A 144,179-nucleotide genomic window follows, 5' to 3' on the forward strand; every position below is an offset into this window, starting at 1 on the left:
CCTATATGAACAGTGACCTAATTTTTGACCAACATGTGTCTATTATTGTAAGAAAGTCCTTCTGTCTTTAACAGCTTATAAACAAAGGGATTGTGTCTAGATCTAGGGATGTCATTGTCCCACTTTACTCAGCCCTGATTAGGTCAGTCATTGAATGTAATGCTCCCTTTGGCATGTATCTGTCCAGATACATGAAACAACTAAAACATCCACAGAGATACCTTACTAAAAGAATGCAAGGCCTAAGCAACATGTCCTACATGGACCCACTTAATGCCCTTGTCACTATACGTGGTATCCTACAGATTGCTAAGAGGTGACCTGTGTCTGGCATACAAGGCATTCTCTGACCCATTACTGATGGATTTTTTGCACATAAGCAAATCAAATTGCGTCAGAAATACTTGGCTTGGGGATCTAAACCTCTTCTGCAGCATCAACAGAATGGGTTGTAGGGATAGGCATATTTCGCAGAGGATACCACTGTTATGAAACAGATTCCCGTACACATAAAAGAAAGTTCATCCCTGTCCATTTTCAAGCACAACTTAGATCTATGGATCAGGAAAGAGAAAATATACTCCAGGACTCCCATTTGTACTACTAATGGACAGATGCCGCTCCTACATACTTTATCCCATACATGAGTCACTTCAAATTATCTATAGTATGATCACAGTTATTTTCATTATGGGTAATATATAATTATCGACCATGGGATGGGTAACACCAATGTAAAACCAAGCTGAATAGGTTATTTCAAGTCCAAAAAGGGAAACTATGTAGATTTAAAATGGCCCGTAAGAGCAGCTACCTTAGTTCAAATCTATGAACCTATGACTCTATGTATATGGTCATATAATGATACGACAATGTGGTTCCTGATGCAAATGAGACACAGTGATTATGCAATTGACACTATCAAATATGGAGGAGTAATTCAGAAACCTAAAAAAGAGGCACACTTCTGCACAGCATTCCTCTGTTCTGAAACCCAGGAATTGTCAGTGTACAGGAAGTTAATGTTTGTGACAATAGCAGCTATACGCAGAGCAACATATGCCAGTAGTCACTGTAGGGACCATAGCCCATAATGTGGCACATAATAGCCCTAAGTGCCAACACAGATGACAGCAGCAGTACCCTACCCTCCCACACTTGGCTGACCCACAAGGTGAGGACTGCATCCACATGCAGGTGATACCATACAGAAGCATGAAGAGTTGTGCCATCCCTATGTGCAAACAAGGGGATGTGTGGACAACTCATACTAGTAGACATGTGTTGTTTTATCCTTTCTAGTTACAGAGACTTCACTGACATGCACACACAGGACACACTAGGAATTCCAAAGGCTTTAGCCTTGTGTATCCTATACCCATTCCTTGACATTACACTAGTGTATCCTATACCCATTCCTTGACATTACACTGGTGTATCCTATACCCATTCCTTGACATTACACTAGTGTATCCTATACTTATTCCTTGACATTACACTAGTGTATCCTATACCCATTCCTTGACATTACACTGCAAGATGTGGAGTCGCATGTATAGTTCCAAAGGACTGCAGAATGCAAAACCATCACAATGCGGATGTTTTTTACCATTGTCTGTTTCACTGAGATCAGGGAGCCATATACTGCATACTTATTACCATCAAGGCCTCACCTGCTACAGAGGAATTCTAATACATTAGCAGGATGGGGGCCCACGCCCTCAACTGCCAGATGGTATACAATGCCCATGGTATCACATATTTATTGTGTCTGTGGGCCACCCATTCAATCCTAATGGCTCACATCTACCATCCAACCTATACCAATGTTTCAAGCAGGATGACTTTGGAAATGGTAATCTACTTACTACATGCACATGGTATGTACCATGCAATCAGTTAACATGTCCCATGTAACAGTGTCACCATTGTGTGCTGCAGGGGTTGCTGGAAATGCATTGGAATCATGGCAGATGACCTCTATTCACAGCCCCCAGATCACGGCAGAGATGCAAATACAGCAGAAACTGAAATATGGAATGTTGTAGAATGTGCTTTTGGCCAACTTAAGGGAAACACCTGCTGCCTAGATGTATCTGTTGGGACACTGCAGTATTCCATTAAGTTCTACATCTGCTAGCTTTTTTTAGAGTGTACTATGCTGCATAACATGACTGTGTGGAAATTGCTTCAACTGCAAGTAAACATCCCAGCAGGGCCCACCATACCTGTTGGAACAGTAAATAAGGAACATGATAGCCAATCAGAAGATGAGTAAGCAGCTGAGGGACTTCTTATGAGGCAGATGTTGGTAGAATTCATTGTGCCACTCACTGGCAACAAATTGTCATCTGCTCCACAAGTATAGGTCACGATGCACACAACAGAATACAGTTATTCATGTTTAATCATTAAACCCAAGTTATACAAAACAGTAAATGAACTGGCCACACTATGCATCACCCATTCAGGTTAGGGAATGGACAGAACACAGTCATCATCATTTACACAGGTGGAGGGATACAGTGACAGGTGACAGCAATGATATCATATGGGCCAAGGCCTTAACTGTTGATTTTCATAGCCATGCAGTTGTTTTATTTTTATTTTTATTTTACATTTGTTGAGCGGGGTAGTCCAATTGGATGCATGTCCATTTTCAGCGGAGGCCCAGAGAGAAAAGCTCCAAGGGTAAGCAGATACAGCATCACATAATACAAACAGACTATTTACAGAGATTACATAAGTAAGCAAGTTAAACAAGTTCAACAGGTTAGAGTTAATCCCGAGTGCAAATCATGATTAAATTAAATTACACAGTAAACTGGTTAACAGATTTTTACACATTCTAGAGAGAGTTAGCCAGGCTTGATACAGTGACATAGCCAGTTAAGTGACAAATGTTGTTTGAGTCTAGTTTTAAATTGACCTAAGGTGGAAAGTAAGGTAATATCAGCTGGAAGAGTTCCAGGATCTACATACAGAGTTTGCAAAGAGAGAGTCACCGGCTGTGTTATTAATTTTGCTAGTCTGAATTAGTAGTTTGTTAAAAGATCGAAGCGGTCTAGGATTGTTATAGGGGGTGATAATATTTTTAAGTGCAGGAGTATTGTTCGGATTATAGAGGATTTTATAGGCCATAATCAGTTGGTTATACTGGATTAGGTTGGGTAGTTCAAGCCACCCAAGCTGATTTAGATTGATGCAATGATGTGTCCTAAATGACAGCCCATTGGCAAACCTGGCAATGTGGTTGTAGCAAATTGAGAGTTTGTTAAGGACAGTCTTGTTTAAATTTGAGAGTAGAGGGGATGCATACAGAAGGGTTGAAAGAAGGTGAGAGCAAGCTATGGCAATTTTAGCTGGAGGGGTTAGGAAAGCTTTTATTCTGTAAAGTGACCCAAGTTTTTTATTTATGGTTTTAATAGTTTGGTTAATATGTAGGTCAAATTTTAGATTATTATCTATGATGACACCTAATAGTTTTGTAGAGGGGTCAGGTAAGATTATTGTGCCATCATTTGAATTTATGGTAAAGGTGAAAGCAGTAGACCTACGTGTTGGTGAAAATAACAGCATTTTAGTTTTTTTGGGATTTAGGATCAGACGACGTTCAGAAAGCCAGTGTTCTATTGTATAAAAGGTGGTCTGGGTAGCTGACCATAACTCTATTGGAGATGTGGCCGAGTAAATTAAAGTAGAATCATCAGCATATTGGATACAGCAGCAAGCTTTGGGTAGTCAGAGATTAAATCCATCAATGGCCAAGTGGAGCTGCCATGTTGTGAATGTAGGCAATGTGTAGTGTAGTAGCCTGCAGCCTTGGGTCTCATTACTGTCTGTAGCACTCATAATGAAAGAATATGGGAGCATGTATATTCACTCTGACAGACTGCCCTTTGTCTATAGCCAATAGACCTGTTGTGTTCATGAATGGAATGACAAATATGATTAGGTCCAGCATTCCATCTGTCCACAGGAGATACTGATGGTGTAAAACTACAGGAGTAAGAACATGTGGCCTGGTAAGTTGTCTCAGGGGTAGGGACTGAGGGTCACGAGTAGTCACGTATGTGAAACTGACTATGGGGCGACATAGATTCTGTAGTCAGTGATAACATTGATGCTGTTTCAGGAATGGCCTATGTGATTTGGGTATGACCTGCCTGTGAATGGCCACCTCACATCCAGAACCTTCCATTGCCAGAGAAAGCATGGACTGCTGAGGCAGAATGTAGTATGGCTATTTCAAAGTTGTGATGTACATCATGTGATATGAATGTGAATCTTTGTGCATTGGGTTTGCATTTTTCTCCTTTGGCGAGCTTGACACAGTGACCATGGTTGTTCCAGGTACTTGGAAAAGCAAGATTCTGCATGGTGCTTGAGGGATAATAACTATTATTGTCTTGTTCTTCCTTCATATGGACTTTAAGAAGCACAGTCAATATGTGACTGTCTGTACAAGGCTGATGCCTGGCCTGAGTATGCCATAAATGTGAATGCTGGTGAGCAGTGCAGGCATCTTTACAGCAATCTGCAATAGCATCACACTGAACTGCTCAGGCATTAGGAAGCAGAATTTAGGGTTACACAGGCACAGTTTTACTGTAAAATCTTCCCTTTTGCTTTCAAGAGTCTACCAGTGTAGTAAGCTCTTTCTGCTTTGTCTTATGGTGGCTGAGGAGCAGCAAGATAATATATTGCAGGACATATGATTATATCTCCTGGCAATGGGTTAAATATGCCATATGCTCTACTGCACTGTCCATCTTTGTATTTATATGTAACGTATTGGAGACCTAATGTGTTCTCTGTTTGTTTTCTCTTCTTTCTAGAGGTCTAGTTGTGGTGATGACAGAAGAATAGCAGTTGTCATGTCAGTCCGCACTAGTCAGCACCTCTACTGTTAGGTCACAAGTGGTCATAGGCCTCTCAGCAAGGATATGAAGCCACCTTGCTGAAGGTGACAAAGTGCTCACTAGTGACCTCATTGGCCAATACACAGGAGATGAACAGATATCTCCTGGTGACAGCTGTGAAGGCTAGTACCACCTGATGTGTGCAGTAGCTGGTTTCCCACTTCATAATCAGAATTAAGATATATCCAACTCCAACAAACAACGTAAATATCCTGAACATGACCAATAAGTGATCAAACTCCTTCAAATGGTGATAAAATTTATTCCAAGCACATAAAACACGGCACTGACATGAAATAACGGTACTGACATGAAAAAACGATTGTAAAAATATAGATGTTGAGCGCTTTCACTTCTTCAGAACATCAGAATCAGCTGTGTCAGCTTGTTTAAATACAGTACAGAACTTGGCACCATAAATCAGATATTGAAATTCTGTTAAAGTAACCTACAATTATTTACTTCATTTTAAACTGCAATCTTTGTAATAAAACCTCTGATTTCTTTATCCATTTAAATGATAAAAGTAACAACACATAAAAAATGAATAAAAATATTATTAAAACTGAGTAGAATTTTTTACTACTACTACAATCGTTAAAAACGGTCTGTGTAATTTTATAATAATAATACTAGTAATGAAATGCTTGTATGCGTGAGAACTCATCCTATGAATACTGTTTAAAATAATGAATAAAATATAATCAGACACAATGGTTTCATCAATAAATGCTTATCTATGACATATTTTATGTTACTATACAAATAAATATAAAAATATAACAATTATATACAAATATATAAATATAAAATACTCATATATATATATTAGCCTCCTTACTATAAATAAATTGAATTAATAATAATATATATTAGAAACCAACAGAATATATATTAACAATAAATATAGGCAATGTATCAAATTACGGAAAGGTAACTAATACCAAGATGGTAATATATATTGCCAAGTGTACAGCATGAACTTGTTATTATGTTGGCAAAACAGAGAGAAAATTTAAGAAACAAATTTATGACCACATTTATAGTATATCTAAGAAAGATTCTACGAATGCACTTTCCAGGCATGTAGAAAAAATGGGAAACGAGCATACATTCAAATTTGCCATATTGGACGTCATATACAACAACCATATAAGGGGTGATACTAAGAAAATATTGAATTGCAATGATGTTTGGCGGCAGATATATTTAGATGCAGCTAACTTACCAGGTCTGAATGAATTTATATCATGTAAACCAATCCTCGAATTGAATGCAAGATAACATTCAATAGTTTTTAATCAACACAATATATTTAACATAGATATCTTTTAATTAATATAATATATATTTTTACCAATAATTTTCTTCATCTTTTATTAACATTAAATATTTATATAATGGGTTTTTATCTTCTGCTCAGAAGTATTTAAAACTGTCAACAATATTAACATAAAATGAATTATTAATTCAATTTATTTATAGTAAGGAGGCTAATATATATATACATGAGTATTTTATATTTATTTATTTTTATATAATTGTTATATTTTTATATTTATTTGTATAGTAACATAAAATAAGTCATAGATAAGCATTTATTGATAAAACCATTGTGTCTGATTATATTTTATTCATTATTTTAAACAGTATTCATAGGATGAGTTCTCACGCATACAAGCATTTCATTACTAGTATTATTATTATAAAATTACACAGACCATTTTTAACGATTGTAGTAGTAGTAAAAAATTCTACTCAGTTTTAATAATATTTTTATTCATTTTTTATGTGTTGTTACTTTTATCATTTAAATGGATAAAGAAATCAGAGGTTTTATTACAAAGATTGCAGTTTAAAAGGAAGTAAATAATTGTAGGTTACTTTAAGAGAATTTCAATATCTGATTTATGGCGCCAAGTTCTGTATTTAAACAAGCTGACACAGCTGATTCTGATGTTCTGAAGAAGCTCACGTAGTGAGTGAAAGCACTCAACATCTATATTTTTACAATCTTTTTTTCATGTCAGTACTGTTATTTCATGTTAGTGCCATGTTTTATGTGCTTGGAATAAATTTTATCACCATTTGAAGGAGTTTGATCACTTATTGGTCAAGTTCAGGATATTTACATCACTTCATAATCAGGGAGTGCTTCCTGGCATGGATGCATGAGTTATATGACTGGCAAGCCCCAATCATTGGACAACCAAAGGAACAGCAGTCAGATGACTTTATCCATGTAGATGATTGAAGTCTGTGTAGGGTATCCTCTGGACTGGTCTGGCATTTGCAATGTACTCTGCCCTATCCCATCACTTATGTGTTCCCCTATCTTGTGTGTCAGTCCTTACAACATTGTTGTGTTATTTACTCTTCCCCATCACCAAGTGACTGCCCTTTATGTATCAGTGTCCACCCTCTGTTGTCCTTAACGTTTGTATTAATACCGTTTGTGTTTCTGTTTTCTGTTTGTTTGTCTCAGGAACATTCCTTTCTCCCTTTGTCTCTCACACAATAAATGCTACCAATTTTCATATAAGTATAGGAAGGCTGGCTGTTGAATGCACAGAGGAATGATTATGCTTGAGACAAAGTGAGAAAAGAGGGTTACTACACTCACTCACTCCCAGCTCTCATTTGTTATAATTACCCTTATGGGCATTCCTTTTCTTGCTATTTGTTTCTTTTCTAACTTTGCTATCTCCACATTTCCTCCTTATTTATGTGATAAGCTCATTTGGCACTTTGCTGTGCTGGTTCTCCTTTGGTTGCCTGTCACTGCACAGGTGACAGCAGTGTGTCACTTATTGCACTTGTGAGCACATGTAGCCTTGAGCATGCACAAGCATGCTTGCCTGCCTTTTTTCTGTGAAAATGACCTTAATCATGCACACCTGGCTAATGCAACTATTCCACTGATCATGCCTAATGCTACTTATCCCCATAATGTGACTGCTTTGATTTCTTAGGCACTCCTTTTCTCAGAGTATCATCACTGTGCAAGCCCTGGAGAAGTGCTGAGCAGCTACGGGCCACATTGTGCTATGGGATGCTTGTTATTTAGCAGTGCCCAGCTTTGCAGTGCATATCTATAAATCCCACCCAGTACATAAATATGTAAACACATGCAAATCATTCATAGCTCTTCATAAATACAGCCTTGGATTTCTGTAAACTATGAGCTGACTGTAAAAGAGATAAGTTATGTTATTGCAGGCTGCAAGTGCATACATGAATGCTGAAATATGCCATTTGTTTTTAATTCCACACCTTCAGGGTGAATGGTATTGTAAACATTTAAGTGTATAATTTTAAGGCCATTAGATGGGCACTTGTGTTCTTCCTGATACCGCTTTATGCAAACAGGGTTTAGGTTTTATATATTTTATTGGTTGCTTTTCAAGATTTTAATAAGGATATTATTCTTTTTCTGGTGTCACCATATGCAAATATAGTTTTTGATGTTTTATTGACTGTCGTTTATGCTTCTGATATGCAAATGAGGCTTTAGTTTTCTGTACCTTAAGCATTTGAAAATAAATTTCACTTTTAGGTATACACTCTGATTACCTTGAATTTGGTACATCTCCCCTGACCTTTTTTTTTTCTTGTGCCATGTGACATGATTTTTTTTTTTAACTGGATGCCTTTCCCTGGCTGGCTTTTACCCTGAACAGGTTTCATTGATAGAAACAAAAGTGCAAGTGAGAGAGTACTTTAACCTGTATCATTATTTTTGAGACCCGTTGGGAATTTGTATCATATTGCTATTTATAATAATTTAAATACGTACAACCTAAACATTCCTTTGAAGGGAGTCAGTGTTCACTTTGGCTTGTAAAAAAGCCAGAAGAGAACATTCGGTGCACCTGTCACTAGCTCCTTCACTATTTTCTATTTTTATAATTTTCCATCATTGTAAGGATGGCTCTTTACATCCCTCGGTTTACCTAAAGTTAAACACAATGAAAGGAATACAATTAAAACATACAGAACAATGATAGCTTAGTGACAGCTTATAATAAGTGCAGTTGTTCCATGCTGCTGTAACATTAAGCTGTTCTCTTGTAAATAGCTTCAGCAACGTTAAAGAATCTGATATTTGCCTTTATCTTGCTGCTTATTATTGAATCTTATATAAGAAGTAAATGCAGCAACACGACAAAAATACATCATGGCTTGAAGATAGTAAAATAAATTACAAAATAAACAATGTAAGCAAAAGCTCTTTTACTTACGATTTGTTTGCCGATTTATCACTTGAGTAAAGAAAGACACTCAAGTGGAGAGACAGCACAATGTATTCAAAAAAGGCTTTATTCCACACAATAATTAACGCCAGTAAAATGGAAGAGTTGTTTTCATCCAAACCAAGTCAGACTTCATCAGATAACACACATCAAACTCACAAGTTCCTTTTAAAAATAAATTCAAAATGTTTCATCCAATCGTGTGAACCCAATTAATTAAGTTAATCACAACCCTTGGTTTGGACGAAAACGACTCTTCCATTTTACTGTGTGCCTTTCTTTACTTGATTTTGGCTTTTTTTGGGCACACTATCCTTGAAACTGTGGGGATTTATCAATTGTATGAGTGGTCTAAAGACCAATTTTTGACTAAGACCTATACACTATGTAATAGTTAAAAAAAAACTTTTAAATATTGGCAACTGTAATTTAAGCTATGAAACGACCAGTGGACATTACACGTGAGATAGTTGTGAAAAACAATGTATTCTTTAATATGTTGCTACGATTCAGAGACAGAAAAACTACGATTGCAGAACAGCCCTAAATCAGCAAATGGGAAACAATATGCTCAATATAGCAAACAAGCAAAAATATGTGAAACAATATGACAAGCTACCATGTTTTTTTTCCTGGGTACTGAGTAAAATCTATATTAAAGACATTTATGAGCACATAAGCGATTATCACAACAGTAGATTGTCATCCCTGTCACATTTTTCATCTGCCACACAAACGACTTTAGTCAGTTTGTGTATCAAGATACATTGACCTGTGTCCCTTTCCACAGTTCAGATGGCTATTGGATTGAGAAGTTAATAAGGAACGGATGGGACACTCATAAGTGAGTGGAGAGTTGGGAAAGTGTGCAGAGGCAGCAGAAGGCAGTATGGCAAGTAAGTTAGAAAGAGTGGCAGAACCGAAGGAATTTAATTTGTGTCCATAGCTAACAGTCTCCTTCTACAGCAAATGTGGTTGGTGTAGTGCAAAATGTGTTGTTATTGGTGTTGCACATTAACCATGTGACAGTGTGCACTAGATTACCTGGTCATTAATGAGCTCTTGTCATACCCTACAACTGCTATGATTTACATAGAGCACTATGATATTTGTTCACAGATTTTACTTTTGTCCTTCAGACTTTCTTTTGATTTTCTGTTCAAGGGTGTATACATTAACAAATAAGTGAAATAAGTCTATACAAATATTGTCTTATTGCTAATTATATGGAGTCTAGTATGTAAAGACTTTCTATTACAAAAATAAGAAATTTCTCATCTTTTCAGCCCTTTCCTGTTACATTTGAAAGACAGTGCTATGATTTTTAATGCTCAGTGCTTGAGAGGTATGGTGCTAGTTAAGCGCCTGTTTGGAACCTTGAAATGGATTAATATAAGGTATACTGCTTAGCTTGTTAATTATTAAGAATGAATGTAACTAAAGTGTAGGAAAGGCACACAAAAAGATGTTTATATTCCGCCCAGTTGTTGTTGATCAAAAAAATATACTGTCTGGGATTCAGTAAATTCTTTGCAGGCTTCTCACAAAGCCTATATGGAGTTTTCATGTGTGTGCGGTGATGTACAGTGAGCACCAATGCTCATTGCATATTTGTGCCACACACCACGTTTAAAGATAAATAAATGTGGTGTCATGGCCAGCAACCAGTGTTGCCAGCCAGAAAATCATGTAAGCCAACATGCATAGCAATCCTGTTTAAGTCAGAGTACAGAAGGTTCATGATTTTGTGGGGAATGCCACAATGATCAGCAGGGATTAAAAGATAAAAGTCTTTGTAGCTCTCAGTCTCTTAGTGCAAGATATCTGGACAAAGCCCAACATAATGGGGGACAATGACCCAGAAATAGGGACAGATATGACATATTTGCTCTTTAGAAATGTGTTAGAATAACAAATGGTTTGTGTTAAGATACATTTTCTGAAGGAACTGAAATCTGAAGCTCAAGTGTATGTAATTATTGAGTCACATCAACCCTGAGATTGTCCAAGTGATATGGCAGAAAACCACAAATTTGATAAGGAACACACCAAAATATATACAAGGCAAAATATGGACATTCTATGGAAATCTGGACAGGTGATAAGTATGATAGTTATGTATATGGCCCAAGCACAGTACAGGACAGTGTATACAGTGCATACTATTGTGAAATGCCATTCTTGGCATTCTATACTGAAATTGTGTAAATGGTGTATAAGGGTACACGGACTGCCATGTAAAATAAACATGCAGGGGGTGTGCATATACTGAATAAGGGCACACAGATGAATTGTAGGAATGAAGACAGGGAAAGAGGACAGGTGAAACAACCTAATGTACAGTAGATGGGGGCATGTTAATGGAATACAGTTGTAGCAGCAACAGCAATCAGATATTACCATGGTACAGTAGCGACTGCACAGTGAAAATATGTATTATGTGACTGTCACATAAGGTGACATAACAATGGGGAAGATGTCTGTGTGAGATAAACATCCTTATGCAAACAATTCAGAGGACATCTGTGGGGGATGTTATATACAATTGGAGCACGGTGCATATTGTGAAGCTAATCAAACTGATTTGCCTGAATATGAGTGTAATCTCAGCAGAGGTCTTCAGCAAGAGGGGCAAAGGTAAAGGCTCATGGATGACATTAAAAGAAGCAACCACAACCATGAAAATTATCAGAATAAAACCATCAGTAATCACGTGTCTCTGACATAACATATGCGATTTAGAGTGATCAGAGATGATTCTGCACAAACATACTTGTACAACTATTATGATATGTACACACTCTATGAGGGTAATCATGCACACTGTTCTGGCACTGTAACAACTGCTGGAGTTGTTAGGAGGGGAATTGCTATACCTGTATGCGACATTATGATCAATACAGACAAGTATATATATATATATATATATATATATATATATATATATATATATATATATATATATACAGCACAGTCCACACTATAATGAATGTTACCCATGCCATTAATGTTGTCAAACAGCTATGTACATACTGTGTGTATCACTGGAACAGGTATCACGCATGCATCTGGTGTAACAACTTGATGGGACTTCTGCACCATCAGGCAGTAATGTTTATACCACAAAAAGAATACCTAGATATGCCCAATAAGATGTGTGACAGCTCACTTTGACAAATGTGGTACACATCAGCTACACATCACTGGAAGATGTGTTGGGAGGTACATAAAGAAGGGTGCATTGTACTCAGTTATTGGTGTGATGAACCTGTGCACTATGGAGGTATTATGGCCTGTGATGTGGATGTTCTTCACATATTCAGTAGTTGTGTTACATACAAGGGAGTAGTTAGCACTGTGACCACAAGCTGGTAGATGTTCCACTTGCTATCTGCCCCAGGACACAGCTTACATACCTATTGGTCTGATTATAAGTTGTGATGTCTACATTATACTTAGGTTGTGTGTTTGTCTTCCTGACATAATGAATCCCCCCCCCATGTTTTCGTGTCATTGCAGGTGTTGTCATGACTGTGGCAGCAATCTTGGGTGTGTGTTGATAGTGTCTATATTATACTAATATCACAGCTGGAGTCAATGATTGCCCACAATCTGTAGTCCTTCAGACAGCTGTTTGTACACAAGATATGTATATCATCTGTGATGTTTGTCATTTAAATAATGGGCGGGAAATGGCCTAGCAGACAGCCCTGATGTATGGACCTGAGATATAGGTCACTTCACATATTTCAACATATTTAGGTGCCACGTATGAGATACAGTGGTGTACCTACTCAGTGACAGTATTGAGTGAATACTTCAGTGTGGATTTGTGTCATGCCTTGCACTTCTCAAGTTCAAAAGGATGATAGAGTTGCTGTCATGCATGCCATTGATGACCTCTTTCAGGACATATAACAGATGTAACAGACTTGATGTAGCATTAACAACTCACACATGTCTGTTGCACACAGCTAGGATATCACTAAATGATGACATGCTGGTCTACCTCGCAGATGAGGAGAGTCAGGATGAGTCTGTACATACATGCATCAGGTGCTGTACCCCCAGGTCAGATGGATGCATGTTGATGTAGTGTGTATTCAACCATGTCAGGAAGGTGTATGTGATGACTCACATGATAGGTGATCTGTGATGTTGCCACAGACCATTGATTCTGTGTGATAGACCTTAATGAAGGTAAGACACTGCATACTGGCTATCCTCAACTGGCCTAGGGTGGGAACACAATCCCCCATGCAGGTATCATTGAGAAACTGTCCCAGCTGGGGATAAAACCTTATGTCACTAGATGAGTAACCAATTGGCTTACAAACAGAACACATACTGTGAAAGCTGGTGAATCAAGCTGTACGAGTAGAGCTGTCACCATTGGCGTACGCCAGGTATCTGAGCTTGGCTTTTTACTGTTTGGAATCTATTTCTTGACAGTTCAAGCTAAATTGTACAGCCTTTGGCTTACCATGTTTGCTGCTTCTTGCATACTGGGTGCAAATGTTGAGTCCACCTATAATGATGACACACTACAGAAGGGGTTGACACATACAAATGATTGATGACAAAACCACACATTCTACAAATAAATGCAAAAATGTGCCTTTATTTTGTCCTGCAAAGTGGAACTCCCTGCCAATTACAGCATTGGGAATACATGTACATAGCAATCTCAACTGTGACCACCAAGTGTCCACACTGGAATTGAAGCCTTTGTTGTGCACATCATAAATCATGCCATTGTATTCTGATCTCAGGATTATATTGCAGCACTGTACTCGAACCTCATTAGAACACTAATATAGAGTATAATGCTCTCTTTTGCATGCACCTCACCAGACACATGCAGCATTTGGAGACACTACACGGGTTACTCACCAAGAAAACACAGTGTCTACAAACCATGCCATGATGTATGCAGATAGACTGAAACCTATGTCACTGTAGTCTGCATCATATAGGATGAGGTGATTTCTTGTCTCTAGGCCAGTCTCTAAACCTGGCCTAGTGGGAATAGTGCACATCCAAAAATTAGATATAGGTAATGGCATCAGCAGTGTTTGGAGAGGAGAATAAAGCATTAAGAGTGACTCACATTGTGGTGTAAAAGGCTCTCTGTAATGTCACACAAGTGCACACACACACACACACACACACACACACACACACACACACACACACACACACACACACACACACACACACACACACGCAAACACAGTTGACTACAGTGAGAACAGAACTCACTACCTATCTAGGTACACACACTACAGAACTCAGTACTTTACACAAGCACCATGGCACAAGTCTGACTTTTACAAAACTGCAGTCAACTTATAGTATATGACATCAGTAGATCATGTTGGAGAGAAGATGTTGGGAGGCCTGCATGAAATAGATGTGTAGGCATGTGCAAGTATCAAAATTCTGTCAATTGATGGCATTAGAGTGGTAACTGAAGGATGCACACTTCTGCTGTTCCGGCTAGAGACACACACACACACACACACACACACACACACACACACACACACACACACACACACACACACACACACACACACACAGTTGACTGCAGTGAAAACAGATCTCTTACCTATCTAAGTATATAGACTACAGAACTCAGTACTTTACACACGTGCTACAGCACAATTACGACTTTTACAAGGGCAACTTATAGAGTATGACATCAGCAGGGCATGTTGGAGAGAAGATGATGGGAAGCCTGCATAAGTTCATACTTCATATGTTCCTAGGAGGTTAGCAGTCTAATGGACCTAGTGGCCTTACAAGCCTAACTGTGTAAAAATCCAAGTACCTTATTGAGAATAGTTCATTGTTAACAGAGCAATTTTGTGATCAGCAGTGACTGTCCCTGTCCATGATGGGCATAGGCACTCCCCATTGAGTGAATTTATAATCACCCATCTAGTTGTCAAATTTGTACTTGAATAGGGTCATTGAGGAGCACTGCCTCACATGCAATGGGAGCCTAATACATAGGAGCGTCAATTGCTGGGAGATATATCTGTCTCTCCAGCATGTTCTATTTATGTCACTGGTTAGGTTGAGATCCCTGGAGCAAGTAATTCTTGTCCCATTTGATTGCTGAATTTCTAGTATTTACATTAGAGCAGGGCTCCAGACTGCTCTGTATGCCAGGCACAGGTTGCCACTCAGCAGCCTGTATGATGCTGAGTGCAGTGACAGGGCTTTCATTTTTTCCATATATGTCATGTTATGAAGGCCATGGATTCTCTTGATCAGAAGCCTCTGTAGTCTCTGCATTTGCAGGTGTCTAGTGGGGTACATAGAGAAGGGAGCATTGTATTTAATTAGTGGTCTGATAAGGGTCAAGTACAGTGTAGCTATGGCCTCCTTGGTCTTGGATGCGATGTCCTTAGTTATGAGGTGGGCAATGTAGAACATGTGTATTACCACTATGGACACATAGTGATTGAAGTTTATGTTGCTATTAACCTGTGCTCTCAAGTCTCGCACCACTGCTTAGAGCTTAGAGGGTTTCTATGTATAACATAATTAACAGAGCTAAAGGGGACAATGAAGCATTTTCTTGCATTAAGTTTCAGTCTGTGAATTTGGCACCAATCATTTGTCTGTATCAGGCCTTTCTGTAATATGTTAACATCGTTGAGGGACTCTAAATGATTGCACCCAGTTGACTCTCATCTGCAAACTTGGTCAGCCACAGGCTACCTGCATTTGCCTGAACTTCAAAGAAATAGTTTCCAAACAGTAGACAGCCCAGCACAGATCCTTGTGGTACTCCATTGGTAACTGGTCTACTGGCAGAGGTGGATTCCCAAACTTTGACAGTGTGCATTCTGTCAGTGAGCCAGTTGACTACTCATCTAGTAATATATAGGTTAATCCCCATATAGTAGAGTTTCTCTATGATACTTGGATGGGGGATTGTGTCAAAGGACTTGAATAAATCAAGATAGGCGGTATGTCCAGTTTTCTCACATCAGGCTTTGGGGACATTATCAAAGAAGTACACTAGGTTTAATAAGCAAGATCTACATTTGACAAAACCAACATGGGTTATATCAAGAGTGATGAAGTTCACCTATATCCCTATGGATAAGGTCCATGATGGATCTTTTCATAACCTTGCAGATAAGGCTGGTTACATTTATGGGTAAATATTTCCCAGGATCAGTTGATGGATGTCTAGGCATGTTCAACTGTGAAGATAGCTTTAGCTATGCATGTCACCAGATTGATGTGCACGGCATATCATACAACATTTGATATTAATTTTTTTAGTGTAGTTGATATATTTGTGAAAAAGTTCTGGACGCACCAGGGTTATAGTGCATGGGGGGAGGCAACACATGGCTGTATTGTAAATATGTGACATGTAGTTCAGTTTAAGTTTCCACATGTAGTTTTATGGCATAAAGAATAAAATGTACAGTAAGTAGCACTAATGCATGCTAAATTTGACTTTGCATAGCTCAGAAGTGAGTAATGGGTTTGCACAAAGGTTGGACAAGTGTTTGTACATGTGAGAAACACATTTCCACTATTTTCTCTGTTTGCACATACTTAAGCAGTAAGCAAATACAAGCCGCAGTGCTAAAAGTCTGAGATTTAGTATTGAGTGTATGAAACAAACCTGCTGCTTAGTTGTAAATGCATTGACACATTTCATTTGAGCTCAGATGATACTGGGTTTGAATCAAAGTGTATCTAATACTTTTAAATAAACAGTAATAATTCAGTGACATTATTCTTTATGGTACATTCAGCATATGTTTCTATGTGTATTGATGTAAAGCAGCAGGGTTAAGTGGTATTGCATGGAGGTAACTGCAGCATTGCAGAGCTGCTCTCTGTTGTTTGGCATTGGTGAGAGATGCAAACTCCGCGCAAACAGAGAGGCCAAAAAGTGAAGGGATCCATTGCTTTGTCTGCTACTTATGTGTGTTATGTGTGATTCTATTTTTTGACCAGATTATAGGTGTTAACTCATTACATCTGAGTGATGCCTCCAGGTGCATCTGCAGTTAACTCCTACTGATGCCTCTAGGTGTCAGATATTTCTTGTTTATATTTGCATCAATAATTCCAAAACCATGCTATGTACAAGGTTTTAAAAGATTTCATCTTAAAGCTTACACAATGGCAAATGCAATCTCATAATATGATACTAATTTATTTAGATATAATGTTCACATTTCTCTAAATATCTCAACAACCAAGTAACACAGACAGAACTCCATAGCCTCATATGAAAGCTTTCAGAAAGATGTATAAAATGCTGCTGATAGTATGTGTGTAACTTGAGAGGTTGCTCAGATATTGTAAGTTGTTGATAAAATATTACAAAGGCAATAATTACTGTGTTTATTGTGACTTATAAAATTCAGTTTAAGACCTAAAACCTAATGAATACTACCATTATAAAAATAGTCTGTGCTGAAAGGTTTACCATTTATAGCTCTGTCATAACCCCTATGATTCCAGAGATATGAACATTTGTTTGAAATGTGAGGACATCATTTGGCTTGGCCAAAGGCTGTACCTATTATAAGTTACAGTGCAAACTTCCTGAACTCCATTGGAGTGAATGAGTTAAAATTGGATAGAGTAGGAATGTAGTGAAATGGGGAGCAAGCAGGGGGAAGAACAAAGGTAAAGTAATACAGGAATGTCAAGGAAGGAGGTACACAAGAACCATAGCTATTCATTTATTCAACAGTAAAAACTGATAACGTGCAGAATATTAAATGAATTTGGACTGTCATCTCCAGAGCAAGGGGTGACAACATAGTATCATGTTGTATAGTCAAATAGACCAAATCAAGTGTGTTAAGAAGGCATATGTGAAATGGAGAGCTATGTATAAGATGATATTTTTTGGGGGGGACAGATGCCCTTTTTTAAATTCAGTAAGAGAGGAATGTTGGGTAAGGGATGTAAGTATTTCTGATTAAGTAAGTTGGGTAGGTGAGGAAGCAAATGCAAACAAATAAGACAAACAAGACAAAAGACAGGGATAATGAGGGACAAAAATGGTTGGGAGGACACCATAACTGGGGTGAGGGAGGGACACCACAGGCTCATGCCCATCAAGCATGGACACAATGAGAGTTGAGTCCTCACCCACTGGACTGTCAACACCATTCCCTTTGCTAGTAGCTAGAGTGCTTGATATTTTCTCCTCCTGCAGACCATGAGAGACAGCAGACTCTCCATCTCACATAGTGGTACACCAATGGTGTGGTGCAGTGCATGGCCCTAAACACCAAACCTGGCATCTCCCAGTAGGTGATGAAATCACCACCTCCACCACTGCTCCCAGAGGGTAGCAGCTGTGGCAGTACTACCTGAGGGTGCAGGTAGTACAAAGGCAGTAGAAGCAGTTTTGCCAGGTTGGCTCCCAGACATGCTGGGCATTGGTGCTGGAGTTGGTGCAGCATGGCAGGCTTATCCACAGGGCCTGGCCTACCTTGCTGTGCTGTGTAGCATTTATTGATTTGTTACAGATGGATGACATAAGAGATATTTTGATGACACATAATATAAAATAAAAAAGAGAGATACGGGTTGGGGTGAGAGAAAAAAGAGGTACAATTATTACCATCATATGTGACATACAATGCAGTAACAGCAGTATATAACTATTTTATCTGAAGTATTACATTTAAGTATATGTCCTAAAATATATACACTATAATGATGGATTGTTGAATGTAATCTTTAAGATGTGCATATATTGCACATTCCAGTTATACAGATTACAGTTAATGGCAGGGCATTTATGCCACTTGTATAGAGTTTAATTTAATGTAAATATTTTTAAAGAAATCCAGTACTGCATATTTATTATTCATGGTATTTGAACACAGAACCTGTGATTACAGTGTTATATTTGACTCCTAAAGTTGGTTTGTGCTACAGACTAGGGCATGCATACCTGCTGTTACAGTTAGGATATGTTGTTGTTGTTGTTAACAACTTTTAAAGCTACAATAATACTTTTCTTGTGCTGCATACATAAAACCTGCTTCCCTAAGTCGGTCCAATCAAGCAACATGAGTCTATATGTTGAGCTCTGTTAGCTGAAGAAAGAACAGGAAAGAACAGAAGAGCATTATGCATACCCATCTTGCCTACATTTAGGTTTGTAAGTATTACAAATTCTCTCTTATTATCATATTACACAGCTGTAGAATGTCCACAGCCTCAAATTCATTCAACAAGTATTTAAAGGTATCCCTTTTATTTTTAGTTTATTTTATTTCACATTTGTTAACTGGGTTTGTCTAACTGAGCAGTAATAGCCCATTTTCAGTGGAGACCCAAGGAGAAAAGCTCCAAACAACTTAATATAAACATAGTAGCAACAATAGGTTTAAACAGCAGATAAATACAAAAAATAATAAAAAAATAACAAGAAACAGTGAACAAACAATAAATACAGCATATGTTCGAAAGAGCATAAATCGTATGGAAATGGATGAGTGACTTTTGGAGGTACATGTTTCAGAATAGGCAGTAAGAAGGCAATTACCAGACAGGAAATTCAGTGGTTAGTTAAATTTGACTAAGATAGAGTAGTTATGTAACCAAACCAGATTGGTCAGGTAGCTTCATGGCATGGGCAGATGCAGTTGGTTTAGAAGAGTAGTTGCTTGAGTGAGTAGAGCTTGCTGCTTGAGTGATGTTTTGTAAGTTAGAGGGTAGGCTATTCCAGGTTTTTGTAATAGATGATTTGTAAAGGAAATTTCCTATGTTACGTTTAGTTTAGCTTTTGCACCTATGTAGGTCTTTAAGATGATGTCTACACTGTTCTCCAATGTGTAGGATGCCAATAGTACTGGATACAGCTTGATCTAAACTACTTCACACCTCAGACTTGTACTGGGAGCCAGAATAGTCCCCCTGCAGAAGCCTTTGGCTGTGGAGTCCAGTAAATATCCTGGATTCCTGGACACCCCACCTCTGCACCCTAAACTTGGCAGTTTCCCAAGTAACTCCAGCCATGTCTAACACTTGACCTAGTGCAATGAAAATTATGCTTTCCAGCTAATTCCAGTTATCGCATTTACTGGTAGTGGGCAAACCTGAACAACAATGCCAATCGCATTTGCTTGGAATAAGCGGAGAGCAAGAGTGGTAAGTAATGATGATATATATACTTGAAATAGAAGGTTAATCTGACATTTGCCCTTAGTATGAGAGGTTTCTGCTTCTGTAGCTTGGAAATATATATTGAAAACTGGGAGGTAACTGTTAGGTGACATAAGTTTACAGACATGCACTGGGGACATAAATGTCATAACCTGACACATTTGTTGTTGTTGGCATTATACAATGATTTTTAAATTGTGGGACTCAAACTTAGGCGTAAGGGACAAAATATTTTCTTCCAAAGCATTGATTTTTCATCTTTCCCACAGAAGAAATGTTCCTCAGACATAGTCAGGAATCATTCATAAATATAGCTGACAGTTTGAGGTGTTACACATGTATGCATGTAACTTGAAAAGGTTCTTGTATATGCATCCAGTTGTATATGTGTCATGTAATTGTAAAGGCCATGCAAGTCCAGACAGCAGAAGTATACTTACATAGCTATAGTGGGCTGAATACCTTCCGTCATATATCTGAAAAGACAATAAGGGTGTATTATCCCTCATACATATAAGTCATATAAATTCCACTATGTAAACTGTTATAAGTGTGGGTGAATATAATGGGAGTGGAACAACAGTCAAAAATTCTGGAATATCCAGTATTAGAACCATGTGTATGACAGTCCTACACTTACACCTGTTGCCACAAGAATGTTGAAAGAACACTTATCTATTTTTCCATTCATTGCTATAAACTACATGGCACAACAGTAAAAATAGGCTGCACACCCTGTACTACAACCCAGAGCCACCTGTACTCCAGCCCTTCTACTTACACCTGCTGCCACAGCACTAGTTACATGACAGTTCCATAATGTCTTACTCATTCTTATGTTCCCAGTGTTAAAAGCCATGAAATGCCTCTTAGCGTGTTTGCGCAGTGCCCAACAGAATTAATTGAATGCATGTGGTTTCAGTTACTGGTTGTCTGCGTCCTGTCTATAGTGTTCTATGACTGCAGGTTTTGGTGAACCTTGCTAACAGCCGTGTAATGCATTGCATGATGGAAAACAAAAATTGCAATAATGTATTGTTTTTAATCTTTGAACTTTTACAGATGCCCTATCTGCAGGTGTTCTGGTGGAGTTCTATCTGCTTCCTGGGTGGGCCACTAGTACAGTTTGTTCACTGCTAAGCTTTGTGCAAATGAGTTAAGCACAGCTAAACATGACTTTCATTTTCCTCCATTTACCTTGTTTGTGCTATGACGTGCACTGTGCAAACACTGGCATTTAAAAAAAAATGGAAAAGCAGTTTAAATGAAGAAAAGCAATATATAGGTTCATAGGTTCATACTAGGCTATCTGCCCTAGGGCATTTATAAGCCTAGCCAAAGTGTGTGTGACTTTCGCCACCCCTTGGAATGAGAATACTATGCCCATTTAGGGTTTAGTTTACTGTGCCTCTGTCTAGTAGTGACAAAGAGATGACCCCCGGGGTAAACCTACGATCTCCCATCCACTCGTCAAGATTTCTCTTGAAGAGAGTCAGTGAGGGGCTCTACCTAACATGGACTATGATTCTGTTCCAGAGTTTAAGGAGCCTCTGGGTTATGAATCTGTCCCTCCAGCACGTCCTATTTATTTCTGTGTTGAGGTTCAAATCTCTCACTCCCATGACTCTGGAGGATTTGGATTTTCTGAGGTGGAGCATGTCCATTAATTCCGGATTGGACATGGCCTTGTACGCCAGGCATGGATCGCCTCTGAGTAGGCGGTATGTGACTGAGTAGAGCTGGAGTTTCTTCAGCCGGGCAGCATACGACATATGTTTTAGACCCTTGATCCTCTTGGTGAAGTACTTTTGGGGTCTTTCCAACTGCTGCAGGTGTCGGGTAAGGTACATCCCAAATGGGGCATTGTACTCAATTATGGGCCTGATAAGGGAAGAGTATAGGGGAACAATGACCTCTCTTGATCTAGATGTGAATCCTTTCATGATAAGGTAGGTAATATAGAGGGTCGTCCTAACCACCTTGGCAACGTGAGTGTCAAATGAGAGGTTACTGTCAACTTGGGTCCCTAGGTCCCTGATTACTTCTTCCGTACTTAATGGATTACCACCTAAGTGGTAATTTGTGGGTACTTTGTTTTTCCCAAAGGGTATGACTATATATTTTTTGGCGTTCAGTTTAAGGCCATGGCTCTGGCACCAGTTATCCGTTTCTATGAGGCCTTTCTGAAGGATGCTTGTGTCCGCTGGAGTATCAATTATGGCGCCCAGTTTGCAGTCATCTGCAAACTTTGTCAGCCACAATCCTCATATGTTTGCTTGCACCTCGGAAAAATAAATGCCGAACAAGAGGGGTCCCAGGACCGAGCCCTGTGGGACACCACTTGTGACTGGCTTAGAGTCTGACATGGCTCCAGCAATTCTGACCTTGTGGGTTCTGTCCTTGAGCCAGTTTGCAACCCATCTTATGTCATATGGGTTTACATTTAAGCTGGTGAGCTTGTCTATGATGCCCGAGTGGGGTATTGTGTCGAAGGCTTTTGCAAGATCAAGGTAGGCTGTGTGAACTGCCTTACCCTCATCAATGGCCTTAGTGACTGTTTCAAAAAAGTCAACCAGGTTCAAAAGGCAGGATCTACCCTTGACAAAGCTGCATTGGGTAGGATCCAGTGTCTGTAGGTCCCCAATGTCTTTGTTTATGAGTTCCATAATGATCCTCTCCATAGCTTTGCAGACCAGGCTCGTCAAGCTTATGGGGCGTTAATTTCCAGGGTCCATAGAAGAGCAACTTTTTTGTGGAGTGGGACCACTGTTGCTGTACGCCATTCTTTGGGTACGTATCCTATAGTAAGGCTAAGATTAAACAGCAGCTTTATGTGTAGGTTTAGTTCCTCTTGGAGTTCATGTAGCACGCAACCCAGGACACCGTCTGGTCCCATTGATTCTGTGTTTTTAGCTTTGGAGAGGGTGGCTCTCACCTGGGCATCTGAGATGTCAGGGAGGCTACACTCTGCTGGGACAGATATTTCGCCTTTTGGGGGGGGGGGGATTTGCACTGAACCTGTCTGCCAGTATTTTGGCAATGTCTGTGGGTTCAGTGTATTTTTTGTCATTTTGAACTAACTCTGAGCATATCTGGGAGTTTCCACCCAGGTTTCTAACATAACTAAAGAAGGCCTTATGATTGTCTTTAGTGTCTTTTGTGATTTTTCTCTCAAAGTTGGCCTTGGATGATTTTATGAGTGATCGTAGTTTTTTGCTAGTACTGATCAGAGATATATGAAATAAGCATTGCAAAATGTTTGTTTGTACAAATGAAATATTTTTACACAGGTCTGGATTTGATATCTCGCTGTAATGAACCTTCAGAACACAGTAAGGGTGCCTTATCCCTCTTTGCCACACAAACAGCTTTGCAGTAGGGAACTGAAATCAATCTGCATACAATAAACTGCAACATCATCCACCCACAGTACTAAGAAAATACATAGCATTTATTTGTACTTGTATTAAGTTCAGATATAGAGCACTTAGTGATCACACAACCATTTATGAGTATTGCTTGCTAAAATGCAGCTTTGTCTTACTTCTCTGTGTTTTGTTGCACATTCTTATCTTATCTGTCGAGTAACCTGAGACATGCAGTCTGCAAGGCGTTCTATATCCTTGTCCTAAAAATGTGGGAGAATATTACATGAGAATAATATACAGTTTTCAACAAATGAAGGGGAGGTTGGATGTGAATGAACAGAACTTGTGAATTATGTGCTACATACCTACATTTCCAGTCTTGATAAAATTAATTCTATATACTTTGTTAGTCTGTCCTGACATACCCACTGGAGGAAGTCTGCATTGCTGTTGTGTTTTGCTTCTCCCTACCAGTAATCATTCACAGTTGCAAACCATTAGTAACAAGCACTTAGGGAATGCCTGCACTAGTTTTACATCTCCTACATAGGGACAAGTGTTTGGGATTCAACAACCATGAGTTCACACCTGATTTGGATCTTCACCATGTGGACAGCCCTGAATCTAGAACATAAAAAGGCAACTGTGTGGCTAGGCAACCTGAAGTTAAGGAGACTAGTTTATGTGGAGTATACAGAAAAGGAGTTATTACTTTGAGATATATCTGCATAGAAGTTTACTAAATTTCAGAAGGTATGCCTCCATTTTTCAGCTATATACTGCATATGCTGAAATGTCATTCAGAAAAATCTGTCTATATATATATATATATATATATATATATATATATATATATATATATATATATATATATATATATATATATATATATATGTGTGTGTGTGTGTGGGTCACTATCATAAGATCAGTTAAGTTCCAAAACTTCAAATCATTAAAGATCGAACGTTAATGATCAAAGTTTTGGAACTTCGAAAATAAAATAAAAAAATGTTAAACAAACAAAAAAAATGCTCTAAACAGGGGTGAAAGCCCTCCTGTAACCACCCCCCCACTACTTAAATATACCAACTCCAAGATCGCACTACAGTGCAAAAAAAGGGAAATCTTCCCTTTCTGTGCTATACGGTGATCTCTGTTATAAGATTCTAGGTTTTAAAACGTCAATCATTGGGTTTCGACCTTTAATGATTCAAAGTTTTAAAACTTAATCTTATGATAGGTACATATATATATATATATATATATATATATATATATATATATATATATATATATTAGCAAATGCTACACTTTTATCTAAATACATTAGTCAGAAGTGTACTGATGGCATTGGAATGTTGTCAAGGCATTTTACATGTATACATGATTGCCAATACTTTAAAATGGAATGTTCTGTGTAAAATCTGTAGATATGTTTCATGGACATTTCATTTGATAGCACTTTTAGCATTTCAATGATGGTTTGTTAGCAAAATATGTCATTGGTCTGATCTTTTAAGGGTGGGGAGCAAAGCTGCATTTCTGTTATAGCACAGAGAAGGATATGTTGATATTGCTGCTCACCCTTTTTGGCATCCAGCCTGCTGTTCATATTTCAAATCTTTAGACTACTTTATGTTTCTCCAGTGGGTAATAGTGAAATGCTACCATTTCTGTATAATCTGGGAACAATTATTTTGTGGTTATGTGATATTTATATGTTTTATCCTTCTGTTGTCTTTTAGGACTATGGCACCCAGGCATCTCAATCCCCAAAAAACTCCCTTCAGTGAGCCTGAAAATCAGGTCATTGTGGTAGCCTTTAGGCAACATGGTGCCTTTCTGCTTGAGAGGGGACATAGAGATATGTCAGGCAGAATGCAAATTTTGCAGCAGATAGCTGCAGATGTGAATTCAGTTTGTAGAAACAACAGGACATATGATCAAGTGTGCCATAGGGCCACTGACATGATCTCATCTGCAATTGAAGACAGCAGCTGCAGTGCCTGTGACTAGATGGGTACCAGGGGACCTGCTACAGAGCCACCATTAACAGCAAATGAAGAGTTCCTGTCCATGTCAGGGATCCAGACAGCTCCCAGGAATGTGCAGAACAGGATGTCCTTGACATTGGTGCTACTTTTTCAGGAACAGCAAGTATGTCCCAGGAGAAGCATCCAGGTTGGCTTTTGTAATTCAGTTGTTAAATACTGTTGCATAATAAAATATTTACATCAATACATCAGTTCTGTTTAACAAGAAATTGATTGGGGGGGTTTGAAGACTGCTACAGTTACCAGGACATTCTGATTTATTACACATAGGGCTTAGGTTGGGCTTGTCATAGGTTCATAAGTAGGTACTAAGCTATCGGCCCTAGGGCCTATGTAAGCCTAGCCAACAAGGTTCCCTGGCTTTTGCCACCCAAGAAAGTTATTTTCCTGTGCCGCTATTGAGCAGAGCCACAGAAGTGATCCCTGGGGTGAATTTCCTAATTCCCATCCACTTATCAAGATTTTTCTTGAAGAGTGCTAATGAGGAACTCTGCTTGAGATAGATAGGTAGCTTGTTCCAGAGTATGGGAAGTCTCTGGGACAGGAATCTATCCCTCCAGCATGTTCTATTTATTGTGGTGACAAGGTTTAGGTCCATAGAGTATGTATCCCAGAGGGATTGGGATTTCTTTAGGTGTAGCATGTCCAATACCTCTGGGTTTGACATAGCTTTGTATGTTAGGCAGAGATCACCTCGGAGTAGGTGATATGCTATGGAATAAAGCTGGAGTTATTTGAGACGGTCAGCATAGGACATCTGTTTGAGGCCTGTAATCCTCTTTGTGAGGTACTTCTGTGGCCTTTCCAGCTGTTTCAGATGTCTTGTGAGGTACATTCCAAAAGTGGCATTGTCCTTAATAATGGGTCAAATGAGAGCTGAGTAGAGGGGAACAATGACTTCTTTTTCCTGGATGAGAATCCTTTCATGATGAGGTGTGCCATGTAGAAGGATTTCATGACTACTGTGGCGATGTGATTATCAAAGGAGAGACTTCCAAGTTTTGTTGAAAGTATAGTTAAGGGACATATAAAGGGCAAAATGTTTTACCCCCTGTGTTACTGTTAATTGTAATGATGCTGTCCTTACCTTTTGCTTAACGTGTTCCAGGACCATCTGGCATAGGGAGCATATAATCATCTGTACATAGTAAGCCAAACATTTTTTATGTCAGTACCGATGACCAGTTCAAAGAAATATTTTAGTGTGTAATGTTGATGTCAGGACTGTTGTGTGTATTGCTGTACTGTCTAATAGTGGCACCACTGTTATTTTATTAGCATATATTGGACTTCAGTAGTGTAGGTATTAATTTTTTCCTGTGTTTTTTGTTTATCACAGGTGATCCTAATAGTGGTAGTGTGGGACTTCTACCTCTTGATGTCATAGTATCAGCAGACTCCGATGATGATGGTGGCCAAATAGAGGCACAGTCGGGTGGTGCAGAGGTTGAATCTGATGCTGAGGTTGACATACAGCCATCCCCTGAAATTCAATCAGACATGACAATAGATCATGGAAGTGTGGTGACTGTGGCTTCAGTGCCTGTTGACTCTGGCTGTAGACAAATTGTAGGCGAAATGCCATGCAGGAGGATTGTTAGAGGTGCCTCATCCTGTTCAATTCAATATATGTTTAGGGCCATCATGGAGGCATAGACACATTCTCATAAATCCTCCAGTGAAATAATTAGGGTTGTAGATGTGGCACAGGCTGACATGCGTGACTACCTCTGCCATGTTGCCTATTCAATGGATTGGATGAGTGACACATTGGAATGGGCAGTGTCTGTGATGGAATGTCTGCTTGGAGGGGGACAGCATCCTTTTGTGTGTAGGTCAGCCACATCATCTCCTGTTAGCCAACATGGCTGTGCTCGAGCATGCTTCCATAGTGGCAGTGCTTCCACTACTCCATCAGATGTTGTGCTGTCCATACCCAGATATGGCAGGGCATGGGGTCATGGTCCTGGTTGTCCTCATGAGGGGAGCTCATCCAGCAGACATCAGTCATGTTCAAGTAGCATCAGTGCATCTGAACATGGTTGTGGATGTGCCAGTGCAACTCCTGGCAGAGACAGTTCTCAAATCAGGTATGACAACGATGAACTGCCACCTCTACCATACATGACTCACACCTGTCTAACATACCAAGATATAGAGCTACCACAAAGCTTGGCTGTGTTCATGCAAACACTCACACACCAACTTCACCTGGAGGACCCATACAAACACACACAACACTTATGTACATGGTTGAGCCCTGAAGCTTAAACCTCATTTTGTCTTACTGGCCATTTGTTACTTTTTCCGAATGCCTGCCTGTTTCTCTTTTTTACTCACACACACTCACTGACCTTTTTCCTGCCCCCCCACCCACACAACACCCTGTACAAGTGATGATAACTGTGCCATATCCCTGTTTTCTATCTTTTGGATTCAGGGATACATAAGCTTTGTGTCTGATGCTCAGGGTGCATAGATGACTTAGTGCTTAGTATATCTGCATTTGTGATGTTGAGCTGATAATTGTACCTTTGACTTATATTGGTCTTAGGTGATAGCATCAAACATTTTCCATTTTTATTGTTAATGATCATGTGAGGGTTGTGAAGTCTGAAACTGCAATGCATATCATTACTTTCTAACTTCTCTCTTCAATGATTTTCCAGTATAGCAATGAAAGAGGCATAATGCTGTGGCCAACATGATGGACTGGTAGTTCCAGCTATACTTTACATGCATTATTTAACCCCTGCCCAAATATACATTGTTTTCTTTCTTTTGCATTGTTCTGTAGGTACAATGCCTACAACATTCATTTGCCTGAAGCAGAACATTGTGGCCCATATAACATAAACTGTCAAAGAAAGCATTTGATGAGGTAAAAATGTGGAGTCATTTGATCTTCTTGAAGAGGATACTGCCTAGTTCATTAATGAGATGAAGCAGCCAGGAGGTCAGGGCCTAGTGGCTGCAGTAGCAGTCCTACAGCAAAGGCCTGAGATAACTGGTCTCTGTGTTTAATGTACTATATGGATATATTCATAGAAAAGTACCCAGTACTGAGGAGGCAGTTTATTGCATAGTACCTCATTACAATGGTTACCTACTGGAAGTGAGAAGGGCTACCATGATTGTAGTATGATCTGTGGCTAATGAAGCTCAGTGTGGTGGATAAAATATTAAGGTGTGGGACATGAGGCAACCTGTGGAAGAGCATTATGAATCACAGGAATCAGACTCAGACTCTGCTGAATGTACAGAAAACAACCCCAGAGCATTCTGGATTTTCACTATCAAATGATTTATTTGGGCAGGCTGCCAGTTCACGTATGTATGCTTCAGCTTCAGTTGTCTCACCCGGTTAGAAGTTGATAAAGAAAGGAAAGCCTCAGAAACCAGGCAGATCCATGGCCAGGTAAGCCAGATGTATTGCCTTCACATGCTACAGTGCTCATATGAGGTAGTGGCATGGAGTCTTTCTAGGAGGGATAGGGTTTACAAATGTCAATCAATGGTAATCTGTGACAATGGTTACATATGCCTATCAAGTGGTGGATTCAAGAAGACAAGCTGAGATTCTGTCCTTATTTTCAAGTGGCGCAGTTCTTGGTGCATGGATTTAAGTACAGATTTCTGGTGAGAGAAACATCCCTGGTAGAAGGTAATGAAACAAATAAATTGAACACACTCATAGACTGGGTAGGGATGGCTGCAGACTTGCAAAGAAAAGAAATGCAGGTGGACAGAGTAGAAGGATCATTTACCATCCTTTCAGTACTTCATGGTATAACCACATGGTCTGGTGCCCAAAAAGCAGCCCATGGAATTTCAGCTAATTGTATGATGCAGTTCAGACGATTTTGGTATTGAGCAACCATTGCTGTCAAAATTAAACAAAGTGGTGGCTTTTTGCCTGCTACCCATATGCCTTAAGATTGGCATCTATTGGACAGTGAAGCCATGTCAATGTGATATGCAATAACATGAGCTACTTTTCAGGAATACATTGTAGCCATGTATTCTGTATGACAGGAAGGAGAGCCAAGAAGAAGAGCAATGCACTTCCTGGAGGAATTCCAGATCATTGGTGAAGGGGATGAGCGGACAAACCGAGGAACTGTGGCCTTCAAGCGATTGTGACAAGAGATGGAAGTCCAGTTGCTATTACACAAATAAGAATGCCTTGTAAAAACATTGACTTTTCTTGGCATAGAGATTAACTCAGAAGCACAGACCTTTTGGCTGAGAGGGGTAAAACTGGATATTTCAAGTCAAGCTCAAACAACTGTCGGGTAGGAAGAAAGCCAGAGTGAAGGTGAGATGATGTTCTTGTTAGGGTGATAAACTTTGCATGCAGGATCCTTAGTCCCAGACAGGGCTTTTACCAGTTCAGTAGCTGGGTTACTGAACGGAGATAAGGAGAAGCATCACAAGGTTAGAATCACCACTTCGGTCAGGGAAAAATACTAGAAAGGAATGAGTTCTATGGACACTATAATGGGATATTATTTTGGTATGAGGAGTGATCGGACAGCCTGGGCTATATTATAACTATTGTTGCAAAACACAATCTGAATAACAATGTAATTGTTATCTTATACTGTCTTGCAATGATATGCATAGACACTGTATAATGTGGGAGGTAGGGATAACCGTACCGTATAAAACATTAGTCATAAGTGAACATCTCAGCACAACTGCTAGGTTATATATAATTACATAACAAATGTCTTGGCATCATAAGTGCCAAAGCATCATCTGTATGGTATATGTCCTACAGATAAATGCTTACATCACACAAGAAATTTTTGAAAACACATTAACATGCATAATTAATAATAGATTAGCATTATTAAACATGTTATATAATAACAAATCAAAAATCCGTATCGCCACGAAATGAGAACCCTTTGTGAGTGAGTCATTTAGTGCAGCCAGGCATTCTCAAAAGCTGCACTGTTGGGTAGGAAGAAAGCTTTTTTGTTGGTGATATAGCTGAGGATATGAGGGGAGATGTGCCAGCATGACACATGCTCACTTGCTAGAGCATTCCATGCCACTGGTTCATAGGTTCATAGGTTGGTACTAGGCTATCGGCCCTAGGACCTATACAAGCCTAGCCATAACAATTCCCTGGCTATTTCTTCCCACGCTATTTACTTCCCTGGACTCCTGTCTAGCAGGGCAACTAACGTGATCCCCGGGGTGAATTTCCTTTCTCCCATCCAATCATCAAGGTTCCATTTGAAGAGGGCCAAAGAGGCGCTCTGCTTGACATGTATGGTCAGTCCATTCCAGAGTCTAGGGAGTCTCTGGGTCAGGAACATATCCCTCCAGCATGTTTTGTTTATTGTGATGACAAGGTTTAGATCCCTGGAGTGTGTGGGTCTGAGGGATTGGGATTTCTTTAAGTGTAGCATGTCCAACAGCACTGAGTTTGACATGGCCTTGTATGTAAAGCAGAGATCGCCTCTGAGTAGACGATATGCGACAGAGTATAGCTGGAGTTTTTTAAGGCGGTCAGTGTAGAGCATCTCCTTTAGGCCTGTGATTCTTTTAGTGAGGTATTTCTGCAGTCTTTCCAGTATTTTCAGATGGCTTGAGAGGTACATACCAAACAGATCATTGTATTCTATAATGGGTCTAATGAGGAATGAGTACAGTGGGACAATGACCTCCTTTTTTCTGGATGAAAAGCCCTTAGTGATGAGGTGTGCCACATAGAAGGATTTCCTGACTGTTGTGGCGATGTGGTTTTCAAAGGTGAGACCACTGTCCACCTGTGTCCCTAAGTCTCTTATCACACTTTCAGTGTTTAGTGTACTGCCACCTATGTGGTAATTCATGGGTACATGTTTTTTTCCCAAAGGGGATAACTGTACATTTCTTGGCATTGAGCTTGAGCCCATGGCTCTGGCACCAAGCATCTGTTTCTGTAAGGCCCTTTTGTAGAGTATCCACATCATTTGGGGATTCAATAATGGCTCCCAGTTTGCAGTCATCTGCGAACTTTGTTAGCCAGAGTCCCTTAGTGTTGGCCTGTACTTTAGAGAAGTAGATGTCAAAGAAGAGCAGTCCCAGGACTGAACCCTGAGGTAATCCACTTGTCACTTGTCTGGAGCTGGATTTGGAGTTGGCTACTTTTACAGTCTGGCTTCTGTCAGTAAACCAGTTGGCAATCCATTGAGTGATGTAGGGATTAATACCCAGCTTAGTAAGTCTATCTATGATTCCAGAGTGGGGGATGGTGTCAATGGTCTTAGCGAGGACCAGATAGGCTGTGTGGACTGCCTTATCCTCTGGAGACTGATTCGAAAAAGTCAATCAGGTTCAGTAGACAAGATCGGCCCTTCACTAACCCAAACTGTGTGGGTTTCAGTGTTTGAAGGTTGCCAATGTCTTTGTTTATAAGTTCCATGATAATACGTTCCATGGCCTTGCAGATCAGGCTCGTCAGACTGATGAGGTGGTAGTTCCCGGGATCCAAGGTGGATCCCCCCTTGTGGAGTGGGATAACTGTAGCTGTGCGCCACTCGGTGGGCATGAAGCCTGAGGTGAGGCTATGATTAAACATGACACTTAGGTGAGGTGCCAGTTCATTTTGTAGTTTATGTAATACACAGTCCAGGATGCCATCTGGTCCCACGGATGCTGTATTTTTTGCTTTGGAGAGTGCGTTTTTTACCTGTGTGGCCGTTATTACTGGAACTTGGCAATTTTCCAGTATTGAGATGGGCCATTTAGGGGGTGAGAGGGGGCTGAAGTTGGCACTGAATTGATCTGCCAGGATATTAGCAATATCCTTGGGATCAGTATATTTAATGCCATTCTGTTGTAGATCTGAGCATTGCCATTTAGATTCTTGACATAGTTATAGAATGCCTTGTGGTTGTCTTTTGGATCTTTGGCAATTTTATTTTCGTAACTAGCTTTGGAGGATTTTATGAGGGATCTCAGCTTCTTACTGAGGCTGGTAAGGGAGTTTTTTGCATCCTGGGATTTTCCTCTTTTTTGCAACAGTTTCTTCCTTTTGTTGTAAAGTTTGTTTATGGCAGGGAACCACCAGACTGGCTTCCTTTTTTTGGAGGAGAGCATCTTGGTACTATTTGGGATTGTACGATTCATGCATGAGTAGATGTGCTCATACAGTGCCTTAGTGTAGGATTCAGCAGTCAAAATTTCAGTTCTCATCTGCATGGGTGTCATGAAGTTTGTCACTTCTGACTTGAGTAGAATGAAGTTGGCTTTGGAGAAGTTTTTTATGGAGGTTTCCTTACTGGGAGGTGGGGGAGGGATGTGGATGTTAAGGGTGATTAGCATATGGCCAAACCTGACCAGCGGTGGGGTGACCATAGGTGTGGAGCACTAAGATCTGTCCAGTACTATAGTCACATGTAACAATAGTGTAGGCTTGGTTTTGTTCCAATTTTTGCCCTGGTGCATCTGTAGGTTCGTTAAATGGTTTAGATCAGTGTGCATAATCTTGTTTTTGTTTTGAGTTTGATATATCCAATTAAATGTGTTTATTACACTGGTCTCCAGAATACATTCTACTACATGCGGATGGGATCCCTATCCACCCAAGCTTGTAGCATCTTGGCTAGATGTTCTGATTCCTGTTGTTTGTCAGATTACCAAACTGTAATTTATCAATGGACCCTCATTCAATTTTAAACAGGCCATGGGTTGACTTCTATTCTAAAGAAGGCAGGTTAGGATGCTGATTAGTGGATAATTATAAACCTAACTGAAACCTCCTGTTTGTTGGTAAGTTTCTCAAGAAGGTTGTAAATGCGCAACTTAGCTCCTATTTAAGTGTTAATCAGATTTATGGCTCATTCTTAGACCATCTCTCCACTGTCCCTGATTTTGCAGAACATCCATGATTTTGCCAGACAGTTTTGACTTACATTAAGGTGCAGTAGAGTGGTGCAGTGGATTATGTTGTTGCATTGTAACAAATGGTTCTCCAGTTCGATTCTCAGCTGAGGAGTCTTCTCTGTGAAGTCTGCGTGACATCTCTGTCTTTGTGTAATGAAACCTAATCTTGTTTTGCTTCCCACAAAAAACAAGTCCTTGCCTCCAATGATTCTGTCCCTTGTATACTTAAGATTTGCTTACAACATGTATCACATGAGCTCTATGAGTATACCTGACTACACCTTAGGAAAACGCATCTTAAAGAAAATACAAGGTGCACAATTATTTGTACTTCCTCTACAAACACATACATTTACACAGACTATTTCTGATGCACAGATAATGCTAAATGAAAATGCACATGATGAGCTCATGCCTGCACTAGGATTCCACAGCATTGTCATTACATACCTGCAGTAAGCACTGGGATGATACCTCACATATTTGTCCTTATACACAGTAATGGAAGCCTGCTCTCCTCCCAAGACAATCCTACAGGGTTCACTGAGATTATAATGCATATCTGCAAGCTGGTGCCTTGGAATGGAATCTACCTACACCCGACACAGTTTCAGTGACCACTGATACTTATAAAATATGTTCTGTCAAGTCAGCCACAACCCACAAATGCAAAAAAAAAAAAAAAACCACTAGTCACAACTGTGAGCTAGATGGCATTACCATAATTTATAATACCAGTAATTCTCCTTCTTTATTTTTTCATCTATGAATGGAGACAAGTATTAAGAAATATAAAATACATTTTTGGCAGAAGGAGGAATGCCTATAATATTATCAAGGCCTGTGCTTTCCTGACTCCACAGAAACATTTAAGGGGACAGAGAACACCTAAAAGGCAGTGAGCAAATCCCAGGTGGGCAGATACAGCCATTATATATATTATATATACCTAAGAGACAGAACAAAGAGGGCACGTTATCTCCTTCTACACTCAGGCCATATAATGGAATATTTGACAATTTTGCTTATTGCACATCTTCACAAGTCAGAAACGTGTACATTTACTGAGTCATAACCATGTTATAAATAAAAAGAAGGAATGTGAACAAATACAGCCTATAATTCAGAACCGAGGTGAGTTTTTGCAATGGCACATGTAGTTAGGAATGGATTCTAGTGTCATTTTGTGTCTGGGGCTCATTTAACGTGTTCTTCAGTGCTGTTTGTTGGCTGAGTAAAAGCGTGATGAGAAGAGCAAGAAAGTCAACAACAGCTGTTAAAATGGCTTTACAGTTGTAAGTCTGGCAAACTATAACACAAAAATTCTTTGGCAGATGTAAGAGGAAAACCTGTTAATGTAGTTTCCAGTTCTCATTCATTTTTGTACAGATCGTACTTCCCTGTGCATTCAGTAGAAGTCCAGAGTACTTGACTAAACCATTAAAAATAGTTGGCTGCTGTTCTTACACAACAAAATATGCAAATGTTTTATCAATGGATAAGTGAGTGAATAGCATTCTTATGCAGAACATGCTAAAGCCTTTTCTTACAATACTGCAGTGTTTTGCTTACTCTTCTTTTGATTATCCTGAAATAAAGTAAAGAATTATCCCCATGTTGTTCCCATCATTGTACCTTTTTTATTTGGAATTATGTGACTCAGACAACAGGAAAGAAAGCCTGCAGGTGTGTTTAAAATTACTCCTGCAAAACAATCTCAGTAGTTCTTGTATTTGTTCCACATTTGTTTTTGTAAGGGTGTTTCCTTTGCTTATGTGTTATTTAATATTGGCAATCATTTTCTCTGAAAGTGCACTTTGTAATTAATGAAAAGCCAAACATAAAACCCAAAACCTCTGTAATTTAAATTACCATCTTTCACATAGCATTCTTGGGATTTATAGGGGATTATGTTCTTTACAAAGGCTATCGATTAGCAGCCATTTTGCTAAGCACTGCTAGCTTCTTAAAACGCTTAACTCTTGACATAACTTGGTTTAGCTTTAACTCCTACAAATCTGAAATGACATAACATGAGTAATTCTTATTATTAAGAAACAAATATTATATTCTCTAATATTATGAGGTAATACCCATGAATGAACATTGGCTGTTGAATATTGTAGAAGTATTAATCATATAAATAGTAATGAAATTTTGGAGAAATAGTACAATAAAACAATGTAGATAATAGAGGCCTAGAAACAGTAAATGATACAATAATATGCATTTATTTGACTCATATCCAGTCATTGTTATCTAACAAAGCATTTCACTATGTATTACATAAGCAGGAAATGCATATCCTGTATTATGATGTAAACGGTAATTGGGCCTGCTTCCATGAATGTCTGTGTATGTCAGACATTATTATGTAAAATATCTGTAAGCCCTTGAGGTATATTCAAATGGTATAAGCAACACTTGTTGAAGGCATCATGAGAAATATGAAATTACCACAGAAAAATAAAAAGGTGTCCAGCATAATGGCTGTGAAACATATAGTAGTGCACTTCCTATAATAATTAACTGAAGCCAAAAATAGCACTAAATATTTATGTTTCTTTTTCTTATGAACATATTTTAAGTGTGTGCTAGCTTGTACTCACACGCCTTTAGCATAGTAAAGCAAACATTCTTATAACATCATGGACAGTTTTAAGTATCACATAAAGAAGAAAACAGCAAGGCACCCGAGAGATACATAATGGACCTGGCCAAAATGATTATTACAAGAAACAGAAAAGAATTTGGACATATCTTTACTAATCTCCATTTTGCATGGTTTTATGGCAGACGTGCAACTTACTTTTGAAAAAAAGGCATAGTAATGATTCAGTTTAATGTAACCAGGAGCTCTTAACTAATCATCTCACCTATAACAGCTTTCACATTTCAGACATCCCTTCGAGAATATTGTTACACCCTGGGGCTGCCTTAATGCATTTGCATCATTTGTTTTGCTGAGACATCTTCAGAGACCAGTGTGTAATCTCCTTTATCATTAAGTTTGGCATGCTTCTTTCTTTCTTTCTTAAGAAAATCTAACATACTTCATTCTGATGAATTATTTGCTGATTTTTGCAATGGAAATCATTCCTTGATCAAGGGGAAATAATCTTTCCCTTGTAAGTGCAAAAGGATCAGACATATTTCATCAAAAAATCAGTACTGCCAAAATAAATAAAAACCTGATGGCATTGAGGCAGTTGTCTTTGATGCTAGCCTGCATGTGCTAAACCTGTTTTTTTAACCCTTCCGTGTGAGGGAGTTTCATCTTTTAAATTTTATTTTTACTTAATATAACCAACTCCAGGGTCACATCACAGAAAAAAATACAGGTGTGCCACTTCCAGCAATTTTTAAATAGCCTTTATTTTCTTTCAATGAAACACACTGGTCTATGTCCAAAAATGTCATTATTCAAGCTTATAAGTCCCAGCTAAGTTAACTCCAACAGCAACCTTAATGAACAGCTGTCAACATCATTGGAGTTTACTAAGCAAGCAGGGAATTGAAATGGGTTGCTAGTCCTTTCGTATATATCACACACACACAGAAGACACGTGCGCGCACACACACACACACACACACACACACACACACACACACACACACACACACACACACACACTACATGTGATCCTAGGGATAATTTAGTTTCACCAATCTGTCTACCATATATCATTGAAGAAATCAAAGTATCCAAAGAAACACCACATGAACATTAGCAGAATGTGCAGACTCCTCACTGAAGACACCACAGCAAAGAATTAAACTAGAGAATGCAATTCAACCTACCACCACCTTGTCGAAAATATCTAGTGTTCTATCAATCTACTGCTCCTTAACTACTTTAGTTATGTGTTATCATGAGCTGAATGCTTGCAATGTATGACACTAGACATGAATGAATTTCTTACATGTTCTGCGATTGTACTATTGCATCCTTTCTTCATGATGGTTATTACCTTTAGATGTTAAAGTTTGTTTGAAAATGGCGGGGTAGATTCCACGTCAGTTGTATACCACAGATACAACAAACCTGTGCTCAGAAGGTGGAAAGCAAAGCCCACCTTCAGTCTAGCGCACCCTTTTTAATGTAGCAGCAAGAGATAAACAGCAGTTCCTTTCTTTTCATACATTGTTTCTATTTGTTCAGAGCTTCTTTAAACCTGTAGAGGTATTCTCTACTGTCACCTCTGGTACATAATTTGAGACTCCCCATGACTATTCCCAATGTATTATTATGTTTTATTGCATGGAGCACCTGATTATACTCAATAAATGGCTAAATTATATCCTGGCTCAGCACTGTAGTAGCATGAGATCCAAACTTAACTTAGGTTTGGTCTGCACTAAAAGCAGATAACGCTCACCAGAAAACAGCGGCAGCAGGACATGGAATTGCTTCATTTCAACATTAGTTTCTGCCTGCTGTCTGCTAAAGTACACCCAGTACTTTTGTTTCAAATGCTTCCCTTACAGAGGAAATATGTCAGATGTCAATCACTTCCCCACTGCTTTACCGTTTTTCAAAGCCAACACAGCACTTTGCTTTTATAAATCTTATTTTTGACTAGATAAATCTCCATGCACTACAAAGAAATACGATTTCATCTCTGTTTGTAACTACATATCGTGTTTGTGAACCAGATTAAAGTCTCACCTCTTAAGCTTCGCTTTTGAGGTGAATTTCTTGGCATCCATGTCGCGAACACATAATATGCTTGCTATGATTGGCGACCCGTTCACTCACCTCTCAAACTTCACTCTCAAGGTGAATTTCTTGGCATCCATGTCTCAGACATGTAATATGATTGTTATGATTGGTGACCCATTCCTCTATGTGGTATCAGTCACCCCAGCCGCTGCATTATCAGTTCTCTTTATCTTCATTTAAACCGAACCTGCCAGTCCATGACAGTAGAGTGCTTCCAGGTTCCAGCATCACTTTCCGTCTTCCTCTTATCCTCCTCTGATGTATATATTTATACTTTACTTACCCTCCTCTTACAATGCATTTATCTGCCTTACCAGCTTATGAGGCATACTTCCAAACAATGTTAGAGTTCACTCATACCATGTGCTACAGAAATGAATGCGTAATCCTATGTATTATAAAAGTCACATCATCTCTGTAACCGATGTCTTTACTATATTCTCTCCTTTATCTCATTCTCAGGGCACTGTACCTCATTAAATGCTGTTTTTCTGAACAATCTGCTGCAATAAACATTACTTTGTCTTTCTAGCTACAACAGTAAATGTATTCTATACCAATGGTCTGATATGAACCTTTGGTAGAATAGACTTGAAAAACATTACCTTTGCTACTTCCTAATTGTTGTAGTTGGAATAAGTAATTTTCATACTGAGATATTTTTCTAGAGCAATCATTTGAATCAGAACAGGGTCACTGTCTATTTTCTGGTGCAAAAAAATTTTAAGAGCTAGCAGAAGTCTAATTCTGTCAAGAGTGGTCACTTGCTGCTATTTCTGCAGTGCATTATGCATCCCCAATTGCAATCCCCTGACATTCTGGACATTAAATTAAAGCACGCATTTAAGGTCCTTGATTAAGTCATGAATCATTGACTGGTGGGCTTCCTAGAAATAAATAAATGGCTGAAGTGTTTTGATGATGCAGTCTACATGAATATATAGTACATAATGTCAGCACACCCAAAGTGTCTCCTAGCTAAAAAACATGGAGAAGCATTGGAGGTTTTGCGTTGAATAGAGAGAACTTTGTGACAATGTGTGAGTCTGTCTGTAGGATATCAATCGTATTGTAATGTGTAACTCATGCAAACATAAAATACACATCTCCATGACAGAGATCCATCTTATAACCAACAAAAACACACACACTCATGCGCACACGCGTGCACACATGCACACACGCACTACACATACTTCTAACAGCTCCAACCATAACCATAACTAACAACAAACACACAAACGCACGCGCGCGCACACACACACACACACACACACACACACACGCACACACTGCACATACGTCTAACAGCTCCATGTTTTAGGCCATCGGTACCCGACTCTGTTTGAAAGTTTAAACAGCTTTCTGCTGTTACTTTTCTCTCATTGTTCTGCTGCATTTCATTTGAGATCATGTTGAACCACAGAGCTGCAGAGGCACGCATGATTTCGATTTCGGATATTCTAAAGCTGTATCATGCCTGCTTCTGCTTTTGCTGCTGCATGATGAAGTTATGCATGATCTCACATTTGTTTTTGATGTCAGGAAATTGGTTCATTAGATGAACTGCTGCATTCTTTTGGCATGCTTTTCTGTGTTTCTGCTGTGCTACTGAAGTTCCACTTTAGAATCTGAAGTGCTTGACTTTTATTGGGGTTGGTGGTTTACCTCTTATAATCTCAGCATTCCTACTCTTTCTGTGACACCAAATGGATACATTCTATTTAAGCGGATGAGGCCTGTTATTTGGAAGAACTGGAGAGGCTTTTTGCCTTTTACTTGTCATTTCTACTGGACTTCAAGACTGGTTTGTTCATTTGATAGATTTGGACTCTGTATTCTTGTTTAGCCAGAAAGAGGTGTTCAGAATATCCTACCTTGAATTTTGATAAAATTACTGTCTGTAAGTGAATTATGTTCTGTGCCTAACCATTTTTTTACTGTAATTGAATTTCATGACATGTTGAAGAAAAGTGCTTTGATTTCATTACTGCTGCCATTTCAGAGATTTGGAATATTTTCCATTATTGCTTTGGACTGTGTACATGACTGAGTGTAATACATGACGTAATCAATTCTCGGGAGGGGGGCATTACCTTTAAATATATAAATACTGATACAGATAAGCACAAATGAAATGCACATACGAAATAGTGGTAGATAGCAGTGCATATTTATAATGCATTTATCACTAACAATAGTGAAGAAGCACATTCTGTGGCATGAATTTGAAACCAATAGCAATACCATTTTCCTTCGACATAACAATGTCTGTAGTTGATGCTTTTTTGTTGTTTTGTTTTGTTTGGTCAAGTGCTATAATGCCCAATATTGCTTTCCTGAATCATTTTAGAATTTTGAATCTTACTTTCCCCTTCACCATAACATGCAAATATAATGTTGTTGCTCCACTCAGTAAAATATATTTCTTTCCAGTGTGTGTGTGTGTGTGTGTGTGTGTGTGTGTGTGTGTGTGTGTGTGTGTGTGTGTGTGTGTGTGTGTGTAAAGAATGTTACTTTCACTGCATATTGCATAAAAAAAAGAAGTATAAATTACAGAACAGTTATGAAGATCAGTATCTTTCTTATGGCTTCTACATGCTCTTTTACACCCCACCCCACCGTCAGGTATCACAGAATACATTTTCATCAGGTGAGTTTACCATTACTTATCTGTCACCCAAATGGTAACACACAGTACCTGCCATCACAAAACAGCACTATATTGTTTTTCCACTTCTCAGTGCATGAAATAAGGTTTCCATTTCTAGATTGCATCCTCCCCTGTCAGGTATTTCAGAATAGAGTTTGCTATCATTATTATCATAGAACAGTGTGTTATATTGTTTTTTTTTTCATTACAGAATATGACACATTTAAAGTTCCCCATTCCTATCTGTGTAACTGCCCCATAGCAATATACAAAACACTCCACACTAGAATTACTCCATCATGTAACTGTTGCACTTATCATACTGTACTAATGCTTTATGCTTATGTCTGTATAACAGCCCCATAACAATATACAAAACATTCCCCATTAGGATTACCGCATCATGTAACTGTTGCACTTATCATACTATACTAATGTTTTATGCTTATGTCTGTATAACAGCCCCATAACAATATACAAAACATTCCCCATTACGATTACCACATCATGTAACGGTTGCACTTATCATACTGTACTAATGTTTTATGCTTATGTCTGTATAACAGCCCCATTACAATATACAAAACATTCCCCATTTGGATTACCACATCATGTAACTGTTGCACTTATCATACTGTACTGTTTTATGCTTATGTCAGTATAACAGCCCCATTACAATATACAAAACATTCCCTATTTGGATTAGCACATCATGTAACTGTTGCACTTATCATACTGTACTAATGTTTTATGCTTATGTCTGTATAACAGCCTCATAAGAATATACAAAACATTCCCCATTAGGATTACCACATCATGTAACTGTTGCACTTATCATACTGTACTAATGTTTTTATGCTTATGTCTGTATAACAGCCCCGTTACAATATAGAAAACATTCCCCATTAGGATTACCACATCATGTAACTGTTGCACTTATCATACTGTACTAATGCTTTATGCTTATGTCTGTATAGCAGCCCCATAACAATATACAAAACATTCCCGATTAGGATTACCACATCATGTAACTGTTGCACTTATCATACTATACTAATGTTTTATGCTTATGTCTGTATAACAGCCCCATAACAATATACAAAACATTCCCCATTAGGATTACCACATCATGTAACTGTTGCACTTATCATACTGTACTAATGTTTTATGCTTATGTCTGTATAACAGCCCCATTACAATATACAAAACATTCCCCATTTGGATTACCACATCATGTAACTGCCGCACTTATCATAATGTACTAATGTTTTATACTTATGTCTGTATAACAGCTCCATGACAATATACAAAACGTCCCCATTAGGATTACCACATCATGTAACTGTTGCACTTATCATACTGTACTAATGTTTTATGCTTATGTCTGTATAACAGCCCCATTACAATATACAAAACATTCCCCATTTGGATTACCACATCATGTAACTGTTGAACTTATCATACTGTACTAATGTTTTATGCTTATGTCTGTATAACAGCCCCATTACAATATACAAAGCATTCCCCATTTGGATTAGCACATCATGTAACTATTGCACTTATCATACTGTAGTAATGCTTTTATGCTTGTCTGTATAACATAACCCAATTTATATACAAAAAAACATCCATTAGGATTACCGCATCATGTAACTGTTGCACTTATCATACTGTTCTAATGTTTTATGCTTATGTCTGTTTAACAGCTCCATTAATATATACAAAACATTCCCCATTAGGATTACCACATCATGTAACTGTTGCACCTATCATACTGTACTAATGTTTTTATACTTATGTCTGTATAACAGCCCCATAACAATATACAAAACATCCCCCATTAGGATTACAACATCATGTAACTGTTGCACTTATCATACTGTACTAATTTTTTTTATTCTTATGTCTGTATAACAGCCCTATTACAATATACAAAACATTCCCCATTAGGATTACCACATCATGTAACTGTTGCACTTATCATACTGTACTAATGTTTTATACTTATGTCTATATAACAGCCCCATAACAATATACAAAACATTCCCCATTAGGATTACCACATCATGTAACTGTTGCACTTACCATACTGTACTAATGTTTTTATGCTTATGTCTGTATAACAGCCCCATAACAATATACAAAACATTCCCCATTAGGATTAGCACATCATGTAACTGTTGCACTTATCATACTGTACTAATGTTTTTATATTTATATCTGTATAACAGCCCCAAAACAATATACAAACCCCCCCATTAGTATTAGCACATCATGTAACTGTTGCACTTTTCCTACTGTATTAATCTTTGTATACTGCGATTACACTGTACCTTATCATTCTACTTAACTTGACATCATTTAATGATGCTCTTATGCAAGGCTGAACTTAAGGATGAGCAAATCCAGTGATCACGAAGAACGCTGTGATTCATAGGTTCATATTAGTACTAAGCTAACTGCCCTTGCGAGCCATTTTAAGCCTAGCCAGTTATCCCTTGTGAGACTCAAACCCTGCACCTTGTGTTTGTAAGGCAAACACCTTAACCATTAGGCCACCCTCCCAACAGTGATGCTATACTTTTAGGGACATTAGGATTTTCTTTTTTACTTTGAGACATTGAGCTGCGGTGATCTCATGGGATGTTTCTGCCTATCTTACTTGTCTCTCCCTTGAGTTGCACTTTTATAGCTTTTTTCTTTTTTGTTAAACTTAGTAATGTAATATGTCAATGTCAAATGTAACGATAAAAAAAACCACTCCACCTTGGTTTGAATCCAGCTGACCACTCCGTAAAAAGGATAATCCACAGTGTGAATGAAGTAAAAGTTTATTCCAGCAGAATAGACCAACAGTTCAAACCAAAAAATGGTAACAGTTCAAACCAAAAAATGGTAAGTGCTTTTGTCCATGTAAATCCTGGACTTTATCAAACCAAAAGTGCTTCACCATTGTACAACATTTAAATAGCACTATCAATCAATCAATTAAAATCAATTGTACATGTTCAATTTCAAGTTGCATTCTTTAACCCTCTGATGATTAAAACCATTTAATACCCTACACAATTATTAAAATATGAATGTTAAAAAGATGTATAAATATTGCAATTTGTGTTTAAACTGATGAACAAAAAAGGTTACACTATAATACCAGAGCTATATATTTTAAAACAGGAACCAATGAAAAATGCTCATTAATACCTGGTAAGTCATTAGTAACTAACTTTAATTGCCATCTAAGCTCACTATTACAAATCCTATTACTCCAGTCCCCTCCCCTGGGGTCCTTGATGATAATTTCCAGGATCGCAAACCTGAACTTAACTTGCCCGGTGAATGTCAAAGTATGTATGTATAGGGAAGGGAAATGTTGGTATTTTTATTTGCAATAACATATAAGTATTCATAAATCTGCTTGCGTAATGTTCTTTCAGTTTTACCAACATAAAGTCCATTACACCCTTTACAAACACTAAGGTAAACTAATCCACTACTACCACAATTCCCACTAACCAAATGTACCCTAATCGTAAATTCCTCCACTAAAATCTTCTAATATGTATGTGCAATAATTACACGCTCCACATTTCATGGTCCCTTTGTTCATTTCCTTTACATGATGCAGGTGTTCAAAATAGTATTTCATACTGGGCCCTACTTTGTAAGTAAAAAGTGATCTCCCTAAACTGTTGTATACCTCACTATTACATTCCAAGATTACCCAATTTTTGGATACTATATTCTGCACTGTTCGCCCTACGGTGCCAAAATAGGTGACCACAGCATTAGAAAAGTCAACTTCCTACTTCTGTGCCAGCTCAGTGGGAATCTTATCACTCCCTAACAGTGGTGTAAATTTCACACTCTCAGAGACATCAGAGGAACTTCTTGAAGAACAACAGGGGCAATAGATTTTGAGATATAAAGAACAGGAAACACCTATTATGGTATCCCTTGTGGGGAAAATGTTGTCTTATCAGAGTTTTAATATTTTTAACTATACGGATCATGTAATTACTAAGACACATTTTTCCCTTTTCAAAAGAGGCCTCATAGTTGTCCCTGGGAGAGAAGTGGATATCTCTAAGGTTCTTATAGAACTTAAACTCTATATGAGGAAATTAAATGTCCGCCTTTTTTCAAGGAAAACAAAATGGTAGGTAAGCATATATTATTCAGAAAGAAAAGTGTTTTCAATCCCCCCCTACACCCCACTCTAGCAAGTTCTGAAAAGGTATGTACTAGGGAGAGTTATCAGGCCCATCATCACCAAAAAGAGAGATATTTCAACCTCAATAATGAGGAGGAAGGTTTATTAAGATTTTTATGGACATCTGAAAACCTGAAAATAATGAAGCCCGATAAAGGGGTGGAATTGTGATGGTGGATAAGAATGATTACGTCAACGATATAGCCAACATGTTGTATGACACTAGTAAATACAAAATTGTTTCATTAAACCAGATTAACACTGCACATAGGAAGATTGTTCCTAGAAGACAGTCTTTTCCAGGGGGTTATTAACGAAAAACTGTATAACTTTTTGTCAATGAACATCCATATATTCCCACAGTTTTTGGTATTCCAAAGTACATAAAAATGTCAACCATTCTCCATACAGACTAATTGTGGCAGCCCACAATAGTTCCATCTATTCTTTGGGGATTTTGTGGCCCGGTTGTTGAAGTACACATTGCGTCCTATTTTGCATGTTCTGGTTGATTCATGGGATTTTTTAACAAGGATCAAACAAGATTTGGTTGGCCACACTACTGGTTTTAATGCAATAGATGTAGTTGACCTGTTTAACTCCATACCCCATGAGATAGGTATGGAATTCTTTTTGGAATCCCTTTTGGAATATTCAACCTTGGAAGAAGGGCTGATTAATTTTGTGGTAGAAGTGATGAATTTAATTTTACAAAATAACTACATCACTTTTGAGAATGACTATTTAGACAACTCAAAGGGGTAGCAATAGGGTCGAGTAGTGCCCCCGTGCAGGCAAACCTAGTTATGGCCACCTGGGAGAAAAAGTTTATTTTCAACTCAGGATTTGAAAAGGAGTGGAATTTTTCCCTCCGTTATTTGGACATATTTTCATCCTTTTTTCCAAGGACAGTATAGATCAGGAAAATGGACATTTTACTTCAAAAGTATTTTGCAAACTGACTTATTCACATAGCTTTTTGACATACAACAGCTTATAAAATTTAGTGAGGGGTCAGATGATTCAAGGAGTTAGGATGTGTTCAACATTGGAAGACTTTAAAAGTGAATTAGGTAACCTCACACAAATGTTCATTGATAGGGGTTACCTGAAGGACTTAGTTCAGACCTTAGGTTTTGAGGTTTTGCAAGAATGGGGGGCAAAGCTCATTATTCACCCCTCACCAACCAAGCGACTAAGCAGCTCACCCTACTATTCAGGCATGACCAAAGGGCAATTTCAGGTATACTCTCCAGTCCAGCTGGTGAACCTGGGTATCCTGAGGCAATGTTACAACTGCCTCATGTACACAGACAACCCTCTCCTCCTACTGAAAAACATTAACATATGCGAGAGATGCAATTATACAGCTAAATTGGAGGCTAAGTTCTCCACCCAAGACTATAACAGGCAGTCATGAGGAGAAGGTTAACACTTGTACCACACCACCAGCCTCACATAGCCATACTAAACCAGCACTAGCAAAAAATAAACATAAATCATACAAACCTGCAAAAGCATCACAGACCTCCAAAGCAAAACTGCACCTACCATCACAAACCAGACAACACATAAAACACAAAATCAGTGTGCCACACAACAGCCCTTAGGCAACTCTATAGCCAGGCACACTGACGTCCCACTCACTAGGCTGGACAAGGAGAAGGTTACTGTTAGCTGCCTGTCAGGAGAACACAAGCACTCAGGTCACTCCAGAGCAAGTACAAATATGACTCTGTCATTGTTCATGTTGGTGTGAATGACCTGAGACATACCCTGGAAAGAGACATGGAACAGCACTCTGATCATGTAGCACAGGCTAGTATGACCCTGACCCTGAGTAGCATCCTGCCCTCACCAAGAATGATACCGCAATATAAAGAAAAATGATCAATTTCAACAATTGGCTAAGCTCCTGGTGTCACCAGCCTGGGATGACATGCTTGACAGGCCTCATTGCTTTGCAAGAGACAGCTTGCACCTGTCAACCCTAGGCTTTTGAATACAGGCCCCCCCACAGTGCTTTTTTTTAGGCAAGCTCAAAAGTCAAACCCACCCAACTCAACAAAACAAAAAAAAAAAAAATTATGTTACGCCAGGAGTTTAAATCTCATGCACTCAAAGCACTCTTCAGTATGGATCTGTGCAGTAACTGAAACCTGGTTCAAGGCTCCACAGAGCACCCCAGAACTAGCTACAACTCATACCACACAGGACACAGAACATGGACCAAAACATAAAAGGAGGGTGTACCCATATTCATCAAGGATACCTACACCTCCAGGCATCCAACTAACATCAGGCAAATCTCAAATTGTGGCCTACTACAGATCACCCTCCATGACCCAGGACCACCACTCCATCTTTCTGGAGACACTGGAAAACAGGAACCTGATATTGGGCTTACCCTACCGTTAACTGAGAAAACTGCTGAAGTACAAACTCCCAGGTCTTTTATCAACTCAAATGCCCTGGATCCACTGGGAAACTCCCCTACCAGAGGTGAAAACATATTGGACCTGGCCAGGACCAACATAAGCGACAGGTGTTCCACACCAGAGGTCAACCTGTCACAGGTTAGATCAGACCATAAACTTATCAGTCTGGATGTCCACACCACACCACCACCTCCAACCAAGGAAACCACAGTGAAAAACTTTCCTATAGCAAACTTCACCTTACTTAAGGCAGAGGATAACAGTGTCCAAGATGCAGAAACGGATGAAAAAGCAAATCCCAAGAAAGAAAGACATCCCTGATTAGTACCAGTAAGAAACTAGCATCAATGGGGCCAGATGGTGTTCCAGGTTGGAATAAGCTCCCCCCTAAACACACTGTTCAACCTCAGCCTCTCCACAGGCTACATGCCCATAGAATGGTGCACAGCAATGGTTATTCAGCTCCACAAAGCATGGTAACTATTGCCCCATTAGCCTCACTAGCCTCGTCTGCAAGGCTCATCATGGAACTCATTAACAAAGACATTTTCAGCTTTGTTAAGGGCAGATCATGCCTACTAAACCTGGTTGACTTCTTCAAGACAGTCATGAAGGCCATAGATGAGGGGAAGGTAGTTCTTTGACACCATTCCCCAATCAGAAATTATAGAAAAACTCACCAGCCTGAACATAAAACTCTAAACCAGTCACAAGTGGTGTCCCACAACTATGGCTAACCAAGTTCACTGATGAATGCAAACTGGGAGCTATAATTGACTCTCTGGATACTGAGATGGACACCTGGTGTCAAAGTCATCATAGTCATCCCATTTGGGAAAAAGTAGATAGTAATATCTCCTTTGACAATCATATTGCCAAAGTAGTTAGGAAATCTTTCTATGTAGCCCATCTAATTCAATGCTTTGGGATGTACCTCACAAGACACTTCCAACAGCTGGAAACACCACAAAATTACCTCATCAAGAGGATTACTGGTCTCAAACATATGTCCTATGCAGCCTGACTGGAAAAACTCCAGCTGTACTGAGTGGCATATCGCTTACTCAGAGGTGATCTCTGCCTGACTTACAAAGCCATGTCCAACTCAGAATTGATGGACATGCTCCACCTAAAGAAATCCAAGTCACTGCGAGCCACTTGCTCTAGTGAACTAAACCTCACCACAACAATAAATAGAACATGCTGGAGGGATAGATTCCTGTCACAGAAACTCCCTATGCTTTGGAACAAAATTCCTAACTACATTAGGCAGAGCCCCCCACTCTCTTCAAGAGAAACCTTGACGAGTGGATGGGCAACAGAAAATACACCCCTGGGATCACGTCACTGGCTCTTCTTGACAGAGGCTCAGTTAATTAATCAATGGGGCGGTGAAAGCTGACACACTCTGGCTAAGCTTATAAAAGCCTTCGGGCAGATAGCCTAGTACCTACCTATGAACCTATGAACCTATGAAATTTACACCACTGTTAGTGAGTGATAAGGTCCCCACTGAGTTGGCACAGAAGCAGGAAGTTGACTTTTCTAATGCTATGGTCACCTATTTTGGCCCCTTAGGGCAAACAGTGCAGAATACAGTATCCAAAAATTGGGTCATCCTGGAAAGTAATAGTGAAGTATACAACAGTTTAGGGAGATCACCACTTTTTGTTTACAAAGTAGGGTCCAGTATGAAATACAATTTTGAACACCTGCTTTATTTAAAGGAAATGAACAAAGGGACCAAGAAATGTGGAGCGTGTAATTATTGTTCATACATATTAGAAGAACCTTCAATTTTAGTGGGGGGATTTAAGATTAGGGTACATTTGGTTAGTGGGAATTGCAGTAGTAGTGGATTAGTTTACCTTAGTGTTTGTCAAGGGTGTAATGGATTTTATATTGGTAAAACTGAGAGAATGTTATGCAAGCAGATTTATGAACACTTACATGCCATTGCAAATAAAAATACAAACAATTCCCTATACAAGCATATTTGACATGCACCAGGCAAGTTAAGTTCAGGTTTGAGATCCTGGAAATTATCAACAAGGACCCCAGGGGAGGGGACTGGAGTAATAGGATTTGTAATAGTGAGCTTAGATAGCAATTAAAGTTAGTTGCTAATTACTTACCAGGTATTAATGAACATTTTTCATTGGTTCCTGTTTTAAAAGATATAGCTCTGGTATTATAGTGTAACCTTTTTTGTTCATCAGCTTAAACACAAATTGCAATATTTATACATCTTTTTAACATTCATATTTTAAGAATTGTGTAGGGTATTAAACAGTTTTAACCATCATAGGGTTAAGGAATGTAATTTGGTTTTAATTGATTGATAGTGCCATTTAAATGTTGTACAATGGTGAAGCACTTTTGGTTTGATGAAGTCCAGGATTTACATGGACGAAAGTGCTGACCATTTTTTGGTTTGAACTGTTACCATTTTTTGGCTTGAACTGTTGGTCTGTTCTTCCGGAATAAACTTTTACTTCATTCACCCTGTGAATTATCACCTTACAGAGTGGTCAGCTGGGTTCCGACCAAGGTGAAGTGGTGTTTTTATGGTTTTTGAGTTTCCACCAGTAAGACGTTGTCATGTTTGATTTTCAGCTAAAGCGTCTTCTGTGCAGAGACATGCGTGAATGGGCATACCTTCGTTGAAGGTTGTGCATCAGGGCTGGCAACTTGGTACGTGAAAAATCTACTGCCAATCATTAGCGGACCAGAGTTCCGCTGTGGCGACCCCTAACTGGGAAAAGCCGAAAGATACAAGAAGATACAACAACCAGTACGCTCTCTGTTGTTTTTCAAATGTAATGATGTAAATCACACATTGTCCAGATATGTAAACTACTCAATATAATCTCATACTCTTCCTAGCAGATGCACTCACACACACACACACACACACACACACACACACACACACACACACACACACACAATTCATTTGTTTTTCCATTCTTAATTATAATAATAAAAAAAAAAAATAAAAAAAAAGTAACCACACGCACACACACACACACACACACACACACACACACACAATTCATTTGTTTTTCCATCCTTAATTGATCAAATAGTATAAAATAAAACAATAAAAAATGAAGTAACCAAAGACAATTCAAAATAAATAAATACAACTTTATGATATCACTTTGGAAAGTAATATAAATGTAAACCTTTTCAAGGGTTTGTTAGAATGCATGTTATGAGATTTCAGTTTTTATAGCTATACTTTCAGCAAGTACATACTCTGAAGGAAGATAAGCATGCTGTGGTGTAGAAGCTTTTATTAAGTGGCATATAGTTGTCCAATAAATACGTCACTTGACAAATAAGGGAAAGTAACAGCTGGAAAATAAATTGCAATTTTAAATATGGCCATTAAAATGTCTTATAGTCTTGAAACTAAAGTTGCAAAAAGTTAGATTTTGCATAATATTGGGATGTGATCTGATTCAAACCCTATACAATAAGATTCTTTTGATAAACTGAATGCTGTCAGTTCTACAAAGACATATACATACATGTATATACACATACTTCCCCCTACATTACTTGCCTTCTTTCTTTCTTTCCTCTTTACTTGCCTTTAATTTTTTGATTCATCACCAAACAGCTTTATTATTTCTTGTCTGACAAATAGGACTCTGGGGCTCTACTTTGCGTAACTGACATTTGTTCATCCAAACAGCATGCGTTGCCTTGCCAAAAAGGAATATCACCTGTTGAAGTAAGTAGTGACAAATGATTAAGATTACCAGGCAGCTGGTGTAAAGACAAAATGCAAATTATCCATGTAGCAGATGGCAAAACATTGCTAGTCACGTCTCCAAGTGATCTGTGCTCGATCCTCCCCTCTGGTTTGACATCTATTTCTCTGACCTCAAAACAGAAAACAATGATCTCTGGTTGACAAAGTTTACTGATGACTGCAAACTGGGTGTAATTGTCAAATCTCCTTAGGATACATGCACCATTGAGAATGAGATTGCAATAGTAAACATCTGGTACATGAAAATGGGCTGAAACAAAATGCCAGGAAATAAAGTATTATTGCCTTTTTAACAACAAATTGTTGCAACTTACAACAGTGATGAAACTCATTATCAGGTGAAACAGTGCTAAGAAATCTTGGTACCTGGGTGGATAGTTCCATCTCCTATGATCACTACAGGTTTGCTGTAGTCAGGAAATCCTATATCTTACAACCAATTGCCAAAGGCATCTCTTATCTTTTTCCTATATTTAGACTGACTGGGTCTATTATAAAATATAATGCATACCTTTGTATGTATCTCACTAAACTGATTAAAAAAATCAAAAAGCTCTAGAGGTTCCTAACCAAAAAGGTCCCTGGTCTCATGAATCTTAGTTATCAGAATAGACTGAAGACCTTGCCTCTAATATGTGTGTAACAGATTCAGTGTGAGATCTGCTTTGTGCCTTGCTTACCATGCCCTTAGGAGATCCTGTTACCCCTGATCTCCTTTTTCATGAACAGCACAGCTAATAGTAGAACAAGAGATCTAAACCTACATCAGCAAATAAGTAAAACACAGTGGAAGGCTACGTTCATCACCCACCGTCTTCTCTTGTCTGGAATAGCATTCCTCTACAGGTTAAACAATGTGACTCCTTGTTTTCTTTTAACCATAACTTGGATAACTGGAGAGGTACTCTTAAATTTACACCAGAAATTGTACACCTCACCATCCTTGAAAATGTTGACAAAGTCTGAATGTGATTATCTAGCAAAGTGCACATGGTTGCTGGACTAATTACCTTGTAATTCTATGATGCTATAATAATATTAATAATAATAATAATAGCAATAACAACAATAATAATAATCATTATACATTTTTATTCAAATACAGGCATACTGATTGGCTAGCCCAATTTGTGTGCTCATTGTAAATTGAGAATATACCATTGCAAAAAAGTCCAGCCACTTAAGTATTTGCTGAGTGGCAGAATTTGCATTTATTCATGCTCATTAAAAATTCTTAATATATTTTATGAGGGAGATTACAAAATATAAGGAAAAACAGAAAAAAAATCTACAAAATTCTAATCATTTATCAAGTATGCTTATCAGCAGTATGATGACCATAATTGTCAACTATCCAGAGAAACGTTGAGCATCCCTGATTTTCATCATATTTCAGTCCTGTTCTTCACAAATGTTTTAAACAGCATTAGGCTTATTAAATTGTGTGTAATAGTGCCGCATATTAGAGTTTCATTATTCTTACTTGATCAATAAAATAGCCAGAATGTAATTGAAACAGACATAGATAGCCCTGTGGAAATGCTATCTTCTCCATTCTGCCACTTGTACTAAATTGCACTGTGCAAGCGTATAGATGTGCATACCGTTCACATACACAGAACATTCATTTTTTAAGACAGAACGCAGAAGAACAGGTTCTGTTATACAGTCACATCATTCAGGAAAGTTAAGCACTTTACTTCTTAAATAATGTCATTGTATAATAGCAATAACCACTCAAGGCTGTGGGTATCACAAGATTTACTTCCACTCAGTCATGGGTTACTGCTAAATAATAACACAGACACAATAATTAGGTGTAACTCTGCTAATTCCATTCAAGCCTAACAGCCTTATCTCTGTGTTTTGTGAATGTAAAGAACTATGCCCTCAGATTTGAACATCACTGTACAGCCTTGCATAGAGCCAAATGGCTGCTTGTTTTAGCCTTCTCTTCTCTTGTCTTCTCTTCTCTTTGCTTCTCTTCTCTTCTCTTCTTCTGTTGACGCTAACTTGCAAGGTAATGCACAACTACCTCACTGCACTTAGGTATATACTCTCAAATCCAAGCCTTACCACGTATGCACAAATACTGATTATTCCCTCACATGGCATTATGGAAGAAATGCTTTAGAAAAACCACTGTAGCAAATTGTATTCATCTGTACAATATAATTCATGGTGAAACTAGCTACCTCCACTTTAGAGCTAAATATAAATATCACCTCAAGTATAAGTATTCCTCCCCAAGCTTTGATGGCAGTGTATTCACCAGTACCCCCACATTCTCCACAATAATAATTAACACATAAAATGACCATTAATGTCCCTTCAGGTACATGACACAGAATCAGCCTGTTTCAGTCAAATTAGCTATTTATACAAATAAATGCAGTATATAAATATATATCATGCAGTTATCACCCTACAGATGTCTCATATTACCTTTAGTATTATAAGCATTTCATGCCTACAAATGAAACAAAATCAGAATGTGGTTACAGCAATCTTTGTTTTCTCTCAGTTCATAGTGATCCAGTTACTGCTACAGTAACATTCCAGTTGCCTGAGAAATGTATGTTTCTGTATTATAGGTATTAGCAGCTCTTTGTGTCACAAAAATGTATCATAATATTGTTAGCATTACAAACGAAAAGAACCAATGCAACAATGAAATAAAAAAGAATCCAACCACGAGTGGGCGAAATAGGCTTTATGTACAAGCGCTTTCGTCTAAATAAGATTTCATCAGATACATGTATCTGATGAAGTCTTATTTAGATGAAAGCGCTTGTACATAAAGCCTATTTCACCTTCACTTGTGGTTGGATTCTTTTTTATTTCATTGTTAGCATTACAGCAAGACTACAGTTGGATGCAAAATTAATAAGTGACTTGCTACAAATGTATGTATATATATATATATATATATATATATATATATATATATATATAAATATATATACATATATATATATATATATATATATATATTTATATATATATATATATATATATATATATATATATATATATGTTTAGCAACATAATAATTGTAGGTTTGTTTTCTACACTTTCATAATACTATAATTTCTGTGCTATATTTCATGTCTTTTATCTACAATGTTTCATCAAAATCTTTATATTTTGTGTTGCTTGCTTCTCACGGTCACTGCTGAAAAGGATCCTCCAATCAGTTTACCTTCCCTGTCAACAAATAAAAAGTAAAAAGAATCACTAACTAATTAAATAAAAAATAATTACACACACACACACACACACACACACACACACACACACACACACACACACACACATTTGCACACACAGTTAACAACACCAGTACAAACTGCAGCAAATCTAAGGAATTTCAAGGAACAGAAGCTGTGCACATTCTGGATATAGCATGACAGATTATTGAAACATACACCTATTTTTTCTAAAAATTAACTCCTCTCATTGTCATGACTAGCATAGCTGAAAACGGATGCTAACACAGCTGAAACAGCACCTGTGCCTTTCTGTGTTGCTGTACATTCAAAGAATATATAAAAGCACTAGGCACTCAACAGCCTAAAAATCATCTAAATTGTTTAGGATATGCTTTCCTGAGCTGCCACAAATATAGAGTAAGTGGGATTAATCAGTCAATATATGGTTAAAAACTATAATTGTAAGGACTGCAATAGTAAAAACCAGACTCAGTTAACTGTTTCTGAAAAAAATTAATTTGAAGGGGGAAAATGGATAGTACTGCCGTTGGACAGTTAAATAGTCCTTTTTTAATTATATTCAGCAGAAGAGAGCTTATTTCTCATTAGAAAATAATCTGCAGTTTGCTATCATTGTAAGCATCATAACCAAACAATAATATCTCTCTCAGACAGGAAGTGATTGTTTCGATTCTATATTATCAAAAATTAGATACTAAACTCAGGGAGGTCACTAGTGCCATACAATTATTATATGCCACATTTAGACCAAGGTTTGTTTCTCCTAACTCTATATGCACTTATTCAGACTTTGAAGTTCTAGAACCCCTTTCTTCTTATTCAGAATGTGCATTCTCTGCCACCAATGGAGAATATGAGGATTACACTATCTAGAAAGACAATGTCTGTCAGACATGCATGATTCAGTGTAACTTTCTGTTAGATATACATTTTATTCCTTGAAGTAATTTAAGGTAACTTGTCTTAAGGAACACAAATAAACAATACCATGGAAGGGAGGCAAGTTACAGTAAGACGCTGTAAGAAAACATATTGTTGTGCACTACAAGGTAAAGATGATACCAACCATTCATCAGGGATGTGTGTCATTACAGTTCCTGGATTTAAGTTTGGTTTACCACAATTATTCACCAGACACAAACACGTTTGCTTCAAGATTTTTCCTAATTTGACCGCAGCAAAAGATATTTACCTATTTTCGAATAAGAAAAGTGTCACTCTATACTGGACTGTATATTCGTTTACATTTATAACCCATGGGAATCTGTTGTCAAGTAGATAACAATATTGATTTGGCAGCTGTTGCAGTCACTTATATCTCTCTAGGGAATCATCATGTCACTTGCTAATGGCAGACCTGTTTCCTAATTGATACCAGTTTCCTCTTTAAACATCCCATTGTCTTCCCAACTGCCACATATCATTTATATGTAATGTAGTTTTATAGGGCAACAGGACCTTCCCTGCATCCTTCCCAACCACAAATGGGCATACACACACACACACACACACACACACACACACACACACACACACACACACACACACACACACACACACACACACACACACACAAAGGATGATTTCATCATTATTTTTCCCTAGCTGTTTGATATTGATATACTGTGGTCATTAACACACACATGTGCACACACACACAGACACACTAACACACACACACACACGCACACACTCTCATATGACTCTGTGTGTGGGTTTGTGTGTCACTCTCTCTCTCTCTCTCTATTCCTGAAATATAATCATGTTTACCTTATAAAAATGTTATCTATGCTGTAAATAAATTATCAGTATAACTTTGGGTACCACGGTCTTTCATAACCCATTACTTTTACAGCAATTTTACTTCCTACATTTTCTGTTATTGTTTGTATCTCTGATAAATAACATTGTAGAGACTCACCAATAACATCTGTTATGCATGAAAATGCATGTATAATTTTCCAGTTATTTTTCATGACATTTTATAGTGTGTATATCCAGTGAATTACAGGGTAGTTAATTTAATGGATGTCATTCCATCTTCCTTTTATACATACTAACATATAAGACTTCCTCCAAAAGGTATGGCTTATATCTACCCTTTCTCTGCTTCACAACTTTATTGATTTCATTCTCAGTAATTGCAACTGGATAACCCCTTTTCAAAATTCTCTCTTAATCTATTTCTGTAATAAACAGGTGAGCAGTATCTGTTAACCTGCTTATTCTTAATATCTGGCTCTTATTATACATTTTTAACATAAGGGCATGCATACTAAAATATTCTAAGTAACTGTTACTATTGTATATATTGTGACTGACTGCTGTTCTGAGTTTTTTTAATAATACAGCATAATATTTTATTTGCTTCACTGCAAAACACATAGTAAAATTTAAAAATATATTAATATTATTCAAATGCAACATACATTCTTCCAACAGTTCCTTTGTACCAGACCACAATAAAAATATCATCTATAAAATGTCTAAATGTTTTTGTATAAATCATTTAATCAGACTTAAAAATATGGCTTTTTTCCCAGTATCTTGCAAATTCATATGCATAGCTAGGGACTATCATTGCTCCCATTGCTAAAATTGATTTCCATAAATTGCATAGTTATAACTTAAAATAACACCTAAAACTTCAATTATTAATGTAATTATTGAAGGAATATGATTAGATGTATGTAATTCATTCCCTATCATTTCCAAACCAAAATCCTTAGAAATAACTATACACAAAGATTGCATATCAGTAGTAACTAAAAAAAATCATTGCTATTTCAAAACATTCAATATATTTAATAAAATTTGCCTACTCCTTTATACAAGACACATTTTGTCAAATAATATTACTTTTTCAACAAAAAATGCTGAAGCTTCCGTTTTTCTGCCCTTACTGGTTGTTAATAACCTTATCAGCAGATCCTATACATTTTTATGAATTCTACACATCCCAAAAACGAAAGCAGCATGAGGATTATTCAACCTAAAAAGTATGTACAATTTTCCAATCCATTACCCTTTCTAACCACCATTCATGAATATTAGTAACAATCAACCTGAAAGATCTTTTCATATTGCACAACTGAATTGTTTCATAATCATTAAAATTGTTTAATAAAGCTAATATTTTCTTACCTTAATCTGATGGATTCATCACTACTATTACCTTTATTAGGTTCTAAAATGTTGATTTCATTAGTTCTTAACTGAAGAAGTTCAATATTCTCTTCTATGACAAATTACTGTATAATTTTTTTTCTGGAGGTCTATCAAAAACATCACATATTTCTTTCTCACAAATTTTTAAACAGGCCACCGATTTGGATATCAATGGTGGATTACATATACCAGGCTTTTCAAATGTATATGTTTTTTATTTCAGTGCAATAACTTACCTTCTCTGTCCAATAAGCATTTAATATTCATTTTGCATACAAACTCCCTTAAAGTATTCATTATAGACACCAATTGTTTTCCTAAACCAGCACAAAAGTTAAGCCTTCGCTAAGCATGCATATTTCAATGTCCAAAATGATATTATTTGACAGGTTAATTATTTTAAAAGTACCTGTATTAATTTTCTTTTTTGTAGTTTTCTTCCAATTGCAAGGTTGCTGCTGCCTTGGCAGACATGCAACCAGTTCCACCATGTATTGACTCCTTGATTCTCCTGAATAATTTTCACAAATTGTATATTCCTTTTGAAACTGCCCAAATTTTCTTTTCATAATCTTACAAATATGCTACATGAACCAACTTAGTCAAATACATTTTTTGATTTATTACTAATTAATGCTATTAACTATGTTTCAAATATGTGTTGGTTAACAATTAAGTAATTGAGACTATTGCTTGCTCAGTATTTAACTGTACCTGATCAATATACCACACCAGAAGAAACATTAAATTTTAATAAAATTCACAGTGAAAATCTCCTTGAAATCATAAAAGTAGAGAACTGGGATAGGAAAGCTGAAATAGATGTCGATGTAGGATATCATTAACTCAAAAAAATCTAATTCCACTGAAAAAAACATCTACCTGTATTAACCCTAAAGTTAGAACACATAATTTTCCTTTTTACCAGGGAAAATATACATAAAATTCATAGGGAAAAAAAACAGTACTTAAAAAATACAAAAATAATCAGTCAACTTGGAACAACCCACAGTTAAGCAAAATATAAAAAATAAATAAACAAATAAAGGCAGGATTGGGAAGTGAAATTCTAATTTCTGAGGCCATATTAAGGATGGATGTGGTAAATAAGAAAACACTTTATATATATGCCAATTTTTGTACCAAAGAAAGGGGCATAATATCAGCAAATTCTCTTGATAACAAAATTATTACTGATACAAAAGAAATGTCCATCACTTTCAATTCTTACTTCTCAGAATCACTGAATACAGTTTCATATAATGTCCCTGTACCTTCATCAATACTTGCTGACTCAGCAATTTACCTTACAATATCCGAGGGGTTGCTGATTAACTTAATAAAAAGGATAGGTTCTACCAAAGCTACAAGTCCTGGTAATATTCCAGTAATAACTCTAATAACAATTCACTTACAACTATGCCCTGTCTTATACAACATATTTAACATACTACTGATATTTTCTATTATCCCTGACTGGTAGAAGTATATAATTACACCAATTCACAAAAAGGATAACAAGTCAAACATGTCTAATTATTGTCCAATCAAACTAACATTTTGGATCTGCAAATGCTATGAGAGATACCTTCTGAGTCTTTTGCTAAATCCCATAAAACATTCTGTAGATATAGAATTTACATCAACATGGTTTTATTGTAGGTAAGTCTGCCTTTATCAACTTTGGTGGTATTTTATGATGAAGTTCACCAAGCAATTGGCAAGGACCTATGCATAGGGCCATATATATGGATCTAGTCGAAGCATATGACTATCTTTCAAACATCTTAGCAGTTCAAGTGCTAGTGAAGTATAAATACAATTTCTACTTAATTAGGACTGGGGACAAAATACCCAGACACATAAAATTATTGCAGAACATCAATTAATTTAAGGAAAACTTGGAAATGTGGATGGGAGATAAAGTGTTTAATGTCTCTTTTAAGAAGTCAGCGTTCGTGAATGGTCCCTTGGCCTGAATAGTGGGCACTAAACATATACAACATGTGAACATGAATGCAGCACAGGAAATACATGTGCACTGATATGATAGAGAGTGGAACACTTACCTGACATGTTGTCATCTGATGATATACCCCTTAAAGTTTAACAAGTGAGGTAGCTTAATAAATGCCAAGTATACCAATCCATTCAACAGTAATGCAATGCAACACATACTAGGTTGATGTGTCAGTGGCCTCACAGTGTGTGAAAGCCCTGTAATGTACAGCATGAGAACATGGAGGTAGCACAGAAAATACATGTACACTGATATGGCATGTAGGGGAACACTTGCCTGGTATGCTGTCTGTTGATACATGACATGCTCTGCTGGAATGTGTAGCTGTAGAAAATGTGACATGTAACTTAAGTTAATCTGTGATACATATGACTTAAAGAGTAAAATGTTAGGTAGTTAAATAAATGGCATACCTCTAGGTCAAGGTAGGCCAACCTCAGTGCCACTACCTCGTATATGCCAACACCAACAGAGATGATGATGTGATGCCAGAAACAACTGTGTCTCTGTCAGTGCCAGAATTGTTAGACTCCCATATCATCCTCAAGCTGCCATCTGTAGCGGCTCACACATATAGCTGCATGAAGTACCATGTCACTGCATCAATGACAGCATTCTCTGGGTATTTTCCTATGCAAGCCAACAGTAGTATCACTGCAGGCAGTATTGTCCTAGACTCAGTTCCTACACGCTGTATCACCTGTCCTTCCCAACAAATTGCTGCCATCCTACCATAGAGCAGTATAATTTTGTTTTCATTTATGGATACGTTCTCCTTCCCAGAAAGATATGAGCCCATCTACAGCACACAAAAGTATATGTTCCAAGACTGTGAACACCATCTGTGTTATGCCTACACAATACAGATTTGTAGAGTAAAACCAAATACAAATACAAAAGGAATACATTGTTATGTTACTTCATAGCAACATACCTTGTGTGGTGTAATTGTAGGAATGGGCAATGTAACTTTATAAGAATATAGGATTATAGGGAATATAAAACTGAGTCTTGCGAACATTTACCCCTTACCAGAACCCACCTTAATACTGAACCTCCACCCAGGATGAGAGTCAGGCCAGTCTAGTTAGGGGAGAATTTGTTAGTTCTTTTCCAGTCATCCATTTCCTGTTTAAAGTGAATTATCCATATTGACGACATTATAAAGACCATGCAAAGAATGATACCTATATAAAATTACATAGATGTATATGTGTAGTACATAACTATACAAGTAGCAGGTGTAGGATTCCGAACCCAAACTGTGAAATCCTACATCCTACAACTAAGTCATTGCACCAGTACAACTGACGTACATTTTGAGGACTATACACACATAAACACACACACACACACACACACACACACACACACACACACACACACACACACACACACATATATATGTGTGTGTGTGTATGTGTGTGTGTGTTTGTGTGTGTGTCTGTGTGTGTGTGTGTGTGTGTGTGTGTGTGTGTGTGTGTGTGTGTGTGTGTGTGTGTGTGTGTGTGTGTGAGTGTGTCAGTAGTAAGTGAGTCAGCTCAGACATCTGTCAAGTTGTTATACAGAATAAACCTGTAATATAAAATTAACAGAGGAAAAAATATGCACACACAGAAGGATGCCCAGCATGTTTAAATATGGAATTAAGTTACACAGATACCGTGTGTATATGCTGCAAATATCTATATAATGTTGCAGTATGGCACTTTACATTTGCAAGCAAATTATGGATGTCTGTCACTTTTATTAAGCTATTTCAGGCCATCAGAATAGAAACAGACAAAGAACAGTATTGTATTGTGTTGTGTTGTGTTGTAGTACAATGGCTCAACAATTGTTCCAAGTCACAGTCAAACAGCAGACATAATACCCTGTCATTTATGCAGCTTTATTTCATTACTTTTGTTTTAAGGAACATGTGTAAAATCTCAGTAAAAGTCAGTTAATGTTGCTATATCTGTGGACTCATTCAGAATTCAAAGCACTCTGCATACATTAATGAGCATTATGCATATGTTCAATACATGCCAGCAAGTAAATTCAAATTGTCAATAGACATATCTCTGGAAAATTCACTGCTTCTGAAGGCAGCCTAAGAAGGAACAGTTTTAGTAGTGATCTTAAGTAAATTTTATACCCAACATAATTAATGAGGTTCATTAACACAGACTATTTGGGAACCCCATTGACATTTTCAGTTGTAAAGATGAAGATCTTGGCATAAGAGCATGGCATTCCTCATGTATCTGGGATAGCTACCAATGTTATTGAAGCTAGATAGGACTTATCTGACGTGTATAGACAACATCTGCTCCATCTAGTGTGCCACATTTACAAGTAACTCTCTGTGTGCTCCAGATTATTCCACTTTTACCTGAGAGGTGAGTATCATCAGTGAGCAATTTTTCAAAGACAACGGTCTCTCCTTTCTACAATGTCAACTGCGAGACAACTGGGGTACTTTTGCATGCCCAGCTGGATGGATCAGAAGATTCTGCACTTTCTTCATGTGTATGTTGCACATGAAGGTAGGATGTGAGCTCACCAACAATCACCATGATAGGCACCTGGATCACTATCAGCGGATTTCTTGTTGCCAGGACTGGGATTTACTGGTAAAATGACCAGATCCACCAAAACTATGATGACCTGCACTGGAGGACACCAGGACAGCTGCAGAACTTTCTTTACTGAGGTTCTCTGGATTCCTGTGGTACCCCAGAGTAAACGAGTTTTCACATCTTTACATCTTCCCACACTATGTGATGGCCTACAACCAAAGTAATTGTTTTTCTCGCTAAGTTATTCTAATATATGCATTCCAGTATCAATAACAAAATACCATGTATCTGTAATCATTATTATAATACCAAGTACTATATAGAATTTGTTTGAATAAGTAAGGCGGAAAAAGCAGCCTAATAGAACATAACTGTGTAAACAAGTTCATAGGTTCATAGGTTCATAGGTTGGTACTAGGCTATCAGCCCTAGGGCTTATACAAGCCTAGCCATAACAATTCCCTGGCTGTTTCTTCCCACACTATTTACTTCCCTGGACCCCTGTCTAGCAGGGCGACTGACGTGATCCCCGGGGTAAATTTTCTTTCTCCCATCCAATCATCAAGGTTCCTTTTGAAGAGGGCCAAAGAGGCACTCTGCTTAACATGTATGGGCAATCTATTCCAGAGTCTGGGAAGTCTCTGGGTCAGGAACCTATCCCTCCAGCATGTTTTGTTTATTGTGATGACAAGGTTTAGATCCCTGGAGCATGTGGCTCTGAGGGATTGGGATTTCTTTAAGTGTAGCATGGCCAACAGCTCTGGGTTTGACATGGCCTTGTATGTTAAGCAGAGATCGCCTCTTTGTAGACGATATGCGACAGAGTATAGCTGGAGTGTTTTAAGGCGGTCAGCATAGGGCATCTGCTTTAGGCCTGTGAGGGTGATGTAACCATTAATATCAGTATCCTAATGTTTATTTCCTGCAATACATGTTAACACAGCAAATACCAGTCAGCTTTATGTATACCTGTAGAATTAAAGTGTGACCATGGATGAGAAGACATTTTGCCAGGATCTGGTGTGTATCACAAACACTACATGTGGACCCAGTAATTGCATACAACACATACATATATTAAAATATATATGGGATTCACCCAGCTAACACTGATCAGTGTGCAATGACTGGAATGAACTGGACTAGAATGAACAACTGCACCCACATGAACAAATGTACATGTGGGTCCAAATAATTTGAGACATACCTCCCTGGACTATACAAAGAGACATGGCGGAGATCTCAGAATATTGTGTCTGAGGCTGGTATGAGCCCAGCCTTGAACAGTATTCTACCATCACCAGCAATGATGCCACAGTATGAACATAAGGTAACTGACTTCAACAATCAGATTAGATTCTGATGTCATTCTAAGGCAGTACAATATTTTCAGCTTGTAAGTGATGGCAGACAGCCCAAACTGCTATGTCAAGGTCAGGAATGGGCTATACCCCTCTCCCCAAGGCTTCTGTATGCTAGTTAAAATTTTCTCTATCTCTATTCTCAGTTTTTAGGCAAAATCAGTCTTTAAAAACTTTCAACATAACTAAAAAGAATCAGGACAACATTAAGGGATTGCTGTTCAATTCTAGGAGCCTTTACAAAACAACAACTCACCCTACAAGCATTACTTACCCTGGAAAATGTTGATATGAACCAGAGACACCTAGTTCAAGACCAGTGAAAGCACAGCATTAGTGGAAGGCTTCAATGCCTGTTACTCACATAGGCCTACATTAGAAGTAGGCACTTAAGGGGTAGGTGTTTCTATATTCTTAAAAGAAAATTACCACCGGATTCATTAAGAAAGGCAACTACCTGGAACTCCTCTGTGTCCAACTTACTATAAACAAAACCCTTTACCCTTTATTACAGCATAGCTATCTAAAGAATACATCTATGCCTTGGCCCATAATTCTTACCTAGCCAGCATGGAGTCCCTATATATTAATCCAAATACCATTCCCTAGGGAACTTCAACTATCTTACAACCAAATGGGAGACTTATACATCCTCAAACATGTATGCCCAGAGATTGATGCACTTCATAAATGCAAACTCTCTGTAACAGTTAGACCAAACCCCAACCCGGGGCAAAAAAATACTGGACTTGGTCCTTACCAATGTGGGGCAGCTCTGGTGCCCGCCTATTGTAACCTCCTCCATGGACTACTTGGACCACAAGTTAATCACATCCACTTTAAATCTGAAGCTAGAGGTATCCTCCAATACCTCAGTATTCTGAGACTTCACAATGGCTAATCTACAAAAACTGAGTGATGACCTGATTAAATTCAAAATCCTCTTCTGCCTGAACAATCACACTGCTTATATGGAATCCATTAATTTCAGGTTATTTGCACATGTAAATAGTTGCATATATGCATCTGTCCCCTCCAAAATAAATATAAAGTAAAATTCAAAAATAAACCCCTATGGTGAAACCCTAATATAAACAGGTTCTGTAATAAAATAAAAACAAACTCATTGCATGGAAAAATAAATCTAACTCTTAAGAAGGCAAAAATGCTCTGAATTGTGCTCCAGTCAACCAAATCCAGACATCTGGTAAAATAGCCACCTAGATGAAAGATAATCACAAATCTTTTTTTAATTATGTTAGCAATCTCAGAAATAAAACCTAGCACTGCACAGAGCTAATAGTAAATTATATAACATACTCACAGCCAGAGGACATAGCCATTCTGCTAATGGACAAATTCCACTCCAACTTCACTCCCCACTAATATTCTCAGACCAAACACCCCTCCCCCTCCCCAAATTTCAGAAGAACACAAGCTAAGGTCAAGAAGACTATGTTTATATGGTTGGATAACACACCAAGTCTAATGGCTGACCTAAAACATAAATTGTCAGACACCACAAAACAGACCTTATGCAGGATGAATGGAGAACTGCAACAGTCCTTCCCTTGCAAAAAAATTGGGCTTACAATAGACCCAGGTAATGCAATCTAATAGATCCAGTTAAAGCAATCCCTCTGTAAAGCAATGTTGTCAACCATTATTAAAGTAATGAATAGGGATATAAGTGACCCAACCCAGCACAGAATCATCAAGGGCAGGACCTGCCGTTATAATCTTGTTGACTTCCATAAAAAGTCACTGAGGCAATCAATGAAGGAAACTCAATTCACACTGTCTATTTGGCCTTGGAAAGGTGTTCAAAATCATCTCACACTCAGGCATCATAGATAAACTCTCACAGCTAAATATCAACCCATATGTAACTCATTGGATAGCAAATTTGCTCAGAAACTGAACAGAGGAAGAAATGATGGATATTTCTACCTCTTCCAACAGATGCATCACAAGTGGAGTGCCCCAGGGTTCATTCCTTTGGCCACTTCTCTTTAGCACAGTACACGCAGGTTCAAGCTAATGTTAAGGATTTTTGGTGATCTAGTTTGCAGATGACTGCAAACTTAATGGAATTATAATCTCCCAAGTGGACACATGATTGCACAAGATGGCCTATTGCAAGCAAATAGTTGGTGCCTTTGACCAGCATGACTCAATTTTTTAACCATCCAATTGCCATCACCACCTGAAAACTAATCCTATTGTTAGAGGTTTGGGATCATATATTGACAATGAATTTTCCTTTCATCACCATGTATCCACTATTGTAAGGAAGTCTTTTCATTGCAGAGCTTATACCAAAGAAAGGTATGGCATTCAGATCCAGGGACATAATTGTTCCAAAGTACAGCACGCATTAGGCCCCTATCCTTATGTACCTACTGAAACACTTGTGACAACTGGAATGACTGCAATGCTTCCTCACTAAAAGATATCAAGGACCTAATTCATAAAAACTGCACAGTTTGCCTCATAGCCTTGTCTCTCTTCTTTGGTATCTTATAGGCTACTGAAAGGTGAACTCTGTCTCACATATAGAACCGCAACAAACCCTTTTCTGTCAGACCTATTGCACATTTGGAAGAGTAATGATATCAGACAGAAACACCAGCTCAAGAGACCTCAATCTATTTTACAAGACGTATAGAACATGTTGGAGAGATAGATATGTTTCACAGAGAATGCCACTTTTATAGAACTGGCTTCTCCTACATGTGAAGCAGAATATTTCTCTTAATCTATTCATATGTAATTTGGATAAATGGATAGGTAACTGCAAATTGACCCCTGGTTTAATACCAATGACCTTATTGTATAAGGAGAACATGTATTTACGCAACACATACTTGTGCCATATGTCTTTGGAAATTCAGATTTGTGCATCCCATCCTTGGAGATTCATATTGCAAAATATGATGGCAAATAATTACCACATGAATCCTTAAGATTCCCACAGATCACTAGCCTAGTAAGTACCTATGAACATATGAATCTATGAATTAGTTCTGTGTAAGCAGTGCCCTAAAGTTTCTGAGCTCATTTGACTGAACAAGTAGGCTTTAATTCTTAATATTGTCTAACATTATAAGCACGGGTTCATACTCCTGATTAGGCATGTTTTTTTTTTTGACACTAATATGGTGGATTTAATTAAGATACTTTGGGCCGGATTCACAAAAGCTCCGTGTAAGACTTAATATGTCTTACTTGGAGGCTGCAGTTGAATGGTATGATGTCAGTGTGCCATGAATATTCATGAGGGCATGCTGACTCATCCGTAACTCTTACATGGACTGAGTAGGTAAGCAGGGGGCGTGTCCGACTGCTGAGCAGTCTAAAAGTCCACGCCCCTGCAAGGTTTTAAAAAACATAATGTCAACAGACAAGAGCGAGTCCGCTCAAATGTACTTGCACCCAACACCACACTCCCTGACACTGTAAACCCCCATCAGAGTTATAAAATGAAAAAAATTATTATTTTTTTAAATCCACGATATAGCTGCCCGTATTTGCGCTTGTTTGTGTGGGTGTGCCCATTGCTTAACCATAGTTAGCAATTGTGACATTGAAGAGCATATAAGAATTACTTATGCAAATTAATCCAAATAGCAATAGCGTAATGATAGAGCGTATGCACAAAGAGAAGGCATTCACGGTTCGAGTCCCACCAATTCCCTTCTTATTTATGTTTTAAATCAGTATTTGAAATAATACCAGACAAATATGATTAAAATTTTATTAAAAGCAGTGACACGGTCAATGTATCAGCGAACAAAATATATATTTTTAAAAGATCCAGATATATAATAGCCTGTCATTAAGCAACGTTTTACACAGCTAAACACAGGTGTCCATAGTTTAATAGCGCTATACCCATCTAAACAGAGGTGCCCATAGTTTAATAGTGCTTTATCCAGCTAAACAGAGGTGCCCATAGTTTAATAGCGCTTCACCCAGCTAAACAGAGTTTACCATAGTTTAATAACGCTTCACCCAGCTAAACAGAGTTGCCCATAGTATAATAGCGCTTTACCCAGCGCAATAGAGTTGCCCAACATTTAAAAATGCTTTACCCAGCGCAATGTGTTTGCGCAGACGTGCGCACTGTGCCAACCAGGGCACCGTAGGGCACAGGGGAGCAACGTAGAGCTAAGTTGCTTAAACGCAGCCACACACCCCTAGCCTGTCTAGACAGTATTAAAATAAAAGAATGACAAGGTTTGAACCCAGGACTCTTTGCATCATAATCAAAGTACAGAACCACTAAGTCATGACAACATAGGGGAAACAGCCACTATTAACATACATAAACTTAGGAATGGTAGTTTAACCATTACTAAGCAGGTCTGCAGTCAGCCGAGAATTTTACAAAATGGCCAATCACACAAAAGTGTGGGAAGACTCCTGCAGGGCCAGTTCCAAGGGACGGAGTGCAAGGCAGAGGCTTGGAACTGGTTAGCTCATGACCTCACCAGTGCCACAGGCATTCCCCGGACTGGTGAGCAGGTACGTCACTACCATGCGGACCTAGAGAGACGAAAGAGAACCGCCTGAACCAGTGGATACAGGAGGCCCGTGAGATGCGGGATGCCCCACAACTGAGTATGTAGCCATGGAGTGCAGTATGTAAGGATTTAAAATGGAGTATGTATAACAGATAGGAATGTCTCAATATCTCTTCATTTACTTTACAGCTGCAGGTAACCGTGTTACGAATCAGCAAGCCTATGAAGATAGGCTGCTAAGGCTGCGCCGCCAGGCAGGTTAGTGATTATTCTGCATGTATTGCTATATAAAATATGGGAGAGAGCATGAAAGAAAGTGTTGTTGTCCAATAATACAGCCATAAAATGGACTGAATAAGTCCTCTGTGAATACTGTCAGATAAAAATGTTAGAGAGGCAGAAAAAGAGTGTAGTAACCCATTAAGAAAGGTAACAAATGTCTGCAATAATATCTCTGTAGGCACTGTCATATAAAATAATATGTGAGTGAGCCTGAAAAAAGAGTGAGCTAACCTATTAATAAAGGTAAAATATGTCGTGAACATGTCTGCCATATATACCGTTAAAACAAATAAAGGAGTGAGCCTGTGGAAAAGTGTGTAATGCCATTAATAAAGGTCTAAAACCCAGAGTGTGTCTGTTTCACTTAGTATGAAATGTTGTTGTACCCTTGCATTATACAAATAGTAATGTGTTAGAAAGTGCTGGCAACCCAGAGTTCTGCAGTCCCATCTAAAGTGGGTGATGGAAGTGCTAGTAGCTGTGAAGTAAATATACAGTCCTCAACAGTCAGTTACTGGCTGGCATGCATAAGTAAATCTGGCACACAATTAGCATGCAAATATGTTCCCCAGAAATGTAAGTGTGCTTCAATAAATGCAGGGTTCTGTACAATTAGAAGTGAAAATGTCATGTGAAAACATCCAGATATGTAGATAAAGAAATATAAATGCAACCATGAAATATGTAGCAGCAACATCTGCATCCTGGACAGTTAGTATGTGAGATATAGGTCAAGTATAGATTGAACTAGCCAAACCCATTACTCAGCCTAATGCATGGTGGCAAGTGTAATAATACATGTAGGGAATATACACCTGCGGTCACTATGAATGTAGTATAGAGTAAAAGTGTTTATAAGATGTTAATGGAGATTTTTTCTACACCCTACTGTTTGTGCATAAACCATGCAATTCCGCACCTCAATGGGTATGTGTAATCTTAAATATTTGTCGGGATATATGTCCTATTGTTCCATAAATATTTGCACTCATGTTGATGCATGTGCCCTGTTCAAACACCATGGTCATGGTGGCCTGTTGCTGCCAATCATCCCTGCATGCGGTTGGAATAACCACTGTTGTTCAATATATGCATGTGTTATGTTTTCTGTTCAACTGTTGGAACTGTGGTGTGTTGGGTTAATGGGAATATTACTGCATGCTTTTACAACTAATCTGGAATGCTGTTGTTTATGTTGTAATGAAACACACTGAATCACAGAACATGTGGGAAGGCCAGTCCCAGCGGACCCACCTGTCCCTCCTCAGTTGGCGAGTGCACCTGGCACCAGTGGCTCTGGTGCCCAGCCCAGACTCCCCTCCTCCGTTGGTCCTGTGCCACCTTTGGGTGGAAGCGCTGCAGGGGTTTGGGCTCATCCCCCCCGTGCAAGCGTGGGCGGAGACGGGCCACCCATCACCCTTCGAAGGGTCCAGGCTGTGGTGCATAGGGAGATCCAGCGTTCAGTCGCTGATCCCCTATGCCAGCTTGAGACGAGAGTGGCGCATCTCACGGGTGAGCCTGCTCGTCCTACTCAGCCCCCAGCACAGCCACCCCTGGGTGACTGCCAATGGGTGGGGATCTCAGTTCCACTGTTACCATCTGTGGGCTCATGGGCTTGCGATTTCCAAACAACCTTCCCCGTCAATTGTGTTCACCCACCCCATGTGTCAAATTCCGCCCCTGTATGTGTCTTGTTTGTCTTGTCTGTTTACCTCCCCAACCCCCTCCCCAAATATACCTATTTCCCCTACCTCACTTACCACTCTCACCTGAAAAAAAAAAAAAAGGGCAATCTGTACCCCCAAAAAATTATGCCCCATACACAGATTCCCATTTTGCACACATGTCAATAGGATATGTACACCGATAATTCTAATTGGCAATGCAACAAACTATGTTGTCCTCACCCCTCTCTCAGGGGTGGAAGGTCTCAAAACTCACTCCAAATTTTCAACATATGCACAGCTGTTGCTGTTAAAGAAATGGGCAGCTATGGGCCTTTCCTACACCCTTCCTGCACATCCCAAGCTTGTTTTCCTACTGTCTGTCCCTCTCTGTGCCCCCTTTTTTCACCACTTTCCTATCTCCCCATTTTCTTTTCTTTAAAAGAAATTAGCATGGGGGTTAGCGGGAGTAAGCACTTTTAAGCAGTAGTTAGCGGGGGTGCGCTAGTGTGAGCTTGTGTGCGCTTAGCTAAGCATTGCTAAGCATCACGCAAACCCATGTCAACCCACTTACAACTGCTTAAAAGTGCCTTAGTCACTCTGTATGATAAGGCCCTTGTATTGCTCAGCAGCAAAATAAAAATACCCTTGTCAGTCTCGAACCTGGGACTTTGGACTCACCAGTCTGCATGAAGTACCACTAAACCACAGCAAATATACAATAACGTAGTGCTGAAACAATTTATCATGCATTACCATGAGTGAATGTAAAGGGAAAATAGGAATGGCATAACACAAATCTTGTTCTGTGGGCTTTAACCAGCAGGTGTTGTTGAATTGCATGACGTGACTGTGAAAAGAGAATCAGCCATGCTAGTAGGGAATAAGGTTACAGTAGCAGCTTACAAACCCCACACAGTATCAGAGCAGGATACACACTGGCATATTAGCATAGGTCACAGGCCAGACCTCCCAACAGTGACTGCTCTACAGTGATGATCCTGATTAGTAAACAAAAGTTAGCTGTGCCCCTCTGACTCCCTGTGAAATGTACTAACAGTAGGCAGAAAGGTGTTGAATCTCACTTCATAACAAATATCAATAAGTGAGAGTAGACACCGCTTGCACGTCAGAAAAGGTGTAGTAATTGAAATGGTCTGAATCACCCAAAGTCAGAACTGAAAAATGTCAGAACTATATCACAGGTGTATCCCTGTTATATGTACCTTTCCCTGAGGCTGTTCAAATATATACATGAGAGTATCTGAGGTCTGGAAGAGTCAGAAACACACAGGCATATCAGCTTGTCTTCTGCTACACACTCTGCAAATAGCTGTAGAATGAATCCCACAAGCATGCCCTTATGTAGAAGTACAACACAGAAATAGCAAAAGATGTAGCCATGTACTGCTAGCAACCACCTGTGACAATGCCATTGTTCAGGTGCTGAAAAGACTGCTGTGGTGCACAGTCAAAGAATACTAGGCTGACCTCTGTCTACCATCTGGATATGTCCACAGGTGGGAGCTACTCAGACAGACTACAAGCCTTCATAGACTTACAGGTACACAGCAACTCTGCATGCTCAGCAAGATAAACATCACAAGATAATAAATAATGCACACTGCAGTTCTGCACCCCTACCCAAAGGTAATATATACCCATGTAGTCAGGCACAACCAAGGGTGTAGGTAGGCATACACAGTACAGAAATATGTCCAGTCGTCCTGAACAGACTGTGCTAATTCCAACACAAACCACAAACTGTTCAGATGTGAGTAATGTATTAATGACAGTATAGCTGTTCACAAACAATGCATGTGCCTGATATTCATATTTGGTAGTACAACATACTTAGATGTCCTCACCACTCTCTCAGGAGTGGAAGGTTTCAAATATCCCACCTAATGTATTGCATATGCACAGCTGTTGCTGGTAAAGAAATGGGCAACTATGGACCTTCTCCACACCCATCGTGTACATCCCAAGCTAGTTTCCCTACTGTATTCCCCTCTTTGAGCACCCTTTATCACCACAATCCTATCTCCCCATTTACTTTTCTGTCAAAGACATGAGCGCGGGGGTTAGCGGAGTGAGCACTTGTAAACAATAGTCAGCGGGTTTGCACCAGTGTGCGCATGTGTGCGCCTAGCTTAGCATTGCTAAGATATGATAAGCTCCGCCAAGCTTAACTTACTATTGCTAACATAAAATAAGCTAAGCTAAGCTTAGCTTAGTATTGCTAAATTACAATAAGCTAAGCTAAGCGTCGCTTAGCATCGCTAAGCGTCACTTAGCATCGCTAAGCGTCACGCAAACCCATGCCAACTCACTTACAACTGCTTAAAAGTGCCTTTGTCACTCTGTATGACAAGGCCCTTGTATTGCTCAGCAGCAAAATAAAATACCCTTGTCAGTCTCAAACCCCACACCTTGGACTCACCAGTCTGCATGATGTACCACTAAGCCACACAATAACTTGGTGCTGAAAGAAATATAACATGCATTACAAGGAGTGCATGTAAAGGGAAAATAGGAAAGGCATAGGAATACATTGCAATAAAGAAATATGACATGCATTACAATGAGTGAATGCAAAGGGAAAATAGGAAAGCCATAGGAACACATTGCAATAACTACTGTTGTATGCCAGTTAATTCTCTAATTCGAAAAGAAAGTACATACTCCCATGTATCCAGTGTTAACATTAGGAGGTGTGAGTAAACCTACACACTGAGAAGAGTGTACTGGAAGAAGCAACAGTCAGGTTTCAGTACAACATGCATTTCACTAGCTACAACCCAGCTTCAGATATGAGACATATACCAACCTTCTGACTGAAACAACAGTGTCCACAGCAAACAAGCATGGCCCCAACCTTGCAAAACTGAAAGGCCTACGCCTGCCTAACCTATCATTTTATAGCAGTGTCCTGAAATCACAGTGAGAACTGCAATTACCACACAGCAGGCTGCATGCAATTACTAAATGGTGGGCACCAATTGGTGCAGAGGCCATCACATGCACATGTGCAGATACCTACAAAAGCAGCCTGTACTTGCTGTCCACACATGCAATAATATCATTGCAGCAACTGTAGAGAGAGAGAGAGAGAGTGAGGGAGAGAGACAGACAGACAGACAGACAAACAGTTGGAGAGACCAACCCCCCCCCCAAAAAAAAAACAGAGGCAGTTGGAGACACCAACCAACCAAAACAAATAATAAACCAAACAGAGGCAGTGGAAGACACCAACCTAAACAAATAAAAAAAAAAAAACATCAACAGGTACAACAGACTGAGGTGAGAAATACAAAGGTAAGGTATGTAACACAGATGTATTTGCTGGCATCCTAATGATGTGTCTGAAGGGTACTCTACATTCTGTGAACACTCCTTATGTGGTAGCAGTCCGTATCTATATGTATATGCATATGTGCATAGGGCAAGGGACATACTGCAACTGTTAGTGAAGGCTGGACATATATATGTATTTGAAGGTTGCTATGTGCACATATCTATGTAGGTTGTAGTGTGTGGCATTGAAAACAGCAAGCAGTGCAGGAATATGTCATGTGGTGGTTAAATTCTGTGGGACTGAGTTACAGCCAGTGAGGTCTGCTACGGCTATACGGCCTGAGGACAGCGAAATGCATTCTGCACAACACTGTGCAATATTATTACATAATTGTATGTCTCACAACTGTTCCATAATTGATATTCCCACCATGCAAGGTGGGCAGTATATCTGCATATATGTGCATGTATATGTACAGCAGTGGCTGTTTACAAGTATGTGTGTATATATATATATATATATATATATATATATATATATATATATATATATATATATATATATATATACACACACACATATATATATTATATATATATATATATATATATATATATATATATATATATATATATATATATATACATACATATATATATATATATATATATATATATATATATACATATATACATATATATATACATATATATATATATATATATATATAGATATATATATAGATATATATATATATATATATATATATATATATATATATATATATATATGTATATACATATATACATATATAGATGTATATAGATATATAGATATGTAGATATATAGATATACACATATCTAGATATATATACATATATAGATATATACATATAGATATATATATATATAGAGAGATATATAGATATATACAGCTATATATGGATATCTATGGATATATATATATATATATATATATATATATATATATATATATACATATATGTATATAGATATATATATATATATAGATATATATATAGATATGTATATATAGAGTGATATATAAATATATATGTATAGAAATATATATATATATATATATATATATATATATATATATATGTGTATATCTATATCTATAGTGAGAGAGGGAGACACAGGGTCAGACGTATTGCAACAGGTGCCTGGTGACCAAGGCATGGACTGAACACCAGTGTTGATACTGCAGTGCCAAACCCCATTCCAAAACACTTTACCCACTAACTACCAGATAGGTGGTTGCCTGACTAACACTGAAGGTGTCAGAAGGGAACATGGGACACAGGTGGACAGTAACCTCCCCTTTGATATTCACAGTGCCACACTAGTCTTGTAATCTGTCTACATGTCACGTGTAATCATAAATGATGTGTCATGTATGGAAATATAGGTCAGTGTTCCCCTGTACTCGTCACAGTGCCCCATGTTGTATGTACCTCACATGACAACTACAGCAAGTGGAAAGGCCACAGACATACCTCACAAAGGGTAATACTGCCCTGAAACACATACCCTATGCAGACTGACTCACATAACCACAGCTACAGTACGTTGTATACCGGCCACCCAGAGGTTACCTCTGCCAAACATACAGAGGTATGCCACACCCATAGCAGTCAGTCAGCCACCATGTCAACACCTCACAATCCCACCGGGCTACACGGCCTAGGTCCGTAGTCCCCACAACCTCACTAAACAGTACATGCTGGAAGGATAGGCTCCTATTGGCAAATATGCCATACTCTGGAGTAAACCACCCAGCATGAACAAACAAGGCTCCTCAGTAGCAGATGTCAGACATACCCCTGATGATTGTATGGGGCATAGGTAACATGCCCTGGGAATCACCTCTGTGTATCCAATTGACAGGAGGAAGTTAAATCTAATTACATGTGTGTCACAGGCCAGGGTAGCATATGGCTAGGCTGCTGTAGGCCCCAGGGACAATAGCGTATTACCTACTTATGACACAATGCACACAGACATGTACACAGTGCAATACCTGCTATGTGAGGTTTAATGAGTGTGACAGTGAATGTGTGCAAGGTCTGTGACGGTGTGATAGCTAGGTGTGAGGTTGTTTCTGTCATGGTCGTTTGTGTCCTAAGTGTGAGGCCAGAGAAAGCTGTGTCAGTTATTGGGATACAGACATAGTAGGATGGTATATGCTGTGACGTAGTTCCTTGTGTACAACTGTGGTGTCCCATCATAGGCTGAAGCAATACATGTATGCTCAGTAAGTCGTACTGCTGGTGAATCCAGCCGACATTTGAACTGTTGTACCACCTGAAGCTGTAGGCCTAAACAGCACAGTATGGTGTATGTTCACATTCCCTGATAACACTGTCTTGTGTGTTTCCTGCAGTCTGCACAGATTACATTCCTCAGGCATAGGTATCTGTAAGTAGGGGCACACAGTACTGTAAGGTACATAGCAAATGCTCATCTGTGTTAGCATACATTTGTGTATTGTATGAATGTCTGATGTGTGTGTAATGATGCCTGTACCATGTCCGCAATCACATGTGTGATGCAGGGTTTGCTTGTGTACCTAGCAACATGTATACTCTGTTAGAGCAGTATGCCAGCTATATTAACAACTGTGCACATATGTCAGGTAGGGGTATGGCATCAACGACTAGGGTGGGTTACTGGTTATACTGTAACTGTACTTCACATTCATTGCAATGGATGACATATTTCTGCATGCATTATCTTGATATGTACCCCCCTGGCAAGGCTGTGCATTGGATCCCAAACAGTGAGCCGAGTACTGGTGTATACTGGTGTGTCATATGGAGTGTGGCAGGCACTGTCAGCCAGTTGTGGGCTGAGCACTGATATGTGGTATTGAATGTGTGTATCCTCTGACAGACGAACAGATGCTATATATGGCAGTTAACTGATATCTGTACTGTATAATGTTAAATGTGCCACATGACTTGCTCACACATATCGTTTACTTGTCTTCCAGGCCTATGGCTCATCACAGGAACCCCTGCTACACAGCTGCAGAGGAACAGGAAATCCACCACAGCCTGGTTCAGCACTATACCCTGCTGTTTTCAAGGACCAGCCAGCACCAGCAGGAGCATACTGCACTGTGGCAAGAACTTGTTCGTCGGGTAAATGACATAGGCATGCATAACCGGACATATGAGCAGGTATGCCATCACTGCAGTGATTTAATTAGACATGTCCGGCAGCGTGCGTCTGATATTCACAGACAACAGCTTGCCACAGGTGCTGGGGTGGCCATACACCCCCCCTCACTAGAGTGGAGGAACTGCTGCTAAGTGTGGTGGCTCCTGGCCTACAGCAACAACAACATCACACATGTGTTGTCATGGAGGCCGGAGCCACCCAGCAAAGTGACATGGAGCATGCAGGTAACATGCCCTAGCTGTATACTACTGTTACCTGTATTGGTAGATTATGCATGTGTGAGATGTGTACTGTGTTTAGCAGTTGTGCTTCCTATTGTGTGCAATACTGATAATTTGAATAGTATCTGTACACCTATGCCTGTTGTTCTACTGTAGTTTAGCACACTCACAGTAGCAATGCCACAGTTGTGGCCACTGACAAACTGTGTCATATTCTTGCAGGTCCCTCTGGTGTGACAGTAGGGCAGATGTTACATGCTGGTGAGTGTGTTAACACTTTAAACTTGGTATTGAACTGTGCATGTCATAGGTGAGGTGTAGGCCATGTACACATAACACACCTACGCATAATGCATGCTGTGCATGTTTGCTGTGAGACGTGAAACATCTCATTAATGCCAGTAGCTGCGCTAATCACATGCAATGCACAGAGCAACAGACACAAATGTGGCAATGCTGTACTGCACATTGGATAGGCATAGTTGACACACATGTACACAACATAACACGTTTGTCATACGCAGTACACCTCAACATGCTACACATAGTGTAACCGGACACCCGCTGCCAGGTCACACTTCACTATCCCACATGTCTTCCACACACCACACATACCATACCTGAGGGGTAGGGACCTAGCATGGGGCTGTGCAACACTCCTCAAAACATAACACAGTCATGTTAGGCAATGCTCCCAATTGGACACCTCACACACCCTTGTGCAACGTGGCTGTGTAATTGTGAACTTAGCCACGGCACTGTGCTTCAGGTACAGCATGCTAGGCGGTGGTCTAGCACACTTTAGTGGCCTTGAGTGACCACATGATGCATGATGATGATGGCTAATGGTACTACACGCCATACTGTTACAATGGCCATGTCCAGGATTGGTATCCCATCATGTATACATGCACCACTCATCCCGTGTGTGTACATAGCATGCATGTGCTACACCTATGTCCACAATTATCTGCTACAGACACAGACACTGCAATCAGACATGGAAATCCATGTGACACGCAGATAACACACGCAGCCATTGTATGTATACCTGTGTGTGATGGTGCACAGGACATTGCAGAGCTTATAATACTTGCACAGAAATGTGTCCTTGTACACATTGTGTTCCAGGGTGTAGGCAATCACTGAACATGTACACACATGCACCACAGCCATGTACACTGTCATTAACTATGGCTGCCTACACTCACACTGCATGGACTTGATCAACACTTATTCTGCATGCTGACACGTGTGCGTGACTGTTTGCCTTGTGATACTGTCACCCACCTTCAACCAGTATTGAGTATGATTTAGATTTCTGTTGTGTGTGTGTATCTGCTGTAGTGAGGAGTGTGCATGTGTTCCTGTGTTCCTATGTGCCTGTGTGCCTGCGTGCCTCTGTGCCTGTGTTCATGTGTTCATGTGTGTATGTGTGCATGTGTGCATGTGTGCATGTGTTCATGTGTGCATGTGTGCATATGTTCATGTGTGCATGTGTGCATGTGTGCATGTGCAGACCGTAACGTGTGTTTCCTGTCTTCCTCTCACAGGTGCTGAGGTAGAGCTTGGTGAAAGCAGCAGGCAACCTGAAGCCACTGCCATGGATAGTGGTGATGATGACACATGTATTTTGGTACAGGGAGATTTGACATGGTCTGTCGTTCGTCCACCAATCGACAGTACACAGTGTTCAACCCCATCTATGCGCACACTCATACTGCCAATACATCCCTCACCACCAATGGCCATAGGGGTGGGACAGCATACAGTTGGCCTTGACCAGGAGAGTGTGGTACCCATGGCATGTGCATCCCCTCACAGCAGTCATAGCCGTAGACCCAGAATGGTACCACATAGGCGGAGATCCAGGGGTTCTCGGGGGAGCACCACTGGATGTATTGCCCTGGCAGGCATGCCCTCACAGGTCTTACAATGACCACTATGTTCCGGGCTGTAATGCAGGCTCAGGCACGTATGGAATGGTACACCAGGCAGGGACTTAGGGTGCAGAGGGCACATAACACCGCTATCAATGACAGCATCCGTGACCTTGCCAGTGCCATCCGGACATACACCGAGGTCATTGATAGACATTGGGGGGAGACAATTGATGCCCTCCACAACATGTCTTCCTCAAGCCAGGACCGTGCGGGATGGTTGCGATGTCGATGCGGATGCATGCCAGCAACAGCAACAGCTGGCAGTGGTCGCGGATGGCCCACAGCTCACAGCCACTCCCGTAGTGGCAGTACCAGCCCCAGCAATGCTGGGGCTGGCCTGTCCATTGTCCATCCCAGTAGACCACGTGCTTGTGGCTCTGGCCAGTCCCAGCTGGGACATGGGTCCAGTCATCATACTTCTGCCTCTGATGACAGTACCCAGTAAGGGTTGGTACCTGATACTGTCTGTAGCACCCCTGCCAGGCACAGGTACTGTGTCCGTGGCCAGAGACAGTGATCTGTACAGCCAAGCAGGTACAGTCTGTGGCTGTCACACCAACCACCATATATGGCAGCCACATGGTGGAGCTGTGTGCATGCAGACACACACACACATATTAAGCAAACAACTAGGGCTCACACATACACACACACATTACATCAACATTGGCCCATGCTGTACTGTTGCCCCACACACACACACACACACACACACACACACACACACACACACACACACACACACACACAGACATGTCAATTGGATGGGTCAATGTTAGGCTCTGGCAAACAACAAAATGCCCTGTGCATATGATGATGATACCTGTGCCGCCTTCTGTCATCTGCATTATTGACGGAGGGACAGGCTAACATGGTGCTGATGCACAGGGTGACACTATAGCAGTGTAGCAATAATAGCGAGTTGTCAACAAGGAAGTTTAACTACATCCTTGTAGGTATATCTGAGCAGTCATTATGCATCAAAGCTCTGATTGTCAATGTAGCATTGTTTACACCACTGTTAGGTCTGAGTATGTATTATCCACCCATGTGCCACTTGGCTGATGTGTGATGTGTTGCCAGCATGTGTTAGCGAGTGGACAGTACGTGTGTGATGTGTGCAGTACAGATTAGCATGTGTACATCTTTGAACATGGTGGGTGCACACTGTCTGGATGTACATGCATAGTGGACACATGGGATGTGTGGCATACCCTGTCTTACACATTATTAACATCCCATTGCATCTTTCAATGGCCAGTATGCATTCTGCTACAGTTATGTACTAACATGGGTAGACGTGTGTATGACATGGGTTGACACTATGCTGCGGTTGATACCGTTAATATCAGTCAATGATTTGCAGTCTGGTAGTATACACATCCTCAACAGCATGACTATAAGCAATCATTGGATGATGTCCTGACAAATGACACACAGTAGTAGGGAACCCAGTATCAATTGGATCCTTCCGGTGCTACACTATAACACTAACCAGTGGTGATGACCGCCACCCATTACTGTGACCACACCTGTGTGTCATATAGCCCCCTTAGGTACATGCAGACACACTAGGGATGTGTCAATCCAAATCTGGGAATGCATGGAATGACCTACAATGCATTCCCTGGTTGGGATGCATATCCTACACAAGGGTATCATACAGACAGATACCTGTTGTGTGATACATGCTGTATAGTAGTAAGCCGACTATGGCGTAGTCAGCCTTATGTACTATACATACTATCCCGTCAGTACCACACCGGTGGTAGCCCTCAACATGTATGTCAGGTACTATTGTGTACATACAGACCCATGTTATGTCATGTGTCCCTTGCTATCCACATATCCATAGGTATTGTGGAGTCCCAAGGTGTATCACAGACATTAGAGGCCTGAATGCATATCCACAAGGCAGTCATACACCTATAAAGACTGTCCATTCTTGGCAGACATATACCCCAGGCATATACCCTCACTCACACTACTCTTAAGCAACTGTCATGGGTGTGTGTGCCACAGATGACCTTGGCCACAGAACACGACAGTGGATGGCCATGTCACATACATACATATGTGACCTACGATCTGAGTAGCAGCAGCACAACCTGTCAATGGAAACAAATGTATTCATGTAGTATGCAGGCTTTACACCTATGTACTGATTGAGGGGACATGTACACATATATATTTGCCACGCAGATACCTGATGTCTGCAATGGACTTACTGTTGTCATCATACTATGTCATACCATAGTAAAAGCAAAACCCACACCGTGTTGACCAACAGTGACACACACACAGTCAGCATTTGCAGGATTCAAACCCCTACCTAACTATGTTATGATACTAGAGTGAGACACATTAACATGGCTCACTATTTGCTTTACTGGCTGCTTTCCCTTCTCCTGCTGTATTTGTAGGATGGTGACATCATCAGACTTTCCAAAGAGTAATGTACCTCTTTTAGTGTGTTTTCACAGTCTCCAAATAGGACACTCCTTTCAAAGACAATTGCACACATACACACAACCCCTCCCACACACACTGTTTGCAGGATTCAAACCCCTACCTAACAATGTTATGATACTAGAGAGAAACGCACTAACACAGCGCGCTATCTGCTTTACTGGTTGGTTTTCCTTCTCCTGCAGTATTTGTAGGATGGTGACATCATCAGACTTTCCAAAGAGGAATGTACCTCTTTTAGTGTGTTTTCACAGTCTCCAAAAAGGGCACTCCTTTCAAAGACAATAGCATACATACACACTCACTGTTTGCAGGATTCAAACCCCTCGCTAACTATGTTATGATACTTGAGAGAGATGCATTAACACGGCGTGCTGTTTCCTTTACTGGCTAGTTTCTCTTCTTCTGCAGTATTTGTAGGATGGTGACATCATCAGACTTTCCAAAGAGGAATGTACCTCCTTTACTGAGTTTTCACAGTCACCAAAAAGGGAACACCTCTCAAAGGAAACTGCACACATACACACCCCCCATACACACACACTTTGCAGGATTCAAACCCCCATCTAACTATGTTATGATACTGAAAAGAGACACATTAATACAGCACACTCTTTGTTTCACTGGCTGGTTTCCCTTCTCCTGCTGTATTTATAGGAAGGTGACATCATCAGACTGGACATGGTGATGTGCGTACACTTTGTTTTATGCCATTCCAGGAATGGTCCATGTGGGTCAGCAGGTGTCAACAGCTTGAACATGACCTCAGTATCCTTACCTTGTGTGATCTATCTGTGGACACATTGACATTCCGTCATATGTCAACACATATTTATGCACAGCTTCTTGGTTTTGTGGATACTACATGTGTCTGGGATGTTGATAAAGGGCTATTCAAAGTCTATGTGACACATGTGTAGATGTGTTCATTGATGTATGTCCTGGGTGGCTGCCTTGCAAACAGTCTAGCATGTTTGGGAACCATGATCCGCACATGAACATACCACAGTTGGTAGGGTTGTGTGTGTCAGTTTCCAATAGCTCTGTTTATGACTGCAACCATGATGGACTCCATGACCTTGCAGATCAGACCTCATAGGCATACTGGACTTGACTTCCCATGGTGTGTTGTGCACCAACACTTGTGGGGAGTGCCATATGTAGCTGTGACACATTCAACGGTTCCACATCCTGTGTAGGGGGTGCGGCTCAGCTGACTGTTCAGGTGCATGATCTGTTTGTTCTATAGTTTGTGCATGACACATATTGGGAATCAATGTATTCCACCTGCTGCCATGCTTTTGGCAGTGAGGGTAGCTGCTCATCCATTCTACATGTGATATCTCCTGGTATGATGATGTGGACTATTGTCAGTGGGGGATGGGTATGTACATATGGGCCTGTCTGTCATGATGTCGGCATTGACACTCAGGTACAGTTGGCCCTGACTCAGGACATATATGTGTGTACTTTGATATTTATGACATAGCTAAAGGAGGTGTCATGATTCAGTCTGGACTCCTTCTCAGCTCCTCTTTACAAAACACTAACAAACATGAGCACTAATCCATGTTATACTCTTTTACATGCTTAACATCCTACTGATCCTTTGTGATCAGGCTACAGAGTATGTCATGATAATATCCTGGCATGTCCAGGGGTCGGTTTTGTGTGTACTCTTCAGTCCAGCTGGTGGATATTGTGATATTGACACAATGTCACATCTGCCTCATGTACACAGACAACCCTCTCCTCATCCCGACAAACTCAGATATATGTGTGAGATGCACCTATATAGACATACAAGGAGCTGAACTCTCTCGACCCATGACTTGCATAGTCTATCAGGTGGTGAAGGTAACCACACACACCACATATCAGTCTCACATATCCTCTAGCAACAGCACTCAAACCACATTAGCACACATTGACATACTCGGATGCTGTAAATGTACTCTACCTAAGCAGCAGAGACCTCCAAAGCAGACACACACACACACACACACCTGTTACCCCACTACAATACCCACATATCACTAAGTTCACAATGTCAGTGTGCCACACAGTCACTGCCCTTCAGGCTAAACAACACACCTAATACACCTTTAATAGGTGACACTTATGTTCAGACACACTGACGTACCACTCACCAGCCCTGACAAGGGAATAGTCACTTTGGGCTGTCTGTTGGGTGCCAGGATCTGCCGCATAACACAGGCAATCAGGTCACTCCAAAGCAAGTACAAGACTGGCACCATCATTGTCCATGCTGGTGTGTGTAACCTCAGACGTTACTCCCTGGACCACATGACATGATACATGGAGGTACACTCTGATCATGTAGCCCAGGCCAGTATGACCCTGACCTTGTCTAGCATCTTACACCCACCAATTATGATGTCACAGTATACGGACACACATAACACATTTAACAGTTGGCTAACAAATTTCTTTCATTCATAGGGGATACAGTGTCTGTCAGCATATGGTGACATGCTCAACATGCCACGTAGCTTCACTATGGACAGCTTGCACCTGTCACCCTTGGACTTTTGTATGCTGGCTCAGGCTCTTGCTACCACCAGAGTTCCTTTTTTTAAGCAGGGCTCAGAAGACAAACTCACCTCCATAGACATTACAGGTTAAATGAAACTAAGGTTAATGCTGCTCAACAACAGTTGTGTTAACCTCATATTGTGGCCACTTAGGACTCTCCTCAGTATGGAGGAGAGCAATATCTGTGCACTGACAGACACCTGGTTCAGTCTTGCTTATGCACACCAGCACTACCAGGTTATGTTTCATACCATGCTGTCTGACAACAAGACTTGGAACAGACAACACAACTAGGGGGAGTATCCATATACATTACAGATACACACACCTCCAGGTTAGTAGCACTGCACAAAGCATCACAGACCATACATATACAACTACCATTGTGCAATACTGCCTTTCAGTTTGTTGCCTGCTACAGAACACACTCCCAAACACAGGAACCATACTCTGCTTTTGTGGGAACTATGGAGAATATGAAGGTCTCCACAGACACCATTATATTGTGTGACTTCATATACACACATATTGACTGGGGATACTACTCAAGCCCTGACAACCTCACCCAACAGTCACTACAATTTGTGGACTCATATGCTTTGGCACAACCAGTCAGCACAGCCACAAGGGGGAATACGTATTGGACCTGCTCATCACCAACATGGGGACTCTATGTTCCACACCAGCACAGCCACAAGGGGGAATACATATTGGACCTGCTCATCACCAACATGGGGACTCTATGTTCCACACCAGTGATATACCCTTCATTGGTAAGGTCAGAACATACATGTATCTCACAGGACATACATATACCCTCCACACACCCATCCTGGGTAATCTTGGCGAACTTCTCATGAGCCAACATCTCACTTCACCAAAGCAAGGTGGTATCCTTCAGAGATCATGTGACATTGGCATATACGGCTCACACTGCTGCATCCTTTACATACACATTCTGTGGACACCTAGTGGACTGCATGGATTGTGCTATCCCAAATAACAACAAGACCCACTACTACAATGGCAGGGGACCTGTCTGGTAGACCCCAGCCATTAATACGCTGTACAATGTCAGGAGGATGCTACTACATGATAGAGCACAATCCCAGACTGGGAAGGCATCTGTGATCTGTACTAGTAGACAGCTACAATCACTCTTGGACATTTCTAAGGGCCGCTTCTACCAGACAATTGCACCTGACACATAGGACTATCACACGGCCTTCTTCAGTTATGTCTGGAACCTGGGTGGACACTCACTGATATGCTCTGAGTTACTGCATACTGACTAAACCTACCCATAACCCACTGGCATTGCCTACATCCTGGCAAACAGGTTCAGTGCAGATGTCTCCCATCCATCCCCCCTAAGGAGCAACTATCCATCCCATCAGAGTATAACCTCCCTGACATCACACAGTAACAGGTGAGTGCTGCCCTCCTCACAGCGTACATCACAGTATCAATGTGACCAGATGGTGTCCCAGCCTGCATCATACACGAGCATCATGACAAACGCAACCCTCACATTACATCACTGTTCAATATCAGAGTTACCACAGGATATGTACACAAGGAATGGCGTAATGCGACAGTGGTCCCACTGCACAGAGTTGGTGCCACAACGGACCACAGACAATATTGCCCTATAAGCCTATGTAGCCTGTTCTGCAAAGCTATGGAGCATATTGTCATAGGACTCCTACAAATAGACATCGGGAACCTACAGACACTGTGTCCTACTCAATTCAGCATTGTTGTGTTCAGATCTTGCCTCTTGAACCTGTAGGTATTCTTTAAATGGCTAACAGGTCCATCAACATAGGGATGGCTATCTACACAGCCTACCTGAACCATGCAAAACCATTCAACACAATAACCCACTGGGCCATTATGCATAGGCTCACCAGTGTCAATTTGGACACATATCTCACACAATGGATTGATACCTAGATCAGGGATAGCACCCACATGGTCAGGATTGCAGGTGCCATGTCTGACTATACACCAGTTACACATGGCATCCCACACAACTTGGTCCTGAGATCTCTCTTGTTCAGTATATATTTGTCTTACGTACAGGCTATCACAGGGGGAATATGGCTGAACATGTCTGCAGTTGACTGCAAACTGGGTGCCATGATCAACTCTCCAGCTGCCACATGCATACTCAATCAGGGTCTCACAGAGATGGATGACTGGTGCCTGAGCCATGGCCTACAGCTAAATGCCATTAGTTGCATAGTCATCCCCTTTGGGAGTAACAACATGCCCACACATTACCACATAGGTAGTACTCCATTACATACGGTAGGAGTTGTTTGGGGTTTGGGGACATCACTTGTTTGTACTGTTGCATTTAACATTCATGTTGCCAAAGTGGTTGGACACACCTTCTATGTGTGCCACCTTATCCCATATGGTTTCACATCTAGATTGAGTGAGGTCATTGTGCCCCTATACTCATCACATCCATGCTTGGTTACAATGCCACATTTGGGGTGTAGCTTACCTGACACCTGCAGCAACTGTACTGGCCACGGACGGTCCTCACCAAGCAGATCTAGGGACTCACACAGATGCCCTGCATAGTTCAGATGCAGTAACTCCAGCTCTACTCAGTCGCTTACCACCTACTCAGATATGATGTGTGCCTGTTGTTTACAGCTATACCCAAACCAGAATTACTGTACATGCTCCACCTCAGGATATCCAACTCCCTTGGAGCTACACACTCCAGGGACGTATACCTCAGCACAGATGTTAATAGGACATTGTGGAGGGACAGATTCTTATACCAGAGGCTCCACTCACTACAGAATGTAATCCCAGTTTCACAAAGGCAGAGCCACCCACTGACCACCTACTGGAGACATCTTGACGACTGTATGGGTGATTGTATATTTACCCCTGGGATATCTTCTGTGTCCCTGCTAGACAGAGGCACACTAGCATAAATGTACATGGGTTATCTTGTGTGACCTACTATTCAAACACACAGTGTAGTAATCTGACAGGGTTGCGAATGCCAAACACACTCTGGCTAGGCTTGTACATGCCCTAAGGCAGATAGACTAGTATCGACCTCTGAACCTATGCTAATGTTCAAGATGCACAATGTTTATTGCTGATACTGTTTGCAGGTATTTATCATCTTTGCTTTACTAGTTTCCATAAAGAACTTCAGTATCTGCAGAACATATTTGATTATGACAGGGTTCCACTATATTATAGATGCATCTGTTGTCATATAACTGTGTGCACAGGGTGGATTGCTGTATAGTCACAGGTTCCTGGGTTAACACATGCAACTGCCAGATATGCGTGGCCCACTGCTGTACTCAGACATGGCCTAAGTGTGTGAGCATGCCCAGTTCTGACATTACATGTTTTGTTGCCTGACATTTGTCTCATTTATTCAAGTGTGTGAGCATGCCCAGTGTGACCCTTCAGTATGTTGCTATCTGAGGTCCACTACATTTACTGATGTGTGCGAACATGACCAATATTAACATTTATACTGTGTGTGTTGGATGTCAGGTTCTGTTCTCACTGTAGGACTCATCTTTGTGTCATAACTCAACAAGGATTATGCTGTGCCTGCAGGGTTTCCATGGAATACTTTGCATAGACTTATCAACATTCCGTCATACAGGTGGACCACTGCAATAGTGTCATGGTTTAGTGGTCCAGTACTTTGACTATAGTGCACAGTATCCTGGGTGCGAGGCCCATCACTGCTTTATATTTTCATACTGAGCAGACCAGACTGCTTAAGGGCCTGTTAAACAAATATGAGCATGTTGGCTTTTGTTCAGTTATGCCCTACTTAGACCAGGCTTGTCCGACATTGCTCCATATACACCAACATTGCTGGATGTTGCCCAATATTACCGAACATTGACCACAGTTGTGCTAGTTGGTGTGTGTGCTTTTGTTTGCATAAACTACATGGTGGTAATTGATGTTTAGCACTGCTTTATATTGCTTAACACATGCCTTAGGTGGTGGTGCAGGGCTGCCTAAATCAGATGCACATACTACACTCCCTGCACATGTTTGGAAGCAGGTAGTGTCAACTTAGGCATCCCTTTTACTTTATGTGCGAGTCAGAGAGGGGTATAATTTCCAGAGTTCCTGCTGAGCCAGTGTATGTGCTATGCATTGCCTCTTTGCCAAGGCCAAAGCATACTGGGCACACCTCCTTCTGCCTACTGGGGCAGGCTCAGGTTGTTCCTCCTCCGAGCCGCGATCTGCCTATGATGGCCTTGGCAATGGTGGGGGGCTGTTTGGCCCAGGCCTATGCTGGTCCTGCTGCAGCTGTTTTTGCAGGATCATATTATGTAGCATAACACATACCATGACAATTTGGGTACATGTAGTTGGTGAGTACTGCAAGGCTCCACCAGATGTGTCCAGGCACCGGAACTGTGACTTGAGCAGCCCAAACACACACTTTATTACATTACGTGTTTGTGCATGTGCCTCATTATGGCGTTCCTGTTCAGGTGTGTGTGCGTTTCTGATGGGTGTCATCAGCCACGGCTCCAGTGCATAGCCAGCATCCCCCACTAGGTGACCATGTGGGATGTCCCCATTGGCAAATGTCTGGTACAGCTGCGTCAGATGCCAGATATGGGAATCATGGTAGCTTCCAGGGCAGCCTGCACACACATTCAGTATTATGCCCTGGGCATCACACATGACCTGGCAGTTGATGGAGGGGAAGCCCTTGCGGTTGAAGTAGATCCTACCCCGCTCACCGGCTGGTGCTTTGATGCGTATGTGTGTGCAGTCTATTGCACCCACTACCTCAGGGTATTCCACTATTTGCTGGAAGAGACGCATATTGCTGGCCAATACCTCATGGAATTGGGGAAATATACATGATCATTGACATGTGCAGACATGGCATCCAGGAATTGGTGTAGTACCCTGGATGCTGATGCCTGTGATATCCCCATCATATCACCAGTTGGTCTCTGGAAGGTACCTGTTGCTAATATTCTTAGGCCAACACATACCTTGGTTTCCACTGGGATGGGTTCCCCTCTGTTGGTTCTGTGTGTGAGACGTGGCCTGCACAGCTCAACAATTTGCTGCAGGAGGTCTCTGTCCACTCTATAGTGCTCCACTATCTCCAGCTCATGTAGCCCCTGGTAGGTTACCCTGGGCCTGTACACTCTTCTCCGTCTCCTCACTGTGGGTTGTCCAGCAGCATTTCCATTGTCACCACCCTCAGCATGTTGCATATGTCGCCTTATAACAGCAATGGCAGCCCCTAACATTTCTTTGTCTCAGTAAAGCTTTTTCAGTTTTCACTTCTATTAGCTTACTGCATTGTCTCTTGTGAGAAACATAATGGACTGTTGTTTGCAGAGTTTTAAGTGCTAGGCTGGGCTGGGCTAGTGTACTGCCTGTGCAATTGCCTGATTCTGATTTTTTTCACCTGCTAGCTCTGCTAGTACTCCCTGGTAGCTTCCTACTATTTGTTGTGCTTCCTTTTTCCTTTCTGTTTCCTCAGGGCGGAGCGCTGCGCACACAAGCGCAAACACGAGCACAGCAACTAAGACGTGTGCACACATGCTTACATGGACTAAAACTTGCTTATTCCTATTAAAACGCGGACACACCAGTGCAAACGCGCTTACAACTCTTTAAACAGCCTTATACATGCTTACTCTGGCTTAAACGAGCACACTCACGCTTACACGCGTGCACTCTGTCTTACTCTGGTTTACAGGCGCACACACGCACGCATGCACGCTCAGCAAGAAACTTTGGTGTCATCCATGGTATACACCTTCCATTTCTTGGCTTTCCCTAGCCTACCTGTTGACACACCTTTTTCCATGATGTCTAAATGACAGCGGACACATTTATTTATTTATTATTTATTTTACATTTGTTGACCGGGCTAGTCTAGCTGGATACATGTCCATTTTCAGTAGAGGCCCGGGGAGAAAAGCTCCAAGAATAACAAACAAAAAACAATATACAATAAAAAACATATATAAAGTACAATCTTAAAAAAGTTTACAGAAGAACACATGCAAAATTCAATCAAGGAAGAAGTACCAATAAAGTTGTATACCAAAAACAATATAGAAAATAGTATTGAGTAGAACAGATGTATAAATAAGAAAAAAGTTTTTTTTTTTTTTTTTTTTTTTTTTTATATTAACTGCCTTACTACTATTGAGCATGACTGGAGCAGTAAACAATAAGGGAATATTCATGAGAGGATGTAATATGCAAGTATATATAAAGAATTCACTCAAAAGATTCATGATAAGCAGATTTTATAGGGAAGGCTTAGGATGATGCAGGTAGTTATAAGTGAGAAGTATCAACAGTTAGTCAGGGATAGTACAGGAACATAACCAGTGTGACTTGAGATGAAGCTTGAGTTTCTTTTTAAAAAGTATATGAGAGCAGAGAGTTGTGAGTTCAGTGGGTAGTAGATTCCATAGCTTACCAATGGTATTAGAGAAAAGGGAGTCACCTGCTAAATTGTTGGATCTGCAAATGTTAAACAGTAGTTTGTTAGAAGAGCGTAAGTTTTTAGGATTATGGTAGGGGGTAAGTAGGTTTGAGAGTATATGAGTATTGGTGGGTTGATACAGGGTTTTGTGGGCAATAGTAAGCTGTGAAAAGTGTAGATGGTGTAGAAACTCTAACCAATCAAGTTGTTTAAGATTAAGACAGTGATGAATTCTGAAGGGAGAGGCAGTAGCACATGCCACTCTGCTCCAATGAGCTTCACTTCTTTCATACATACCCCCCTCGTGATGTCACCTATCTTCTACTCTGTTACTCCCCATATCCTACTCCTACACTCCACTGACTGTGCTCATTTGCTATGTAAACTAGCGATTCACTATCCTAACACTCATTTACATAGGATTGCCTACTAATACTTGGTTACATGTCTTAGACTGAGCTTCCCCCCTTAGCAACCTCTACTCGGTGGCCATCTTGTCTTCAGCCTTCCATTCCCTTGCATTGTACATTACCACTTTCAATAAAATCCACATTTGTGGGTTTTAATTTGTAGTATTCTGGTTTTTAGAGCGCAGCCCGTTTGCACGGTGCTGCGCTACTCTTAAACATTGGAAATCGGCGAAAAAAATAAAATTATTTTCATTTTAATTTTGCATCAGGGAACATTTCCAATGGCCATATATTTGGCCATTGGCATGCTTCCTGCACTGGATGCAACCTTTATTTGGAGCTGTCACGGCTCCGTTTTGCTATTTGCAGAATGGTATTCAGTTGTCAACTGAGTACATTTCTGCAAATATCACTGCTCTTACTCGGACAGATTCGGGTTTCCTGAATCGCAAATCTATCTCATTTGCATGCCTTTCACCTGCAATTGAGGTGATTTGCATGTCCCAGCCCTGTCCATGTAAGAGCCATTTTAGGAGCTCTCTTACATGTCCCTACAGGCTGTTCCTGGATCGCTCGCCGGACATGATGGCTGCATGGAGTCTTACTCTACTCTTAGACACCGTGCTAGCCATTGTGAATCCGGCCCTTTGTCAGTACTGAGATATTATAGCTGGCAGGCTATGAGCTTGTATTTATTTATGAAAAAGAAGTACAATATTGATTCAGTGTAAATTAGTTAGATGATGACACGGGCCCACTGTAATCCAACTATGTAGGTTAAATAAGGCTGACAAGCATCTTCATGGCACTATCCATGCATATATAGTTGCATTTTAATGTGCAAACAGCAAATCTGTTTAACTTGTTTGTCTGTCTTCTAAAGTAAGTGTAGGTCATGAGCTAGTCAGCACATTCCATTGGGATTTATACCAGGAGTAGTAAACACTCACTGCACATATTTTGATAAATTAATAATAATAATAATAATACAAAAATATAATTATATATAATATAATAATATAATTACCTAGTAAACCTAATCTACTTCTGGTCAATCAACTGATAGTAGCTCACAAGATTCGCTATCAGCCTGAAAATGTGACCACACTCGTTAACCTAATCACTCCCTGTAGTAACCTTAGGGTACTACGCTCATCTGACAAACTCTTAGTTCAAACTTTCAAGGCTAATAATTTAGCTGGAGAATCACTGTTTGCCAACTCTGTGGGCAAAACCTGGAACACCCTTACTGCTGACCTTATTTCAGAACTCTCGTACCGCTGACCTTATTTCAGAACTCCCCTAATGCAATTCAGGAAAAATCTAAGACAGTACTTCAAACTGCGCTGGCTGTGCCCATGCACCAATCCAGACTAACTAATACTACATGCTTGTGTGCTACAACAGGTCATCTTCCTCTACTTTGACTACATCCCAAGTTTTTGTCTATAACCTAACAACAATGTGTTAATTTTTAAACTGATAGAGTATGGATTTATGAATGTTTTGGGGTATAAATTTATGAATGTTTTTATTATATACTGCTTTGAGCCTTACAAAAGATTACAATAGATTTTATCTAATATGTAAACTTACATCTTATATATTGATCTTGACAAATGTTTTTACATTTATATGTAATAGTCTTTGTATGTATGTCTGGAGCTTTTCTCCCTGGGCCTCTGCTGAAAATGGACATGTATCCAGTCAGACTATCCCGGTCAACAAATGTAAAATAAAAATAAATAAATAAAAATAATATAATAAATTTTATATATATATATATATATATATATATATATATATATATATATGTGTGTGTGTGTGTGTGTGTGTGTGTATATATATATATATATATATATATATATATATATATATATATATATATATATATATATATATATATATATATATATATATGTATGGGTCCCCTTCACATGGTCGACTTTTCAGAAAGTTGACTTTCATATGACTTTTGAAAAGCCGACCATGGAGGAACCGCTATCTCTGTATAGTGCGAGATGGGTCAATTTCCTTTTTCCGCACTGTAGTGCAATCTTGGAGTTGGTATATTTAAGTTATGGGGGGCTTGTCCCCCCGCTAATACTTGAAAGGTAAGTGCTTGTTGTGTGTTTTGTGTTTATTTTACATGGTCGGCTTTTTAAAAGTCGATCATATGGTCCCGGCCATATGAAAGTCGACTTTCTGAAAAGTCGACCATGTAAATTTTTTATATATAAATATATATATATATATATATATATATATATATATATGTATATATATATATATATATATATATATATATATATATATATATATGTATATATATATATATATATATATATATATATATATATATATATATATGTATATATATATATATATATGTGTGTGTGTGTAAATATAACAAATCTAGAACTCAAAAACAAGTTTAATTAAGCCAATGGGTTCTAATACTCACAAACTGGGTCAATCACATTAACAAAATTAATTATCTGAAACTGGTTTGTGAGTTTTAGAAGCCTTTGGCCTAATTAAACCTGCTTTTTTGTTTCTGAATATTAACTTTGTATTCATGTGGCCACTGGAGAATATTGATTTCCAGTTTGTCTGTATTCTAGTGTCAGTTTTTTCCAGCTTAGAGCCAACCGGGTTGAATAAGCCAAGAAGTCTGGGTTGGAATATAGCATACCTAAGATTCTCTTTATTCCCTGCCATGAGATATGCTCCCCCAAGCTGATGGTGCTTTTGGTGTTGTACCTAATAGAGAATGAGAATCCATGTTAGGTATTTGGCGAGATGTTGAACAAGTGGAATTGCATGAGTCCCACGTCTGTGGCTCTTGGAGATTGGATTAGGTGTCACTATAGATTGCAGGAAAAATTATGGCCACCACTTGCTAGGTTTGTGACAACAAAAATGTTTTAGCAATGGCATTTAACCCCTTTTCAGCAATTTAACAGGGGATGATAGGAGTAATGATTTATGTTGAAAGTCTGGGCAGCAGATAGCAAACATCATCCACCTTGTTTGGTACTGTAATAGGATTAAAGATTAATGGTAAATGATCATCCAAGGGATGGAATGGATTCTCAGACAGTGCATGCAGGATAGGGATGATTTTAAGTATTTGGTTATTTTGGCTAGATCTCCAGAGTGTTGACTAGGTAAAATAGAGATTATATCTCAATTAGTTTTATTTACATAATGGAAATCTCTACCAGATAACTGTGTTTCCACCATGATTAACTTCAGTTGGAAGCTTATGGTATGGCCTTCCTATCAGTTCTAGACTGACAATTGGAATGAATGCTGGTGTATTGTTATTTACCAGTCGCAGTGAATGTTTATCAATTGAGCAGTCAATGAACAGTATATTGGACTTTGTTGTATATGACCAATTACTTTGGTTGCTTATATGAATTATTATGGCTGCTACAATGGATTCACCTTGGTGTTGTATATCATTACTATTAATAAAGATGTTAATATGAAAAACGTGATTATCTGTTATATCATTATACCAACAATAATCAGAATGACTAGAAAAATGGTAATATAAATGTACACAATCAAAAACCAGCATTAAACTATAAGGTCTAACTCACAAAAAGGTTTGTTTTTTCTTGTTTTGCAAAGATTGATATGGCTGGAATACATTTGTTCCTTTACAAATCTTGTGTTATTATACTGCAAAAAAATCAATTGTGTGTTCCTATGGTATTATGGATATAAGTCTAATTTACTATCCACTGTTGTAACATACTTCCAAGTAATCAGCATTATGCTTTGGACACCACATATTGTATTTATGTTTCATAAATTATTTAGTACAACTGTGATATCTTGAAGTATTTGCAGTGAACTCTTTGCTTTACCCGGCAATGACATCAGTATTGTTATGCTGAGGACATACCTCTCAATTTCTAAGCACAAGAAATCTGGAAAAAGCCAAAAATAACTGGGAACAAAGACCAAAAATAAAGGACAGATTTTAAATATTACTCTTATAAACTTAGAAAGCTGCTAGAACAGCAGATTTTGCATTAGCATGCATTTTTTGAAGGATGTCATGTCTGAAATTTAAATGCATGTTATTATTTAATGACTTCAGCCTTCAGTGATTTGTCAAAAAAATCAGAGATGGACAGAAGTATGAGGCAAAAAATCTGGACAATCTATGATAATCTGGACAGTTGAATGGAATGCTGAAGGCTCATTAATTCAAGGTAATACCATACATAATTGTGAGTTCCTGTTCAAGCTGAATGTTATATTTGTTGCAAATGGCTTTCTACTGTAAAACAGCTGTTTCCTATACATGAAACATCACAGGCATTCACAATTGTCTGCGTAGAAACAATGAAGAATGCAGGAAATGCACTTCACAATCATGCCCCATAATACCTTGGACCTGGGGGCCCTTTCTCTCCAATCTTGGTATGCTTTTGTGAAAAACTTTGCATAAGTTATGTAATAACTGGAGTGTTTGCCAGCAGATAATAGCAAATAAAATCCCTTGTACTGTGTATGGCTTGAACTACTTCACTTCATCTCAACTCCAAATACATATCCAACGGACTTACACCTAGCTTCCTCTCATTACCACGTATACTACTCATTCAGTCTCCTCTCTTACACCTCTGTCTTCCTCATTCCATCCCATTAGCCCTTCTAGCTTGTTCCATCTTCGTGTGGAGCATCTGCTTTATATCTGTTTGAGTTTAGTGCAATATTTGTATATAAGATTTAGGTATAGGAGTTTAGAACAGTATCCATTTGAGTTTAGTACTACCTGTATATGCATCCTTATTCCTAGCCTCTAGCGAGATATTGATATATCTGTTCATTACTATGTTTCATATTGTATGTATACCTAATGTTTGCTGCAGTATGTATTATTTGCTATTGTATGTATATTCAGTTGTTCATGTACTCTGCTGCTCATTTATTGTTTTGTGGAGCTTTTCTCCCCAGGCATCCACTGAAAAAGGACTTGTGTCCAGTTGGAATTTCCTGGTAAACAAATTTAAATAAATAAATAAATAAATAAATAATATGAATGATTACTTGCAAGAAATTAACTATGTATCTCTCTGTATTGTAGATGGTGATCAAATGCAGATGTTAATTAGGGAAAGAGTTGCACACATACCAAATATATGACAAATTTCATAATGTTTTCAGTAGCTTAAGTTTGTTATTGATGATGCCACTTTTGTTTGTACTTGCTGACCTGTGTTTTTGTCTTCTCTTCTAATAGTAGAAAAAGATGTTGCCAGGAGAAGGCCCATGATGTTTGAGAATCGAGAAGTGCAATGATGAAACAAATGTTCCGTGTATACATGATATTTTATCTTTTTGGAATCCACCGTGAAACCAGATGGATTCTGATCATTTAAGTATATCTTTGATGATCTATTCCCTGCCGACATTAATATTGCCAGTGTAGAAAGTTCCATTGTGGAAGATCAGAACATGTGCCTAATATGGGAGGCACAGATAAAGGGTCTGCAGCTTCTTAGTAAACAGAATAATAGAAAGGGCTATAGCTTTAATTGGTCAGTGTCTATAGTTTTTTCTTCTTTTTCTTTCAGCTTTTCCTGGTTAGGGGTCGCCACAGTGGATCATCTGTCTGCTCAATATTGGCAGTGGAGTTTTACGGTGTCAAGTTGCCAGCCTGGCGCCCAACCTTCCACGAAAGGAACACACACACACACACACTCACTCACACTTTGGGCCAATTTTAGAGTGTCCAATCCACCTACAGACAAAATATTCTGCCTAGAAGCAATAATAATATATTATTTCTGTTTTTTGCATGGTAACTGGTAGCACTGCCAGTTTTTACTTCACCAGAGAGGATACATTTCATGCTGCTGTGACACAGCTTGAGGTTTTTAGCCTAGTATGTACATTTCAGCCACATTGTTTTCTGGGCACCCTTACAGGGTTTTTGATGCAGTGTGATGTGGTGTTGTATGGTGTGGGTAGTATACTCAGAGCAGGTACTTTACTTGTGGGGTTTATCTGTGTTATCATAATTGACATGCAGTATGTGTATATCTGTGAAGGATGTTTTTTTTTATATTGAGGTTTTTGAGTAACCTTTGGACATGCTAACAAAAGATGTGTCTGTATTGAAATGTGTCATTTCTATATCTCACACCAACAGCCAGGCATGCCCATGCATATTGTGACCTGAAGCTACCACTGCTGGTGAACTTTCTGATAGACCTATTGAGATTAACTGTTCTCACAGGTATGTGACAGTGCTCCACACATGTGTGAGTGTGCATCAAGTCAGTTGACATATAATGATGGATGCCAGATTTGTAACAGGCATGCACACTTGCCAGTGGTTTGATATACTATGTCATATCATGGTGATACTACAGTAGTTACAGGTCATAATAGTGTGCACCTGGCTGTGACATGGCCTCATTGCTATTTCGTGTAGATCTATCCTACATATGTGTTTTGTAAGATTTGTTGGGAAGGCGGCCTAATGGTTAAGGTGTTTGCCTTACAAACACAAGGTACAGGGTTTGAATCTCACAGGAGATAATTGGCTAGGATTAGAATGACTCGCAAGGGCATTTAGCCTAGTGCTAACCTATGCAAAGTTGATGGGAGATAGGAAATTCACCCCGGGGATCATGTCAGTCACCCTGCTAGACAGGGGCCCAGGGAAGTAAATATTGTGGGAAGAAATATCCAGGGAATTGTTATGGCTAGGCTTGCATAGGCCTTAGGGCCGATAGCCTAGTACCAACCTTTGAACCTATTTTACTTGTATTGTGTAGAGCAGCATCAGTGCTATTGCTACTGTAGTGTAAGTAGTATTATCAGACTTCACGTCCTCACTTGCATGTTGACTGTATATGTCTCTGATGGCTTGACAAAGTATAAGTAATCACTTCATGTGGCTATATGACATGAGCCTTGACATATTTTTCTGCACCTCTTTTCTGCATTCAGATTTCAGAACACTGGTTGTGTGAAATGAATATATATTTGATGTATCTGGTGCATGTCCATCAGATCTTCATTCACTCAGCTACAGTTATCACATTACATATAGTCCATATGCCCTGTACACATGCTCAAAAAGGGCTATAATCATTAGATGTTCTGTACATAACCTCTCACAATCCAACATTTATGTCATTGCTTCCACATACACTATGAGTAGACATTACATATGTTCATTAATATGTGATGTGCAGTTGCATGTGTTGGTTAAAGTTGTACACCAAAACCACAGAGGTGACATCATAGATTTCCACAGGTAGATGAAACACCACAGTTTCAATAAATAACAGTGATGTACCATATTCAAGTGTATGTCATGCACATGGAACACCTGAATTATTTGACTTGAATGTAGCCACAGTAGGCCATCATCATTACATATGCATAATGAGTGTGCATGTTATACTTGTACAAGTATCTGTAGTAAATCAGGATGAGCCATGGACTAAAACTAAATGCCATAAAATGCATAATAGTATCCTTCGGGAAGTCATCTACACTTGGTAGCTATTATATTGATAACACACCCTTTAGAGTTTACCTAGTAGTCAGGGACTTAGTGAAACACATAGACAGTAATCTAGTCTTTGACCGTCATGTGTCTACAGTAGTGAGAAAATCATTCTATATTGCACAACTAATAAATAAAGGTATGGCATCCTGATCCAACAAACCATTGTTTCACTGTATTTGGTATTTATCAGACCTATCACTGAGTACAGTGTCCCCTTTGGTATGTACCTATCCAGGTATAGCCAACAAACAGAATGTCCACAGAGGTTCCTCACTGAAAGAACACAGGGTATAAGTAAAATGTTCCATGCAGGCCACCTGAAGACCCTAGCCCTGTATTCTGTATCCTACAGGCTATTGAGGGGAGATCTATGCCTGGCATACAGGGCATTATCAGACCCCAATCTGATGGATCTCCTGCATATCCACAAAACAAACACCACCAGAATTACCCATTCTAAATCTTAAAACTTGTCTGTGATATAAATAGGACCTGCTGGAGAGACAGGTATGTATCCCAGAAACTACCAAATATCTGGAACAGGCTCCCCATCCATGAGCAGCAGAGTTCCTCCCTAATCCAATTCAAGTGCAACTTGAACAGTTGGATGGGGAAGAGAAATTCATCCCTGGCTTGGCATCTATGTCTCTAATGGACACAGGGAACCTGCAAATGGTTCATCTCCCGGCCCCTGCTTGTAAATGTTTCATTTCCCAATCCCCTGATTAAACTTATCAATGGCACCATAATTTGTCAGAGATTTGGGCTAGGCTTAAAAGGGCCTTTGTTGTTGTTAGCCTAGTAAACACCTATGAACCTATGATGGTAGACATGTACATCTGTGTTGCACATGCAGCAGACATGATTAATCCCCAGCAGATAACATTCAATCGGTGTTCTTTCATTTGACTAGCCTTGGCTTGCAGATTCCTGTGTCTGTGCATTGATGACTGCCTGGTGCAGGAGGAGCACTTAGCTGCTACCTTGACAGAACACTAATATGTATGCAATTCATATTCGTGGTTGCAATGTGCTTACTGGACAGATGTTTGCATCCTAGCTGTAGGCTTAGTAGCTATGTTATGATGTCTGTCCTTCTGATTGTACATGCGACTAAATCTTTTTTACTTGTAGCCCATGGCATTTGGGCACATGTCCAGAGTCCCAATCCAAGGGCATGTGTAGAGTTACCACATATATGTGTCTATGTCCAGATTTACGTGTACAGTTACATATATATGTGTCTTTGTCCAGAGTTACATGTAGAGTTGCACCTATATGTGTCTATGCCCTGAGCTGTGTGTACAGTTACACATATATGCATCTGTGCCCAGAGATGTCTATATAGTTACACATATATGTGTCTCCCCAGAGCTGCAAGTGCAGTTAAACATAGTTATGTCTGTGCTGTGTTATCTTTTTTTGAAAAACTATTGCCCATATAGCATGTCATCATTTATTGCTGATTGCCCAGTGATGTGCTCGCACACATGTTTCAAGCAATTATGTTATGTGCACTACCTTACCTTTGCTAATATGGTAAGCCATATGTACTTTACACCACTCCTGTGTTTTGTTACTATTACATGTCCTCTGCTGTCTACATGCTTATTGTCTATGTGGCACATCCTATCCCTTTGTACTGCACTACTCTGAGCTTGAATTTTATGCTGTTCTTTATGTTATGTGTTTCTTCTCACCTAATTCCCCTTTGCCAACACCTCACCAGTTCTTCTTTACAAAAAAAAAAAAAAAAAAAACTGGGGACTATTCCCAGCAAAAGAGTTACCCATGCTTGTTTGGCCCTTCCTCTGCCCTTTCTTTCCCATCACCCAGATGCGCCACCCCTCTTTACCATCTCCTACTGTTCTATTACCCCTCTATGAGAGGAGTATATTTTATATGTATCCCAGTGTCCCCCCCCCCCATATTAGCCACATAATGCAATGCTGCTGATGTGGCATGCAATGACAAATCACTAAAAATAAATAAATACATATATTCATTGTATGCCTTCCACTACCGAGTGGATTCTGCAATATTCCAACCATTCTGCCTATCTATATATCTGCATATTAATGCATTATTGGTATGTAGTTAAGTTGCATATTATGAATTCTCAATTGCATAACTGACTATGCAGCCTTTATTTCATGCATTCACCTCTGTAGTATAACATTAACACATATTTGTTTAAAATATGTGACATATCTGTCTATATTTTTACAAAGCACTACCATTTCCAGAGTGGAATGCTGTTTCCTTTGACTTGTTATTTTTAGCACAGTGGGTATTTTCTATGTAGGCTTTGTAGCTGTGTTTAATTATCAGAACTTCTACCTTCTCTTTCCATGCTTGGTGAATAGTTCTCTCCTATAAGCTAACGATGCACTAAATCTCATTTATGTATTACATTTTGTGGCAGGTTTCTTGTGCTGTACTCAGCAGAGTCCATAGACTTGCACTAATTTTTTTGAGTCTGGCTCTAAATGTTCATTTTTAAGCAAATAGCGTCAAATCAGGCAATAGCAGTTGCTAACTGTAAATGCCTTTCCTTATATATGGCTAGATATAGATGACATCACCTCCTCCAAAATCATCATTCAGTGTCTAAAAAGTTGACAGAGTTTTATGATTTAATTTATGGTAGCACCAGCATATGAGTATAATTCTATAAAACCGAATAACTATTTATAACAGGGGATCTTAGCTAAGTTACTTAATGTTTGAGTTGGATTTCTTATCTTGTTTCACAATCATGGCATTTTGTCATGGTCTTTATTTTATCTTATTGCCCACTTGTATTAAATGGATCATTAAAACTGAATAGGTTCATAGGTTCACAGGGGGTTACTGGGCTATTGACCTGAAGGTACTGCCCATATCTATGAGGGATATAGTTGAAATCCCCAGCAGGAATTTATGGTTTCCCATCCAGTCATTCAGGCTATGCATAAACAGGGTCATAGAGGGGCTTTGTTTGATGTGAATTGGTAGACTATTCCAAAGGAATGGCAACCTCTGAGAGACATATTTTTCTGTCCAGCCAGTCCTATTTATGTTGCAGACCAGGTTAAGGTCCCTGGAGCGGGTGTCTCATTTGACTTGCAGATGTGCAGCATTTGCATTTGGTTTGGATCCAAGATTGCTCTATAGACCAGGCACAAGTCTCCTCTAAGTAGTCTGTACGCTACTGAATACAGTGACTGAGACTTCAGTCTGTCAATGTATGACATGCACTGGAGACACTAGATTTTCTTGGTTAGAAGTCTCTGAGGTGTCTCAAGTTGCTGTAGATGCCTGGAAAGGTACATATCAAATGGAGTATTGTATCAATTATTGGCCTGATGAGGGTCAAGTACAGAGGTGTTATGACCTCTTTTGCTGTTGAGTCATTGCCTTTGCTAATGAGGTGTGTGATGTAGAATGCTTTCCTTACCACAGTAGACACATGATGGTGAAAGTTTAGGCCATAGTCAACTTGTGTTCCCAAGCCTTTCACTACTGTGCTCTACTAGGGCATTGTTGACAGACTCAAGAGGTTAGGTATAAACCCATATGTCACCCAGTGGATAGCCAAATGGCTCACAGACAGGACACAGGAAGTCGAATTGGGGAGTCCACCTCTACAAAGAGGCCAGTCATAAGTTGAGTCCCTCAGGGATCAGTCTTTGGACCACTCCTTTTTGGCATTTACTTCTCAGAAGTCAAGGCCAATATCAGTGGTCTCTGGCTGATTAAATTTGCAGATGATTGCAAATTAGGGGCTGTCATTAAATCTCACACTGACACAAATGTTCTCAAGGAGGAGCTGGCACAAACAAACAACTGGTGTCAGAGCCATGGACTAAAACAAAATGCCAAGAAATGCATAATAGTATCCTTTGGGAAGTCATCCATCTCTAGTGACTATCATATTGACAGCATACCCCTTAGAGTTGACCCAGTAGTCAGGGACTTAGGGACTCAGGTACTTAGGACCTTTGACCATCACATGTCTACAGTGGTGAGGAAATAATTCTATGTTGTGCAACTCATAAACAAAGGTATGGCATCTATGTCCAAAGAAATCATCGTTCCACTGTATTCGGCATTCATCAGACATATCATTGAGTACAATGCCTCCTTTGATAGGTACCTAACCAGGCATATCTAACAATTGGAATGTCCACAGAGGTTTCTCACTAAAAGAATACAGGGCATAATTAAAATATTCTACGCAGACCACCTCAAGCCCTATCCCTGTATTCTGTCTCCTACAGGGTTTTGAGGGGAGATCTATGCCTGGCATATTGGGTATTGTCAGACCCGACTCTGATGGACATCCTGCATATCCACAAAACAAACATCACCAGAATTACCCGTTCTAAAGACATTAATCTTGTTTTGATATAAATAGGACCCACTGGAGAGATAGGTATGTATTCTAGAGACTACTGCGTCTATGGAACAGGCTCCCCATCCACGTGAAGTAGATTTCTTCCCTAACCCAATTCAAGTGCAACTTGGACAATTAGATGGGAAACTGGAAATTCATCCCTGGTTTGGCCCCTATATCTCTAATGGACACAGGTTACCTGTAAATGGTTCATCTTCTAGACCCATGCTTACACTTATCAAGGGTATTAGAACTTGTCAGAGATTTGGGATGTATGGCTAGGCTTAAAAAGGCCGTTGTGGTCATTAGCCTAGCAAACACCTATGAACCTATACTGAGTTGTTACTCAGGGTATTATTATTTATGTTGAAGTCTGCAAGGATATTGTTTTTACTGAAGGAGAAGAAAATGAATTTTTTAGCACTGAGTTTGAGTCCATGGTTTTGGCGTGGTTTGTGTAAGTCTCTCTTGAAGTATATTGACATAATTTGGGGATTCAGTGATTGCACCTAATTTGAAGCCATCAGCAAACGTAGTCAGCCACAGCCCCTCTGTTTTGACATGAACTTCTGAGAAGTATATTCCAAACAATAGTGGGCCCAGCACTGACCCCTGTGGAGCTCCACTGGTAACAGGTCTGCTGGTTGAGGTAAAGTCTCCAACTTTGACTGAGTGTGCTCTGTCAGTGAGCCAGTTAGCAACCCTCCTGAAGACATAAGGGTTGATATTCAATGGGGAGAGTTTATCAATGATGCCTGAATGTGGGATTGTGTAGAAGGACTTGGCTAAGTCCAGGTAGGCTGTATACACAGATCTGCCTTTGTTTATGGTTCTGGTGATGTTTTTCAAGAAGTCTACCAAGTTTAACAGGCATGACCTGACTTTTTACAGATAAGGCTGGTTAAGCTTATGGGTCTGTAGTTTCCAGGGACTGTTGATGTACCCCCCTTTATGAAGGGGCATGACAGTTGCTGTTTTCCATTCAGTAGATACAAAACCAGTACTCAGGCTGTGGTTGAATAGAGTACCTAATGAAGTTGCTAACTTATGTTTTAGGCAATTTAAAATGCAACCTGGGATGCATTTGGTCCCACAGAGGCTGCGTTTTGGCCTTGGAGTGAGCATTAATGACTTGCTCTTTGGAGGTGCAAGATGGGGGAGATGTAGAGGGAATGCTTTGTGGAATGTTTGGAGGGGACGGGGATGGGGTTGAAATTTTCACTAAACCTATTGGTTAATAGGTTAGCTATTTTTGTAGGATAAGTGTGTGTGATGCCATCCACAGCTAGTTCTGTACATGTGTGAGTCCTACCTTTTAGGCTATGGATATAGCTGAAAAATTCCTTATGGTTATTCTTAGCTATGGTTGCTAATTTTTTTTCAGAGTTGCCACTGGAGGATTTTACAAGTTGTCTTATTTGTTTGTTCAAACAGAGAAGGATGTTCTTTCAGTGCTGGGACCTCTCCCTTTATTATTAGTCAGCAACTTCTTCCTCTTGTTGCATAACTTATTAATACTAGATGTCCACCAGGGAGGCTTGTTTTTTATTGAGTATCTTGTTTTGATCCTATCAGGTTCAGCTGTGTCAATACATTTGTGTAAGTGTTTGAGGGCATTTATGTACACCTTAGTATTGTTGTCAGTGCCATCTGTGTGAACAGGAGCTTGGAAATTATTTATGTCCATCCCTTAGGAGGGTATAATTAGCTTTGGTGAATTTTTTAAGCCTGATTTTACCTAAGAGGGGTTCAGGTGGTATAGATACTTCAAATGTGACTGATTTGTGGTCAGATTTAACCAGTAAGGGTCCTATACTTGTGGTGGTGCAATGGTCACCCATGTTGGTGAGGACCAAGTTGAGAATATTTGAGCCCCTTGTGGGGTTGCATACTATTTGTTCCAGGCCATTAGTGTTAACAAAGTCCAGAACCCTTTGTGTGAGCATGTTGGTACTCATACAAAGGTTCCTGGATGTTGTTAACAGTAATGCCCTAGAACAAATGCTGACAAAGTTTTGAATCGTATTTAAACACCCCTCGTCATACCACAAAATTCATTGTCAAAAATGCAATAAGAAAAAGTTAAATGTTCACAAATAGTTATACAGCAGAAAATAGTTAAAGCAGCTTTTGGCTAAAGTGGCTGGTCAGCAACAAAATAGGAATGAAACAATGGAATGGAAAAGTAAAGCTATAAACCTGCCTTGTCAAAAAAAAATAAATGAATAAGAGAACAACCTCTGTGGAAAACAAAACTTGTAGTTTAAGCTTTCAATTAAAGAATAATGCTGTTTTACATCGTAATGCAATTAAACATAAGTACTTGTTATCATACATATCCTTGAGGTTTGTCTTAAAGGTCTCAGATTCATTATATTCAATGACTGCCTTAAGTATGCATTTTTCAGCTGGTGTTTCATTTTCAGTATACGGCTGTTTTTTTTTTTTTTTCTCTTAGAGTAGCAGTCTATAAAACAAAGTTCCATAGCAATTGAATGCAAGAAATTTAAAAGAATTGTCTGAGGTAGTTTTTTTTCCTATATATTTAGTTACCTATCCATCATATGCAACATTATGTTCCCTGACTGAATGCTGCATATTCCAGCATTACTGAACATTCTTAAAACTTTCTAGTGTTTGTGAGATAGGCTTGATAATGCCATTGCCTGTAAGTATGGAGGAATGCAATAATGTAGAATAACTCCAAGTCATTTTTCATAACAATTGATTCTTAGGTAGGATTTATGAATAAAATGCTCTGTAACAAATCAATTACACAATGCCTTGTAAGTACCATCCATTTGTCTTGCATGCTGATACCTTTTAGCACCATCATAAGCAGTCTAGGAATGTTCGGTTTCTAATAATGTCTGGTACTTTTTATAAACCTGCCTTTGTGTTGTGCCTGTAAAGCATCTCATTTTATTTTAAAACTACTTTTTCCTAAAGCTGTATTATGCATATTTTAGATTTTTAGCACATGCCTTTATGAGAGTGTGTGTACTACTCTTTTTATGCTTCAGGCTGTCCTTGAACCCAAACTGATTAGTTGTACTACAGAAGTGCTACCAGAAAAAAATGAAAGAATGCACTGCACTCATTAAAAAAAATCAAGTAATCACACAAATATACAGTAATCATATGAATGAAGTCTGTCCATTATTAAGATAGAGGAGAGACAAATACTCTGACTCTGCACGTACAAAAATCTTATTTGTATGGATGACTGCAAATTGTAATGTTCTTATTTTGTTTTCTAAGGGAAAACACCGGGATAGGTTACTAAAGAAACACACTTGTTCTCATTAACAAATGCATCATATCCTAACATGATCAGTTATACTCTTCATGTATCAATAAATGGACAGACGTTTCAGTAATGCAGCTGGTGCACAGTACTATGGAAAGGGCTGTGGTGTAAGAATCCTATATAGGAAATACCAGGAGCAATCGTAACTGTGTGGGAGGAAATGTCTGCCTAATATTGTCCTATAAGGTTGAGTTAATGAGCAGACCATGTATGCCTTTGTGACCATTTTATTGTGCATATTCAACAAGCATGACTGATGTCAAGAGCCAAAGATCATAAACACTGCTATACATTTTGATGATAAATGTTAATTGGCATAATCAAGCCCTTCTGGCTAACATCTGTGGTCCAGTTGCTTAACCATGGCTGCCTCAGACCTAATATACTAACCCCTTTGGCCTTTCTTCTTAGCCCAAATACAGTTTGCCTTACCTAAGGCTTTAACCAAAACCAGAATTGTAAACCTTATAGAGGATGCAGAGTATAACCAGGGGGAATCCAAGGTGGAAGCCATGAGGTTACAACCCATGCAATGCATAAAATATATGGGATGGGTGGAATGGGTTCCTTTGAGCCACTACTGGAGCCACAAGCCAATGCCTGTGCTGCGACTTTAAAGCAGCCATCATAAGCCCCGCCCCTTGACTTGCTCAAGGATGACTCATCTTATGGGTAAAGCCACATTTATCCTCTAAGGTTGCGTCAATGTACATACTATGTATGTCTTTCCAGCCATTTTATTAAACATAGTCAGCAACATGATTGATGTCAAGAACCAAACAAAATCATAAATACAACTATAATAATTGATGATAAGTGTCAGCTGATGTAACCAAGCTCATTCCAACTAACTTTGATGGTCCGGTGAGTAATCCAGGTTGTCTCAGAACTAAAACACTGACCACTTTGGGCTTACCTCCAACCCAAGTACAACTTGCCTTACCCAATGCTTTAACCACAACCAAACCTGGCAACCATAAAGAGGCTGCTAAGTATAACCAGTGAGAAACCAAGGGTGAAAGCCACAAGGCAGCCACCCTTCGGCATGTTTGCCATTGTATTCCACCCAAAGTAGACTTTCTAGAACTAAAGTATTAACTAAAATTGTTACATCCTTCAATACAAATTAACATCGTTGAAGAATTCCTCAATTGACAATGTAAGTTGCAAACTGAACAAATCAAAAGCCAGACTATTCAAGTGAACTCCATCAGGGTCATAAACGTCTTTATCAGGTAACATTAAGAATGTATGTTCAGTTACTTGAAAGGTTATCTGCATGATGGCCTGGGTCAGTCGGTGATTAATAAATCTTCTGGATATCTCCACTGTTGCATTTCTCTTGCTGCCATGCCAGTATAATCTTGGTAAAATCAGTAACCAAAAGAAAAATATCTCAGCATACGATGACAGGGTCTGTGTAAATCTGACAAAATTCTGGCTAGTAAAATCTTTTTCATTGCTAAAGATACATCATTATACCAAGGTGAATAACCAATGCTTTAGGTAAGCTTCTGTTGACTGACAACTGCCCCAGGCCTCCCAAAATTGGCAACATGACAACCAGGGGAAACCAAAATGATGAACTATCCAGAGATTGTGCTCTGAAGACCCTTTAACTCCAGGAAGAGATGAATCTGTTTGTTGTGTCACTCTTCTGATTAAGGAATGCCCCATGATCCATAATACTCTCCTCCTTGTAACAGAAAACTATGCTGTTGTTGTCTAATGTAGGATAAAAAATCATCACTGCCCAGCTCTTTTGAAAACCTTAGTAGAGTGACCTTCCATTGCCAAGTCAGATATTCATCCAATGCAAAAGGAATGTGAACAGTAACCTGAGGCTGAAATATCCTGACAGTTGAGGGTTTTACTTAGGGTTAAGTTGTTTTCTTCTAAAGTGATAGGCTGCTCAGCCTCTAAGCAGAAGACAGGACCATACAACCTGAATTTGGGGATTAATTTATTCAATATAGCCTGTCCATTTTCTATATTTATGAATAGATCATTTCATGAATCCACTTTTCGTGATATCTGGAAATCATTCTATGCTATACCCCTACACAAAGAAGGTAACTCCACTGATTCGTCTAACTTTAGACCCATAGCTATTCTGTCCCCTCTATCAAAATCCTTGAAAAATGTATACATAATCAGCTGCTCAAGTTTTTTATCCAAGAAAACCTCCTGACACCTTCCCAACATGGTTTCCATCCAAACCATAGTACTACTTTTGCCCTTTTATCTTTCACTCATAAAATAGCTGAAGCTCATGATAATAACAAATTAGTCTTATGCCTATTCTTAGACCAGTCAAAAGCCTTCAACACAGTATCCCACTCTAAACTCCTAACTAAATTATCTACAAAAAGCCAAGAAATCCCTGGAACTGGAATAGAAATCCAATAAAAGAACAAACAACTGATCAGGAAGCAAAAAACCACACCAAATGAATCCAGCAATGGTAGAAACCATTCTAGTTCGCAGTTGTTGTGCAGAGAAACAATCCTTTATTGGTAAAATTACTGCAATTCACGGACAAGTACTTTCATCTAAACATAGACTTCTTCAGAATCATGAGAACTCCTCTAAACTCTGAATTAAAAACTCAGAGAAGTACAACCACACCCCCATGAACTGGCAATCAATAGGCAAACTGGAGAAATCCCAGAAAAGTTCTTAAAGGTGTACACACACCAAAAACACATAACACATAAAACCAAGTATGAATGGCTGAAAACAAATTTAGAATGTCAAAATACCACAGAAAGACATAACAATTTTAAAATTTTGCTCAAACTATGTTGGCTTTTCTTTTAAGTTTACTAGCAATGGAAATATAGCCATTCAGTGCAGGTGTATTTGCTGCATCTAAAGCCAGCTGCCAATACATCTCATGATGTAGAAGTCTGTTTTCCCAATCACCAACAAAGGCACCTGCCTCCACCTGTTCAAGTCCCAAAAAAGTGAACTTCTTAAAATTAGAGCATGTACAAGCATGCCTAGTCAAAGCACTCTTCAAGACCATTTTGGATATACTATAATAGTGTTGGTATATCGTTTTGTTGAGTGCATTTTTAGTCTTACCAATATAGAAGGCAGGGCATGACATACATTTTGCCAAGTAGACTAATCTTTCTGATCGGTAATTGAACTTACCACAGATGTACATACCCCTATTTTTTTCTATTAAGTCACCTTCATAGCTGGTTTCAGTGTAAGTGCACTGATGGCAACATCCACACTTTGTCATAGTCCGAGAGTCTCTTTGTCTGGAAACAATTGGTTTCTCCAATAGCTGTTTTATATTAGGCTTGTTCTTAAAGGTGAATGAAATGAAATCAGGAAGATTTTGTTTGAGTCCCTCATAACTGTGTAAGATGGCCCAATTTTTCTGCACCACTTTTTGGATGTCTTTAGAGTCCAATGAGTAATGTAAAACCATATTAGTGTGGCCAAAAGTGTCTTTACTTTCATTTGTCTTGGCTTTTGACTTAAAATTATTAAGGCCATAGCTAATAATAGGTGCATATCTATTGTCTCTGTCTTCCCACACATTTTTCTGCAGATTATTGAAAAGAGTTTCAGGAAACCCTCTTTCAGCAAACATAGATTTGAGTGCATCAAACTGTGTTAAACAGTTATCTTCAGATGTCAGGTGAGAAATCTTGATAAGTTGGATGTTTACAATCCTCTTCTTTTGATGGAAAGGGTGACAGCTGATGTACAACAAAAATTTATTGCAGAAGGTGGATTTCCTGTAAATCTATGTGTTCATGCCACCATACTGGTCTTTCTTGATTTCGATGTCCAAGTAGTGGATCTGAACTGGATCAGCATGGTGGGTACATCTTAAAAAAGTGGTACTAGACTGCAGTTCATCCATAAAAGTATCCAAATGTGTGTCTGTGCCTGACCAAAGGATCAGTAAACCATCTAAATAGCGAAAATACCCCACACATTTTTTGAATAAAGCGAGCGTGAACAAAATCAAAAGTTCCCATCTCAGGAAGATGTTGTTTGCAAAGATGGGAGCACATGTAGCCCCCATAGCTACGCCTTTCAGCTGTTTGAAAAATTCCCCATCAAATGTCAAAAAATTATTGGTCAATACAACCTCCATGAAATCACAAACCAGTGTGGTGTCTGAAAGTGTAAGAGAACCATATTGTGTTACCATTTCATCGAACCATCATTGGACCCCTTCTATTCAACATTTTTACTAATGATCTTTATATATCTTGCTGTCACTCCACTCTTATTCAGTATGTTCACTCATCTCCTCCTCTGACAGTATCTCTCAACTTCAAACCCTCACCCAAAACTTTTTTCTTTCTGTTGAAAGATGGCTTACCAAGAATCAGCTTATTTTAAATCCTAAAAAGATAAAACTTCTACTCTCTCTTCCAAAATCTCTCTCACCTTTACCATCTCATCAATAAATAATACCATCATTGATGTAGAATTGCACACAAAGCTCCTTGGTATCAAAATAGCTGAACAATTAAAATTTGACCTCCATTCACAACAAGCCATCAAAAAACAAGCAAAAAAAAAATAAACAAATAAAAAAAACTGGGTCTCCTTTATAGGAACAAAAAATTCCTTACTTTAAATTCTAGGCTCTCTTTGACTCAAGCTTATCTCCTTCCAAGCCTTCTATATGCTGCTCCAATCTTTACAAACTTTCACTCTACCTTAATCACTAAGCTTTAAAAGGCATACAACAAAACTGCAAAATTTGCAAACCATCCCGATACCTCTCACCACTGCCTGGCACTATAGAACCTATAATGGCTTGAATTCCCCCATCAACTTCAGCTTTCCCAATTCCAGATAACCCACTTCTTACTCACAAAACCATCAGCCTGCCCCTCCCTATCCAATCTTGTGTCATGCTACACCCCTCCTCACCCACTCCTTACCACAGACCAATATCTTCTACTGATACACAAACCCAATAAAAGTGTTGCTAAAGTATTACACAAATTTTGAGTATCTCACAGTTGGAACAAACTTCCACTCAACATAAGAAGCATTGCATACTTCACTAGTTTCAAAAAAGAACTAAAAAATTCTCTATCTAATTTGACTGTTGTCAGGACACCACGTAAACCCTCACCTCTTTTTTTTGTTCATAATTAATTCCTCTAATGCTATGAATTTTTCTACATGCAAACATCTTCATTACAATATGCCTTAAACAGCTTACCCCAGTTTCATGTATAATATAACATATATAAAATTATATCTCATTTGTAGATTTATTGTATGTAACATAATTATGCTTATGATTTTTATTCCTCAAATTTGTAACCTGTTATAGCTTGTTATTTTTCTCTTTTTATCTCATTTGTTTATTTTTACTTGTTTATTTTATATATTCTATACTGCTTCCTCTTTCTGTATTTTGGAGCTTCTCTCCTTGGGTCTCCACTGAAAATGGGCTTTAAGCTAAGTTGAACCAAGCCAGTTAACAAATGTCAAATAAATAAATAAATCCACACATCAGTTACAGTACAGGCAAGAGATAACCACTCAAACAGGTTAACTACCCATGTGGTCGCTGGCAGCCAACTTCACTTCTGTTATGCTTATGTACTGGAACCACAAGCCAAAACCTTGCTATAGCTTTAAACAGCCCCAGTAAGCCCCCCCCCCATGCAACTGAGCTTATGGGTAAGCTGCATTTATCTAAAATTCATCTATAAATATATCCATCAACCCCTTAACACAGGAATCAGTGCTAAAGAGACCCTGAAGTATAGGTTCTAGTGATAAAGGATTTTAGTTGTTAATTTACCAGACAAACTAAAGATAAAAATGAGTGTAGCTTGCTGCCTCTGATTGTTCTACAACTATACTTGTCCATATTTTATACATTTATGGTTCTATTAAAGTGATTTTTGTTTTATTTTCCCTGCCTTATTAACTACTAATTTTAGTATAGTGCATATTCAGTGGGGCAATCTGAGATATCTTTTGAGTATTAAACTGAATTCAATGACTTACAAAATCAGTTCTGCTAAACAGGACATCAAATTAACATGAATCTAATGGTACATTGTATGACAGCTTATGCCAGTACTAAAGTGAATTCAAAGTGCTTCAAATCCAGCTATGCAAACTAGGGCAAGTGATTTTTGTCCTAGTTTCTATTTGTTTTATGTTTAATTCCATCACTAAACCATTGTTTAATTATACAATAATTTATTTTTCATAATATTGTGAATTGTTTGACTATACATTTTCATTGTTCAAATTAATCATGATATTATTAATTAATGTAAATTAAAAGCCCTACAAAGTATTCAGTGATATTACATGCTAAAATATTGCTTATGGTTTGCAAACCAGCATTTAGCACAGACAAAAAATTGTTAATTTTGATAATATTTAGTTCTTAAATTATGATATTTTTTATCATGTATTATGATATTTTTATCAGAAAGCTCATTGCACCATGTTATTCTTTACACATTGCATCTTTTAAAATACACTCAGGAGTAAAGCACCATAATAAACCTGAACTTTACTAAACAGCATTTTATTGAGCATTTTTCTATAATATAAGCAAGTAAAACCCATTTGTACCTTGCTATGTTCATTTGTTTCCCCTGTAGCTAAGTACAAACTGCTAATGTTGATAAATGATTTTTCTTGTGTGCAAATTAGGTGTAATCAGTAGTCCCTAAACTGTGTCTCATTAAAATTGTACCCAGTCAATATTGTTTAATTAATTCCCATAATCATTCTTTTAAATTTATTGGCCAGTGATTGATTGATTTGTGAAAAGTAAGATGCTGGTAAAGAAGGAGACTGATTTGTTATTTTACCTAGTGAAGAGCATAGCTTTAAGGCTTGGTGACTGTGAGGTTTTATTTGTGATCATATTTGCAATGCAGCATTATTATTTTTTCTAAGTGTTTCTAATGGGTGAGAGAAGCTATCCTGAGGCTCGTTTTGCAGTGTGATTACATCTTTATGCCCTTTTGTGATGACAATGTTATATGCCTAGAGAACACAGCTGGTGTTTGGCAGGTCCCAAGGAAGATCATTAATGAATGGGGAGTAGGGAGTACACTAAATATAGAGCCCTATGGAAAACCATTGGTGGAACATAGACATATGTGTTATTATGTCCTAGGAGTGTGACGGTATGAGTCCAAATATATTTATTAAACCACTGAAGGTCCTCAGAGGAGAAAACTGTTTCACTTAGCTTTTGAGAACTCAGAATGGTCTACAGTGTTGAAGTCCTGTGACCTAGGAAGATAACTCTTTTTAGTTTTGTTTGCCCCATATTGGAATAGATCTGGTGAGCGAATGAGAAGATAGGTATGTTTCTAATGTAATTGGCGTGCCTTGTATAAGGAATTAGTTGCATTTTTTCTAATGTTTAGGTAAGAGGACAGAGTTGAGAAATTGGACAAAAGTCATTAACTGAGGAAGGGATGGAGACTTTAGTGAGTGGTGGTACTGGAGAAATGCTAAAAGTTGTTTATCATGTTTTCCTTTTAAAAAGGAAGCTAAAGGCATACTTATTATGCCAAAAAGTAATTTCAAACCAAGTTTTCAACCAAAGAACAACATACTTCATGTGGGACACTTACTTTTTATGAGAAAACAAAAGGTTTAGAAAACAACATATACATATGTCACTAATTTAAAGATAGTGTGCAGCATTTTTAACACTTCTTTTTGCAGTATTTATGCTCTTATCAGGTATGATGGGCTTTCTGATTTTAAACTTGTCGCATTTACTTTATTTACATCAGTGGACCTATATTTATTAAGTTTAATAAACTTGTGTTCATTTTTCAGCACTGTCTTAGAGAGAGATAAAGGTCTGACTATGGCCTAAGTGACCTGGGATGGGGCCATGTGATTTAACTAAATGTTAATTGGACTGAAATTCAAATGATCAAACCCATTTGATTGAAAACTCATTTGACTGAAAATTCATGTGAATGAAAACTCATTTGATAGAAAACCTTCTTTACAACAAATGTACCATAAATAATGTCTATGCTTGGGCATCTGTAGAGTTGGCATAGGATGATGGGAAGGCCCATCCTGGGAGGGAAGAGTATTGACCCATGTGCACTTCATGCATGCTGGTCAGTGGAGCTGAGAACACATGGTCTATATAGTTTGTGGGGCATTAGATGAGTCATGGTGTAGTCCCTGGACATCATGAGTGCTCATGGGAATGAAGAATTTAGGGCATAACCACACAAATACTCCTGGAAGCAATATTTCACTCCAGCAACATTCCCAGATTCCTTACAGACCAGATACATTTATTTATTTGTTTAGTTAGCAGTTATTGATATTTGATTACTAGGAAGGGCCAAAAGGGTAGGTTCCCATTTTCAGCAGAGGCCTGGGAAGTAAAGCTCCAAAGTATTACAAAAACATTTTAGGAACAAAAAATTTCCAGTCTTCAAAAATAATACAATAAAAAACAATAAAAGGCATCAACAGTTTAAACAATTATATCACATTAGACATAAAGTGAAAACATTGGTTAAGATTAAATAGAGCTTCTATGACAATGATTTGATATTTAGGGAAAGTTTAGCCAGTTTCGAGAAATCAGAGGTAAGTTATAAAACAAACATGAGTGGCAAAATGGTGTGGGAGAAAAAAAGCATGGTTATGGCATATTTAGATAGAAACTCAGGGGAGAGATATTTATTGAAGTAAGGAAGTGACTGAAAAAGGGAGAGTAAGAAAGTGTAAGGTATGAACAGGTACATGTTTATATTTAGGGATACAGACAGATTTTGGCTAGGAAGTCTTTCATGATGGTTTTAAAGGACTGGAGGAAGGTTATTGTCCTGTTGGAAAGAGATGAGGCATTCTAGACCTTAGCAACATGGTATGACTACAGATCATTGCCAGCAGATTTGATAGGCTTGTGGACAGTGAAGAGCTTTGGTCACTGGATTATAATAACCAAGTGGGGACATAATTATGTTGAATGGTATTTAGTGCTGGACAAGCAGATGAATACTGGATAATTTATAACGTAGTGAGAACCTGTGTATATGTTAGTTAATGGAGTAGTTCTAACCAATTTAGGCTTTTGAGTGCTATATAGTGGTGGGTTCTGAAAGGGGTAATTGCTTCAAATTTAGCCACTATATTACATAATTGTTCAGGTTTTGCTTTTTTTAATGTCTAGAGGTTAACAAGGATGGGAGAGCTATAAAACAGTCAGGGTAGGAGGAGGAGGTAAGTAATGGCAAGTGTAGTTTTAGTCACATTGGTGAGAACGTTTTTGGCCTTGTAAACATCCTTAGTTTTTGGTGAGTTTTATTGTTTTTATTATTATTTATGCATTTTGTATATGAAGGTCAAATTTAAGATTATCATTCACTATTATCCCTAATAATTTGCTATGACAATTGACTTCAATGGATGTATTATTAAGACAGAGGGTTTTATTTTATTTTTTTTCATGTGAGAGAGAGAGAGAGATTTGGGGAAATAAATAAGTAGTTTGTGTTTTTGAGTGTTCAGCATGAGTTGTGAGTTACAAAGCCATGTTTCAGTGGATGCTAAAGCTTCCAGAGTAATTTTTTGGAGATGTGCCAGGTTGTCAGATGTGGATGTAAGTGTGGCATCATTTATATATTGTATTATATTTGGGGTCTATATTATAACAATGAAAGATCAAATGATCGAACTTTGTTATATCGAACTCTAAAGTTCGAATTCACAAAACATCGAATAACCAGAACAGAGATTTTTTTCCGAGGGAAATAAATTGCTGTTCCCAAAAAAAAAAAAGACATTAAAACATTACTCAAAGTGGGGGGCTGTGCTCCCCACACCCCCCCACTTAAATATACCAACTCCAAGATCACACTACAGTGGTGAAAATGGCAAAGTGACAGAAGTGGCTAAGTGACTTCTTTCCCAGGGAAAGAATTCACTTATATGCCGCTTTGTCATTTTGCCTTTTTGACATTTCAAGTTCGACCAATATGCATTCAACAAAATGCATCTTCAGTCATCTGATAGGGACCCTATATTTGGAAGGCCTGTTGTGTGGATGTGTAGAGGGTGTTAGTGAGAAAGTTAGAGAGGAGTGGACCAGGGATAGAGCTCTGTGGTACACTGGTGGTGACTGGCAGGTATGGAGAGAGGGTGGAATGCCATTTTACTGACTGATACCTATTGGACGAGTAGCTTTTGAAGCACAGAAAGGTGGGCTGAGATAGACCTAGCAAGGACATTTGAAGCAGAAGCTTATTGTGACAAACTGTTTTGAAGGCTTTAGGCAAGTCTGAAAATAAGTAAGAAACTAGTTTGCTATTACCTCTAGCTTTATTGACAGTATCTATAAAGGTTAGAAGTGCAGTGTTAGTACTATGAGAGGGACATGAGCTGTGCTGTGTGGGGGATAGGGGTTCTTCCTGGGGAAGATAGTTTTGCAATTGTTTTTGAATACTCAACTATTGTGGAGGTGGGGGTGCGGGTTAGATTGATATAGAATTAAAGTTAGATATGTGTTGAATTTCCTGCTTTGTATCGAGGGATAATGTCTAATTTTTCCAGATAGAGGGAACATGGGATTCCTGGACTGACCAGTTTAGAAGGACTGAGAAATGATAGGCAATATTATTGTCTGCAATTTAAAGGTATTTACTAGAAGGTCATCAGCTGAAGTATAGCATGGTTTGAGTTTGTTTAAGAGTAGTTTTGTATAGGATGTGGGCACAGTTCTGAAGGTGAAAGTGGATGTGGTGACATATAGCTGTTGGGCAGTGTTGGAATTAGATGCTGGGGAATCTTTAGTTAAACCGCTATACTATCTACAAAATAAAAGTTGAATTCTGGGTAATAAATAAAGAAATAATGCTGTATAGGTGGAAAAGTTTAATAAAACACTGTGAAACATATAAAACAAAATAAAACATGGTAAGCATTTTCACATAAAATGCTTCTTCAGACCATATGAATACACAATACATACATGCTATATATACATTCCTACATCCAATAAAACCTTTCAATTAACCAATTAACATATCATTTAGAGTAAAAAGGTCTTCCTTGTTTCAGGTTAGGTCTTAAAGAGACCTTATCATTTAAGCCTTTATTCCTATCTGCTTGCAGATTTAAAATCCAATACAGTTCCCTATTGTCTGTAATAGTCTGAATATGCCCTAGCCTTTCACTTATAGCAATAGTTTCTATTACTTTGAACTTGAACTTATGTTCTACACCCATATCTATAACATGTTTAGCTAGTGAGTTTAAAATAGTCCCTGCCTAATCTCTCAAATATGTTCCCTAATTCTATCTCTAAAACAGTGATCCGTCTTCCCTACATAAAAATGTTTGCAGAGTTCACACTGGGCCATATACACCAAATGTTTCATAAGGCAATTAGCTGCTACTTTGAAAAATATTTCCTATTGGTGGTGGAGGTGTATGAATGTACTATCACTATCCACAAAGGCACAACATTTACAGCTGCCACATTGAAATGTGCCAAAATTCATAGGTTGTAGTGGGTTATGTTTCTTATAGCACAACATCCTTTTGAGTGACTTCCTATTTCTAAATCTAAATGTAGGTTTAGATCCAATCACACCATTCACAGAATGGTCTGATGTAAGGATGTGCCAATTCTTCTCAATAATACTTAGGGTTACCACCTGTCCCACTTTGCGAGGGACAGTCCCTCTTTGGGCAGTTGTGTCCTGCAAAAAATGTGAAAAAATGGCAAATGTCCTGAGATTTTAGGACAAAATTATTTTCTATATTTTATGTAATAGTTGCATAAAACAGTTATTCTGTATCTGGAACACCTAAATGTTATAAGAAACAGAATAAGGAACTAAAATGCTACAAGAATAAACTTTTATTCAGGCAAAAAACTGAAGTTCTGTTCTTTGTACTGGCCGTGGGTATGTTTTGCCCTGCAAAATCTGATGTTTGTCGCATAAATGTCCCACTTTGGGCATTTGGAAAGGTGGCAACCCTAATACTGCATATTGATTTAACATTGTTAGAGTATGTTATACTAACAGGAACACCTGCCATACATAGATCTGATGTCCTGCTAGGACAACTGCTATCACTGTCAGCCAAAACTCTTTCTGAAAAATATGGTTTACCCCTTCCATTCCTGGTAGTATTAATAACTATCAGTTCTCTGTCCAGCTCACTTGCGGAATATCCCCTATTCTGTAGTTCATGGTTCATCACATTTATTGCTCCCTGAAACATCTCATCTCTATTATGTAGCCTAGATAGCCTTAGGGTTTGTCCTTGTATAATATTTTTGCATATCCTAGTTGGCTGTAGGCTTTGGCAATGTAAAATATGGTTTCTATGGCATGGTTTCTTAAATCTCCTAGTCACAATTTTGTTCAAGTGATCTTTTTCCAATCTGACATCTAAAAAGTCTATTTTGGAAGTCGAGGTTTGAAACTCAAATCTTAAAAAATAAATAGTATTGTGCAAATAAGTAACAAAACACTCAAATTGCTCATAACCCCCAGTCCACAAAATAAATACATCATCCACAAACCTACAATAATACCAAATATGAGGTACATGCATATTATAGGCCATGATGCTGTTCGCATAGCTATTAGTGCATGGTGTCTCCATGGCCACTCCCAGCTTCTAAAGGTAATATTTATTCTCAAAGGAGAAAACATTCTTCTCCAAGATGGTAGCAATAAATAAACATAGTAGATCTATAAACTTTGGAGTGTAGTCATTATGTACGGTCAAAATGTTCTTAACATATTCTATCCCTATGTCATTGGGAATCACCACGAACATTGCACATACATCAAAACTCATAAATAAAATGTTATCATCCACAGAAGTGTTACTCACATTATCATATAATTGCTTCAAAAATTGTTCAGTGTCACATAACATGGTATCTATTTTATCCAGTGCTGTCTTCAGATGTCTATCAACAAATATAGATATAAATTCTGTTACCCATCCCCGACCTGATACTATAGGCCTAAATGGTGGATGGGTCATGTTCTTGTGTACTTTAGGCAGTTCTTGAAAAATGGGAACTGTTATTGTGTCTACCATAAAGAATCTAAATAACTCATTCGTGATGTCATTATTTAAAAACCAGTGAGATAACATAAAACAAACACCCTCACATATCTTTTCAGTATTTGGCATACAGATAGGTTCATAAACACATGCATCTCGTAACAAATCCACCATACTTAGATTATAAAATTCAGCATCCATAATAACCAATGCCTCTCCCTTGTCAGCTGATTTCACAATAATAGTATTATCAGTCTTTAATGTCCATAGAACCAAACTTTCTTCTCTTGTTAAATTATAAAACCTTTTCTTCCTCAGGGCACTAGAATCATTATTAAAAAAAATCTTTCAAATCATGTTCACGCAAATTGCAAAATGTCTCTAGAGCTGAATTTAAGGCAGGACAAAAAGTACCCAGTTTCTTGTATGTACTCACTGTTTGTCAGAGAAAATCATCTGTAGCATGACATTTCTTGCAAACAACCTTATATCTAGAGAGACTTTCCCTAAACTTGATGTACCTGCTGGAATGAACGATAGTCCTCTTTGAAGCATACTCTCCTCGTATCTGTTCAACATTCATTGTGAAATATTAATTATTAAGGATTTGTTGCTTTTAGCATCTTTGCACATACCTTCTTCAGTATGGGAGTCTGTATTTGATCTAAGTGGTGGTTTCCTCTTTTGAGCCCTCTGCTGTGGGAGCGGCCTCTCTCCAGGCGATCTGTGTTTCTAATGGGTAGTGGAAGGGTTGGAAAAGCCTGCTTCTGTCCAATTCCCAGAGAACTCTTAGATCATACATCCAAATTGTTGATCTTAAATACAGAGGCAGAGCTATAGCTAGCACCGGAGGCTGTAGAGAGTGATGATTCTCTCATCACTGGTGATGTTTGTGCACTTTCCATAGTATGAGTAGAAATTTTTGAGTTCACTTTGGCAGCATCTACTCTACTCAAAGTATCAGATTTATCAGTGGGGGTGTGTCTCCTCGGTCACGACAACACATGCCCTTGGTTAAAATCTGCAAAATCCCTTCATAGCTTTTTCTATTTCTAATGTTTGAGCCTAAGCTCATATGCATATGCTCATAAGCTCTATTGTAGTTTCTAGAGGTGAGTTGTCCTGGTCCCCTTCAATAATACACATCACACCAAATGACATTTGACGACCTTTATTAAATTTGCATAACATAGCTTTGATCACCAACTTTATTAATTACAACTATTCATGATATAATTGATTCTAAATACAGCACAACATCCTTGTAATGTTAATCAGGGCAGCGTACCTACTCACCCTGCCCCAGTAAGCAGCGTCCATGCCTCTACTCATTTACTTTACTTATGAAGCAGCGTCCCATCTCACTTCATATACCATTCATTGTAATGTTAATCGGGGCAGCATACCTGCTCACCCTGCCCAACAAGCAAGGTGCATACCTCTGCTCACTTACTTTACTTATGAAGCAGTGTCCCAACTCAATTCATACAACATCCATTGAATTACCATCCACCAAATAAGCACCATCCTTACCTCAGCTTGCTTATCTATTCAGCATGCTTCCTCCAACTACTCATTTCCTTTCCCCAGATCCTTGAAATGAACATCCAGACATCAGAGGGGGAACAGAAGAGGGAAAGCCTATCCCTCTTCTCCGCCTACCCCCACTGATAAATAACCCTACTCCCCACCAAAGAAAAGAGGGAAGGTGGGTGGGTAGCAAGTTCATGCCAAATGTGATTGCTTAAACCAACTACACTAGACTAAACCTCTTAAGCCCCTCCCCATCATTATCTCATTTCCTCCCAACCATCCCTGCCTCCACTTAACCCTTTCACCTTCCCGACCCACTTAACTCCCCTTAATATTAACCTACCCCCCCCCCCCATGAAGATGTCCTGGGACAACTTAGTTTGTAGCCAAACTTCACTTGTCCCGGTCGCCTTCAATAATACACATCACACCAAATGACATTTGACGACCTTTATTAAATTTCCATAACATAGCTTTGATCACCAACTTTATTAATTACAACTATCCATGATAGAATTGATTCTAAATACAGCACAACATCCTTGTAATATTAATCAGGGCAGAGTACCTACTCACCCTACCCCAGTAAGCAGCGTCCATGCCTCTACTCACTTACTTTACTTATGAAGCAGCGTCCCATCTCACTTCATATACCATTCATTGTAATGTTAATCAGGGCAGCATACCTACTCACCCTGCCCAACAAGCAGGGTCAATATCTCTGCTCACTTACTTTACTTATGAAGCAGCGTCCCAACTCAATTCATACAACATCCCATGAATTACCATCCACCAAATAAGCACCATCCTTACCTCAGCTTGCTTATCTATTCAGCAAGCATTCTCCAACTACTCATTTCCTTTCCCCAGATCCTTGAAATGAACATCCAGACATCAGAGGGGGAACAGAAGAGGGCAAGCCTATCCCTCTTCTCCGCCAACCAGCCTGACCAGGCTGTTTCCCCCTCCCTTCTACCCAAAATTGTTCAATCCACTTCCCATAAAGGGAAGGGTCAAGCCAAACATCATTTGGTGTACAATAATTACCCAGACATTACCAGCCCCTGGCAATTACCTAATACTTGCCAAAGTATTACCTGCCACTGAAGCAAGAATACTCAACTCCAACCACCAATGCTACCCGACCCCTAACAAGGAAGACCCCAGCTAACAATACAATGTGAAATTCAATTCTGATACTCCCCAAAAATTTCAAGCAAACAAGACATTATCTTGTGACTACAAATTCAGCTGCACTGCTGGAAAACCGACCTCCTTTCATACCCCTCCATCAGCTGCCACATTCCTCAGCCTTCAATCTTGCCTATCGAGTCGAAGTTCCTTCAACCCATCAAATAAAAATCCGCTCTGCACATCCCATCTGCCACCTCAGTGTTGTCCAATGACCCCACCGCTTATTCGACACCAAAGCATGATCATCTGCAAACTCACTGTGTCTCACCCCTGGAACTCATCACACCATCATCTACAAAGAAAAGGACAAAAGTAAATACTCTAATATGTAAGGAGAAGGCTCCATCTTATACCCACCTATTCCAAACTACAGCCACAGCGTTCCAAGACTCCATCTTTCAGATCCCCTTTCCAAGCCACTGCATGATGCCTTCTGTCCTTCAGCAATTTCAGTCAGTAGCTGTTGCCACCTTGTGCTTCCCATGTGTAACTTCTTCGCCCGCCACTGCTTTCATCATCTGTAAATTCCTTGTGAATCGTCACCACTGGTACTTGGCACACTACCATCTACAAAGAAAAGGATAAAGGTAAATCCTCTAATATATAAAGAGAAGGCTCTACCTTATACCCACCTATTCCAAATTATAGCAGCAGCTTCCAAAACCCCCATCTGTAAGAAAGAAAAAAGACATGTAAATCATCTAAAAGAGATAACGCACCTTTCAGGACATCTGCACAGACAAACTATCCTGCCAGCTCAGGAGTGAATGCAACATTGCCACACATCTATGATGAAGCAGCCATAATCAAATGCCTCCCTGCTGTACTGGCTTGCCTTAACTCGGCACTGTTTCCCTTGCAGCCTAATCCTACCTGTTCCTCCCCAAATTTATACCTCTGCCACTGAAGAAATTAGCCATTAACATTAATTTGCCATGCTATGAATTTATAGCCACAACCATAATATAACCCCCACAAGAAATAACCCTATAGACTCGGTGGGTGCTCATATCAATTTTTAAAAAAATTTTTTTTATTACTGGTTCCATAACTCCCCATAGCCGCAGAGTAAATGGAGCTGCCCTGATGCAAAGAAAGAGCCACGACAAATAAACACCCCCCCTTTTTTTTATGTGCAGTAATAAGGACGGCCTGCAAGCCCACAAAACCGTTATGACGTCTTATCTCCACACTGTAGAGAACCCACGTGAAACTACTGCCATCGAAACACCCAACCCCCCCCCCCCACCAATGAGCTAATCATCTGTGGAAAAAGAAACCTCCCAAACCCTCACAATCCCCCCCACAGTAAACCACGAATGCATCATTAACTGTCATTATTGTCTGCCTGCCATCATTGAGGAAATGCCCATAGTTGCCAGAAAACCACCATTTTACTCAGGACCTTCCCTTCCCCCCAAGCTGTCAATACTCCTTTCTCTATGCCACATCAGACTGCACTCAGAATCCCAACCAATCAGAATCATCAAGTAAGCACCCATTTTCCATGGGCTCAAACTCCCACTACAGCAATCCCCCCACCGGAATCTGAACACAGAGCTGTATCCCTCTGCCTGACTGCAAGCCACCATCACCCTGGTTAGTCACCATCTCTACAGTGCTAACCACACCCTTGTGATATGAAGTGCAGATGAACAATCTACGCTTTTTACCCACTGCATACCCTTCACTCCTAAGGAAACCGGACAAATCTATATGTAAATGGGGAGACACAGGCTCAAAGTGGGGAGAATTTTAACTATTACTCTTAACCTTAGAACATAGTGTGAATCTGAAATGTTTTTTTTTCCCTTCTTTTTTCTCTCTTTTTGTTGACTTCACTCCTTAAAATCTACAATGGCAACAGACCAACTCAGAATCACTCCTCAAAATCTGCAATGGCAACAGACCAACTCCTCAGAATTTGCAACAGACTAATCTACCACAGCGACAGACTGAAATCCTCTCACAAAAGAGCACTCAGCACCATTGTGCCCCCCAAAACAGATCACAACCTTAAATGTCTCGCCAGTATTCGGTGCATGACAGAATTCACCATTAATTGCACTATGTGCATGTACGAATAAGTTGTTCCCAAGCTGATATACTTTACCCGTGAAAACACTCCCACCTCACCTCTGAAATAAAACCTCAGAATCTCTTATTTATGACACAGCAATGCAACTGCTACACCACTCCACCATCTGCAACACCGCATACACCTCAGTGAACAGCCAAATGCATTTCCTTTATTGCATGAAAAGCATCCACATCTGTTTAACCTCTACCATTCAAACACATTCCTTCCCTCAAAAATGCCAGTCAAAATTCCAAATAACTCAAACAACTTGCACATGGTGGCACACAGACACACGCTGGACAGTCAAGAGATACCACTCCCACTTTGAATCCCTGTCTCGCACTGTGTTAGACTTCTGCCGCCTGATTCTGAAATGCATACCACCACAAAGAAGTGTTTAGAATCCATCTTACTATTTTTGCTGGAAATGCACACCAAAATCAAAATGAAACTATATTAAGAATTTCCTCTCTCAGGGTACAATAGCCACTTGGAAGCCCAATGCACTAGGAGTTGAACAAGTCAAGTCACCAGTTGCCATGTGTAACAAAAAAAAAAAAAAATTCTCCAAACACTGCACACTACCCTGCGCTTGCCAGTCATTTGTCCACTCCTTTACCAAAAGATGATGTCCCCAAAATGTAACTAAAGGAAGTTCTAAATTAATAGTTTCTTGCCCTGAATTGTGGAGCCTGCCTTAAAACGTCACCTTCAGTGCATCCAAGTACAAACGAACCTGTATACAGCTGCTAACCAAAGCTGCATTAGGACTATGCAGATTTGTATAGTAATATTTTTTTTTTTTATGTTTTTGCCTTCCCATATTGTATACGAGGAATATACTCACCGAGTTTGCTTTACTCAGTGGTGTTCTTTGTCCCAATCACACCAAATGATTTTGCATAATCCACTCTGAGGTTCAAATGTATTATGCAACTTTATTTGGCCTAAAGCACCCTTCTCACATGGATCATGTAAATCGAAGCCAGACCAAACTATGACAGTTATTGCTAAGACTAATTCTATGAAATGTGCGGTCAAGTCATGCATTGTGGTTGGCTGAACTTGGACAAAGACCAATACTGCAGATCCAGCCGGACCTCTCCTTGAACTGCACCTCTAGACTAAAGGGCACTGAGATCCATGTTAGCTGCCTTCAATTTCCCATGAGGGTGATGAGAAGGGAACAGTGCACCCACGCAAGGAACAAGAAATCACGCCCAACACTCCTGCCAGATGCCAACGAACATGCATGGGACAGCAAACTACCCCAACACCACAACAAGGAAATAGGGCCCTTCCGACCATAGTCACCAGCTCAGAACCGACTACAGCAATGGGTCTGCACCAGCACAAGTCTACTGAAAGGTAAGAAACCAAATCTCAAAAGTCCGCCACCACCTCGAAACAACTTCACCACCCTGCAAGAAAACCACAGGCCCATGTAAATGGCCCAATACACAAAGCGGAACTCTGACATCACAGAGCACACACCCCCCCAGCAGCTAAGCTCTCCCCCAGAAAACGCAAGGACATGATGTAAAACTGTCCCCAATTCACCAGACCCAAGCAAAACACACAGCTGAACCTGAACCACCATTGAAATTCCAAACAGTCAGTGCATGTCACGTGTCCACAGTCAATGCCACATCTCCCCACCAGATGCACCCCCCCCCCAGCAAAAGCACACTCCAAACGAAGCATGCATAAAACCCCAGCCCAGATTTATTAAATATCTCAAAGGAAACACATTTTAGTTAGTATTTTTTTTTTAATAATCGCACTGCAAATAGCAGTTAGGACAAAAGATTATATATCTTTAAATCTTGAAAGGGAATCCTCAACCAAAGGATGGAAAAGCACTGAGGTCTTGCCCTACCCCACTGCGACATGCACACCATCGTTCATGCACTGACAATTAACAGGGGAACAACTTTAAAAGTTTACCACATCAGATTTTCTGTCTCTTCTGTCAGATTTTTACCACAATCAGGGACTGCATCTACATGAACCTCCGACTGGCTGGTTCCCAGTGTGCATGCACAGAGCACAACCAAAATGCCAAACAAGCCAAAACCCTGCGAAAAGGCCTCCTCTGGTCCAACTACACCTCTCCCAAATGTCTGAGTACCAAAAAGGTGAAGCCACTACCACTACAAACACCGTACTTCCCTGCAGCCCTGAAAAGGCAGCAACCTTTACAATCGTAGGTCTGTCTTTAAAGCAAGATACACTTACTTGGAAGTCTACTTTGCCATAGTTTTTCCCCTTCTTGTAGCACCTAAAGCATTCCCTGACATAAATAACTGCCCCTAACACACTCATGCTACATATATAATACTGCCTTATATATACTTTAATTTAATCCACCATAAAAAAAATTATTAATCCGCGGCCTACCTGGACCACCTTAGTCACTACAGGTCGTCTTGGACGTAAACTCACACTAGCAAGTTCACGCCAAAATGTGATTGCTTAACCCAACTACACTAGACTAAACCTCTTAAGCCCCTCCCCATCATTATCTCATTTCCTCCCAACCATCCCTGCCTCCACTTAACCCTTTCACCTCCCCAACCCACTTAACTCCCTTTAATATTAACGTAACCCCGCCCCCCCCATGAAGATGTCCCCTTACTGGGAGAGGGTTTAGGTTTGAATTTTTGGCCAGGATGTAAGATTTCTTTAATGGCTGACCAGAATTTTTTTAGGGTTGTGTTTACTATTGTTCTGAAAGGTGTTATAGCATATATTTTTGTTTTTATTTATTTGCTTTTAGTATGGATGCAGTGCATTCTGAAAATTTTGAGATGTATTGTTTTATACTTTTGCCATTCTTTCTGCACTATTTTTATTAACCTACATTAGCATTCTAATCTTTTTTGATAGTCAAATTGCATTAATTTTTTAGTCTCTTCCTTCTAGAAAGTTCAAAACTATTTAGGATATTTATGAAAGTTGTATATAATTCATATACACCATCAAATAAGGAGGTATTTTAGGATATTCCAGTTAATAGACAATAGAGTATTAATGAATATTTCTGGGTTAAACTTGGATGGGTTGTGTGTCATTTTATAAACATGTAATTTGAGTGGATGTCTGAGATGTGTGGTTGTATAGATTGGGAGATTGTCACTGAGAGAGTCTGACATTGCACCTGTAGTGGCGAATTTATACTGTCTCATCCTAGGATCCAGTCTAATAAGTAATTTGATGTACTGCTATAATGGCAGGCCATTTATTACACAGAGCAATTAGTTCATAGTTAATGTAGAGCAGTTAACAAAGATTCACAACATAGAAGCAGGTTTACTTTAATTTACCGAATGCAGAAAACAGGAAATTAGGGAGACTAAGAAACTATTGGTCAAGAGAAAGTACAGTGGTCCACTTTCTAAGTAGTCCTTAGAGTGCAAAGACTTTGGAAGGAACTTCACAGCCACTTTTCAGCACACTATCAGGACTAACCTTGGAGAGGCTTGACCCTAGGTCAGTAGATTCAGTGTGACTAAGGACAGGAAATAAGTGTAAATCAGTGATTAGCTGCGGGAGCTAAAAAAATCATCTGTTTGTATTTACTGTATGCTGAGGAGATTAATTGATTTTGGGTTATCTGAAAGAATCTTCTGATGATGTCATAATGGTAAAAACAGTGTGCATTTCAGTACCTTGAGGTACTGAACTGTAAGGAGTCTTGTTATGCCAGGCACAGGTACTAAGATTATTTTTCATTCTGTGGTAATCTCATTGCCTTCTCTGATTTTAAGACAAACTTACACAAGGATTTGACAGTTGTACCTCTCAATTGTTCAGATTTTTCCCTCATATTTCTGGTCTGTTCTGCATGGCATTTGTGGTTTTCTGGCAAATTACTGAGGACTGCAGTCAGTAAATAATTACAGACATTTGAGATTCAGACTCCATAGCCATTAGAAAATGCATGTTAAAGCAAACCCTGTTATTCTATGAACTTTCAAAGTTTATAACAAATGTTTAAAATCTGTCCCCATTTTGGGGTCTTTTAACTCCTGTTATTTTTTTAGCTTTGTCCAGATTTCTTGCACTAAAATTTGGAGAGTTATGATTGGCTGGGCTACTCAACCTAGCCAGTGTTATCCACTGTAGCAGTCTTACATATGTGTCAAACCTGGAATTGCAGGCATAGAGACAGATGTGACAGAGAAGTGAATCTGTAAGGGCATGACATTGCCCAGTAACTCTGCCTGAAGGGCAGCATGGCTATCTTACCCACATTCCCTGTATCTTAGATGTGGGATGGCTTTGCAGGACCACTAATCTACCAGGGAATTAAATCTGTTTTTTGAAACTGGACACTGTCATGTATCTTCATTTGAGGATTTAGACAGGTTATACTGCAATGAACCATGCAAGCGTGCAGTCAAAGGTTCTCTCCTCTACCTCAAAACCTGCAGTGTAGCTCCTTCTCTATGTGGAAATCAGTACTGCAGATAATCTAACCTCTCACCAGCTACTGCCCACAGTACATATTTCCTCCTTATAGCTGAAGCGCCTATTTTATCAAGTAGCTCAATGCACAACCTTTGTTCCATCACTAATCCAGTAAATGAATAGCACACACAATCATGATTTGCTGTTAGCAGTCACTGCAATGACTCACATATTTCTAGTTTTCTTCCTAAACATGGTTATTCCATGGCAGATCGCTATTCAGTACAGTGCTAGACCTGTGGTATTACACTGTTTTGGCAGGCGATATATATATATATATATATATATATATATATATATATATATATATATATATATACTAAGAATTTTATCCTATTCAGTTTCTCTTTTGCTATATTTTATTTAACTATAAATTCATTTAGTTATTTATTGCTTTGCCATCTGAATGCCTGATTGAGCTGTTGGTTGTTCTACCATCTGTGACACTTTTTGTGTTTAAATATATTGCAGAAAACCAAAGACACATCTGTTCACTACTAGATGATTATCATCCTCTTGCTTCTTCAGAATATGGGGCCACATGTCTTGGAATCAGGAAATATTTGGACAATTGCTCAGCATACAGTAAATACAAACGCACATTTAATACATGTAATACATATAGATCATGTAAAAATCTATAGTAAAAATTACATGTTATAAAGCTCACTTTATTTGATGACAATGTAATCACCACAAAACATGATGGAAATAAAAACTGAACAAGATCCTTAAAGCACAGAGTGCAATAATTTGAATTTGTTGATTTGACTGGATCACTGCTCTTAGCAGTGATTGATGGTGTATATGAATTCTATACAACTTTCATAAATATCCTAAATAGCTTTGAACTTTCTAGAAGGAAGAGACTAAAAAATTAATGCAATATAAGACAATCTGATTTACTGTTGAAAAGCATTGATATTTGCTGAGTAAGTGAATTGTAAATTAAAAGGATTACTGAAGGCTTAAAGTACATAGAAATTAAACTGTGCATGAAATAAATGAAAATAAAGATTTGACATAGTAAAATGAATCAAACTAAAAACAAAATTGCAAGCAACATAGTGACATCCAAGAGGTGCTTTGATAATAAAAAAGAAGACAGAAATAATACCAGTATGAACTTTGTAACTTTGCATCTTTAGATGTGAAGAGGTCCACTTTAAAGGCAGAAATAAAATGTCTAGACTCTGTGGAGAAATAATCATTATGACAAAATGTGTCTGAAATTGGAAGGAGTACAGCAACATAATATTAATGTTGGTAAAGTAAATGAGCTGTCAAACAAGAAACATCCAAAGGCATGATTGAAGTACATTAATTATATACATGATACATGCAGTGAAAATACATTCAGAGATGTTGAAAGTGACTGTTTAGTATTAAAGTTGTGAGTGAAAACAAACATTAATTATGACAGAAAGGCTCTGGGTTAATAGCTTAGGAATTATGTTTAGGCTGGATACTGGTAGAGCATGCAATGTAATGGATAAACTTAAGTATACCATGTTAAATTTAAACTGTAAGCTGAATATGTCTGCATGCATTATGCTGCCTTATTCTAAATATAAGCTGATGCCGTTGTAAGACTTGCTGAGCTAATGATACAAAAACTAAAGATCAAAAGCTATTGTTGCAGGTAATTACTTTGCAAAGCTCAACTAAATCAACAAAATGTATTTGGCAAATACAGCTTCATGCCCTTGGGCATTATAAAAATAATCTGCTCTATCAAGCTAAAAAGTGCCCCAAGTAACAGTGTGTTTATGCTCTTAATTCTAGTAAGTACTCCAAAAAAATCAAATAAAAATCAAATAAAACCAGTCAAGTGAAAGAAAAACTGCTGAATGATGACTTTAAAATAATAGTAAGTGTTTTAGTCACACACACAAAATATATAAACATACTTAGTCAGACTCAAATACAAAAAGTAAACCTGATATGCAATGTTGTATGATAAAAATGCAAGGTACACCCACAGTATGCAGTATAATGATACTAAATGCATGCAGAAGTGTGAACTGGTCTTTAAACAGTAAGGTATTCATTTGCATTATTGACTAAATAGTGCTGATGGATTCAATAAAAATGCCCAAGCAGTTCTGAAGCATATAAAGTACACATTCAATCAGAAACTATATACTTGTACAGAACTCAAGGAAAAGACAGTTTGTTCATATTTCTGTTGTCAAACAATTCAATGTAACAAGAGAGTGCATATGGTTTTGATTAGTACATCATTTTAATGCAAAGGAATAAGTCACAAAGTAGAGAGACTGTAACATAAACTATGAATGATATTCTGAAAAGGTACATGATTTGTTTCAAGGCTTAGGATATGTATAGGCTGAATAGCATATAAAGAGCGTACTACCTCTGTATTTCAGCATCTCCCCAGCACCCAACTGAACCATTCCTCCTCTTTGATGGTAGCAGGCAGCCAATTCATTACAAGCCTAGACAAGAACTTTACATCCCATATGTTAACTAGCTGAGACAGGGTCCTTATTATCCCATTTGTTCCATTTTGAATGTAAGAATCAGATGCCAGACAAGCTGCCATTCATTTGAGGGGTCAGCACCTAACTCCCCACACCACAAGTTTGCTGGTGGCTTAGCTTACAGCAGCTGCTCTAGGCAGCTACCATTTCTGTGTATTTGCAAGCTATGTGGCTACCTTTCTGGCTTACATGTGAAGAGAACTAGATTAAAGCCTATACCTATTACCTTGCATAGCTCCAAAACTCCTTTTGAGGTCAAAGGTAAATAGAATAGGTGAGCCAGCTACAGCCACTCTGTCCTACCATCCCATGCCCTGATCTTCAAACATTCAAGAAGACTTATTATATCTTTCTTTCTTTCATTCTTTCTTGCTTTCTTTATGCATTTGTTTACCAGGATGGCTTGACTGGGAAGACAAGCTGTTCCTTTTTCAGCATAGGTTCAGGGAGAAAAGCTTCACAATACAATGAATAGACAGTAAAGCAATAGTTAATAAGTTTTCATCAATAAGGATATATACATTTTTGGTCAATATAAGGTAATCACAGCTAGATTAAGATTTTTACACCTGATGTGGAAATAGTATACAGTAGAATACAAACACCATGCGGTGTTACATTTGAAGACAAGAAAAAGTGAGTAGAGAGTCCCAGGAAACAGGCTGAGGTAGAAATAAGTGAACTCAAGTCACCTGAGCCATAGTCAGGGCTTTGTCTCTGTATGTCATGGAAATGGGCAGTAAATTAATGTTAATACAATTCAGAAGTTTTAGCATATCTAGCAGAGAGAAGCTAGTTTATTATTTATTTATATAATTTGTTAACTTTGATAGAGACCTAAATATTTCTGACCAATTGTAGTAACAGCATAGGAGGAAATTTAAAGTAATATCAATGACTGAAATTAATATGGTATATCGGCAGTGAAGTAATAAATCAATGATGAAAGGTAAAGTAGCAAGCAATAAATACGACAAAAAATTATTAAATGAGTAGAATAAACAGTCTATACAATATAAATGGGTATACAGTTATGTAAGATTTTGCAGACACAGACAGAAATGTAAGAAGGGATTAATATAGGCCAGGACAAGAGGTGACAGACTGGAAGGAGATATAGGGGCAAAGAGCAATATGCAGAGGAGGAGGGGGGGTAGTTTGTGTAAGTAATTACTAGATACCATGGGCTGTCAGATTACAATTATATTCTGCTTGTATCTTCAAGTCGGGTTTTAGTAGACAATTCAGTGACGCACTGTTGAAGGGTTGATCCTGAAAACTTTGTGATTTGTTTTCTGTTTGGAATAAACACTTTATTTTACCTCAAAGTTTCCAGGCTTTGGATTTTTTACCACTGTTTTAATAGACCGTGAAATGTGTGGGAAAGACAATGTGTCTATGTGTCTTTAAGGCTGAAAGGAAGTGATTCACAAAGTTTGGGGGCATTTATTGAGAAAGAATGGTAAGCTGAGTGCAGCTTGGATTGAGAAGCTTATAGAACTGGCTCTGAATATTTTAAGGTTTCTAAAGCTGTGGGTTGGAGTTTGCTTTAAGAGTTTAGCAATTAGTGGAGGAAGAGATTTTTTATCTAGCAGTTTGAATAGCTGAGACACCAGTAAAAGGTGCACTGTTTGCTTAACTTGTAACCATTTTGCTTTCTGTAAAGTAATGCATTGATGTTCATTCTTAGGAGAATGTATGCTGAAGTGACAAATTTGGTTGGAGATGGATTAAAATGATGATAGAATTTTATTCAACACAGAGGCCTTATGATGGAGCTCATCTTCAAGATGAGGGAGATGAATATCTTTACCTCTGGCTGCTGGAGAAGAAGGGGATAGTCACTATGCCCAGACTAACAGGAAGTCATTTTTGTGTGTGTTGTCAAAATAAATGCTGAAGGAAAGAGAGGGGAATAACCATAATCCAAGGTATTTAAAGGATGGAACATGTTGCAAAGGGGTGTGATTATGATCATGAATTGTGAGTGAGCCTTATATCTTTTTGAACTGTTTAGTGACTAACAGCTCATTTTTTGATGTACTAAGTCTAAGGCTTTTGTTCATGTTCCTTTGGGATAAGAAATTGAAGTTTGATACAAGATCTTGTTACAGCGAAATCAGTGAGTGGATGTAGTAGTGGATTACCATGACATCATTAGCATATAAAGCAATGGGTAGTAGAGGACAACTAGAGAAAGTTGTTTAACTATGACATCATGGCAAAGGTAAATGAACAATGGGTGGATTTTGTCAATGCCAGGAGAACTGTTTAGTTTTCATTTTAGTTATGCAAATAGAGGTAATATATTTTTGTTTAAGATCTGTTTGATGTACAAAGAAGGAATATATTCTAGTGGGAAGGGAGGAGCATGAGATGAATGGATGTAGAATGGTTTAATAAAATTGCTGAAGTGTTTCAAGAAATTGTATGTTAATAAGTAGCATGTGGTATGGCTTAAAGAACTGGACATGCTATGGCCTCTGGTGTTGTCAAACTCCTTTCAGAATTTTTGGAGTTATTTGATTGGGTTTTGATTGTGAATCATGGCATCGGATGGCATGGCTTTTGTATTGTCTAATTGCTTTCTTTAGCTGCATTTCAAAGGTTAGTAAACTCTTCCATATTGGTGGTGATGGGGCTAGTTTTACACTTGTGCCAGGCTTTGTCTTTCAACCTAAGAAAGACTTTAAGTTCAAGGGTTAACCCCTGTTTGTGTTTAGTTTTATATAATCTACTGATAGTGGGAAAGTAGAAGCCATTGACTTGTACTAGGTAATAATAAACTAGCTTCCCTCACAAAAGCCATGCCTGCAGTGTTAAGAATATTGACCCAGTCATTGTTGGCTATTGAGGATTTAAGCTTAGTGACATTGAGGCTAGATTTGCATCTGAAGGATAGTAGCTTTGGGTCTAAGATTGGTGCATTGCACAGGATAAAGAATCTAAATGGACACTGTTCACATTGATAATGGGGTTGATTGGTGATGTTTCAGGTTGTGGCTGGGCTGTTGGTTATAACAGGGTCTTTTAAGAGGTGGTGCAAGGACTTTAGTTAAGGTATGGTGGGCTCTTTAAGTAGTTGAATGGGTTTATGATCATTGAGGAGATGAATCATGTCATGGTGGAGGAGACATAGAAGAATATTATAAAATTCACCCAGGATAAAGTTGTTTGTATTGCTGTGGGTGTGGATGGTGACTGATTTGCTTACACTTTTAAATCTGTCCAGGGAGGTGGGAAGTGTTAGATAAGGAATTTCCATTTGTATGCTGAAGATTTGTTCAGCTAAGCACCAATTGAGGTAAGCAGTTTTTGACACCGTAGCTTGAGTGAGCAATTTGAATGGAATCTATAGAGAAGTCAAGTGCCTCCGTTTTCATGGGATGGTCTGCAGTTTATGAAGTAGTTGCATTCTGGAAAGAGGTGGTGCAAGGAGAAGCCAACCATTTTAAACAACGCTTCTATGATGGCAAGAAGACCAGGACTGCGAAGTGGCAAACTTTTGTAGAGAAAGGATGTTTTGTTGCATAAGCATTGGGCATTGATAAGGTAGTAAGAGAGGTGGAATGTTCCTAGATTACTTCCAATATTTCCTTTAAGGAGAAAGGGTAATGGAATGGGATGTCATTTGCATACGTGTTTTAGCAGTCTGATCGGTGTTTATAAGATAGAGTAGGATACCATAGGAAGCAGTGTCCTAGTAACATCGGAGGTTGAGATGGGATGAGTGTTGGGGATCATGTGTAAAGCAGAAGTGATGTGTATGCTTCAGAGTAGTAACAATGTGGTGAGTGATGGAAAAAGAAGTACACCAGTTAGAGAAGTGTATGATGGAGAAGTGATATGGAAAGGCATGCAAGCTGAAATGCTTAGATTGTGAGTCTTGTGCAATTGAAAAAAATATTATTAATGAGAAAATTAAGTGGTATTGGAAGAAGGAGAATATGGAGAATGCTCTACCAAAGGAGAAAAGAATAGAGTGGGAGAAGACTGTTGACTATATAGCTTAATGGAAGGAAAAAGTGATATTATAATGTGGTGTAGATTGAGAAAATGAAGACAGATTGCTAAAATAATCTAGTTATTGTATGGGAAATGTATTCTGTAACTATAGAGTAATGATATGTATAAGATATACTATTCATTGTAATATGTATGGTAGCTAAGATGTGGTTTGATGTTCGTTAGTGCTGGTGGTGAATGTTAATGTTATTTGCATTTTTAACATTGAGAAGTTATATATTTTGATTTTAGGAGGAAAGGTATTATTTGATGTTTGTTAATGAGGGTGTAATGTTAAAGGTATTTGGTGTTGTGACTTTAAGAAGCTGTTATTATGAGATAAAAAAATGGGTGTGGAGAGGTGGTTAATAAATTTGACTAACCAGTAGGATGGCTGGGAAATTGGGACTACGAAAAGAATGAAGTAGGTCACAGACAATCACTGCTACTAGATCAAGTTAAATATGGCAGTCCTGGTCAGCCGATCAAGAAAGTAGCTTTGAATTCCTGAAGAGGTTAATAAAAACAGCACCAGTTCTGAAATACCATGACATGACACTACTAATGACTCTTCAAGTTTATGTCAGTCAGTAAGAGCTAGATGCAGTTCTGTTACAAGAAGGCAGACCTGCTTCCTGAGCCTCAAAAAGTGTTGTGAAGACATTCCACAAACAGAAGAAATTACAGTTGTGTAAAATCTTACCATAACAATAGATGTCCTTCCCTTCACTGTTGCAGTATTCCTTACATTAGGGATTCCCTGCCAAGAGTAGCCTGAGGTCTGGCCAGTATACCAAAGCTTTAGGTTGTTATAGGGATGTAGTATGCCACATGTATGCTCCTCGCTCACAGTGTAGGACATGAAGGTGACATACAGACAAACCTTCCTCAGAACTGAAAAGCCACAGAAGAAACAACAGTCCAAGGAGTAAAAGAGGAACATATGCATCCAGAAAGAAAAAAAAAAGGTGGAGGATGGATGGAGTGAATACTGCAACAGTGAAGGGAAGGACATCTACTGTTATGGTAAGATTTTACATAACTGTACTATTTCCTTTCATATCACTATTGCAGTATTCCTTACATTAGGGAGAGTTCAAAAGCTCAAAAGAAAATTTAGGAGGAGGAAGGTCCAGCAGTGTCCTCAAGAAAGCCATGCAGGATATCACTGGAAAATCCGAATGTAGCCCTGGAAACCAAATCCAGCTTATATTGCTTGGTAAAAGTATACACAAAAGTCCAAGTAGCTGCCTCAAGAATGGAGTTTGCATCCAGCCATTTGAAAAAAGCACCACAAGAAGCCACAGTCCTGGTAGAATGAGCCTTAACAGAAGAAGAAGAAAGATTTTTCCCATTAAAAGAATAACAGAAGGAAAAGGCCTTAGAGATCTTGGAAGAAATAGTTTGCTTAGAAACAGCCAAACTTAAAGACCAAGGATGAAAGGAAATAAAAAGTTGCTCAGATTTATGAATGGCTTTAGTTTTATCTAAATAATATCTGAGTGGCCTATGCAAATCCAAAGTGTGAAGAACCGTCTCACTAGCAGACTGTGGAGAAGGGAAAAAAGTGGGCAAATGAATAGACTGTTTAAGAGACAACTCTTAAACCACATTGGGCATAAAAGAAGGATTAGTACAAACAGACACTCTGTCCCTATGGAAAACTAAAAAAGGAGGTGCAGCCATAAAAGCCTGGAGCTCAGACACCATTCTAGCTGAAGTAAGGGCCAAAAGAAGAACATTTTTTCAAGTACAATGCTGTAAGGAAGCTGAAACTGCAGGCTCAAAAGGAGCCTGAGTCTCAAGAGCAAAAGTAAGGCCCCAGGAAGGAGGAATAGGCTTCCTGGAAGGCCTAATACAAAGGATGCCTTTAAGGAATTGTTTAATCTCAAATCCCAAAGCCAAAGGAGAAGTCAAAGGCAAACAAGCAGAAATAGCCAAAAGGTGGGCTTTGACTGAAGAGTAAGCCAACCCAACACTGAGCAATTCACACAAATAAAAAAAGAACCAACGGGACTTCCACAGAAAGGCAATCCAGGTTTCGAGCAAGACACCAAACAGAAAATCTCTTGCATTTGGATAAATACAATTTCCTGGTAGTGGGTTTCCAGGCCACCTGCAGATCTTGAAGGGCATCCTCAGAAAGAAAGTGTCTAAAAGGGATCAAAGCCTTATTACCCACAGTGTCAGTTGAAGAGGGGACAAGTGGGGATAGATAGGAGACCCATTGTCTTGTGTGAGGAGGTCCATCCTGTGAGGTAACTTGTGTTGACTGCCCTTGGCTAAAGTGCAGAAGAAGAGGGAACCAATGCTGTCTGGGCCAAAAAGGGAGTCACTGACAAGATTTTGGAAGAGTCTTGTTCTATCTTGAATAGGACCCTTGGAATGATAGGAGGGGAAAGGAAGGCATAAAGAAACACACCCTTCTAAGAGAAAGAGAGTATGTCCACCTTCCAAGCCAGAGGACATGGGACTCTGGTGCAAAAGAAATGAAGTTGTCTGTTCAGATGGGAGGGAAAAAGATCTACCTGAGGAGTACCCTACTAGTGGACAATGTTCAAAAACACATCTTTGTGAAGCATCCATTCATGAGTCTGTCTTACGCACCTGCGCAGATAGTCTGGCACAAAGTTCTGTTCTGAAAGAATATAAATACCCCGAAGAGTGACCTGCTACTTTAGAGCCAAATCCCAAACCTGAAGAGCTAGTCTGCACAAGAGGTAAGACCATGTCTCCCCTTGCTTATTGATGTACCTCATCATTGTGGTATTGTTTGTAAAGATTTTGAGGCACCCTGGAAGGAATAGAGAATGGAAGGCCTGAAGAGCCAGAAGAGGAACCCTCATCTCTTTGATGTTGATGTGGTCCTTCTTCTGACAAAGATACCAAAGACCCTGAAACTTCAGAAGGGAGAAAGACGCTTCCCACCCCACATCTGAGGCATCTGAAGAGTTCCTGAGAGGGAACAGGAAGCCCTGGGTTGAGAGACAGTTAATGAATCCACCACTGAAGCTCTAGCATGAGGCAGGGAAGAAGAGGAGCATGAAGGTTCAAAGGATGAGAATGTTGAAGCCAGACTAACTTTAATCACCACTGTAGCTTTCTTGTATGAAGCCTGGCTAGATGAAGCATACAAATAGTGGAAGCCATGTACCCCAGAGCCTTTAGAAACTACTTGGCTGTCATTGAGACCAGAGCAAGAAGGGATTGAAAAAATGCAATCAGATGTAGAGCCTTTGGAAGTGGCTTGGATGTCAGCATAGGAAATACTCTGGACCCTGCACCTAAGAAAAACATGATCCTGAGAAGTAGTCAGGAAAGAATGTTGCAAATTTGCTGTAAACTCCAGGCTCTGCAAGAGGCAAATAGCATAGTGAAGGTGCTGAAGCAAGGTCTCTGGAGGGGAAACCTGAATGAGCAGGTCTTCCAAATATGGAAATATCTGATTTCTCCTCATCCTGCAGAAAACAATCACAGAAGCAAAGTATTTGTTGAAGACCCTTGGGGTAGTAGACAGGCTAAAGAGCAAAGCAGAGAACTGAAAATGCAAGGAAGAAACAGAGAAACATAAACATTTCCTTAAATGGAGATGAATAGGAATATTGAGATAGGCATCCTTAAGGTCCAGAGTGACTAGGAAGGCCTAACGTTGAAGAAGATAAAACAGAGTACTGAGGTGAGAAAGATCCACAATGTATCTCCAGGTGTCTTCCTTCCTGAGAACTAGAACAATTCTGAAATAAAACCCCTTCCTCTTTTGAAGAGCAGAGACTGCTTGGATGCCGCCTTGAGACAAAAAGCTGTGAAGGGCATCTGGAAAAAAAGGCCACTGTTACTGAGCAGGTTGAAAATGTCCAAAAAAGGAGGAAGAGATTTTCATACTATGTAATGAATAACAGGAAAAAGACCAACATGAAGGTAAACCAGGTCTGCAAATACCACAGAACAAATCCAACAGATGTATACAGACACTGGAAACACTCAATGAAGTAGAAGCTTTTAATATTTCACAATGTTTACAAAGCTTTCAGGAATGGCTACCCTTCTTCAGTGTGATAGCAAAAGACTACAATGATATTTGAGACTGTGTGCTTTTGCCTACATAACATGCAGGACAAACAGTGCACGTAGCTAAGTAAATAATATTTATGGTATTACAAGTGGCACAACACCTGAAGCTAAATTTCTTATTTATTTTTGGGTGTATAAAACTATCATTAGTTATAATATATTTACTGCTCACACAACTGTAACATGGAAAAGTCCCAAACTTACTCATCTTAGGAATAATTGTCGTTGTGTTATTGAACACACTTCTGAAATATGAAGATGTGTTACAACCAACGCTTTAACTAAACATATTTTAGAAAAAAGGGGAACAATGAATTTAAATTTAGGGTGATACAGATTTTTTCAAAGGGTATAAGAGGTGGAGACCTGAATAATAAATTAGAGGTCTCTGAATATAATTGGATTACACAGTTGCTAGCTGACTCTGAACCAGAAATTAATGCAAAAGTTATCTTAAAACCTATATTGAAAAGGAAACAGGATATTTTAGGCTAGTGGTTTATTAGTAATTTATATACAGTTTAAATTTATTTTTCACATGCATTTCCCTGCATATAATTATATATATATTTTTATATATGCTTATATTTTTTATTTCTGTTTATATGTACTTGTTTACACATGTTTTGAATGCATATTTCTTTGCTTGTGATGAGTGTGCTAGCTCTTTAAGAATTTTCTTGGCTGTGTCATGTGACCTTGTTAATTACGTATATATTGGAGTGATTGTGCTAAATGTAGTCTTTTGTTATCACACTGAAGAAGGGTAGCTATACCTGAAAGGCTTTTTGGATACTAAGGAATATTAAAAGCTTCTACTTCACTGAAAGTTTCCAGTGTCTGTATACATACTATGTAATGACCCTGAGAAAAGATGGCTAGAACCCAAGAATTCTCAGTGATCCTTAACCAACTGTACTTTTTACTTTTGAGAGGAGGGCGAGACTGTCTATGTTAAAAGACAGACTTGGTAAGATAATTCCTCTGAAATTTGGGAAAAGGGGGAACAAAAATAATTTCCAGTTCCTGTATAGCCTTACCCTTCTCCTAAACAGACTTAAAACGCTCAGTAGCTGCAAAACAAAAAATATTTTTATTGTGAAAAGGTGCATCCATCAATTTGGCCGTAATATCATCAGGGAAAGGCTGAAGGTGAAGCCAGGAATAATACCTTAACACAGAACCAAAGGCAGCAGTAGCTCTAGAAGAGGCATCAGCTGATTTATAACTGCATTTAATGGAATAGTGAGCCACTTGAGAAAAGGACCCCAACAAACAGAGGGACAAAGCTTTCCCCTCGGAATCTGCAAGGTTTGAGATAGCTTGAAAGGCCTACGACAGAAGCCCTAAACCATACATGGCCATATAGGTGTAGTAATTTACAGCCCAAAAGGCTAGGGTAGCAGCAGTGTACACCTTTTTGGCCAATCTTTCCATGGCCCAACTGTCCTTTTAAGAGGGAAGTAGTTTAGAGGAAGATAAAATCGTGGAAGGCTTATCAGAAGAAACAGAAATAACAGAGGTGTCAGCAGAGGGACACTTGTAAAGACATTTACAACCATAAGACACCTTATAAAGCCTGTCAGGATTTTTAGGAGCAAGAGGCTTGGAATTAGGAGACTGAGAAGCTACCGAGAATGTATCCCAACAAACCAGCAAGAACAGGAGGATCAGCAGAGGGTTTAAGAGCCTCCATCCTGGCCTCTGAAGCAGTCATGACAGAGGAATCCAACAGACAAGCTGGATGATCCTCTGGGCTTTTACCAGCCTCAAGAGAGACGTCAGGTAGCGACAGTACAGCAGTAGAATCTGACCTATATTTTCTGGCCTTCTACGTAGCAGGCAGCTGACTCTCGGGATGGGACAATTCTATCATTATACCCTATGCCAACAGTTTAAAACATTGGTCTTTCAGGTAGATTGATAAGGAGGAGAGATGACTATGAAGAGTTCTATGGACAAATGTCTAACAGATAGGGTATGACTTTTGGTTGTGAAAAGCACTCAAGTAAATCAAACATTGCTCATGACAGTTCTTATGGGGAATCTGTCTCCCACACAGGCATTTTCCCTTTTTGGATGACATGTAACCTTACAACCAAAAGTAAAAGGCAAGATAAAAAAAGGAAAACCCCAACAGGGCATTTATCTGAAACTGCTTGGTAACCAGCAGATGAAGGAGTGTCCAGAACGAAGATTGAAGATGGCATTCGACTGATAACAAAGAAGTTCTGAAAGGATGTCTGTATGTTGCCATTATGCCCTACACTGTGAGAAGGCAACATACATTTGGTATACTGGCCAGACTTTGGACTACCCTTGGCAGAGGACCCCTCATGTAAGGACTACGGCAACAGTGATATGGAAGAACATGAAATGTTAGCAAGGGTCTTCAGATAAAGTCCTTGATTACATATAAAGAAAACGTGTTACAGTCAAATCTGACCACAAGTCAATCTGAATTATCTTTAAGATGTTTTTACACAAAACACCTGTGACATAACAGTTAGTGCTACTAAATCTTCAAAAGTATGATGTTCAGGTACAGCTTATGCCATGGAAGCTTATGCGCATAACAAATATTTCCTATAGAGTATATCTTGAGGAAAAATAATGATCTCCTTGAAAAAGACTTAGATGTACTATGGATTGTTACAGAATGACTAATGACACCCAGTAAATTATTAGAGATGAAAGCTGCTACAAGAAATGATTTATAGTCACAATTACTGTGAGATATCATCATGAAAGTATAACCAGATAGAGTCAGTTACATCCATCATTCCAGCCACACTTTTCTATTACGGACATACTAATATTTATATGAGGATTGACATTCAAGGAGGATTATTATTTCTCAAGTGCATAGTGAAATGATGAAAAGGGTACATGAGGCACATTTTGGAATGATGAAGTGGAAGGAGAGAGCATATGGCAAAATATATCTGAAGAAGTTGAGCAGATGGTTTAGGTCTGTGAACTTGCTGCAAGCTTAGCTTCCAAAATCATGCAGAGAATTTAATTCTGCATGAAAACTCCTCATCGCCATGAATGGATCTAGACAATAATCCATTCCAGAACAAGAATGTATCTAACAAAGTAACAAGAACAGGAGGAACGATAATTTGTTCCAGAACAAGAATCTCAATTTTGTGTTATTTCTACTATTTTGCCCAACTTGTGGTTGTTCAGTTAAAAGATTTTACAATTGCCGCTGGAATTCATAATTTTAGACATGGAATACCTGAAAAATGATGTTGGCTAATGTATACATTCCAGCCAGGAGTTAACATTTTTTGCAAAGATTTGGGAGTTTACTCACATCATTTATAATCTAAGTACGCATGACCAAAGGATCAAGCAGAAAGAATTTTCTGAGTGGTGTTGAACATCCTGAGAAAGTGTGACTATTCCAATGAAGATACAATTGTTTATTTCTTATGGAATACAGAAGCAAACATTTCCAACCTGCAGAACTTTCACCACCACATATATTAATGGAGAAAATGATAAGCTTCAACCTGTCTTATTTTCATTGCAAGTTTATGCAAATGAACAACCAGCAAGTTGTAACAGAGAAGAAATCTGAAACAGTAAATATTTTATGTTAAGACAGTTGGAAACCTAGATGCCTTGAATGAAAGAGGGATGGTGAGAGTGCTATATATTAGAATTTAGGCCACAAAATGCCAGTTCAAGCTTCTGTTCTTACTAATCTTAATCAGCAGAGATTCTGTATTTCAGGTAGGGATAACATTCATATATACAGAACAAAAGATAGCCAGTGGTTGAAGTTTTCAGGTACAGTTCCAAATCAATCATAATTTGGGAAAAATGGTGTCATGCCCAAATGAAGAAACCTTCAGTTTCATTGCCTTCTATTGAATCATGTCCTGAAACTAGTTCTACTACTTTGTTAAAACTATGTCATCCCATGGAAATTGCTACTGCTGGTCTGAGTTTTGATAGATAAACAAAAAGGCAGTTGTAAACTGATTAGAAATTGTTAATTTTATACCAGGTATGGATGCTTACTACGAAAAATGCTCAGATACTCAGATTGTAAACAGTACATACCAATCGTCAATGCATTAGACTGGGCTTAGTGTAACTGGTACATTATTCATTTAGTTATAGTTTAATTTTCTGTACAATTAGATGTACAGTTGTAACTGTAGTGCATGGAACATGCTGATCACACTCCAAAATATTCAGACTAATAAGCAGGTTATAACTACCAAGATTATAGCAGCAAAACGTGCTCAACAGCTTCTGCAATGCACCTTTTAAAGCTGATGTGATCAAGTCTTGTGTTGTATCACACACACACACGCTATTAGGCAGTGTCAGAAGTTCTTCTCTAAGCAGTAATACACTGCACACTACCACACTAATAAGGAAAAGTGTATCACAGAGAAGTCGGAAACAGATTTTAAAGCTCTTAAATAGGTACAGATAATTTTTGGTGCTGTCTGTGGGGCACTGCTGAGTGTCTTTACAACATTCAAAGTAATAAAATGTTTCACTACCCTAGACATTTGTTTATCTGTAATTAGTAGTAGATCAGAGAAGTTGAAATTGCATGTGCTACAGAGAATTATGATCAGGTTTCACTCTGTTCTGTAGGTACAATTGTTGTCATCCATTTTTCAAATTCAAAGCATGTTGTTTATGACCAGAAACCCAGCCATAACAATGCATATTGTTAGCTGATATATTTATATATTTGATAAGCATGGGGATGCCATATACAAGGTATGTATGTGAGAACTGTTTCTATAAATAATGGGAGAGTTGCATCTGAATCTTGTCACCAAGGCAATACAGATCTGAAGTGAGACCTTCTGCTTTATGTGTTGGTGTGTGTGTGGGGGAGGGTTGTCTGTCTGTCTATCTGTCTGTACCACAATGGTAATGGTAGGGTGTTACTCATTTGCTTTCCTGAAAGGTGTGTTCAATGTAATCTTTGTATGCAGATCGGACTACTTTGTCCTCTGCACTAACAGAATAATTCTGTTGAAAGACTACCTATCTGTGCTCTGTTGATTTTTTTGAGGTGCTTAAAGATTTTTATCATACATCACTGGTATCCTTTATTCCTAAATATATTTATCTAGGTAACATAGTCATTTGTTTGTAAATCTTCTTTT

The sequence above is a fragment of the Protopterus annectens genome, chromosome 3.part0, assembly GCF_019279795.1.
Source record: "Protopterus annectens isolate FY-2018-M chromosome 3.part0, PAN1.0, whole genome shotgun sequence".
NCBI lineage: Eukaryota > Metazoa > Chordata > Ceratodontiformes > Protopteridae > Protopterus > Protopterus annectens.